At 42.6% G+C, this 140,226-nt stretch overlaps 6 protein-coding genes, 1 long non-coding RNA gene and 6 other non-coding genes across 17 annotated transcripts; 3 read left to right on the forward strand and 10 right to left on the reverse strand.

Moving 5' to 3' along the window:
- Nucleotides 1-215: 215 nt before the first annotated feature.
- Nucleotides 216-18,728, forward strand: DIS3L (DIS3 like exosome 3'-5' exoribonuclease). Of its 2 annotated transcripts, none has more exons than XM_075431944.1 (17): nt 216-386; nt 2,964-3,117; nt 3,756-3,884; nt 4,544-4,679; nt 5,669-5,845; nt 6,765-6,843; nt 7,807-7,986; nt 8,950-9,119; nt 10,163-10,324; nt 11,075-11,322; nt 12,206-12,298; nt 13,853-14,386; nt 15,256-15,410; nt 15,522-15,700; nt 16,057-16,202; nt 17,955-18,129; nt 18,205-18,728. In XM_075431944.1, exons 1-17 carry the CDS (start codon nt 257-259, stop codon nt 18,514-18,516), a joined length of 3,159 nt encoding a protein of 1,052 aa, XP_075288059.1. In that variant the 5' UTR covers nt 216-256; the 3' UTR covers nt 18,517-18,728. The 2 variants fall into 2 exon arrangements, with proteins under 2 accessions (XP_075288059.1, XP_075288060.1); XM_075431945.1 differs by having other exon boundaries at nt 327-386; nt 3,017-3,117.
- Nucleotides 18,729-19,059: 331 nt separating this feature from the next.
- On the reverse strand, nt 19,060-27,607 carry TIPIN (TIMELESS interacting protein). Of its 3 annotated transcripts, none has more exons than XM_075432106.1 (8): nt 27,328-27,607; nt 26,553-26,714; nt 25,209-25,302; nt 24,237-24,312; nt 23,057-23,179; nt 22,468-22,531; nt 20,294-20,491; nt 19,060-19,802 (listed from the first exon to the last, which is right to left on the reverse strand). In XM_075432106.1, exons 2-8 carry the CDS (start codon nt 26,683-26,685, stop codon nt 19,651-19,653), a joined length of 840 nt encoding a protein of 279 aa, XP_075288221.1. In that variant the 5' UTR covers nt 26,686-26,714; nt 27,328-27,607; the 3' UTR covers nt 19,060-19,650. The 3 variants fall into 3 exon arrangements, with proteins under 3 accessions (XP_075288221.1, XP_075288222.1, XP_075288220.1); XM_075432107.1 differs by lacking the exon at nt 27,328-27,607 and adding an exon at nt 26,934-27,073; XM_075432105.1 differs by having other exon boundaries at nt 19,061-19,802; nt 27,084-27,607.
- Nucleotides 21,378-21,514, reverse strand: LOC142362632 (small Cajal body-specific RNA 14). The gene has a single exon (XR_012765209.1).
- A 3,113-nt stretch (nt 27,608-30,720) lies between the features above and the next one.
- On the reverse strand, nt 30,721-34,718 carry LOC142362579 (uncharacterized). 2 transcript variants are annotated; one of them, XR_012765173.1, is made up of 3 exons: nt 33,724-34,718; nt 32,265-32,381; nt 30,721-31,991 (listed from the first exon to the last, which is right to left on the reverse strand). It is a non-coding gene; the product is annotated as an uncharacterized LOC142362579 (long non-coding RNA). The 2 variants fall into 2 exon arrangements; XR_012765172.1 differs by having other exon boundaries at nt 32,261-32,381.
- Nucleotides 34,719-34,930: 212 nt separating this feature from the next.
- MAP2K1 (mitogen-activated protein kinase kinase 1) lies at nt 34,931-75,040 on the forward strand. Its single transcript, XM_075431677.1, has 11 exons — nt 34,931-35,234; nt 52,979-53,189; nt 54,184-54,330; nt 57,490-57,567; nt 58,097-58,148; nt 66,682-66,806; nt 69,690-69,897; nt 70,390-70,454; nt 72,121-72,182; nt 73,077-73,122; nt 74,119-75,040. Exons 1-11 carry the CDS (start codon nt 35,155-35,157, stop codon nt 74,230-74,232), a joined length of 1,188 nt encoding a protein of 395 aa, XP_075287792.1. The 5' UTR covers nt 34,931-35,154; the 3' UTR covers nt 74,233-75,040.
- A 1,829-nt stretch (nt 75,041-76,869) lies between these two features.
- Nucleotides 76,870-79,343, reverse strand: SNAPC5 (small nuclear RNA activating complex polypeptide 5). Its single transcript, XM_075431676.1, has 3 exons — nt 79,226-79,343; nt 79,048-79,137; nt 76,870-78,063 (listed from the first exon to the last, which is right to left on the reverse strand). The coding sequence occupies exons 1-3, from the start codon at nt 79,313-79,315 to the stop codon at nt 77,956-77,958; spliced, it is 288 nt and encodes a 95-aa protein (XP_075287791.1). The 5' UTR covers nt 79,316-79,343; the 3' UTR covers nt 76,870-77,955.
- Nucleotides 79,344-79,633: 290 nt separating this feature from the next.
- RPL4 (ribosomal protein L4) lies at nt 79,634-86,143 on the reverse strand. The gene is made up of 10 exons (XM_075431786.1): nt 86,041-86,143; nt 84,519-84,690; nt 83,546-83,652; nt 82,966-83,104; nt 82,291-82,415; nt 81,785-81,914; nt 81,199-81,355; nt 80,962-81,045; nt 79,941-80,061; nt 79,634-79,849 (listed from the first exon to the last, which is right to left on the reverse strand). The coding sequence occupies exons 1-10, from the start codon at nt 86,041-86,043 to the stop codon at nt 79,721-79,723; spliced, it is 1,167 nt and encodes a 388-aa protein (XP_075287901.1). The 5' UTR covers nt 86,044-86,143; the 3' UTR covers nt 79,634-79,720.
- On the reverse strand, nt 81,671-81,741 carry LOC142362637 (small nucleolar RNA SNORD18). Its single transcript, XR_012765214.1, has one exon. It is a non-coding gene; the product is annotated as a small nucleolar RNA SNORD18 (small nucleolar RNA).
- On the reverse strand, nt 81,986-82,053 carry LOC142362638 (small nucleolar RNA SNORD18). Its single transcript, XR_012765215.1, has one exon. It is a non-coding gene; the product is annotated as a small nucleolar RNA SNORD18 (small nucleolar RNA).
- On the reverse strand, nt 83,169-83,268 carry LOC142362629 (small nucleolar RNA SNORD16). The gene has a single exon (XR_012765206.1). It is a non-coding gene; the product is annotated as a small nucleolar RNA SNORD16 (small nucleolar RNA).
- LOC142362636 (small nucleolar RNA SNORD18) lies at nt 83,733-83,804 on the reverse strand. The gene has a single exon (XR_012765213.1). It is a non-coding gene; the product is annotated as a small nucleolar RNA SNORD18 (small nucleolar RNA).
- LOC142362630 (small nucleolar RNA SNORD16) lies at nt 84,762-84,862 on the reverse strand. The gene has a single exon (XR_012765207.1). It is a non-coding gene; the product is annotated as a small nucleolar RNA SNORD16 (small nucleolar RNA).
- Nucleotides 86,144-86,530: 387 nt separating the features above from the next.
- Nucleotides 86,531-97,607, forward strand: ZWILCH (zwilch kinetochore protein). The gene is made up of 18 exons (XM_075431785.1): nt 86,531-86,590; nt 86,772-86,823; nt 87,780-87,875; nt 87,986-88,104; nt 88,546-88,742; nt 89,231-89,310; nt 89,569-89,724; nt 90,164-90,235; nt 90,572-90,665; nt 91,482-91,537; nt 92,832-92,934; nt 93,998-94,077; nt 94,278-94,434; nt 95,439-95,467; nt 95,840-95,976; nt 96,266-96,361; nt 96,451-96,569; nt 97,239-97,607. The coding sequence occupies exons 1-18, from the start codon at nt 86,535-86,537 to the stop codon at nt 97,328-97,330; spliced, it is 1,791 nt and encodes a 596-aa protein (XP_075287900.1). The 5' UTR covers nt 86,531-86,534; the 3' UTR covers nt 97,331-97,607.
- Nucleotides 97,608-140,226: the final 42,619 nt, after the last annotated feature.

Here is a 140,226-nt window from a genome sequence, read left to right on the forward strand (position 1 = left end):
GGTCCCGGTTCCCTCAGCTCGATCCCGCCCGTCCCTCAGCTGCCGTCCAGGTTCCCTCAGCTCGCTCCCGCCAGCCCCTCAACCGTAGCCCCAATTTCCTCAGCTTCCGCCCCGTCGGAGCCACCACCACCCGCGCGCTCTCTTCCCGCCCCTCCGCTGAGGCCCTGCCCCGTACGGTCGCACCGCCTCCCCGCCATGCGCAAGCGCCCCGGGAGCAGCGGCCCTGCACGGGCGGCCGCGGTTTCCCGCCGCCGCGATGCTCCGAACGGAGAAGGTGCTGCAGCTGCGGGGCCAGCAGGGCCGCTCGGTGCGCGTCGTGCGGGAGCACTACCTCCGCCCCGACGTGCCGTGCCGCAGCGCCCTGTGCCGGGCCGCCTGTCCTCGCGGTGAGGGGGCTGCCGGCGGGGGGCTGAGGGGAGGCAGGGGAGCCCGGGCAGCCGGGCCCGGCAGGGCATCGCCCTGCGGCGGTGGGCAGCTGCCCCCGGGGGCCCTTGTGCCTCAGGCCGCGTCGGCCGGAGCTGGGCGCAGAGGGCGATGCCTGGGCAGAGGCGATCCGCGCGGCCCGGGCAGGCGGGGAGGCCGGACAGGACCCGGCGGGACCGGCTGCGGGGAGCCGCGGTGAAGGAAAGAGAAGCGAACGACGGGAGGGAGCTGGGGAGGAGGTGCGGGCCGGCGCGGGGTCTCTCCTCTGCCCCCCCGAGCCGGGCATGGCCGGTGCTGAGCACCAGCGTGTGGAGTGGTGGTAAAACCAAACGGTACCAAATCAAGGGGGTAGCAAAAGTGCTGCTTCGAAGCAATACTTTAAAAAAGTACTGCTTCAGAAATAAAGGAGGTGTTGAGAAAACTGGAAAAGGAATTGAGAAAGTTGATGGTTACAGGGTTTAACTGCGAGCAGTTCACAGACAGCGATAAAGGGCTGAAGGACTATGCAAGTTTCGCACTTTGCTTTTTAAAAAGGTCTTTTGAAATGCATTAATTTCTGCAGGGTGGTGGTTTGTAGCATGAATTAAGTTCTCTACGTACCTGGTAAGTATTCTTAGAACGGGGCCAAGCCGTTTTCTTGAAGCAATTGTATTTCTGCACCAGCAGTTACTGCTGTTAAGTAGTTAAATGTCGGTGCCTGTGTTACATGGGGCCGTGTTAGACGTGGGGAGACTTCCAGCCCCTGGGATGTCTAGGGGTGTTGTTTTTACAATACTGTTACAATACTAGTTTTTGCATACTGTGGTGCTGTTACGTGAATCATCAAGTGACTTTTGGTTGACATTTCAGGGTTTTTTCATGGTGAAATAGCACAATTTATTTGGCACAAGAAACTGACTGGCAAATAACGAATGTAATATCCAGCCTGTTTAAACTGACCAAACTATTTGCTTACCTAAAAGAAAAGATTGAGAGCTTTACCTTTTTTTTTTCTTCTTTTGAACTGTAGTTGATACAGATGTCACTTTCAGTTTAGGTGCTTGTTGCAAGTGAGGGCAGAGAGTATTGTATTACTGCTCTCTAGAATGTCAGTGGTAGGGATATTACTGCTCCCAAAAGTATTGCATTTTGTTATGAATTCCTTAAGGGTACATTACAGGCACATACCAGAAAAAAAGTCTTACCTCTCTTTTCATGCCTAACTTCCCCTCTTCTGGATTTAAGTGTAAATTGTGCTGTAGAAGAGTGTCAGAACATGTCCCTTTGTCATTAGTCTAGGTAACTCAGAGGTGAGGTGAATATTTGTTTTCATTCCTGACTCTGCACAGTGTGCTGAGCAAACTTATTTCATGCACTGTGAGGGACTGCCTGCATAAATCACATCTACAGACAGTGGCGGTGGTGTGCTGCGCCTGCTTAGATGTTGTTCTGATTTAGATGTATAGGTTAGGCAAGGATAGCTTAATATGGGCAGATTACATAAATCTTCAAGTGACATTTCACTTTTAATGCTCTTCTGAATTATTAATAAATATTAGCTTTCTTGTATGCATTCTGCCATCATCCATTATATGCCTTCAGTGTGAGCCGGAGCCACGTTACTGTGTGCAGAATTGTGCCTACTGGATTCACACTTCTAATGATTGCAGTTAATAGACAGATGGTCCTGTGTCAGGTTCTAAGAAATACATGAAAATAACCCAACTTGTCAAGATCTATGTACTTTTGTTATATATAATTGGCCTGCACTACAGTAAGTTCAGCAGTTCAGTGTTTATAATATCATAAGGGATAAGTAGACATGGAAAGAAAATACAGTGGAGATCCCCGCTACCCAAAACTTTATTGGGCAATCTTTGAAATATTGAGAGCAATTAAACTCATTAATTTTGAAGTACTTTTTAAGATGTCATCTGTGATGGGTTGGATGTGGTATTCTGATGGCATATTCCTAAAGGATGGAGTCTTTTTAGAGAAGATCAGCAGTGATGATTCATAGTTTATATTCAAGACCATCTTCTCTTTGTGGTAGCACAGCTTTTCTCCACGTGTACCCTTACCTGTATTCTTTTATGTAAAGATATAGAAAAAGAGCCTGCTGGATAATGTTGAATAGAGAGATCTGTGGAAGCAGTGTAACAGAAGTACCCGTAATTCCACACCCTTTGAAAATTCTGTGAAAAGATGTTCTGTGGCAGATGTATGGTCTCCTTTTTTTCATATGAAAGTAGAGAAAAAAGGACTGTTATCCAGACTCTTGAAGTTATATCCTTTTCATAATGAAGGTGGATCTTTTTTACTCATTTGGATAGAATTTGCACCAAATTTTGGCATCAGTGGATGCGAAAGGGTTCTGTCAGGAATTTTAGAGATTGTACCACAGAATTGTACCCTAGTAGTCATAAATTGTTTCATCAGAAAAAGACGTATGTATACCTTTGAAGATACACAGCTCTGATTTCCTGACGTCTGAAAGTATTTTTAAGAAACCAGTATTGCAACTGAAAGTTTAAACCTATAAACTCTGAATTATATTTTAGATGGCAAATTGTTATCGGATGATGTTACTCATTATGTTGTCCCTGACTGCAAGGTTGTTCAAGATTACCTTGAGATTCTCGAGTTTCTGGAGCTGAAAGGTATTATTTTCATGCAAACAGCATGTCAAGCTGTGCAACATCAAAAAGGACGCAGGTATTTATCCTATAATAATTTACTTTTGGTTTAGATTGAAATAAAGATACAAACTTTGTAAAAGGTGTATTTAAGCACAGTAACCCGAAGTCAGCAAATATACTGAGCTTAATTTGGTTTTAGGTCTTTCAAGTATCCTAATATAATTTTACAGAAGGGGAAGAACCGTGATCCTTTGTGATCCATGGACATCAATGCCTGTCATAGTTTTCACTTGACAGGACTGGTATTAAACCTGTAGCATTATTAACTAATCAGATGGCTTGCGACAGGACTTAAGGAGACTTTGCAGTAACACTGTTTTGTATGCCACAGCTAGTTCACAGACATGTTTTTGGTTTGCTGTATTAAAGATTGAGCACTTGTCTTTGGGGAGCAATTAATACTATTATATGGTACTTATGTTACCAGACATTAACCTGTGTATTGCCGTAAGTTATGTTTAAACATCAGAAGCTTTTCTAATTTCCCTTATGAATGCTTGTTAGGTTTTATCATCAATGGTGTAGTTTAATGAATGCATTTCTTAGTGCATGACAGTACTTTTCTTTAAGTTTTTCAGCAGTATTTGCATCTGGAGTTAAAATAGCATGATCGAAAGAAAGCACAAATCTATATTTATCTTTTTTGTATTCCAGACAGTACAACAAGTTACGAAATCTAGTAAAGGATACCCGGCATGACTGTATTGTGTTTGCTAATGAATTCCACCAGCAGTCTTATTTGCCAAGAGAGAAGGGAGAATCCATGGAGAAATGGCAGACCAGGTTTGTTTTAACTTGTGTAGTACTACGCTGGACAACATTGTCACATTGTATGTAGGAATATTAGCGTGCATTGAATATGTAAGAGTTCATATTCTTGCTCTGCTTGCCTCTGGAACAGTTCACAATAACTGAAAGTCTAGATTGTGCTTTTGTGATTAAGAAAGTGTCGACATTGTTTTCTTAGGAACATGGACCAAAAATGTACTTAATTGAATGCAGTAATGCTAAAAAAAAAGATGGATAATTTTGAAGTTACACAGCCATTTTAAAGAATGTTTTAGCATAATAGATAGATCACGCATTGATCATTATTGGACTGTTAGGTGTCGTGTTTGATAGCCTGCAAACACCAAAGCACTGCAGTTCTGGAGGTTCCAACTTGCTTTTTACCAGCTGTCATTCAGAGGAACAGTACTTTGTGTTGCAGCTAGGCGACATGTGGAGGTACTGGGGAGGAAACATTTTCTTTTCCTGTGTCCTCTTGGTGCTCATGTATGGCACATAAAAATTTTTGCAGATACAGGGTTTGTGTAACTTTGTTGTATATATCTCAAACGTACGTGGTTAAACCAATATCTTGTTCATAGAAAGCCTGCAAGTGTCTTGCAAGTAGCGAATGAGATATGCCAGAAATCTTATTTCAAACTTTGTTTTTCTAGGAGTATTTACAATGCAGCAGTCTGGTACTATAATCACTGCTTGGGTCAGATGCCAGTTGTTATGGTAACAGAAGATGAAGATGCTATCAGGCAGTACGGAAATGAAACAGAAGGAGTGTTTGTGATTTCCTTCAAGGTAACATGCCGGTAAAATAGAAGAAGGTTTCCCTTATGCTGCAGTAAAATAATGAAGCAGGTGCATTAAAGCCCTATGTATAGTGCAAATCATTTCAGAGTTTACCTTTAAGAAAACTACAACGCTAATTAGTGTCTTCATTTTTCAAAGAAAGCAAAGATGTTGGTCATGTGAATGTCATAAAAAAGGTGACAGTGAGCAAACCAGAGGACTGAAAAGAAGAACAGCAGCATTAAAGATAGAGGTCACCTTTCTTAGGAGCCCTTTTCATTCTTTTCCTGGTTTTTCAAGAATTTGGCGTTGATAAATAATAATGTTACTTCAGCCGGCTGTCTAAATCTGTAGTGCAAGCAGTCCATAAACAGCTGTAACCCAAATATCCATCAGCATTATTCTTCGAGTTCACTTTAGCCTTGACTACTTAGGATACAGTGATGCATGAGAAGAGAACTGATTCTTCATTTAGTTGTTGATCTCTGATACCACTTGTATTCAGTGGGATACGTGGATGGGATATGTTTAGCTGTGGAAGGACCTTGAGTAAAACCAGGACCAGACAGCTTTACCTTAAAGCTATGTAAAAATTATGATGCTTGGTTTTTTAATTGCTATAAGGTAATGGGAAGTGGTCCAGATGTAGCCTACAAAATCATATAAAAAGTGTCAAAATAATAGTGGGTTGCCAGTTTGATGATTCTGTGATGGCAGTGTACAAGAATTGTGTAGCCTAGATGGGGTATATCCGTGGTAAAAGTGTAGGATACTGTCTTAACAGTCGCGTCTCCTTTGTTGTATTTAGCAAATGAGTTAGGTTGAATCTGGAAGAAATCTGTGATTTTTAGAGCAGACACATCATTACCACTTGGAGATGCCATCTGAGTACAGCATATGAGACAGCTCTTGTCCATTATTTGCTTTCCAAATGAAGCCTTACTAAAAGAACGGTGTCCTCTGAATACCTCTATGTTTGTTTATATACGTGCATACAGAATTACTTGGATAACTTTTGGCCTGACTTAAAGGCTGCCCATGAGCTCTTTGACTCTATACTTCAAGCTCGGCGTGAACGGGAGAGTGAAAGCCAAGAAAACAATGGAAAAGAATATGCTGAGCACTTACCTGTGGAGATATTGGAGGCTGGGATCAAATCTGGAAGATATGTGCAGGTACTTTGATATATAGAGACCGTACACAGAACAGTGCAGTCTTGCGCTTGGTCCCCTTAGTTACCCGAATTAGACTGATTAGATAAAGAAATATTGCTATAGTAGGAAGAGGGAAGGAAAATAAAGTAAAGGTAAGAGGATGGAAGGGATTAGGAGTCTCAAAATACTTCCCTACTTCATCTTACGAACATGTGGGTTTTTTTTCCTCTTGGAGAAGGAAAAATGAGGATTTGTTATTGAGGATCTTAAATTTGCTATGGATTTTTCTTCAGGTTGGGATGTGGTATACCTGTAAATTGAGAAACTGTGTGTGATATGAAGCAGCTGTATCTCATTCTTAAATATAAATAATGCTGTACAAGGGCAGCATTTCTTGCTTCATTTGCACGGACACTGCCTCTCAGTCAGTGAAATTAATCTATGGTTTTATGGCTGTTCAGGACCTTAATTTGGATGGTTGGTGGACAAGTGTCCTTCTCTTAAAAATAGTTTAAATAATTAGAGGTAGCAATTTGTTCCTTTCTTGACAATTTCAGCAGCAAGGCAAGAATAGAATGTGAACAGAAAGACTGAGGTTTTTCCTTCTCGTAGTAATAACTCCAGATTCCTTGTTAAGGCAGGCAGCGAAAGTAATCTTACACTGCCTGAGCTTTGAATAAAAGGACCTTTACCAGCTTAAAATTAAATTGAGTATTGAACAGGACATACCATTCTTTTCCAGGAGTGGGTACTTGAAAGTTCTGCATTGTACATTCTTCCTTCATAGAGAGAACAGTTATGCTCATAATAACCTACATATCAATAAAAACTACTAATTTATGTAAAAATAACTGTAAAATGAAATATTTTCTACTTTAAAGTTCACTATTTAGAGGTGTGACTATTCCATTCTGTTTATTGGTTTGTTGTTTTCTTTCAGGGTACACTGAGTGTCAATAAACACAGAGCGCAGCTGGAAGCTTTTGTTCGACTTCAGGGATTTGGCAGCAAAGAAACAGGTGAAAAGACAATGAGAGGATTTACTCAACGCCTTTTTGACACTGTCGGTGCTTTTTACACAAAGCCATGTAGCCATATGCATGTAGCTGTTCAGTTATTAAATAAGGTGAAGGCTAAGATACTCCAATGCTTGGATGATTTTCATGGGACAGAAAGGAGGCTGAAGATTAACCCAGAGGGTGGGCCTCGTGAGAAACCAGTATGCTTAATGTCTGCCTTGCTCTTTCTTAGCACCTTTGGCCACGTTTTGGACTCCTGTTGTACCAGGAGTTTCCCTAGACCTTTTCTGGTGTTGAAAACTGATGAAAATTGTTATCTCTGTGCTTTTCTCTAAGTTCAGATGACCACACATTTGGCTGAAAGAAGTGCTTGCATAGGTGTTGGCAGGATTAGGAAGCTGGTCATCGTGAACATAGTAGGAAAAATGCCTGTAGGATCAGATTGGAACACCAGTATTGTCTTTCTGCTAGGAGTTAGTAATAAATACCTTCGAAGGAATAGCCCATTATCCTTGCGCAGATATATTGTCCCAGCTTTCACTAACAAGTACTTTCAAATGTTCCTGTGACAGACCCTGCAGTCAAACCAGTGTTCAATATACTAATCCTTTTTAAAAACTTGTTTTATTCTGGACCCTGCCCAGAATCCTGTGGCAGTGGTTTCCACAGTTTAACTGTGTTGTGTGTTTTTAAAGCTGCTGCCTAAGAACAATGAACTCCTTCTAGCCTATGGTGCTTTTTATTCAAGAGTTCACTTACAGAATTGATTAATATCTCCTTTTAAAAAGAGGGAAAGGTTTTAATTTTCTTGCAGTGTTAATTACTTGCCAGTAGTCCTTTTTGAAAGAAATCATGTTGCAAATGTCATTTTCTGTTATTTCAGCAGAATGCTGCCAAGAGTGGAGGGATTTGATTTTTTTCTTTAGCAGTTTAAAGTTCTGTTTCTTTTTGTTTTAAATTTAGAACTTCAAAGTGACATTCTCATTTATGGGGCCAGAGCTCGAAACCGTGCAATCCATGGTGACGTGGTAGCTGTGGAGTTACTACCTCTGCCTGAATGGAAAGGAAGGACTGTCGCCCTTTCTGAAAACGAGACGGAGGACAAAGCACCTGCAGACACCACTGGGGACCCTATGCCCACAGGTAGAGTAGACAGCGTGTTACAGCGTTTTGTTAAGATTACCGCACTTCCTTGGTCCAAGCTGCGTTGTACTTTTCGCTATATAGTCGCTTCCCTCGATTTCTGTGATTGTCACATTTTTTGCACTACAGTAAATTTGAAGTGATTATCCCAAATCAAAGCATTCTAACCTATCCCAACAAGAAGGCCACTAGATTCTTCCTACATGTGAACCCGCCTTTTTTTTTTTTCTTGTAGTTATTCCAAACTGAATATTTTAGGAAGATACTTTGCAACCTAAATGCATGCTGTCACTCTTCACAACTCTCCAAGAGACGAACTGCCATTCTAATGCAGACCAATTTACCAGAGTGTGGGCGCAAGTCCTCCGCTATCACTGTTGATTGTACAGAAAGAGAACAGCATCCTTTTAATTTCTTGATGACAAATAATGTTCACAATGGAATTTTTTTTTGTTAGGAGAAGTATCCAGCTCCCATTATAATGTGACATACCTGTGTATCATGGGAACTTAGAGTCTTATTTGAAAATATTACTCTGCAGGTATAGCTATGTCTTCAGTATACTTTTAAGTCAGAATTAAAAGTTGTAGGTGGTCAATTCTCTTTCTACAAGAAAATGCTGTTTGATTTTGATCTTTGCTGTTAAAAAATATCTGTATTTTTTATTAGAATTTGCTACACTTCAGTAGTAGTGGGAATCTCTCCAAATAATTTGGACTGAAATCTATACAATGAGCTAGTCTCCACATAAATAAAAGCTCATTAAAATCTGGCTGTGCCAACGGTAATTTATAACAAACTGGTATTGTTGTCTGCATACCATATGTTGTTAGCAATTGTAATACAGATTTGTGGACGCATTAGTTCATATTACAAAGCAATGAATCTTCTGTACCTCCCACATATTTGCTTTCATCCTGTTTAACTCTTTAATGTACAGCCAACAATGTTGCTTATTAAAAGGTAAAGTTGTTGGAATCATTCAAAAGAACTGGAGGGATTATGTGGTTACATTCCCCTCTAAAGAAGAGAGCCAGTCCCAGGGCAGAAATGCTCAGAAAATCCTTGTTACACCTTGGGACTACCGAATTCCCAAAATCCGGATCAGTACCCAGCAAGCTGAAGCATTACAGGTAATTTGTCAGAATTGTTTCTCTATTCTGTGTTCCTACAAAATTTGTGGGTGTTACATGCTCTAATTGTTTTCCTTGGCAAAAACATGGGTAAAACTATTAATAAAGTTAAGTCTGTGAGAGTAGTTCAATTTCTGCCATGAAGGAATGTGTTCAGTTTCTGTCAGAACTTGTGTCACTTGCAAGAGTTCTGGATTTGGGCCACCGTCCAGGTACCCTGAGCATTTGTATAGTATGTGCTTCGGTTATTTTCCTGATAAATTAAAGGTCATATTAGGGGTATAACTTGTAATATCCCTTGTGGCTTTATTGGATCTATGACTACATTTAACTTTGAGGAAGGTAGTAAGGGGAGCTGTTCGATAAATAATGAATTGTGATGACAGGACAAGGAGTAATGGCTTTAAACTAAGGGAGGGTAGATTTAGACTAGATACAAAGAAGAAATTGTTTACCATAAGGGTGGTGAAACCCTGGCACAGGTTGCCCAGAGAGATGGTGGAGGCCCCATCTCTGGAAATGTTCAAGATCGGGTTGGATGGGGCTCTGAGTAACCTGAGCTGGTTGAAGATGTCCCTGCTCACCGCAGGGGGGTTGGGCTAGATGACCCCTAAAGGTCCCTTCCCACCCAAAGCATTCTATGATTAGCCTGCTATTGCTGTAGAAAGAAGAAACATGGTTTTGTTCATTCCTAGCTGCTTTTACCTTGTAACATGAAGTACTTCTTCACAGAGGTACATTCCAGTTGTGTCTTTTCTGGTGTAAGAATATTTGTGTACATCTCGTTTTTGCTTTTATTTTTTTATACTGTAAGATAGAGATTCTCTGTCATTGACCATATATCAAATGGGTCTTTGATCAGGAATTAAATGTAATTCTCAGTATTTGTTTAGATGCATCTCATTGTGGGTTTCTTTTTCCTTGCTATGATGTTTTTAGAGTTGCCAGTCTCTGTGGATAGCATTGTTTGCCCCTGAAGGAGTATTTGTATTGATCGATTGTCAGGAGCAGATTGCTGTTCTGACAGAATTGTCTTGCTGCAGGAGTATAGAGTTGTTGTGCGCATTGATTCTTGGGAGTCAACTTCCATGTATCCAAATGGACACTTCGTGAGAGTCCTAGGAAGGATTGGAGATCTGGAGGGGGAAATTGCAGCTATTCTGGTGGAGAACAGCATTTGTGTTGCCCCTTTCTCAGAAATCCAGGTTAGTATTTGTGATTAGACATGTTCTTTTCTGTTGATTTCCAGGGTCTTGTTTCTCAAAGAGGGAGACCCTCGTACAGCTGAATGGCTTACTTGCCAATGGGTTTTTGAAAGCTGAAAACGATTCATAGGTTATTTTTCCATAATTCCTTTTGGATCAGTGGTTCTATAGTACTACACATTTTCAAGTCAAGAGTGATTTTAAAATATGTTTGCTGTGTGGAGAAGATTACAAACTCTTAGTTCTAATTTGAAGTAGACTTTTAAGATCTATATACTTTATATGTCCTATATATACATATATATATATATATATCTTTAGTATGTGTTTATGGTACAGTTCTTAAAGGCCTGGACCTACTGGAATCACTGTCTTAAATCCTTTTGTCTTCAAGCAGTAGAGAAACCAGCTCTCATAGATAACTATTTTGATTATACCTACAATTAATTGAAAGAAAAAGAATGTAAAAAAACCCAATATGCAATGGTTATGTTTGCCAGAGCTGCAATATCACCACAATTATATCAGTTATTAATAACATGCATAGCATCCTTTTCAGTTCTGTCTCATACTTTCCATAAAGTAAATGTAATAGACTGACTTGGAAAATGCAAGGAAAGAGGAATTTGTCTAGGATGAAAAGGTACACAAAACAATTAACAGTGTAGAAAAGGAAAAGCTAATTAATTTGTTGTCTTCTTTTTATAGAAAAGATATAAATGTATATTCATCAATAATGTTTTTGTATAGATGAATGAAATGCCCCTGAGTTCTTCAGAGAATCCTTGGAAAGTGCATCCCGAGGAGGAAAAGAAACGTCTCGACTTGAGAGATACGCACTTGATATTCAGCATTGACCCAAAAGGCTGCGAGGATGTGGATGACGCGCTCTCCGTTAGAACTCTGCCTAATGGGAATCTGGAGTTAGGTGTCCACATTGCAGATGTAACCCATTTTGTGGCAGCAAATTCTTACACTGATGTTGAGGCCAGAGCAAGGTAAATTATTTTCTAAAAATTAGAAAATTTATGGCGCTTAGAAGTTTGTGAATCTACCTTAAGGAAACATTGAGAAACATTGGAAGGAAGGAAACAGTCTTTCTTCTTTCATGCCATGGAAACAGCTTATTAAAAATAATATATAACTAATGGGATTCTGCTTTTATTTGGATAAAATAGGCCTGCTAGTGAAGAAGCTGCTTTCTGATGTACTGATTCACCCTTTTACTATGAAATTGCTCTTTTCCACAAAGTTATGATTTATCTTTCCGTAATCACTGCTGTTTGCTTTATAGTCTACTTTAACATTTGTGATTTGAAGTATTTGCAAACCCCTTGTTTGCATTCCAAGGGGGATGAATCTTCACACAGAACACCCACCAAATGGAGTTAAATCTTACCTGAATTGAATTCCAGGGGTATTTAGCAGGCTTATGTTTTAATATTCAGTCTTGTGTTTTAATATGCCAAACATTCCTTTTTGTTTTATTTATTGCCACTCTTTTGAGCTTAAACTGCTGAATCACTTTATGAAATGCATTCTTTGTAGATGCAAAGAAATGTAAACTGTATAGCCAGCAGAGGTGTTTGGTATGGCCGTTAAATGGCCTCTTCTTCGCTGAGTGTATTTTGTACAGCCGTAGTTCTGGCCTTAATAGCAGTTGAAGATACCAAGGAAGGCAAAATTAGCTTGTACTATACAAATAGTTATTTAAATAATTTGAGTTTGGTGTTGCATACGTGTGGGTTCTGTAAGAATAACCTTTTGAAAACATGCTATGTGTCTTGTTTTGCTGAAGTTACACTTACACTGCAAACTGCTTGGGAGATGCACGCCAGTGAGTCCTTGTGAGAAGAACAGTAAATATATTTTATTCCTCAGGGCAACAACTTACTATTTAGCAGATCGTCGTTATGACATGCTGCCCTCCGTCTTGAGTGCTGACGTGTGCTCTCTTCTTAGTGGAGTCGATAGGTAAGATTTTGTAATGCTTCTGAGGAAAGAGATTTTTACAAGTAATTTAATTATTGCTACCAGCCTCTGTGTTTATCAGTTGGTTGGATGTTTTTGCATTGTTACTAAATCCTGGACTGAGGGAGTAGTGTACACTGAAAAATACCTTTCAGCTCTACCACAGTTAGGTAGGGTGAATGCTCTGCAATACTTTTCCCTGCCAAAACGTGAATATGCGCTGAAGCATTTTGTTTGAGCAGAGCAATCCAGCTGAACTTCGATGTCATCCATGCAAGATTCAAAGCATAACATGAAATCACTGAGAAGATTGAGGTTGGAATTTTTCTTTAAACAAGAAAAACTCATTCCTGAAATCATTAGTTGTTGGCACATTACCCCATTAGAAGAGCTCTTGTAATATTTATCTTTCATCATTGTTGAATCTTTTCTTGGATGAAATTTAACTGCTGACAGAATAATTCTGATGCAAAAGCAAGGTTTCCTACCTGCATGAGCCCCGCTGAGGTTTTCAGAGAGCACCGTGGATGACGTTTCACGTAGACTTTTTTTTCAGCGGGAGTTAACACTGGCTGCTAAATGTCCAGCGCTGTAATTCCATGATCAGTTGTATAGGGCATAACTCAGTATTGCTGCTGAGAAGGGGAGAGTGAGGGCGATTCTTCCCAACTCTGCCCCCATCACAGATTCCCAGTGCTGCGTTTAGGCTGGCCCTAGCACCCGTGTCACCGTATGATAAACTGATTTAGCAGGGGGGGGTGGGGTGGTGGAATTAATTTTGTTATTTTTTTTCCACAGATTGTGAACACTTTGTGGGTGCTCAAAAATGTTACCTTATGTTACCTGTTCCGTAGTAACTGCTTGTGCACTTGCTCTTTGAATTATTAGTTACTATTTGTAAGTGAAGTAGTAGGGAGTCACAAAAAGTTGAAATACAGTATTATACGATGATTATCTCGTCCTCCCGTCATGTTTACCCATAATCTTAGGAATTTGCTTTGTATTTAAACAGCAGCCTCAAGGTGAAGGCATCTGTGTTCTTCGCTTGTTTTTTCGCAGGGGTTTCAGTCTGCAGTGCGTGCGCCCATGTGAACGGTGACGTGTTTTACTGTTGTCCTATTCCTCAAACATGCGTTACCTTACTTTATTGCAATTTAGAGGGTTAGTTGCCTGGCTGGCATGAGGGATGTGCAGGGTGCAGATATGTTCATTGTGGACGCATCTGACAAATAAAAATGAACAAAAATAACTGTTGCAGTGTAGCTGCGCTTTAAAATAGATGTGGCCTTATATCTTAGGGGTACTCTGCCTCAAGAGGTGGACTGAAAATACTGCTGGCATAGCTGCTGCTCGTTTTTGAAGTTGTGATACATGAGACTGTAAGGCAAGTGCATTAATTAGTGACATTGTTGAGCACTGGTTTGTTTTATGAAGAAAAAGATGCTCCCAGTAAAAAAAACAGAATGAAACTTGTAAATCTGTGAACAGTTGGATCTGCTTGAAATGACAGTTCAAGTCAACCAGAACTATGTATAGAGTTGTGATCTTATCTTTCAGGTATGCTGTAAGTGTCTTGTGGGAACTCGAAAAAGAGTCCTATGAAATGCTGAGAGTCTGCTACAACAAAAGCATCATTCGATCTGCGTACAAGCTAGTTTATGAAGCAGCCCAGGGGCTGTTAGATGGAGACACAAGCGTTGCTGGTGATATCCCGGAACTGAAAAACCTGGACGAAGTAACTAGACAGAAGAAGTTGGCTGAACTGGTCTGGGCAATATCAAAACTCACCGATATAGCAAGACATGTTAGAGCTAAGCGGGACAGCTGTGGTGCTCTGGAACTAGAAGGGGTAGAAGTCCGAGTGCAACTGGATGATAAAAACAATATCCATGATCTCATCCCCAAGCAGCCGCTGGAGGTGCATGAGACTGTGGCGGAATGTATGATTCTTGCCAACCACTGGGTGGCAAGAAAGATTGCAGAAAATTTTCCTCATCAAGCTTTGTTGCGTCAACACCCTCCACCACGACAGGAATTTTTTACTGAGCTTCGAGAATGTGCCAGTGCCAAAGGTTTCTCAATAGACACACGGTATCTTTTATTACTTATTTTAAGCACTTTAATTAAAGTTAAGCAATTAACTATTTGGCTATGTTATCGTCACAAAGCATTACAGTTCTCAGTATGAATGTTAACAGACACTGCATAGCAGTTCTTAAAGAATATTTTACTGTGACCTTTCTGTAAGTGGGAGATGAAGCTCTAAACAAGAGAGGCTGCCCACATTCTGCTGGCTGGGCTGGAAGTGGCAGTAACTGAATAATATTAGACATACCCAGAAAGAGTCTGTTCGGTCCCTGCGTAGTGAGTGAGCTCTGTAATAGCCTTGCTTGCAGCATATGTCTTGTAACAGTAGTGTAAGAGAGTACATGTCTAAATCGAGTTAATTCTGTGCAATATAGTCATGTTAAGTGACTCAAAATCGTTCAGAATGACTTTGTGAAGATATTATGAGAAGGCTGTGAGCTTCATCGCCCTGGGAGGCACCATTTCTGGACATCAGAGTGTGATGGGTGTCAGCAGTGCCTCCTTTTACGTGGCCGTCCCCTTCTGTGCAGCACGTGTGCTCTCCTGTAGAGAACAGGTTTTCGGCCAGCTCGCCGCCTGTTTTGCGCAGCATGGAATGGGATTTTGCTCCAGTCCTTCTTGGTTTTCCAGGCTGCAGAAGACAGGCCTGTTTCCTGACAGACCCAGGAAAACTGGAGTTTTTTTCTGAACATTTTTCTAAAGCAGAGCTGTTACTAAATGGTGTTGAACGTTTTAATACCATTCTGCTTGTCATTCATGTTTTTATATTAATAACTATTAATTTTTATGTGCTTTTGTATGCTATTTTTAACTATAAGCTATTAAGATCAGGGATAGCATAATTTTCTTCAGAGTTAACGTTTTTTTGACAGGTCTAACAAAGCGTTGGCTGAGTCTCTGGATAAAGCACATGACCCATTGGATCCAATTGTAAATAAACTGTTGCGATCTATGGCCACTCACGCGATGTCTAACGCATTGTACTTCTCCACTGGCTCTTGTCCTGAGGAAGAGTTTCATCATTATGGTATCTGGTCACTTCATTTTTTATGCTGCTCCTGTGGTTATTTCTGAAATGGTGGGTGGGAGGCAGTTGATTCCTCCGATTGCTTCACACCGCTTCCTGTTTTATTTGTAGGACTCGCCTTAGAGAAGTACACTCATTTCACTTCTCCGATTAGAAGGTACGCTGACATTGTTGTCCACAGACTGCTGACGGCAGCAACTCTGAATGAAACTGAAGGAGATGTTAAAGATAGTGTATTCAGTAATAAGGATCTTCAGGAACTGTGCAGACACATTAATAGCAGAAACCGGGTAAGATGGTCACTGCGCGTGTCTCCGGGTGGCTGTATGCCGCCCGGCGGAGTGGGGTACCGCTCCTGACTGCGGCTTTTGGGTACTACAGCGACACAGTATCACTCTTTTTTTGTTTATAATGCTTTGGGGTTTTTTTTAGTTAATCATCAGTTTTCTTCTGAGTGGTAGTAAAAGTAACTTCATACTTCACCTGTACTACACGTAGGATTTTGTTTTAGATGTAGTTTTTCTAGGGGGATGGGCAAGGGATTAAGTAATAGGAAAAAGAAATGATGGAAATCAAAGCCAAACAAGCTTGTTGAAATATTTATTTTGGTGGTTTTCTCTTCCCTTTTTGTGTGGGGTGTTTGCAGGCAGCCCAGCATGCTCAGAAACAGTCGACTGAACTCTTCCAGTGCATGTACTTCAAAGACAAAACGCCAGAAACAGATGAGCGCTGCATAGCAGATGGCGTTATTTACTCAATTCGAACAAACGGTGTGCTTGTTTTTGTACCAAGGTGAGTTGATTAGAGCTTGGGCTGAGCTTAAAAATAAGACAGTGGTGTTACTGGAATGCTGTGAGAGTGCTCTGGTCCTTGGGAAAGGAAGTGTTTGTAGCGTGGCCTGGTGTGGACCGATGACTGCGGTTTAGATTTTTGTTGCAATCACAAGGAGTGCTTTGCTGTGCGTCGACTCTGAAAAGGAGTTCCGTGAGGAAGTGGTAAGGCTGGGCTGCACACGATCCATTTATGTCAAAACCTTACAAGGACGTTTTTTGCCCAAGCAGCTGCTAGGGCAGAACAATGACTGGAATATCCCCCCCACTTCCCTCCCCCTTTTTCTTTTTCAAATAATAGAAAGTGATTTTCCAAATCACAAAGCCATGCATTCCTCAGCGCTCTTTTCCTTCACTGCAGACTGTAGTTTCTGCAGGCCAGGAGCGCCTTTTGCTCAGCCACTCCTCGCAGGGAGCAGGGAAGCGCAGCAGAAACGTTTGCATGGTGCTGTGTATGGCAGTGAGGCTCTTCTAAGTGCCTATATCTCAGCCTCTGATTTATCCAAGCAGAAATAAAACTCTTTGCATGAGGCTAACATTATTTTCCAATTTATGAGCTGTTAAATCTGTGGTTTGAAGTATATTAAATGTGTTCTGCTTATGTTATAAATTGACAAATGAATGATGTAAGAAGGGACTAGTCACAGAATCATGGAACGGTTTGGGTTGGAAGGGACCTTACAGATAACCCAGTTCCATCCCCCTGCCATGGGCAGGGACCCCTTCCACCAGCCCAGGGTGCTCAGAGCTCCATCCAATCTGGCCTTGAGCCCTGCCAGGGAGGGGGCAGCCACAGCTTCTCTGGGCAGCCTGGGCCAGGGCCTCACCACTCTCATCATAAAGAATGTCTTACATCTAGTCTACATCTCCCCTCTTTCAGCTTGAAGCCATTACCCCTTGTCATGTCACTCCATGCCCTTGCAAAAGGCACCATAGAGCTGGAAAGCAGTGCCTCTCGTAGGACTTGGCCAGCTCTTCCAGCTGGGGGAAGAGAACTACCATTCTTTTCCCTTAGTGGCTCTGGACAGGTTGGATTAGTTAATGGTCTCTGTGCGTTACTGGCAGTGACACTGTCTGCCCAGCTAGCTAGCAGGTATGAGAAGTGTAGGCATAAGAACTCTCCTTTAAAAAACAGAAACAAAAATCAAAGACCATTCTGCAGGGATGTGAAGTAAAGCAACCTGTTACATGAACGCCCTGGACTTCCATGCATACAGCTGCTTGATCCTGGCCCCAGACAGAGCTGGGCTGTGAACCAGCTCGCAGTAGGCCTGTCGTCTCCAGCCCTCCAGATGGTTTGGCCTGGAAGCACGGCTGAAGAGCCAGAGCCTGCCTGGCCCAGAGAGGCTGCCTTCCACAGAATCCAGGGCAAGCATGCTGCTGCTCTTCAAGTAACTTTTTTTTTTTTTTAATGGAGGACTGTTTCCTCACATCACTGTCTGGAAAAACCCGTAATGCTGCTCTTCTATCATCTGGCCGTTCCAGGCTCCACCCAACACACGAGATAAGGGATCACTGACTGTATTTTGCTTTCTTTTCGCTGCTTTCGAAACACCTCAGTGTCCCTGAAGCAGGATTATCAGGCCACAGCTTTGCCCTTTCATGCTGCTTTTATATAACCCTTGCCAGCCTTCTGCTGATTTTGAAATTAAGAGAACTGATAAGGGTGAAAATTGTTAGAACAGCTTCTGTCTGCTCCTCTGCTTTTTTGTAGATATGGCATCAAAGGTGCTGCATATATGAAAAACAAAGAAGGCTTAGTCATCTCTTGTCAAGGTGATAGGAGCTGTGAGTGGAAGCCTGGATCACTTCATCGCTTTCAGAATAAAATTACTTCCACTACAACTACTGGAGAATCAGTTACATTAAGCCTTTTCGATCACATTACAGTGAGTATTTAATCTGAAGGAAGCAAAAGGAAATAGCACTAGCAGAAATTAAGTGACTTTTATATTGCTTTTAAGGTAAAAATACTCGTGCAGACTTCCCGCTGCCATGCTGACACGATCAAGCTTGAAATAATCAGGAACGCACCATACCAGACGTCGGACACCGAGGTTTCCCAGAAGAATTGCCACGTGGTGAAATCTGACTTAGTAAAAGCAGTCAGTCGGTCTGCAGAAGCCACCCAGCGTGCCCAGGAACAAGCAAGAGCTGAAGTACTGGATGAAGACTACCAGAAGTACTGCCAGACCAAGGGAGCCAGCTTGTACCAGCTGCTGGAGGAGATCAGGGATTTGGCACTCTTAGATGTTTCAGCTGACATTAGAACTTGAACTATAACCGAGCAACAGCTGCTTGTTGATGGTCTGCTCCTCTCTGCTCTGTGTGAGTAAGTTTGGGTTGGGTCTTCTTGAAGCAGTCTATTTAAATATTCAAGAATCATTTTAATAAGAAACTAAATGTCTATTTTAAATAAGAATTATTTTTATCTGATTATGAACATGTATGAATTTTTAAAAGATTTTGTACATGATAAATCTCATCTTCCAGACTAAAGACAGTGTGGTGAATTCTTTTAACAATCATTCAAAAAGTTAATCTATGGACAACACGGGAAAGTAAGTTCTTAAAACTGAAGTATTTCCTACAGCTGTTGGCTACCTTCCACTATAGTTTCTGTTCAGTTTTTGTGACGAACAACAGCCTAGCCTGTGCTACTGGAGAGGGCAGGCTCAGGGCTTTGCCATTACTGTGATTCCTGTTCATTCCACAAAAGGGAAAAGCTGTTGGGGAAGAAGGAGAAACGACTGTAAGAAGAGGACGAAACAGCTTCAAGACAGAGAACAGAACCAGCCCAAGGCAGGTAACCCATCTGGTCAAAGCCAGAGCATGCTCCCATGGGGGATGTACTTGTCTGTGAAGAGATGTCTGACGAGCACCAGGGATGGGGAAGTTGTAACAGCCTCACACACGAATTTCAGGTTTGACTTGTGAAATTTAATAGCTTCCATTTTGTAAGAAAGAGATACAGGTACTTGGTAAGCAAGTTAAAAAAAATCCAGGACACCTCTTCAGACATAGCACTACCCACTATTAAATATACCCTCTATTAAAAAAAGCAAACAACTGTAATAGAAACTTCACCTGTCAATATCCCAGTTAATTCAGTTTGACATCAGTTGTAAACAAAATTCAAAGTAGGTCAAAAAACTCATTAACATTTCCTAAAAAACACTAGGGCAGGTGGAAGAAATGCCTCAAATGCAGATGAAGAATTTTGTTCTGTTTTCCGGTGCACAGAGCTACTCATCCACAGTTTCAAGAGAACTCTGTCCAGATGTCATGATGAAGACTTCCATGAAGCTTCTGGAGTCAGAGCAAAGAGCCACCAATGTTTCAATATAGTGATAGTACTTAAAACATTGGGGTCTTTCAGTCAAGAAAGTCATTCAAAGTATGGGGTACGGTTACTGCTTTTCACTGGCCCATTCCACTTCTGTATCTTCAGCTTCTGTAACAGCAACTGTGGCTGCAGCGACTGGAGTGTCTTCCATGAGGTCAGTGGGATCCTGAGCAACTGGGGTATTAAACTCCTCTTCCAAGGAACCAGTGGAGAGCTCTGTTGGGAAAAATAAGCGCAAAGAACTCAAAAGCAGTTTCCTACTGTGAGAAAACACTGTTGCTGTGGTTTAACTGCAGTTTCTAAGCCAGAATCACAGTCTGCAGCAAAGCTGACTCTAGGGATGACCAAGGTGAGTTTCACTTCATCGAAGACAAAGCTATCACAACTTGGCATGACAGCTAAGGAGAGTAGCTCTGACTTGGCCTTGGAGGAGTCTAACTACAGGAACAGAGTTTGAGAGTTACACATTTTGCTACTTACTAGAAAAGCAATCGCTACCATTTCCTTGAATTGACTCAGCCACTCAGCTGTGCAAGCTTCTCGGGGTACTGACCTTAACATGAACACTTAATCACAGAATCACAGCATGATAAGGGTTGGAAGGGACCTTAAAGATCATCTGGTTCCAACCCCCCTGCCAGGAGCAGGGACATCTTCCACTAGACCAGGGTGCTCAGAGCTTCATCTGAAGCTAGAGAGTCGATTACCGTGGTGCTGCGACTGGCTGTTGCACTGCATCTTGGCTTGCCTGCGTTCCAAGGCCAGCTGCCTGTTCTTCTTGATTCGCTCTTGTTGCTCTTCCGTGAGAGTTGTACCAGACAGAGAACTGAGTTCCTCTGCACTTCCAGGGCAGGAATGTACGTCTTCAGAGGCTGTATCCAGCCCATTACTTTCCCCTCCACCGTCTGGTTAAAAATGAGGGGTGGGAGGGGGAAAAGGGGCAGAAATCAACACTTGGAACCCAAAGAGATCTGCTGCTAAACATCTGTCATGAGAACACTTTAAAAGCATTTCTCTGTTCTACAGGTTCAAGTTGTATTGACAGCTGAAGGTCATTCTGTAATTCAGTTTTAATAGGCAATTTTCTGCCTAGGTCCACATAGCTGATATTTAACTATACCACAGATTCTTATCAGAGATCCCAAATGCACAACAACAATAAATGCCTGAATTTAGAGAGGCATAGCTCTGTGAACTAAGTTAGCAATCGTCAGCTGCGTGCGAAGGCAGAAAGAGACAGTAAATCCAGCCAGTCCTTACTGAAAGGCCAGATAGTTTTCTTCCCACCCCTACCTATGTGAGACTGTCCTTTGGGAAGTGGCAGGACTGGCTACAGGAATCAGACAGAGGTTCAGACACAGACACTAAATAGTCAGTTTTGAGTCCACAGAATCACAGAACAGTGTGGGCTGGAAGGGACCTTTGAAGGTCTCCAGTCAAACTCCCAGTTCAGTGTGCTACTATTCAGGATATTTACTCCTTTGCCAACATGAACACATGCAAAATGGAGGCAGTCCAACTCCGCTAGACAAACTTCACCCACCAGCAGAGGAGCACAGCACTCAAGAGTGGCTAAGGCCAAGTATGCTTGTGCCTCTGCACCACTTTAAGCCTGCGAATAGAGAACCTGGCTGACAACAAGGTTTGGGGTTTCAATACAATACTCTAGCTGCAGTTTTTATTTCAAAATTGTAAGATACCTACTCCAGTTTTTCAACTGAAGACTGACCAGTTGTAGCCATACGCTCACGAACACAGTTCAAGAACAAATCAGCACTGCATTTAAACACAAATGTATGGAACCATCGCACAGAAAAATCTGGTAACTCTACAGACCCTGTCGGCAGGAACCATTTGCTTTACTGTTTGTGGCTGCTTACGGCTGCATTCCATTTCTAGCAAATGCAGCCAACAGCGAAGACAGCCACACGCCACTAACTGCCCAAAGGTCGTCTCTGCAGGGGAGGCAAGGCTTTGCCATTGGATAACTCATCCACCAGAGCCCCTGTCCCAAGCACTGACTTGTCTGGAGGAGGCACAGTTCACCTGAAGACAAACTGGATGATGGGTAGGTAACTGTTTCAAGAGACACTGACAGTGGAAGTGTGAACACCTGCAAAGGACCTTAAGAACAATTATGAAATTCTCTTATTTCTGCTAATAAAGTTTCTTTTAAATTACCAGGTGAACTCTGCTCCCTCTTTTTATATAAAAAAGAATTTGTTCATTTCTAGTCTAGAAATACCATCTGACTGGAAGAGACTCTTGAATTATCTATCTGTTAAGTGGCTGGATTTTGATATTGGAAGAAGAAATACTCAATAATAGCTATACGCCAAGACTGACAAACAGACATAACAGTGCCCACCAGCATTAGTGAGCACCTTCCCTACAAAGGGACCTGACCGCACTGTAACAGCCTGTCGTACAAACAGTACAATGACTCTTCGACTTCTGCACTGAGCAGATCCAACAGCTCTTCACACTGCACGATCATAACAGTGCAATACAAACCAGGATGTTCACTTCATCATTGCAGTTTCGGGTTTTTTTGGAAGAGTATTTTAACAATGCTGGTAATAATATCCATTGTACATTTCCTTTCAGTATACCACACGCTTTTATTTTTATATATATATATGTATGTATTTATATATATATATATATATATATATATGCATATATATATATATGCAACATTTTAGTCTGAGTACCAGTTCCATTTTGTAATCGTCTCACAGAAGTTTGGTTTTAAAATAGAGGACCACTCAACAATTTCTTCTACATTATAAAAATGTATCATGATCATTAATTTCTGGTCAGCAGGAGGGGAAGTAATTTTAAGCACTGAACTACTGAACAAACAGCATAATGAGCATACCTTCCTTACTTGCAAAGTCTTCATGTAAAATAGGAAGATCAAGTCTAATCCGCTTTAGGCAGGTCTGCAAACGAGAGATTGCAATACTGATATTTCATCTGTAACAAAATCTTTTGTGCAACATTGCTATGTTTTTAATACTACTCCCAGTTTCTCTTTACATTTTATTACTCTGAAAAAAACATTCTTTTCACTGCATGTCTGTCTGACCCACAACTTTCAGTGCTGTGGATTGTTTTCCTAGTCCTTCATCTATCACTTAGGCGGATGAAGCAGCATTGTTCATAAGTCTTCTTTTGCAGGTTCAAATGTTGAAAACCAAACAAAAACCCCCAAACCAACCAGTTCCAGCACTCTTAAACAAATTACTTTGGTTAAAGACGTCCTGAGAAAGTCAAAGCCAATTCTCTGAAGTACTGATTCAAATAAAGAAAGGTTATATTTAAATGTAAACATAAATTAAATAACATTATACTCCTTATCAGTATATGCAACCTAAGTCTTCTTTCGTTGCGTAATTGCTCTCCTAAACCTACCTCTTAGGCTACTCAGTACTGCACGAATGGAAACTGACAATTACAATATGTACCTGAACTTCCTTTTTGTTTCCCAAAGACTCCACTCTGTCAATGAACTCCTCAAATTGCAATTTTGGAAACAGTCTATGAGCCCAGTGTTCCATATGTCTTATCAGTGTCTTCAGGTCTTCTGCCTAAAGCATAAAACAAGATATCCAGCGAGTAAAAGTTGACTAAGTTCAATAGACTGCAGGGAGAAACATCACAGTAACGTCACAGTAACGTTTCTGAAAATATTAAGCATCTGAAGCTTGAAAGTCTCTTGAAAATTCAAGTAATATGGATGCATGGGTAGCCTTTCCTCCCACAATCAAGTCTGTAAGTGCAGTTTCAAGCTATCAGAAGAACAGCGATCCAAGTTCAGGAAAAGTATTTTCACATACTGTAAAACATCTGACAGGCTTCTGAGAAGTTGCCCTTAAGCAACTTAGGTCTGAACCCAGACGGAAAAAGAAAATCCATAGAGGCACAGCTGGCATTCATTTTGATGCTTAGAACACACAAAAACGTACATCTAAATAACCTTGTCTAGTAAAGATTCTTCCTCAGCGCAGAAGTATTGCCTAGTTCTTTAGTTACAACTGCCTCGAGTTGTAAAGAGAAAATTTATACCATGAATGTTCTCCGTAAACCAGCGATGCACAGGCATCCTTGCAAGCATGCCAATAGTCTAATGATATTTAAAGAAAAATGAGCTTTTTATGTTTAAGTGTATCCAAGACAACAAGACAATGTGTAGAAAAAATACTGCTTTCTCTTTGCTTAAGTGGTATGTCACACTTCTTTTGAATATTAAAAACTTTGGGATAGAAGTGTCACAAAAGCCAGAAGGAAACTGATCATGAAATGAGATGGTAAAGGCATTCCAGATGTAGCAGGCAGTCTTATAAGCCTGTCCCAATTTTAAATGTTAAACCCTTTCTGTGGGCAATACAAAGAGTCACTCATACAATACTCTAGTTCTGAAGTAAAGGAAAATAAGTTTTCAGATCAAAACATGGATTTTGTTAAAACATTTGTGTGTGTTTTTTTAAATTTGCAACTACAAACCCCATCGGCACATGTTCAAATACTGTTAGAAAGCTGGCTAACCACAGCGTAATATCAGTTCTCCCCTTGTCATATGGGCAGCAGTCTATTAAGTCCAGATTAACCTCCCAGGAAACAACCCAAAAGCTCACCATGTCTTACCTCGTGGCCCTTACCCTTGAACTTCACGTTGTCAAACAAGTGTCTGAGGGCTGGAAGTCCTCTTTCTGAAATTAACCTGTTAATAGGAAATGGGTGAAGTTTTTTGAAACCCCTACTTTTTCTAATTAAAAACAAACAACAAAACAAAACAAACTCTGTAAACCACACAAACAACCTCACATTCCTTTAAATAGCCTAAAGTTAGAGCTGTATGTGAAAGATGTACAGAATTAGAAGTCATTAAGAAAACGCACAAAATAGGATAAAGACTCTGTAAGACCGAAGACTTATTTGGAAAATTTACCACACATCTATTCCTAGTTCAAGGAGCTTTTTTATTTTGATTACACGGAAAGTCGGTTCTAGTATCTATATTGGCCAAGTAACACTAGTTCCATGTGTTACCAGAGCATCCACCCGTGACACCACTAACTTCATCAGTATATTTAAAACGGAAGAAACTGAAACCTCAGATTCTTTCTATTGCTTATAAAGAGCTTACACCAATTTTAATAACACTTTCCTTGCTGTTATCAAAGTCCTTTATCTTTACACAGTTTATACAGCTTGTACATAAGTCAGGTGTAAGTGTACTTTAAGTAATACCCTACAGTCACCATTATACTGAGGTTTTATTTTGAAGCATGCTTTAATTAAAGAAATAAATCTACAGCACTATGTCTGAAGCAAAATAAAGATCCAGCTGAAAGAGTCCTATGTATGAATAATAAATGCCTCAAATTATTAGTCATGTACTAAGTCCCAAAGAGACTGCAAGAAAGCTAGACCAGTAACAGCATTACACAGGTAGGCAAGGAATAAAAAGGCTGAGATACAGCATGCAAGAGGCACTTTCATCTCTTATCTTTCACTTGGCTAAGACCAAGCAGGGATCACAGTAACCTTAATCATTCCCCCACAGCCATATACCAAATTCATCACAAAAAAAAAATTCAGTAAAAAAAAAATCACCTCTGAGCATCTAGTTTAGGCATTGGTCTTTTAACTGCTTTCCGTGGAGCGACAGCAGAATCCTTTGTTTGTGATTGCTGGTTTCCATCTGGTTCTAATGAAGAAAATCACATACTTGAAGTATAGAATCCAAATGACATCAACTAGAATGACATAATGTAAATTTTAAGTTTCTACCTTATCAAAAAGGCAACAGTCGCCAGTATGCCACTGCAGATACAGTACTCCAAACAAACGTCTGCATATTTCACCTTGCGTCTCTCACAAGACATACTGAAAATAAATCTGCCTCTTCAAAATATGCTGAAGAACTAACTTCGCTGGCAAAGTACAAAATTCCTCTTTCAAGGAACCTAATTTTAGAACTTTTATATTGTATTTCTAATGAGAAATGTATTGAGAGTAGATGCTGCTTCTAAAAGTTAAGAAACTCAAATTATCAATAAACATAATTTGACAGGTGCATCCCAGAATTTCCACTGGCAGACCTAAAATACCAGCATCACCTTCAAAAAAACAGAGAAAGAGGTGATGTATGACAACAGTCAGTGTGTATTTTAAGAGCTAAAGTCCATATGTTTTTTGATCAGGGCCAGTATGCATTATTTGACCGCAACAGATAAGGCACCACTGCCCACCTCATTTCAGAGCAAGCAATTAGTTACCATACTGATTTCTTGGTGTACTTTTTGTTACTTTGACCATCAGGAATTCAGAAGCCATCCTTTTCATGTAGGAAGGAATTAAATCTATCCAAAATCCTATTATCTAGTGAACAGACAGAGCAGGGATCAAGAAAAACCTAAGTTTAACACTACGGGCAAATATGAGTAGAAGTAAACAACAATTAAAATAAAATCTTTATACCTTCTATTAGCTTGTTCAGCACACAGTAAGATCTTTTCAAATACAAATAATTAACTTTTACTGTCCTGAAGCGTCTTGGATTTTTCCTAGGTCATATGCTCTACAAAATCTACCAACATCTCTCTGGAATACTACACTCAACACTCTTATCTCTTCTGAAATCTAAGTCATAAAGGGTAATTATAAATCACTGCTGTATAATTATCTTTACCAGTATTTTGTCAGAAGAGCTTGAATTTTATAAAGATTCATTTGCATGCATATTTTCATGGAATCTACAAATGCAAAACTTTTCCCACAAGCTCGGACGCATAGAATCAATAACAATCCAAGTTTACGCATTCCTTTCTTATCTACACAAGACTACTGTTATGCGGTAAACTCAAGGTAGCCAAGTACACCCCCAGTAATACTGACTTCCCAGCGTTTCATTGTCTGTGCTGCAAAATGGGATCTTTAGGGGTCACACGTGTTCACCTCCATTAGCTTGAGCCCATCCGCCATCATCGCTTCCTGGAGAGGCAGGAGGTGGAAGAGGTGGGAACGTTTCGTCTTCTGTATTCTCATAATCAGGAAGATCAAACAAGTTGTTCTCTAAAGGATCCATCATTGCCACAGATCAACTTTTTTTCCCCCCTCCTGCAGGAAATACCAAAAGCATTTAAAGAGAAGAAGCGAGAAGGCTGCCACATAAGCAGATGAACATCAGTTATAGACAGTATGTCTACAGCTTTTCCAGGAAAAATGTGCCAACTGAAAAAAAATAGCATCGTACAAATGAAATAGTAGACACCATACAGATGCATGACACAATCCAGCCAAAATAGGGTTTGTCATGTTTCAACTCATCCAAGTTACCTGGGAGTGGCACGTGCGGGTCACAGGAGTAAGACCAAAGAAATGGATTTCTAACCAAAGCACCGATCAAGACAGCTGTTTGCCACTCGCATCCTCGGTAACCGAAGACTACGGGGTGTGAGGTGGTAATTCCTCCGAGTTACAGCTTACCCACTCAGAAAGGCAGTCTGGAGGAGGATTCCCCTTCTCCGGCTCCTCAGGCGAAGCTTATTCCAGACTTTAACACAGCGGCACAGCCGGCTCTGGCGTGACTCAGTCTCACCACGGCCGCGTTCCCGAGGCTTCAGGAGCAGCTCTTTTTTACGGGGAAAAGTTGTCTCTCAGACGGTTTTAGCACCGAGAGGACACCCCAGGCAGCTCCGTCTGCACCGACCTGCGGAGGTGAGCTCCCTACCTCCGGGCTGCGGCAGTCCGACGGCTGAGGGAGCCGAGAGAGGGCGGTAGGGGAGCTCGCCAGGGTCTGCAGGGCCAGACCACCCCACCGGGCGCCCCGGAGGCCCCGCTCCCCTCACACCGCCAGAGGAGCCCCGAGGGGCGCAGGCACTGAGAGGGGGGGGCTCTCCCGGTCCCACCGGCGGGACGCGAGGCGCAGAGGGCTTCCCGCCCGCCTTCTGAGGGAAGAAAGCTCCGCGCGCACCCGGCCGAGCGCCGCCCCCACTTCCTGCCCCGGCGGCGAGCGGGCAGCGCGCCCGGGAAGCGCCGCGAGAGCCGCGGGTCTCGCGAGCTCCCGGCCGGGGCGGCTGAGGAGAGCGGCCGGCCGGTAGCGGGCCAAGGCGCATGCGCGACAGCTGCGCGGCGGCGCTTTTGGCGCCAAAACCGGCCAGGCGGGGCCATGCGGCTGAGGCCGTCGTTCGCTCCGTGACCTTTAGTCTCACTTCTTCGGGCAAAAGTTGCTGGGAACGAGAGTTTTATTCGAAGGATCCGCGGCTGCCAGGCCCCACGATGAATCAGCCTCAGGAACAGGATTTAAAACAGTCTGTGTTGAGCCCTTTCTCACATCCCTGCCTCTGAGGAAAGGACGTCCAGGACAGGTAGCAATCCCAACATTTTCTCCATGTGGATGCCGGCTGGAGCCTCCTGGTAATTTAAAACTAAACAGAGTGCAGTTGTCCAGCCAGTAATAAATCCACCAAGCCCTCAGATTTGGCAGCTGTGCACATGAAATGCCATTTAAGGACTTAGACTGCAGGCTGCAGAAACAATAGGAGAGAGGCTCCAGGCTACGGTTGCCAGTGCTGAGCATCCGAAAAATTCCGGTTTCCTATTTTTATAGGTCAGTCCAGAAGTGTATCTGACTTAAATTACAGGCTCTTCATTTAAGCAAAACGAGAGAATTTCATGTCAAATATGAATACATTAAAGGAGTTGCTTTTCCCTTATTTCTCTACAAATTCAAATTTGACATCTAATGGTTCTGGTAATTTAATGTATTCCTTCTAATATGACAAAGTCAATTGCAGTTACTTTCCAGTTAAAAAGTATTATCCTTTAGTTAAAATTATTTTAACAGTTTAACATACGTATTCCCAAATGCAGCATCTTTTATAGTCAAGAATACATTCAATACAGGGAGAACACATTAATGGATTTGTTAGCATTGGATCCATTTACCTTAACTTCATTTAGATATTGCCAATTCACAGAATCATAGAAAGTTTTGGGTTGGAAGGGACCCCCAGAGGTCATCTAGTCCAACCCCCCCACAGCGAGCAGGGACAGCACTAACTAGATCAGGGTGCTCAGAGCCCTGTCCAACCTGGTCTTGAATGTTTCCAGGGATGGGGCCTCCACTACCGCTCTGGGCAACCCGTTCCAGTGTTTCGCCACCCTCATTGTAAAGAATTTCTTCCTTTTATCTAGCCTAAACCTACCCTGTTTTAGTTTAAAACCATTATCCCTCCTCCTGTCACTGCTGTCTCTACTAAAAAGATTGTCCCCATCTTTCCTATAGGCTCCCTTTAAGTACTGAAAGGCTGCAATCAGGTCTCCCCGCAGCCTTCTCTCCTCCAGGCTGAACAAGCCCAACTCTCTCAGCCTGTCCTCACAGGAGAGGTGCTCCAGCCCTCGGATCATTTTTGTAGCCCCCCTTTGGACCCGCTCCAACAGTTCCATGTCCTTCTTGTGCTTTCTTGAATTGACTGAGGCACATGAAGTATGAAAGTAAACGCAGATACACTAATGCAGATCAAGTGCTGGTAATTTCCAGCTCAAAACCCTGTAAAGATTTGTGTCCTATAAAATTACTGAAAATTAAATGTCTATATGATGAGCCCTTTGCATTAAAAATAATAGTCATTCTTTAGATTAAAAAATCTGTACAAACAAACAAATTAGTTTTTGGATGTAGCCTATCTGATTCATAACTATTAGTGTGATACATCTTTTCATGTAAATGTTTTCCTGAATGTTTAATGTGGGGGGGGGGTGTATGTGAAGTAATTGGATTTTAAAGACTTAGCTAATATCAGCTGAACTTATTAGAGGCTCAAGATTTCATAATTCCCTTAACTCCCTGCATATTTTCTGCAAAATCAACTGGTAAGTGAAAGGAAACAGCATAGTAGGGTTCTCGGAGAGCAAAGGCAGGCAGAAGGTAGCATTCATTTCTGCGGCTGTTCAGTCTCCGTATACCCACGTCAGCCGGTCTGCATCAGCAGAGCTCTGTCCTGGGGTGTTTTGTCTTTGCCGGAACATGTAGGTAAAGAAGTGCTGGAAAGGTATAAAAAATACTATACAAAGGTTAAAGCAGAAGATCACTTACAGTCTCTGCAGAGGAGTACAGTGTTACAAAACCTACCATATATGCAACTTTGATTAATCAATATTTTTGAAGAGTGTTTAATTAGAGACTGGACTTGATGACCTAGGTGGTTCTTTCCAGTCCTATGTTCCTAATTAAATGAAAAGCATATGCTGGCAGGCATTGATTATTGTTTTTTCCTCAGGAAATGAATAACCAGCCACATGCTGGTAAAATAATAAGTCAGGGAAAAAAACCCCCATAGCTCACCTCTATTCTAGAAAACACTTCTGGTTTCTAGTTTAGGTGAAAAGGAAATATTACTTGCTTGTTTCTATGTTGAACAGTGTAATTTGATTAGAAAAACTGCAGAAAATTACCACCTTATTTTATATTTCAGTCTCATTTCCTGTTTTATGTTAGATGTAATATGTGTCAAAGAAAATCTGTAAAATGGATAATTGGCTACTTCTACATTTGGAGGGTTTTATTCCTATGGGAGTAGAATTTCTTCTGCAAAAACCTTTTAAGTATTGTGTTGGCAAAGCGCTTCATGCAAAAAACCCTCAGCAAAACTGGTACCATTGTAGCTCTGTTAGTGGGAGATCACATCTTAGCGATTAAGCAAACTTCAGCTATTGGTGATTCATACCTTGCTAATCTAATATAATTTTTATCTTATACAGTCATCTTAATTTCTAAGATTTTAGTATATTAATAAACATTTAAGATTGTGTTCTCATCCACAGCGTTCTTTTCAGTCCCTGCTTCTTGAGGATGTCCAAGACAGGTTGTGGTCTCTGGCTGTTTGAAAGTCAGTCTGTCAACATCCTCCTGATAATTTTTGATCCGGTTGGCCAATTTCAATTTCGAATCAGGCTGCTTAATTCCATTGCTTATGGGACTAATTATGTCCTTAAATTGCTTTGTTAACCAGTAAATAGATTATAAAGTATTAAATCTTACAAATAAAAGTTTGCGTGCATGTGAAACGTTTTGGCAGTAAAATATGCAGCTTTATGTGGCAATTGAGTTTTAAAAGCTGGTTTAATTTAGTGATGCAATTAATCTATATAGTAATCATGTTTTCCTTTCCGTGCAAGAAACTAGACAAAATTCAGGTATCCATGAGGGAAAAAAGTGGTAATGAAGACAAGCTTCTTTGTTCCATTTCGATTTGCAGAGACATATTGTACTTCTATTTTTCCAAGCAGTGGTAGAATCAATAAATCAGAAAGCCTTCCTGCTTAGAAGTCATTCATAGAAATTACACTGCCTTCTGTTTTTTCTTCACCTTTTCCTCTATGATCCACCTTCAGAAAAACCTCTTTGTAAAGCAAAACACAGTTCCTTCCACCAAGAATATTCAAATTCCCAAAACACGTTTTGCTTTGTCTGGGGAAATAGACTTAATTTTCAGTTGCAAACGCACTGAAGTTAAACCTGTTTGTTTTCCAGAAGTTCAAACCAACCTACAACAACCTTGAAACATTTTAATCGTGCAATATAATCATATAAAAGAAAACTGGTCATTCAGTACGCCCACACAAATCAGTGTGACAACCATTATAAAGAATCAACCACAACCATCAACAAAAACCCAAATAAGGTGTCTTTCGAGGCTTTGAGCGAAGCCCAGCGGCCACCCAGCTCTCGGGTCCCTCTGAGGTTCCAGGGGCTGAGGGCAGCAGTTACACAGCAATGATTCCTGCGGTGGCATCAATCCAGATGCCCACGACTTTATTTCTATACTCAGTCAATTCAAAATACCACTGTTTTCATGCTATAGGTCAAAGGGACTTTGAAACAGATGTGTGAGTTCAGTAATTTTTCAGATTCCATATTTGCAGTGCGAGTATGAAGTGCTCCAGAGGAGGGAGCTCCCTCTCAGTAGCTGGAATTGGATGGAGGGAGCGTGTCTTGGAACGGCAAAGCTGTGAAAATAATGAATCACTCTTTTCTACTTTAGAAATGGGTCAGAAGTTAGGAACGATATAGCATTTCTGCATAATATATGGGGAAGTTTGTTCATGATTTCAGTTTGTCTACAAGCATTAATGACTACTTTGATTAAAAATGCTATTTTACTATTGCAAGCCACAAGAAATTAAACCATCTGGAATTCAGAGTGGCTCTTTATACAAAGTGTTTACAATACAAGTTTTCTTATGGAATTTACTCTGCACTTTTACTGTCAGCTGAGTCAATCAATGTGATCCATGCTTCTTTATTGCTGTGTTTCAAAAACTCTGCATACTGAAACCTCCATTTTCATTAGGTCTGTCCAGTCAGTCATCGGTTCGTGTAGGCTTTTTTTTCTGATGGAGAAAACCACACAATGTTACAAGGAGAAAAACAATTCAAACTCTGTATGAAAAATTGCAATTCACAACTAAATTTCTTCTGTGTTCAGTCCAAATGTTTGAAAGAAAATAAAAAACTTCTTTGCAGTAATCTTTTCAGAGAAAAAGAGGCCATACTTTGAAACATAGTAGAATAACTATAGTTGCATAACTCATGTGGGCAATTACAGCATAATGCGACTGCAGTTATATGGGGCGTACATAGTAATTGGTGCATTCAATACCTGCCTAATGCTCACATGTTCTCTGCAAAGGGGTTCAGTGTTTCAGACGAAGGAGTCCTTGCGCTTCCCCACACAGCTGTGTAAAGAGAAAAACGATCTCAGCTGCAAATTGGTGTCTTCTCTGGAAAAAAAAAATCTGATTTTAGCATGGAAAGACTTGATACTTCATGAGTTAGTGTAAATGCTGGTCATTCAATTTTACTATAGTGTCTTAATCCTTTGGCAAAAAGAAAGGAAAATAACACATAATGAAAAATTCTCAAATAACTATATCAGTTCTGATTTCTTATATATTAATTTATGGTTGAATCAACTCACTGGAGTATAAAACCATTCCACAGTTGTAAAGAAGTTATTAAGTGATGCATTCAAATCTGCATTGTATATGAAAAAGACCGTATCACTTCAAAAGTTAAGAGAGTCTCAGCAAAAAATGTGTTTTATGGAATGAGTGATAAAGAGCATGTGACTGAGCGCTCCTTCCCAAGATGGCAGTCACCGCCTTTGCCCTGAAGCCACATGCGCGGTGTTCGTTACAGGCACTGGATGCCGGTCCCGCTCCTCGCCTGGAGACACGGACAGCTCTGAAGCGCCGCTGGAGCAGCTGCCTGGCAAGGAAGAAAGGCATTTCTAGGCATTGATCTTTTTCTGCTCTCAGGCAAGAGACACAAAGTGCAGAGATATAACGCCTGTTACAGTGGTCAGTGCTGGAACTGCCAAAGAAACTGATTTTTCAGTCTGCTACCGAGTACCAAGCCATCAGCCACCACCCTAGCACCAAGTCATTTGGTACTACTTCAGTTCTTGGCTCATGTGTGTCATTTACCACTTAGGCAAATTTACGAGTAACTGTAGAGTCTCTTCTTCTGTGTCACATTTGTTGACAGATAGAGCACTGTACAGTACAAAAACTTACAACAGCAAGGGAAAGAATTTCCTAACTGTGTCGGAAAGCAGAAGAAAGCTGCAAGCCCTTCTCAGTGGATAACTTCTCGGCGTACAGGCCGTACGAGTTGTCCTCTTACTGCTGCTGGATTCAGACAGTGAGAAATTAATCTTCCAGAGCAGCGCAAACTTTACTAAACTCGTATACAGCATCTCAGCAGTACAGGCAGGATTGTAATGACACTCTGTCCACACAAGGGAAATACATGTAACTCCTTTCATCTCCTGAATCTTATGATTAGCGTGTAAACGTCAGCGTTACATGCACGTGTGTAATACCAGCTTGGCTTTGTTGATCTGAATAGGGCCATTGGCAGTACTCTAATATTCCATTTCCCCCCCAAGATCTACAACTAAATAGCAGGAATCTTTAAATTCTCCCTCTTGGAAAGAGAACTGGAATGGAGGAGCAGGTGCTACGGACTGAAGAAAAAGGTAGATATTACTCTTCAAGCAATGTTGCCTACCCTAGAAGAGACCACCGTTGGACTGGAGCAAGGACGTCCAGTTGTACTTACCGAAAGTTGCTGGTAAAGCAGGGCAGTGTTCAGTTGCAATCTCAGTGTGGAAGCTCTTGCCAGCAAAGAGGTGCCTTTTGTTCTCCGAAATTTCAACCTCATATTTATGTTGGTGTTCTTCTCCCCAGAACTACCCGTGTAGAAGAGGCACCATTCTTTCTGTGGTGTGGGGGTCACAGCCTTGCCCTCGAATAGTTCAGGACTTGTATGTTCAGGACTTCTACATCTAACCTTAACACCGTTCAAGGAGCAGTGGGTTCGTAAAGCACGATCCCCATATGCAACATTGATTTGTAAAATTTATAAATCAGACTTTCTCAGCCATGTGTTCTTGCTTTTGTGTGCCAAAATACGATGGAGAGCTTCTGGGAAATAAAATTTTTGGGGTTATATTTTTTGGCTCACTAAAATAACGCAGTTACGAAAACCTCGAGCCCCGAAGTCACAGTGATGTAAGTCAGAACTTCACCAAAGTGCGCACACATTAACGTGCGACATGGGAGAGACCAAACCCGGCCGTTCCTGGTAGCTACCGCTGTGCTTTAACAGAAGAGGCTGGGGCATTTCATCCTCATACTCGTTTTACCATTTATAATGCACAGTTTGGTAACTGTAATGCCCAGTTTCCATTTTTAATTCAGGCATTTACTTAGGGAAAAGTTAAGCAGCCATTGGTACCCCAGCCGAGGCTTACGTTTTAATTACCCGCAGAGTGGTTTCCCCCCGGGGGTGCATTAGCGATGGCATTCGCGGGAGATGAAGGAGCGGCTCCGCCAAGCATCGCGGGGGGGCGGGGTCCGTGCGGGGAGAACGACGTCGCTTGTTGGCAGCAGCGATTTTAACTAACCCATAAGAGAATTCTCAAGAAAACCCCACCGAAACCAAAAAACCCAACCCAGAAACTGAGCTAAGGCCGCGGCCCGTCTGGAGCGGGGAGGGGCGGCGGCGGGGCCCACCGGTACCCGGCGAGGAGCGACTGCCCCGCGCCGCCTCCGCCCCGCGACGTGCAAGCCCCGCAACTGCGGGCAAAGCGCGGTGAGGGCAGGGCTTCAGCGGGGCTTCTCCCGTCTCAGTGCGCATGCGCCTGCCTGCCGCGCCTGCGCACTGGCTGCGCCGGGGCGGTGCGCGCAGGCGCAGTCCCGCAGAAGGGCACATTTTGAGCCCGGGCAGCTTTCCCCGTCGGGAGGTGCCGGGAGGGAGTTGGGCGCTGCTCCGCCGGGGGAGGCCGGCGCTGGGCGGGAGGGGCGGCGCGGCTGGGGTTCGGCGGCGGCACAGGCGCCGTTCGGCTGAGGGGGCTGCCCGCAGCCCGGGGAGGAACCGGCGGCGAGGGGAGTCCCCAACTTCGCTCCGCCGCAGGAAGTCCCTCGAACCTGGCCGGAGCGGGGCCGGGGCTTCTCCGTCCGCCACCCTCTGCGCCGTCCGGGGGCGAGAATGCCGAAGAAGAAGCCCGGGCCGATTCAGCTCAACCCCGCTCCGGATGGCTCCGCCGTCAACGGGACCAGCTCTGCAGAGTGAGTGAAGCGGCTTGGGGGTGGCCGGGGCTCCGGCGGGGCTGCCCGCACCCTGCGGCCAACGCCGTCCCGCGTCCCTGAGGTGACGGGCGCGGCCGCCGCCCGCCTCCCGCGCTGCCGGCCGGCCCCCGGCGGAGCGCGGACCCGCGGCGGGGAGCGGCACCGGGCAGCTCGCTTCCCTCCTCCGCGGGCGCCTGGCTTCAAACCGGCACGGCCTGCTTTCCAGAAAAATCAGAGTTACCGGTCCCCGGGGGTGCCGCCCGCTCCGTGGTCGCTGCGGAGAGTCTCGGCAGCGCAGCCGGCGGGTGCTGGCTTGGCAGTAAGCAAACTTCGGTCAGATGGGCCAGGTGAAGAAGCTGGGGAAAAAACAGGGGAAAACTTGTATAACTCTGCCTGCTGCGCGTAGAGGTATCTGCCGAATCCTTAGATTATGTAATTATCTAGTAAGTGCCAAGCTGTGCGTTTCTGATAGCATATTTCATAAAAAGAAATCACACTGAAAATCCCAAATTTGCAGAAAAGGTGTTCTGCTTTCCCCCCTCCTTGGCTGTAAACCAAACGAAGGCTGGTCTCGGTAAGTCTGTTCTTCGGTAATCGGCGTGTTGTGGTAGGTACCTCCGCGAGTGTGCTTGGAGAGAAGGCTTCTGAGCTTTCCCGTGCGTGATGCAGACGTTACGCTGTCTGGGTCGGTACGCTGGCAGGGGGAAAAGGAGACTGGACACTGCGTTGTTGGTACGCGTCGCTTATGAAGCGTATGCTGAGATATGGATCTGGGTGGGCGCGGGGGATTCGGTCACACGGATACAGTGCCAGCACCCGAAAGTAGTGAAGTGGTGTAGAACGTTTTTCTTTGAGGTTAACAGGTCTGTGTTCACCACGTAATTTTTAGATTAGGGTGGTGGGCTGGCTCTTAACCGATCCTTGAAACAAAGATGCGTCGTGGAAGAACAGATTCCTGTCCCTGTATGGTCAGCTCTGTCTTCTCGTGGATGTGTAAACTGAGCTCTGATGTGCCGGTGTACCACGCTGGCAGAGGGTGTGCGAGGCAGGATTGCAGTGAGACCTGCAAGTCGTGGGCTTTAAAGTGCTCCGCATGTATCATTGTGTCGACGCTTTCAGACAGGCTCAGATCTCACTCAGCCACCCAGACATCTCAAAAAAAAAAAAAAAAAAAAAAAAAAAAATCAGCATCTAGCAGCTCCAGCTGTGATAATTCTAGCAAACTCTTTTGATGATTAACTGAGAGATGAGCTGTTTAAAAACTGTTCTTTGGCAGGAGTTAGGGACTATATCCAGGCATTATGATCGGAATAATATGCAGTTTTTGTTCTGGATTGATGGGGGAAAAGGTTATGTTTATATTTGCCTGTATAGTGCTTTGCAGTTGATTTTTTTTTCAAGGTAGTGGGGGATATGTTGATTTAGTCTTCAGGGATCCCTACTGCATATTAGCTTTGTTTTATCCGATAAGACTGACATATCTATGACTTGCTGATTTGAGTACCTGAATTGCCAAATATATTAAACATCATATTTCTTCACTCAAGAAATGCCATGAATTTTAAATTGCTTTTACATGTCTGATACCCATTTACTTGTTGGAAACCTTTGGAGTCTCCTGACAATGTTGAATCTTGTTTACACTGATGAACTATCTTGCTTCATTTTCCATTTTGTATGTCAGTTTGTTTGGTATGCATGTCCACTAGACTTCTGCTCTTTGTCATGTATAAGACCTTACACCCAGCTTTTGCCAGGGTTAGAGATGTATTAGGTATTTTTAAAAGTAGCTGCCTAGTGAAAGTAAATCCAGCAACCTGTTGTCCTGTAAACAGCCAGAATTAATAATGAAAATATCCCCTCATCCTCCTGATATTAAATCCTCATTGTGAAAGATTCCAAACAGCAAAGAGTGGTTGCATCAGAATTTGTAAGTGTTTTTGGAATTAGATTGAAAACTGTATTGGTTTTCTTTTCCTTCATCTGCAAGATTGTTTTGTTTTTTTCCTCTCTTACTCCGTGCTTTTTTTCCCCCCCTGTGGCTGCTGCTTGAAATCAACAGTAGAGGTGTTTGTCAGCCTGTATCCGTTGTCAAGCGTTTCAAGTATGCTGTGCATCTGTGGACTACCATATTAACGCTTTCCAAAGCTCTGTTCCTGGCATAATGGAATTTTGGCTATGCGAGTCTCCAGTTACTCATTTGCTTCCCCCGTATACAAACCTGTCACTTTGCAAATGATGTTGGGTGCTTCCCTGTTCTTTCTCAGAGAAGAGAACTGCTCAAGAGACAGAATGAAAAGGGCTCAAATTACTTAGCGAAGTCAAATGAAGCTATGATTGCTATCTGTAAATGCACGAAGGCCCTTAACATCCAGAAGGAAGTTATTTAGGCCCAAAGGCAACGTTGGCACAAAATCAAACAGATATACGTTGTGCATCAGTAGTTGTACATTGGAATTCAGAAACTTTCTGGCTGTCAGAGATGGAAGGTTCCGTCAGGTATTTGACCCCCGGAATCTCTCGCTAGTTTGAAAATATTGAAGCTTAATGCTTTTAGGACTGAGTGCAGATGATACTTGCTGGCAGAAAGGAAGGGGAAAGGGAGGAAGTGAAAGGAGGAGAAGGGGCTGGGTGATTCAGGATGTCCTGCTTTCCATTCCTGTCTTGTCCTGTGTCTTCATCCTTATTTGGTGATGGGAGCTCATGGACTAGAGCAAGAAAAAGCTTACAGCGTGAGGTGTAGGGCTGTAGGAAGTATGCGTATGAGGCCCAGTTCGCACTTGCATGACTTTTTTTTTCTTTTCCTGGCAAGATAGTATAAAGGAGAGTTAGGGTACTTGCAATTTAAATATATATATGCTGAATATTTTAATAAAAATTTCGCAGTGTTTTTCCCTGACAGCAGTTTTTGTTATTTGTAGCTTATTTGTAGTGATTACTCTAATTATTTGTACAGGATGTTGTGGTTCTCTCTGGGGCCTTCCAAATCCTTAGCTACCCTGCTGGACAATAGAGACAGCTTAATACAACATTTTCCTGTGCTCCGAGCTTCACTTCTGTTTTTGACACTTCCTGCTGAGAAGCAGTTGCACGGAGAGAGCTGAACCTGTGCTGCTGTTCTTGAGCTCCGCGTTGCTTCAGATCATCAGAATGAAACGAAGATCACGCTGGCCAGCTGCAAGTTTAATTTTATTCTGATACTTCTGGAGCTGCACAGCTATACCTGTGCAAAGATTATTTTGTTTTTTTTTCAGAGAAAACAGGGTGGGGAAAAAAACAACCAAACAAACCTGAAATAAAATTAATAAAAGGAAGAGAACAGGCTGCACAGGACCTTGTCCAAAGATTAAATATTATGCCTGCTGTAGGTGACCCTGCTTCGGCAGGGGGTTGGACTAGATGACCCACAGAGGTCCCTTCCAACCCTGAACATTCTGTGATTCTGTGAATACTTCTCTTTTGACTGAATGTGGTGGCATAGTTTACTGTCTAAATAGCCAAAAGAACCACGAACAAAATCTCTACTTTCTGTTCCTTTCAAACTTCTGACTCCCTATTCCTTCGAATGTCTGATAGTTGTTACCCAGTTCCTCAGTTTCCCTAAATCCAAACTAGACCCAGAACATGAAGTAGAAGCTCTGCAAAAAAGCAGGAGGGCAGGTTTTGGGATTATGCCACTTTCTGTATTACAAGAAGTCTTTTGTTCACGTGAAAACAAAGTTACCTCATGCCGTTCTTTAATTGCATCTTTACAAGAAAAGCAGAGGGAAGGGTCATATTTATAATGAGAAAGTTAATTTGATATAAAATGCCAGTGAAGATAAGGTACGACTGGTGTTTTTTAGCCTGCTGTAGGTAGTCCGTGAAATGCCAGGTGAGGGTGTGTGTGATGGTATGTCCAAACCATGCTGAAGCAGAAATTCCACTGTTTTGTCTCTCATAGGATTTTATATTGAGGTACCTATCTTAAGTGTTTGTTTCGTTTTTTTTCCCTGGATAAAAATGTAACATTAAACAGCCACTTAACTGTTCTCTTGCATGGCAGAACGGAATTAGGGTGCCTTATTGCTCCCCAGCTTTGGTCTCTGCTGGCTTTGACACATTAGGTCTCATAACGGCTCATCACTGAGTACCTAGACAGCTGATGCTGGTAGGACATTATGGACATGTCAGATTCTTAGCATATTTTAACTGCTTTGGCTTCTTGAAATTGATATTTAATGAGATCCAAATTGGTGCTTGATCTTTTTTTAATTTAAAGCCAATATCTAAACATGATTAAATTTAAGTGCTTTTGAATGAAATGTCACAGAGAGAATTCTATAGTGACAGCCTTGTAATATAATTTTTAAAAAAATCAGTACTATTTTGTATTCATCATAACTTATTGTCTATAAGTTAGACTGCATAGTAAGTTTTGAAGTGTTCCACTGATCTCAGAAAAATGCATTAAGATTTATTAGTTGAAATGCTCTGTCCAGAAGTATACATACAGAAAAAAATTTATTAAACCTGTGCCTTGAGATCCTAAATTATGTTTAATGAGATAGAATGACTTGGCATATAATGCAGACTACATTCCCAGCCATTTTAAAAGTATTTACTTGAAAAAGTGAAATAAATAATCAATACAACGTATTTTGTCATAGAACACAACAATCCAATGAGCCCTTAAATGACCATTATATTTTAGCTCATTTGTCTGTCATGGAAGAGATTACTGCTGCAGTTAAGAATGTGTATTAAAGTTTGTCACTGCTTTAAACTTCTAATTACGGAAGAGATGCTTTCTGGTTGCTTTTCCCGTACAACAGTTGCATTTGGATATGTCTGCAAATTAACTGCTCTAACGCCTTACTTTTTACCTTGACTGAGTAAATAAAGACAGCTTCCCTGTCTCTGGTGTCAGAACTTGAACCTTCCAGAAGTACCTGGGACTCTGATTAAATACAACAATGAAAACTTTTTTTTATAATTGAATGTCACTGACTTTTTTGTGTTCTATAAGTGTTCACATTGAAAAGGTGGTTGGCATTGAAATGTCTTTTTTTTTTTTTTTTTTTTTTTGTTTAATCTGTTTGAAGAATTCCAAAATGTACAAACTGCGTATGTGTTTGAGCAACAACTGGTATCTCCCAGATCAAGCCTAAGCTGTCAGCTCTCCTCTGGGAAGACAGCATCAGGCAAATCTCAGATGTGACATAGCGAGATACAACGTGAGGTAGAATGAGCAGAGTACGATTATATTCTTGGCTAGGAGGACTAGGGACAGTATGAAAAAACACTTCTGTTTTGGGTTTAATTAGATAAAAATGTAAACAAAAAAAGTAGAATGTGGAATTTGCATCTTCTGTTAATATGCTGTGAAGAAGTAGGTCTTTGAGAGGAATTTCAGAAAATGCTGTCTATAGGTCTTTACCACCTTGGGAGCTGTATTTTGTATTTCGAGGGCATGGCCCTTAAGAGAGTCCAAAGGCAACTGAGTGGAAACAGGTCACCGGGCATGATGCTGCTGTTACTGGTGGTCCTTATGCCCCTGGCGAACTGTTCAGGGTTTTCTTTTTTAAAAAAGTCTTAATTGTAGTGCATCTGTGCCTTAGAACTATTCAAACCGAAGAGTAATTTTGTGTAAGTGGATGACTGGCAAATTCCAGTCATAGGTTGACAACTGCAGTATTAATTTGTCAGCTTTTTCTTGTTGTTTCTTGCTGTTTTAATCTAATGTTTAGGTTGCATTTAAGGAAGCGCCTGAGTACCTGGCATGACCTCCGAGTACAACGGCCTGAATTTGGTAGTCAAAGAAGAATTTGGGAGTTATGCAAAACTGGTTTGAACTTCAATTTGTGTTACAATTTGCAAAATAAATAGTTGCTTGCTCAGTATGCATCTTGCAATTTTCGTGTTTTTCAGTATATTTCTTGAGGGAACTTCGCTTTGGGCTTTGTAGGAGTAGAAAGGCAGAGTCTCCCATCATCTGTAGTGTGGGGTTGGTTTATTTTTGTTGTTGTTTTGGGTTTTTTGGTCTTTAAGTTTGCATTTAAAATGGAGTGGCATGAGGGGAGCAGCAGAACCAGTGGGCTGTTTCCCAGTAGACCTTGTTCCAAGAGCGTTTGTCTTCCACAGAGTCATTTTTTCTGTCATTTTTCTTGGATGCGAGTTTAGATGAAATGGAAGGAAGACTTTGACACACAAGTTGTTAATTTTAATGCGTGCTGTGTCACTCATGCCTTTGATCTGGGGGTGGGGATTTTTTCTTTTTTTATTTTTTATGTTTTTGAAACTGCAAAGCCTCTGTGCAGGGGCAGCCCTTCTGCAGAACCACTTTGACTTCGGGGAGCTTTGTGCCTGTGTGTCGTGTTCTAGAAGATTAGGTCCTGGAATTTTGACTGCTCTGGCTGGATTGCAGCTGCATTGAATATGTTTGTGGAATTACTGCAAGCTTGTAAATATTTTTAAGAAAAAAAAAATCAGAAACTTGTCTCTTTTTTATGCTCTACTAATGAAGGATTAACCAAGCTTACAAATACATGTGCTATGAGAGAATGCTTTTTAGGCAGGCAATCATAAATGCTAGTTAATTCCAAGAAATCGAAGCTTTTTGTTATTCACCGAATCTTCCAAATTTAGATTAAAACATACTCATAGCATTCTCTTTAAATGTACATGAGCCTGGCATAGTCCTTCATTGAGTTAGAAATAGCGTTTCAATAATACTTAAGAAGCTAATAGAGCACATGATCTGTTATCATAAAATAGAGGAAAGCAAGAGCCTGCATCACCTTGGTAACTTCCTATACTATTTTTGGAAGTGTGTGCTAAAAACATTTACAGCTAAGTAAGTGTACACAACTAGTACAGACATTAATGCAAGTGGCAAATTGACCTGTGCTGCTCTTACTTGATAGGCAGCTTCTAGTTTACAGTATGGATGTGGGAAAGACTTTAGGATGCTTAATTCCAAGGTGACAGTAAATACCAAGTCTTGGTATGTATTGACACTTACATGTAAGTGTAACAACAAAAACAGAGGCATACTTTAGTTATTATGATGGTGTTTTTTATCAGAAAGCCTAAATCAGTTTAGGAGAGTTAAATAAAAATTGGGTGTGAAAGGAAATGTTGTTGCGTTCCAGTGAGATGAAAGGTAAGGAAAGTGCAGGCTGTAAATACAGATCCAGCCACGTGTCCTCTTCTGTCCTTCACAATGCCAGTTCTGCAGGTAGTCACGAAGGTGTGATTTCACAATGAAGCGTGTGCAAGATGCTGCTCCTTTTGAAGAAGTGCTCTCCTCTCCCTGCTGTGCCTGTGTTTTCCTGATGCTCCTTTTCCTGAGGAGCGAGTCAGGTGTGGGTGCTGGTCTGACTGAGAACTTGCCCACCAAAGCAGCCCAGGTTAGTTTTCGGAGGGCTGTGCTCTTGTGCTCGTAGCCACATGGTGAACTTAATCGGGGAAATAATCCAGATGAAAATTTGCAGTATTTTTTAGTTAATTTTTAAAGGGATTTGTTGTCTGAATCAGTTACTTAGGAATGAATGGCTAGCGGCAGAAGCAGGCAGAGCCACCTCCTTTGGCAAGAGCCCAGGCTTTTGCAGGATGAAGTGACAGTATACTCGGAGCCTGAGAGATGCTGGTGAGTTATGTTGAAATTCAGTAATTACAACAATTTCTGAGTAGCACATCTTTTAATTGAATAGTCTCAGGTCTCTGTCTCAAGAGGAACAGAGTACCTCTGAGGCCTTTCTGTGTTATCTAGTAGCTGGAGAAGGCTTAAAAAAAGATTGAAAGGGACTAGGTAGACCCAAAATGTAGTTGAATTATTTATTTGGCATACAACAGTGCTACTGTTGTTAATCTGGGCAAAGGGTCTTTGCTTTAGCACTGCCTTGGATAAAAAAAACAAACAACATGAAAGTTGTGGGCTGTTTACATGAGACAGGAAATGCATCAGCCAGTTATTGGAGTGGATATTGGCTAAATATTTCAGTGTATACACAAGAAATGTTCTGAAACTAACCAGGGAAGGAATTTTCTTTTTTGTATGGTAAACCTAGATGTTCCCTTTAAATTATTAAGTTCTAGATTTTCCAGTAAAAAAGCTCCCTTGCTCCCTTTCCTGCCCCCTTCTTGCCTGCATTACCCTTTTTACAGCTGCATTTGTTCTCCCATCATTGCCCTGGGGATTGGCTGGGCTCTAGAAAGTGCACAGATTCCACTGCCAAAACACAGAAATGTCTCTCTGAGGAAGCGATGTGAGTTTGCAGCTTGGGTTTCGAGCTTGCTGAATCTTTGGGGAGTGTGTTCTTTCTTTCAAAGATTCTTTAATTATTTTTCAAGGAAGCAATGGATTTTTTTTCTTTTTTCTGAACGCTTGCTAATGTGTTACTAGAAATTAGCAGTCAGATGATTTCTGATTTGATATATCTTCAATATTACTTAGAAAAAATCTCGATTATGCTTTGGAATGGATGTGCGAGGTTTTCTGTCAGTTGGTGCCCCCAGGAATCGAACAGCTGGGAAAGACTAATTCACTGCTCAGTATCTCTTTATAAGCATCTGTTGAGAAGCTGCCGTCGTCCTGAGTTCTTGTCTGAGCAAGAGGAGAGTGAATTCCAACAGAGCCTCTGCCTGCTGACAGCTGAGGACGTGGTCTTTCGCCTGGACTCGGTCGCCTCACGGGCATCCAGCCGAAGGAAGGATGCAGTGGTGTCCGTGACTGGTGACACATGCAAAAGGGGCAAGAATGGGAGCGCTTTATTGTGGTTTACAGCCTGAGAACTAGGACAGAGATATTCCAGCAGGATGTGATTCTTTGGATGAACAAGTATCTTCTTAAGAATCTGCTTACAGGTTTTTAAAACAAACCATTGAAACTTCCTGGCATCTCTTTTTGGTGTTTTTTTTTTTTTCCTTCTTTCAGTATTTTTTACAACTCAGCATTGTTCTGTGCTCTTTCCAGAACTTTTTTCAGTGTGGTGGGAAGATGAATCAGCGGTTTTAAGCAGCAAATGCAACAATCACAGCATACATTTCTTTGGAGAGAAAAAAATATTCTGTCTGGATATAGATATGTGTGTGTACTTGTATGTGAGTATTTCTGTATATACTGGTACAGGCTATACATGAGTAAAAATTATTAATTTCTTCCACTAAGTGGCCATACTGGCAAATGTTGTGTTATGCAATCCATCCATTTGAAATACAGACAAGGATCTAAACCTTCCATCCATGGCTTTCTCTGAATCCCAGTTATGTATGCTTTATCCCATTTTTTGTGTGTTTTTACCTGCACATTTTGGCAGTTCTCCTTCCTGATGTGTTAACTGCAGCTTTTGATGAAGTTTGTGCTTCTGTGCTCCTTGCTCGGCTCTTGCACTGAAGGCGTCTCAGTTCTAATCCTGGCTTTTTCATGGGCCTTGCAAACTGATACTGTAACTTCATCTTGTTTGTTATTACTGTGTCTCTCAAAGGCTGTGTATCTACCACATAAGGGAGTCGTGAAGATACTGTTACCATTAGTATTGCACATATTTATTCCTTGTTTTTATCATTAAATTAATTCATAGTTCAGAGTCGTAAAACAATGGAAAAGCAGGACTGGTGTAAGTACATGTGTAGGCTGATGATCAGAAGTTTATAACTTCTATTTATCCTCTGTGTTGTGTTTTAAATAGCTGATAAAGAAGTTCCTCTTTCTGTCCATGAGGGAGTGTTAATTGCTGTATGGTTCTTTTGTTCTGGCTGTGTGCAGTGCTGGCTAGGGAAAATCAGGGGTAGGTGCACAGGTGCTTATGAAAGGGAGATGGAGACTTGGATTTCTGGTTCTGGAGCTTTGGCTCTTGAACTTGAGATGGCAGAGTTTATTTGTGGCAAACTTTGAATTCAGTGCTACAGTAAGTCCTGAGGAAGCCTTATGACCGAAGGAAAAAAACCAAACCCACCAACCCAGCAGCTGCATTGCTTAGCTGCAGAGCTAAACAGGCGAAAGGGGGGCCTGAGCCTTGCTGGCAGCCGCCACCGCCGCCCGGGATAAAGGGCTGCGGCCGCAAAGCCGTGGCTGGGAGCAGCTCCAAGAAACCTGGCAGGCAGAGGCACCCAGGGCATCCATCGGCTCTCCATCCGCTTGTGCCACTGCTCACATCTGTGGCTTTACTCTCTGTGGTGCACTCTGTCTTCAGTTAAAACATGTTATTTGGCATGCTTCAGCTTATTTACAAAAAAAATAGTCTGAATGTTTCATGGGATAGTGGTTAGGCTAAAGCGAAAGAGGGAGGAAGCTTAAAGCAAAGATTCCTGCCCAACAGCTCAGACTGGCGTTTGAAGTTAAGTTGTCCCTTTGGTTGGAGACTGGACAGGAGACTTGAAGACATATGGCATATCTTCTTCTTTAAAATACATGCCTTTCAGCTAGTCTGGCAGGTTGCTTTTTTGGACAGAACAATACTTGTCTAATGGTTTTGTTTTACATACCTTTTACTAAGAAATAGATTTTAATCAAATTGCCTCTTACTGGCTAATGTTTTTTTTTCTGGCAGTATTAAACCTCAAAATATGCCCTGCCATGTCTTTTGCATTGTGAAAGTGGAATGGTATTTTCAGAAGTTAAAATTCATGCTAGAAATGAGCAGGTGTATTAGGCAATCATATGTCCCACCTAAAGGTAAGGGTAATTTATAAGGGACTTCTAACACGTTGCAAGAATTGAAAATAAGCAGGAATTGAAAAATAGTGTAGTTTTCCAAAACAAGACTCCTTTGCAGTTACCGCGAATTTGGATCTTTCGGAGTTGCTGTTTTAACTGCAAGTTTTATGAGGTTGTGCTGGAGTTAGCCCAGACAGAGACACCCATGCAGTGAGCTATGAGACTACTGTAATTACTTTTATCTTCTATGTTGTTCTGTGAACTGTTCTTTGTTAAAGGAAAAGTTAAATAAAATTTTGTCTTATTGCCCGGGTTTGGCACAGTCATGCAAAATAGTAGTCTGTCTTTTGAAAAGTCGAGAACATCTGCATGTTCCTAATACTTTATTTCAACTCCCTGATTGAGATTGTTCATGGAATTGAGGTAGTGAACTGCCTACTTTCTTCTCTAAATTGACAGTTGTGTAGGCTTGGGAAAGCATTACTGTCACTGTTCTGGAAAACAACCCCCAAGCCTGTATCCTCGTGTGACAGTAGATCTGAAAGGGAATGTACTTCTTATGCTTTCGCTCATACTAATTGTTCCGCTTGCAAAACTGGTAGTAATAACTTTGAGCAACTATATGACAAACTACTGTTAAAGACTGTGTCAGACTTCTGTCTTTTCTCTACCACATTTTTTTTCTTTTCTCTCTAAGGTAGCCTTCGGGGTTGCATACAGCTTAAATGTAGCCTTTAGGGTTGAGTGTGTGATTAACTTACCACTAATGTGAATTTTAAAAAATTCTCAAGGATTTGGAGCATTATTAGTATGAATTAAGAATAAGGATTTATTTTCTGTTGTTGTTACAACGTTACCTACTAGCAGGCAGCGTTTCTCTTCTCGTTTGTTACTGGCTCAAAGAGAGCAAGTATGCTCTAAAATGTTAACGTGGCTCTTCCAGGAGTGCTTTCTTCGGCGCTGGGGTAGCTGCCCCCAAAAGCATGAGCTGAGAAGTCTCCTCTTACCTTCTGCCCGTCTTTGTGTATAGGGTGAGAGCACTCTGCAGAGTCTTATTCCTCCATGCCCAACCTGCGCATAGGAAATCCAGGGTTGCTCAGTATCCCCTAACTCACTGATACGTACCTACGGTGCCCACCTGTGTGTGATAGGCACGTGTTCACAGTGGCTAGAAATCATGGGCGATTTGGTGTTTAAAAAGAAAGTTGCTCAAAAAACCAACAACCAAACCTTAAGGGAATGGTGTGATAGGCTCACAGTGACCTGGTAACCTGGCGAAGTGGTGGTGTTTGTGACACATCTTGTCCACTCTGGAGTTTGTGGCTAAGGCCGTGTGCATCTCTGCGAAGCAGAGAACTCAACATTCAGTCCAGCAGTGACTGGAGGTATTGCTGTGCACTTACTTTCTTTTGTTGTTGGTGCCACCCAGTATTCTTTTTTTCTAAGCATCCGTTGTTGGTAGTTGTCAGGAGGTGAGCCACTGGGGATAGGCAAGACACTTCTGAAGGTCCTGGATGAGCTTCCATACAGGTGAGGTGGCACTGAGTCTGAAAACCTCCCAGTACCCCATGCTGTGATTCTCTTTGCAAAAGCTTTCTTGCCTCTGATATTCCACAAACTGGCTGCAGAAGGGGTGGTTGTGGGTTCCCCCAGGATGTCTGATTGCAGTTGTCTTCTGGCCTCTAAAATGGGGATTCTGCAAAGTGTAGGTTGACAGGAGCAGAGGTGAAGTTTCTCCGCACACAGCAGAGGGTCGTTGTTTTGTGGGAAGGTGGGGTGTGGTGGTGTGTGTGTGGTAGGAGACCGTACTCTGAATAAATTCTGTTCTGCATTCTTGTTGAATTTTTGAGGTTACAGAAGTGCCACGGGACTAGGAGGAGGACACTGCACTGTCAGCACGCTTCCCTGAGTACGAAAAGGAAGAAGTAACGTTGACTTGACAGGAAGGATCCTATCTGATCAAGTGTGGGCAGAGATGAGTCCCCCTCCAGAGCACCTGGTACCTGGTACTGCACCTGGAGGGGGGAAACAAATAAACAATTCCCCCCAGAACTTGGCCTGACCATATTTTTTTTTTTAACTTTCCATTTAGCCTGGAAGAGAGGGATCTTGTAATAGTTAAGACACTACGCTTGCTATTATCTGCTAGCTATGCAGCATATTTATCTGTTTCTGCTAGCTGAGTAAGAATATATTTATTGATAGTGTTCTGTGAAATTACACTGTTTCTTTAACGAATGGAGGAAATGGCACTGCCCTCCCTGTGGCTTCATTCAGGTGATCCCGTTACGAAAGCTGTATTCTTTCCCTAGTGCAGTATGTTTAGTATGTGCTTGGCTTTAAAACCAATAGCAATAAATTAAGTGATAACCTATTGCTTTAGCGTAGTGCTTGGAACAGTGAAGCACTGAGGTGATTTGATGATTTCCTGCTTTGATGGAACTCTGGCAAAGGCGTAGCGCTTTGACAGTGGAAAAACAACTTCAAGACTGCAGCAGGTAATGGTGATGAATTTTAATAGGTATCTTTGTCTCTGAATAAAAGTTTTATATGAGATTAAGTAACTACCAGTGCTCCTTCTGGAGGCAGACATTAGCATGCTGGCATGCTGCTACTTTAGCTACCAAAGCTTCCTTAACATTTTCGTGGTGTCCTAGTGATGAACTGACTTTTAAATATTCCCTCTTCTCTATTTTGCATGTGTTGATTTAGTTTCATTTGTAAAACTTCATATGCAATGATTTACTTATCCGCCTGTTTCTGTACGTGCGTTGCACTGCACCTTGGCGGTGATGCTTTTCTCTGGAGAGGGTCCAGATAACAGCCATAGGTACTGGTCAGGGGATAGTATGCTTACAGTAGTTTGAGTTCAGAACTGAAACCACTCAAGTCTTGCCTCCTAGACATACTAAGAGGAGATAATCACCACCAATTCTGATGAAACAAACAATATTTTTAAAATTGACATTTGAAATTGATTCATATCTAGTGCATCAGGCAAAGGACCAGAATGGGGGGGGGGGGGGGGGAAATCAATTCTGGCCTGACGTCTGTCATTCAGTTATGAAACTAACTGGAGATACTACTTATAGTTACATTCTGAACAGTAATTCTGGCAATGCTTTATTGTTATTTGCAATAACTTTATTGGGTTAGTATCTTTCACAAAAAGTTTTCAGATTAATTTACAGTTAGAGAATTTGGTCCTGAAAAATTCAAGTGAGATCTGAGAACTCAGTTGCTGTTGTTGTCTTGCACGTAACTGCAAGTAAGGAAAGTTTTACCAGTAGAGCTTAGAACATTCTGGTGATTTTGCTGGTGGCCACATTCTAGATGGAGAAACCTGAAGGGCTGAGGTTCGTGAGAGCAATACCTTTCCATCTATGAGAGCCTTTGGAATCTTCCAACTGGTGTTTGAGCAAGGACCCCAACAATAATTTTTTACTCTGAGTCAAGGAAATGTCTCTATTTTAAATGAATGCGAAGTTTCTGGAGATTGAAAAGAGCAATGTAAAAATAAATTTAAAAATTGCATTATTCAGTTGTACATTAGACCAACATAGATGTGATAAATGCTATTCTAGCAAACTTTTTTTGTTACGAAAGCATCAGCATGACCAAGTGTTTTGTTTCATCCCACTAGCATTTTGTCTGCTCACAGCCATGTGCTCAAGCATCTCTGTGTTGTCTCCAAACCCAGAAAACCCCTTCTACTTGAGAGAAAAAACTGAATAGTTGTTTTCTTCAAAACAGAGCAAGAGAAGCCTGGTTGCATCCTGTTTCTATGTCTCTAGTTTCTGTATTTTTTTTCCAAAAGAGCAGCCTGACCTTCTTTGGTAATCCCTAAAATGACAGCAAGTTCCTCTCAAAATTTTTAAATAAAGATGAAGATAATTTGTTGCTGTGGCTTACTGGATCATCTTTGTCAAAGGAAACTGAAATTCCATTGAAGGTCAGATTTTTGGGGGAGAGTTTAGTTCCATTTTGGCATGAAGTCCATATGCAGATTTTGGAGAGAGCTAAAGGTGTTGTTTGCTGAGCTCCTTTGAAAATCTGGCCCTGTATGTCAAAAGGGCATCTAATACTGAAATACTGTGTATAGGAGCTTGATATATTTCTATTTCAGGGATGTTTAAATTAATGAAACCATTGCTATTAACGTTATCTGGATGTTCCTTCAAATTCTGTTGTATACTGGGAATTGTCTTGGCTTCTTCTGAAACAGAGATAGTGGATGCTGAGCTCTTGTCTGTGTGATGCTGACTCCTGTAAAGCAGGGATACAGAATAACAGGTCTGTCTCTGCAGAAGTCGCATGCAATAAAACTGCCTCGTTGATTTAATATGTTTTCCAGGCCATATTTTCTGCGCAGTCATGATTTTGATATAAGCACAAGGTAAAGGCAAGTAAAAGGCACTATGAAAAAGTTGATTTTTAATGACTGAACGTGAACTATAAAGTCGCTCTGCTTCTCACATAAAGAAATATTGAAGGATCCCATCTTGTTAAGTGGCCCCCAAAATACAAAATACCAGGGATCTCTGTTCTCTATTTCTGCTAGTTTTGTAGAGTTTTATAGAACAAAAAATTATCTGTGCTTGCTAAAAAATTGCAATATTTAACATACAGCTTACATAAAATCAGTATTTTTTTTAATTATCTGTCACGCATGTGTAGATGGCTTGCTGTTGTCCAAGCCTGCTAGAAGAGCGAACCACCTGAGCAAGCGAGCAGCACGTTCCCTGCCTCGCGAGTCACCGACCGGAGCCCTTCACCTCCTCGCTGACGGCGGGCACTCACGTGGGGAGCGTTTCGGAGGGCCGTACTGGCAGGATTTGTCAGTATATCTTCTCTGAAAAACATGAGCTACTTCTTCTCACAGCAGTAACCTTCTAGGGCAAAATACAGCGTTTGCATCCAGCATTCACTGTTCTGGAGCTTATTGTAGGAAAGTAGGGCGTGCTTAACTTTACTCCGATTTTTATCTTGCGTTCATAGTGTAAGAAGAGGAAGTTCAGCTGTATTCCAGAGAAGACACACATTACTTCGACTGCAGGCTGGGATTTGTTTGCTTTACTGTGCACATTTGAGGGGAAAAAAAATAATCCAGTGATTAATTTCCTCTCTGTTTTGCATTTTAGAAATTGGATTTCAAAAATATGTCTCTTTCTTAATGGTTCATCTTTAAAACAGAGTTTATAAGTCAGATGAACTGACTTTGTATAAGCCATGCTTATCTACACAGGGGAATTTTCTCATCGTGGATGCTCTGGGGTATTTGTTATATGATTATATTCCAGTATGATTATACTGGTATAAAGCATGGTACGAGGACAGAAATAAGAGTATGTTTCTCTTTGCAGGATAGCCTGAAAATGAAGTATCTGCACCAGAATGGAAGTACTTTTATACTAAGATAGAGACATGTATGTTAGTATAACTACGGTAGAATAAGTACATTGAAATTTGCTGTGTAAGACTGTTCTGGTTTTCAGCAGCATTGCCAAATTATATTTGCTCAGGGTGAGTGTTTTGTGAAACTTGCTCACGAGGGTTGCATGGTAGTTGTACGCTTGAACTGTTAAAAATGTCCAAACAGCAGACTGAACAGAACTCGCCTTTCCATTAAAAGTCTCATTCTGTTTCCTCTGTTTAGCTCTTCTAAGCATTATCACTTCCTAAGTTAACCTAGCAATTGCATCCTGTCTAACATATTTAAATTGATAAATGAAGTAGCAGTGCGTCACTGCTTAAACTCTCAGAGTGACTGTGTAGTAAGGAAAAGCTGTGAATATTTACAGTATTTTTATTTGCCACGATTAAACTTCAGATCAGTCAAACTAAGGTTGTTATGCTGCCTGGAAATGCAGGTTCTCTAATGAATGAGTTGAGGGTTTCATCCTACAACTCTGTCTTTCCTTTTGAGTCTGGGTGTTACTTGTCATTGCTTTTTGGAGAGTGAACCTTGTATCTTCTCAACTGCCCAGCACCGTACTGGGCATTCAGAGAATGTCTCTTTGTACAGCAGGTTTTGAAAGTGGGTGTTTTATGAAGTGATGAATAGAAATAGTTTTCTTGATTATTGGTGATTTTTTTTTTTTAATGGAAAGTGGTTTAGGCTCTGAAGTAGATTCTGTTCCTGAAGTTTTTCATCCTAGCAACACTGTGTTCCCTGGGAACATTGTATTAAATTTGGCTAAGCAGAACAGATGTTCGCTGTTAAAAGTTTACTCTTGCAGCAGCTTAGTCTTGCAGTTGGAAGTGGGAAATTTTGAATGAGCATTTAAGTTGTCATATTATTGGAATAAAGTGTTTTTGTAGGATCTGTAGTTAAGTTATCATAAAAGAATCTCCCTGGGAAAGTGAACTTCTCTCTGTAGTCCCAAATTTAACTACTGTTTAAAGTTTTGTATTTGTATTTTGTATTGCTTAATGATGTTAAACCTAGGTTTCTAGTAGATGTGCCCTTAAACAAAAGGAAAAGTAAGCTTAAAACCTTTGGCTGTTTCTTTTCCTCAGTTAAATTAAAAAAAAAAAAAGAGATTTCTATGTTTCCAGTGACAGTGTTTTTACTGCATGTTTGGCTGTGCTTCATAACTTTTTGCTGATGTCTGAATAACAAGCTTCTGAATGGATTACTAGTTATATAGTTATGTGAAAATCACTAGATAAAACATTTGGACAAACTCTGTAGGAGATTACAACACAGGCCCTGAAAAATGCAAACTAAAAATAGCGTGGAGTGATGTGCCGTGATTCATGAGATCTCTGGTCCTAACTGCTGAGTCATTAAGCCACTCCTGCAGGTAGTGAAACGCAACGTGCATGAGTTTGGACAGAACCTCAAAGATGGGGAAACTGGTTATCATCTGTTTGTTATTGTTTTACCTGGAATAAAATTCTCTTTACTTACATCAGAGTTCCGTTAATAAGTGTGTCTCATGGGGATGACCGTACAAGTTGGGTCCTTCTAGATAATGTATATAGGTGCAAAAAAGTCATGGATTTTATCTCTGACCTCAGTACTCTATTGCTCTTTCTCTTGCAACACTGCTGGGTAAGCTCAAACAGCTTAATAATATTCTGTTCTTTCTGTGTTGTACAGGACAAATTTGGAAGCACTTCAGAAGAAGCTGGAAGAACTAGAGTTGGATGAACAGCAACGAAAGCGCCTTGAGGCTTTCCTTACCCAGAAACAAAAAGTTGGAGAGCTGAAGGATGATGACTTTGAGAAGATCAGTGAGCTGGGAGCAGGAAATGGCGGTGTCGTCTTCAAAGTATCTCACAAGCCTTCTGGTCTCATAATGGCAAGAAAGGTGAGGGCCTCAAAAATAGGAACTTAGCGATATTTTTATTAAGGCGGTTGTCTCTGATAAAATACAATGACTTTATTTGGAGGAGTAAGTGGTCTCGATACATCAAAAAAGACTATTTAATGCCAACTTTCAGAGAAGCTGGTGTGTTTCAAAATGTAGGAGAGGTTGCACTTGCTCATCCTAAACTCCCCAGTTTTTTAGAAAGTGTCCCATGTGTTAGTAATGAAACAATAGGCATTCATTTCCCTTTTTTCATATTTTTTTTCCCCTGCTTTGACAAATACGGTCTTTTCAGCTGGATACATATAGAATCATAGAATGGTAAGGGTTGGAAGGGACCTTAAAGATCATCTGGTTCCAGCCCCGCTGCCGTGAGCAGGGACATCTTCCACTAGACAAGGTGGTAGACTCGCTAATGAGCAGAAAGCCTAAAAGAAGTTACTGAAAGGTATAAATCAGGGGGAAACGACAATATCCTGTATTCTGGGCCATAAGTTTAGAGGAATGGAAAAGATATCACCTGTCCTAAGATCTTACTTCACAGCTGCAGACCGGAAAAGGATATGTGGATGATCGTGAAAAAAGGAGAACTCAAAAAAACTGAGAATGAGGGAATACACTGGAGTGCAGTGACATCGCCTGTTTCAGAGCTTCATCTTGGGGCGCAGGTGGCTTCTGTGCAAAAACGTACTTGTCCTTCTGGCAAGAGTATTGCTCGATGATTCAGCTTTATGCTTTAAAATCAATAGCAGTTGTGACCTAGTTTAAGAGAACTGATATTTTTTTTTGTTAATTGAAGTAGCTTGATGTTTTAATTCTCTTTTTATTTATGTGAGGAGCTTTCACTTTCTCTCGATATGCCTGGGAACCAAATACAGCAAGGGAAAAGCATCTGTGGTGCTGCCTGATTATTTCTGCTTGGGTACCTCATGCTTCTTCCTTCCAGGAGCGAAGTTTGGCACAAAGAAAATAATAAGAGTTGATTATTTTACAGTTAATTCATCTAGAGATCAAGCCGGCTATTCGAAACCAGATCATTCGCGAGCTGCAAGTTCTACACGAGTGCAACTCTCCATACATAGTGGGCTTTTATGGAGCTTTTTACAGTGATGGAGAAATCAGCATTTGCATGGAACATATGGTAAGTCCGTATAAGTCTGTCTTAGCTTGAAGTTATTGACAGACCGTTAATGCACAACCTGAGTGTCAGCAGGGCTGAAGTTATCAAAGCAGACCTTTCTGCCTGAATAAAGAATCAAATACTGTGGTCTGGATTTACTCTGCAAATCTGAGGTTGGGATTGATATGATCTGTTTTATCTCCTTCTCCACTATCTGCTCCTCTATAGAAGTTCAAGCTGTACAAATGTAGCCTCCTGGTTGCTTCTCCTTTATCCATGGTCCTTTTTGTTTTGTCTGATTTAAAAATATTTACCCAATTCTGCTACCTGGACACTTGTTCTGATTTTGGGTTTAGTTTTGGTGTTATGCAGAGTGGACCAGATCACTCTGATATTACAGCTGTGTGGTCCTTAGTAGCTATGATCATGAGAATCTAGTTTATTTTTATTTGAGTGAATCCATATTTTGTCTCTTTTTTCCAAACTTTACAGAAAATACAAACATTAAGAGTAGTGCACAGGAAGTGAAAAAGCCTGGAAGGATCTTGTACAACTTCTTAATGCTGAAAATATTTTTAACTGTGTTTCATTTTAATAGAAAAGTACACATTCTTCTCGATATCTGTTTGCCTTTTTTTAACCATATGGACCCAAAAACTAAAAGTGAATTTTCTGTAATTAGAGGTCAGTCAAATCTTTTAAATCACTTGCTTAGTAGAGGATGTTTTTAACAGTGTGAAATACAATAAATCTGAAGACCTTTTTATTTTTTTCCCTGACAAAATTTTTTCTTTGGAGAGAAACATCCCCCCCCAGACCCCCTGGAAAATACATGTGATTGTTTTAATGTTTCTCTGGTCTTCTCATACGGAAATTTTTAGAAGAAATCAATGGTTGCCTAGGAACAAGTGATCATGATTCAGTTTTAAGCATGTCCTAGCCGAATGGAAGGTGTGCATACCCCAAAATACAGATGATTATCGGGAATTATAAAGAAGTTAGTTTCTTAAAACTGAAAATAATAATGAAAAATAGGAAAATAGATGTTAAAAAAGCCTGTCTGGGCATTGTTTCTGAGGACATTATTATATGTCACAGATGTGCACATCTGCAATTGCCGTAAGAGTGTGTATGTTCACACATGCCGAAAGAGAGATGTAGTGGTCTATAATTACATGTAGAAATAAAAGGCCTAAAGAATCTCAGTTTATTTGTCAGAGACAATAACAAGACTGTTCAGGGTTTGCAAGTTCCTAAGCAGGGAATGATATCTCTGACAGCAGACATCTCTTCAGTTCGAGAGAAGGCAGTGTGAAATCTGGTGTTTAGTGCCGAATGTGGTCCAAGTCAGACTGGATACAAGTTTTTAGCTATAGAATAATTGATCAATAAGGTATGAAATAGAAAGAGAAGGTGGATTATTTAAATTGTAGCTTTAATTAAACCATTAAGCTGTTGGCTTAATGTGGATCATTAGGTGGAAGTTTTTGGTCTCCTTTGGATAAAAGATTAGACGAGAAGCTCCATTGTCTTTTTTGTACATATCTTTCTTTCAATTACTGCCAGTCAAAATTCTTATTTTTAGCAGTGAGTTACAAGACACAAGTATGAATATGAACAAAAAATTGTAGGTGGAAAAGGCATGGAACTTGAGTATTTGAGTGTTTGATATTTTGGGGTACATAAATTCAAAATCGATGCATAACTTAGCAGCAGGTGTTTAACAGGCAAAAGGATTGGAGTCTGCTCCTGAAAGACACTGAAGGTTGCGGCCGACGCTAAGCAAATGAATTGTGTTCAGCCTCTTCCAGGGTTGGAGCTAGTCCTAAGGGAAGGGGGCAAAAACCCCGTGTTTCTTACGTATGAAATCTTTGTTAATATACTGGTGTCTCAGCAGACAGCTGTCCAAAAGTGCAGACTGGTTATACAAGAAATTTATACAGACTTTTTAAATGTTGATGTATTTTTAACCGTGTGGTGTATGTGGGTGTGCTTCTTACAAAAATACATGATCAAATAAATATTTATATACTTTCCTTCTCAGCAGAGTTTTAGATTTTAGTCCTCAGATGATAAAACTTTGCATTCTAGCTTTCTTTACATAAAGAAGTAGTGATGAAAACTTCCAAAGGATAGGTTAAACCAGAAGGCAAATACTTTATCAAGCTGGATTTTTGTGTTGAGCATTGGGATATCTCAAATGCTGATATGCACCACAGGATATTTTTATTTGAGAAAAAACTTTCTAGTTTCTTCTTTGTACATTCCCTATTCTAGAGAATCTAGAACTTATGCACAAGCCTATTGTTGAATCAGTTGCTAAACAGAAATAGCATTTTTTTACAGTTTTCCTCCTCAAAAGCTCTTGCCAACAGTGGAATATGTTTGACTTTGGGGGTGTTGTGTGCATTCAATTTATTTAACCGAAGAAGCTTAGGAAGACTTACTTACCATGGAACTTCTTTCTTCCAATTTTGGTTGTTGGAGAGCTGTGCCAAATCAGCCCTCCATCCTTGGAAGCTGACAGAGTCACCCCGGATGTGCAGAACTACCAGGGGCCAACTTTCTCGGTGTAGGGTCTCACCTGGGAGATGAGGAGAACAGGGATCTGCGTTTTATTATGATCATGGGGTGCCACTAGCACATATTATTATACTCGGGAAGAGAACGCTGCCTTTTCTGCGGTGATGAATTCTCATCCCTGTAATCGGGATCATAAAATCTTTTATAGTGCTCCAATCCTCCTTACTGCCTTTGGAGGGGGAGATGGTATCAAAGGATGGCTGTGACAGGAGAAAAAAAAAAAAAAAGCATGTTATAGCACTGGGCTAAAAGTTACAGAAATCTGTGAAATTCCTAGTGCTTGGTCAACAGCCACTTGTGGACAGTGCTTTCTTAATAATAACCACAGATGCTAGTATGGAAGATCATTGTGTGAAGTGTTTATTTGAGTGGATGTTGTTACTGGCCAAGTGTTTGTTTAAAATAAACATAAAACTGACTAATTCCTACTGGGGAGTGACTAATTTTTTTTTTCAGATATGCACCATAACAATGTTAAATCAAACATGAAAAGCAACAGTGTTTTCCTCACCAAATTTAGGCTTCAGACTACAGTCCTGTTTAAAGTGTTTTATAGTAATTTGATTAAAGCTCGACTATTCAAACATTTATTGTTAGGATGGCGGCTCCTTGGATCAAGTACTGAAAAAGGCTGGAAGAATTCCAGAGCAGATACTGGGCAAAGTTAGCATTGCGGTAAGCGTGTTCGTCGCTCTCGGTGGGGGTGGTGGGTACATTTGTGTCCCAGGGTGGTAGTGCCAGATGCAGGAGGCGGCAGCTTCAGGTCTGAAGGGTGTGGGAGAGAGAAGCACTACCAGATTTTTGAGTGCGTTACTTGCTTTTAACAAGCAGTCTTTGTACGTGTCATTTGGTAGCTCGGAGCATTGGAATGAGTAATGCATGCTATTGTGTTTGCTTTGATTTTCTGCATTTGTATCAGCTGCTGCTTCTGGATAAGAACAGAATAAACATTACATTAAAAAATTTTACATGTTACATTTTCATATCTATTGTGCAACAAAATCTGTATGCAAAACTTCCAGTAAGGGGTTGGTTGACTGTTTCTCTAGTCTGAGCTGTAGGTACAAATTAAAACAAAATACTAATTTGCAGTGATTACATTTTGGGATTTCTGTGATGTTGGATTCACTTAGAATTCTTGTACAGACAAAGTATGCAATTATCTTTTGCTTCATAAATTAAAATTTCTTTTATTTGCCTTTAGGTAATAAAAGGACTCACGTATCTGAGAGAAAAGCATAAAATAATGCACAGAGGTGAGATAAAACTTTACATTGTAACTTTTCTTGGGTATAATTTTTATTCAAATTAAGATACATGCTTTTTCTACGATTGGTTCTTTATGGTTCAATGTGACTTCAGTTCAGAGGGTTTTTCTTGGGTAGTGTAAGGCAAACTTATTTTTTTTTATCCGAATCTTTTACTATGGCTATTGTGTATCTTCAGCTTCAGCAGTTTGTCTGGGTTTATAATCCATGCTTAAACCTGGTATGCTTATATGATGTGTGCACACAGAATATCTGTCTGTGTTGGAAACTGCTTGCTGCCAGAGTGACTTGGCTGGCTGGGAGCACGTGATAGAGCCGGGAATCTGACTTGAGACCAAAAGTACTCCCTTCGAGTGAAGACAGGGATATATGTTGAAGGACCTGAGTGATTCAATTTCTGTTTCCCTTAAACACCAAATAAGCCTTCCTGCATTTTCTGGGAAGAGAAGACTACTTTTTTTAACACACAAAAGTATGTTGTAAAATTCTAGGTGAACACAGGCAGATACAGAAGCAGAGGCTGCGGTCTTGGACAGTACTATGCACTGAAGAAGCTCTCGTACTTCTGCCCGCAGCAGTGGCACTTGGGCCAAGTTAACCATTGCTTGGTGTAGCTGCAGTGAAGATGTACCCCGTCTAGTATAGTTGTGGGCAGTATCTTTCTTAGAAGTGTCAGCACTTGTAATGAGATGATGTGTATGAAGGTGTAGTTTCCGTTCCTGTGCTCAATTCAGAGAGGAAGAAGCAGAAGACAGTGAAGATACCTATGAATGGGGTTTTGTAATGATGTAACTAAAAATCTGAAGAGAACTGTATTAAAAAACATTGTCCCACTGGATCTGTTTCTTCATTGCAACTGCTAGTCTTCTGATAGTAACAAATCTATCAAGTGTAACAACAAAGTCTTTGGAGAGATTCACTATGAAAACCTCTGACCTAAAATTCATTGGACAGTTGAACACTCATTATTGCTATTAAAACTTTTTAAAAGAAAGTCACTATTTCTACCAGCTCTTACATTCACATGCTATTTATAGACATTTATCATGCAGAATTGCATCTTTTTGTACTTAAACTATTTTGAAAACATGGTGAAGCTATGTAAAATAAGAGTGTCGCTTCTGCATTCCTGGGGTCTTTCGTTACTTTAAAATACATGCACTGCCTTATTTTCAGCTTATAGTTGCCCTTTTTAAAATCCAACTCTGTCATTAATCCGTTGCGTGTTCCATTAAACCAAAATGATACTTGGTATGGTAAAGTAATTCCATTTTTCGTGATGTGAGTGTAGATTGAAGACTGGGCATGCAGCACTTCATGTTTTTGTTTGAATGTCACTAATCATTGCAGTGGTCATGCAATACGTGTAAACCGTGCCAGCTGTTCAGTGAGTTTTTTACCGTGTGAGATCAGTCTTCAGATTATAAAAATATCTACATCAGACACTAATATGTGTCTAGTTTACATTTGTTGGCCAGACCGCAAAGAGTAGTTAGCAATCGTAGTTTATACATCTGCTGTGGGATCACCTTACACACAAAGTAGACAGTGTTTATTACACATTTCCATTTCTTTTTTTTTTTTTCCAAACGATCAAATGTAGCTGTCTTCTGGAGAAAGAAGTCTGGAGGCAGACTCTGTGAAGATTTCTGATGGTAGCTGCGAAGTCATTTGTCTCTGTTCAGAGCATAAGGCAGACTCTGGGAAGAGATCATCTTATTTTAGGCCATACTGGAGGAGTGACTGTTGTGTCCTGTAGTTCTCACTTCAGCTACAGCAGTGGTTTGTTACCATATTGGTTGCTTCGGTTTTGTTCTGTTGTTCTTGCTCACCTGGCTGCTGAGACAACTTTTTTTTTTTCCCGTTTTACAGTCTGTAAATCTGATAAATCCAAAATGAAGCCCTCCTGATTTTGTTGAAGTGCAGCTTAACCTCACAGTATTGGCTACATCAGAGATTACGCTTTAAGTGCACGAGCCAGCAAAAGTTCCTCTTTTACATTGCTTCCGGTGTTACTGGATTGAATGTGCCCATTCCATGTACAAATTGAGATTTTATTTTATTTTTTTTCAGCTCAGTGTTCATGCTGTGTGCTCTGACAACATCAGGAATACATGACCCTGTACACTTTTTTGCAGATACTTTCACTGAAATGTGTGATGTCATCTGAGGTCCCACTTTATCAGACATTTTGCAAGTTGATCGTGGCTAGTGCTAGCAGCTGAAAGGAAGACCAGTGAGAAAAACGTGTCTGTCTCTTGACACATAGAATCATTTAGGTTGGAAAAGACCTTTAAGATCATCAAACCTTAAACCTAACACTGCCAGGTCCACCACTAAGCCATGTCCCTAAGCACCACATCTACACATCTTTTAAATACTTCCAGGGATGGTGACTTAATATGGAGCTAAACTTGCTCATCTCTTGACGTATGGAGCCAAACTTTCTGGTTCCTGTCTCTGATACTGTCCACCAGCCTGTCTGTTTTACAGGTTGCCCTTTGTGCATTATTTGTAGATGCCCATATGTACGTTGGACCTCGTGTGTAAGCTGGCACGCTGGACTGAGCTGTTACAGCTTATCTTAGTTGAGGAGGGTCCTGGCTCAGCTTCCTCCATGTCAGACTTATGATGTTGTCCTGCAGTGAGAAGCTGTCTTCTGGAGGCTGACTGATGCTCGACTGTATTCTGGCCGTACTGTTAAATGGTGCTTTGTCATTAAGGAGGGACTGACATGTGGAAAGAATGTAATACATGACAAGTATGTAGAGCGAAATGGTGTCGGTAGGGTTTAGTGTTTGTCAGGACATGCTTAGGTAAGGCACATCTGAATGTGAAACGTGGCTTCAAATGCAAGAATACCATTGTGAATGTATTGACTTCTCTGCTATTAGACATATTAGATGCTTGGCTTTTTTGTAATGAAAAAAAAAGAAAAAAGCTTCTTACATCATAATGTTACTTTCTTAAGCTTTTAAAATTGCTTATGTGTTAAAAGCTCATGGAGTCATATGGTCCTGGGTGAAGGATGCTACCTAGTGAAGCCAAAATGAAGCTGGGTCTGTAGTACAAGAACAGCAGTATATTATCCTGGGGAAACCCTTGTAGGGCAGGTGAAGCTTTTTCTGGCGAAGTTACACTTTTCCAGGCTTCCTCTTTCTTGAATCCCAGCTGAAATAAATAGTAGTAGTAAAAGCACATTTCTCCTGGTATAATTTCTCCCAGTCAGCACTATTTTGGTGGCACAGCTGTAATAAATAGAAAATAAACCACAAAAATCTCTATAGCCCCTATAGTTTGCCCTCAGTGATGATGTAGCACTGCACTGACATAGCATGACCAGTATCTGATGTGTACTGTTTGTTCTCACTCGTCCTGTCCCTGGGGAAAAAAGTGTGCAGCTGATGGGCTTAGTTGAGTAAGTTTTTCTGGTTTTGTGTTGTAGTGAGAGTGGGAGACTTAAAAATGAAGAGATAAAAAGATGAAGGGACTAAACATGAGTACATAGCAGCATAAGGCCAAAAAAAATGGTTCTTAAATCTAAAGAGAGCAAGGCTTGTGACAACTTATTTTCAGGGAGGATTTTATTCCATTACTGTGTTTATTACTTGTGTGTGACACTCTAATATCAACAACAGTTTGTAATATTGACCTGGCTGCTGAGATTACCAGGAAAAGTAGAAGTATAATGCTATAAAATATATATATATCGTCTAACAGTAAGATGCAAAATGTGAACTTACATCTTTTTATGTAAAAACAGCTCTATTGCCTATCCAACAAATACACAGACCATTCTCAATATTTTTTTTGTTAATGCAGTGTCAGGCTACGAAGTAAGACTGAAGGCAGGGAGGAATCTGTAAACTTCTTCTCCTTCTCCTTTTGAAACTCGTAGGCATCCAGCTTGGTTTTTTTAGTTTATTGATTCATTTTACCCATTAATGTGTATTTTATAAATCAAGCGGTTTGTCACTGGTTTGGTTGCACTGTATATAAATTTTGGGAGGAAAAAATCTGTTCAAACCAAGTTGTCAGGAGTTGAGGTGGTGCTTTATTTGTCTAGCTGTTGGTGTTCTAATGAGCTGTTCCATAAACCAAGTGCATACAGAAGAATTTAAGACGACTTATTTTTCGTGGGTTGTACAACCTGATCAAAGTACTATTTTTTAAGACAGGAGATTGAGTACTTGCTTTGAGTGGAGTGTGGCGAAGGCCTGTGTGTTGGTGTAGTTGGTAGCAGCTGAGGATGCTTAGTGCGACTGAGATTTCAGCGTTATTGTGGGGCAGTAAAAGAAAGGACTTGCAACATCACCACAGGGCAGTAATTCACAGGAGTGTCTTCCAGGGTAAAGATTCTGTAAGGTGTTAAATTTTTCCATAATGATCGGCAGAAGCTAGCACGCAGCTCTCTGAATGCCAGAGTCTGCTGTTGGACAAAGAATAGTGCTGACCTGAAAGAAAAGAATGAAAGATAAAGCAGCAGAACTTGTCAGTGACGTGTTTGCTTGGATTGATCGAGAAGCAATGGCAGTCATAAAGGACCCCAAAAACTCAAGTGGGGTGTGGTAGCTGCTCAACATCAGGCTCAGCTTAAACTGCTTCCATGCACAGATGTATCCTGGGTTAACTGTGACCTCTGGGGGAAAGTATTCGCTTGTTGTTACAGACACCTCAAAGAAGTAGTCATTAGGGCTTATTAAGGAAAGAATGGAAAACACAGCCTTTTTATAGACTGTTACCTCATCTGGAGTGCCATGCTTTGTTTTGGTGCTCTCTGAAAAGACGTCAGAGAAACTGTAAAACTTCTGAAAGACAAACTGATAGGATGCGAAGCAGGCACAGAAAAGAAAGGGACAAGAAGTGTGACTCTGGTAGGCATTTTTAGAATATCTTCTATTAAATAAAGATATTTGTAATGGGGAGCGGTATAGAAAATGCTGCTACTTTGGTCCTTTTTTCCTTTGTGGTTAATACCAGAAGGCACTAAATGACAAGGAAAGAAATGTCCTGTAACTAATTACAAAGTATATTGCTGCAGGTTAAGACAACACAAACATTTTTTTTGCTGTGTTTTATCTCTGGATGAATAAAAATCCTAGAAGTTAATAAGAACTTGAATTTTAGTTCTTTTCAAGCACAGTCTGGAGTGTAATTCTTGCTGGAAAAGTCTCCGCTTGCATAGGAGGTGCTTTGTAAGATTTCTGAACCCCAGCTGCAGGCAGCAGCTCCAGAGTGGGAGGTGCCGTGCAGCAGGGATGCTGTCACTGATCTGTTCCAGTCTGTAAGTTCCCAGAGTATTCTCGTAAGATCCTGCCTTGGGAAGTTGATATTGAGTGGAAGATACTGATAATGCGCTGCCAGACGAGTACGTTCTCACGTGTTTGGCTTCTCAGTAACTTCTGTACAAAAGAAATTCTTGCCTGATGTTGTGATGATAATGGCCAGGGCCACCTTTCCTTCAGAGTGAGCTGGGTTTGTGCCTGTGGGGAAGAGCAGGGCTCGGGCAGAGGAGACGTACCTCTCGCAGAGACTGCAAGACGTCCTGTAAATCCTGGAAACTTCTTTGTATTAACGAGCTCCCTTTCCAGCGTCATGTATCCATCCCTCTGGACCGGCTGAGGACTGCTATAGAATTGCACAGCTCTGTTTCTGGGTTGTCTGGGATGAGATGCGAAATGTCCTTTCATTTTCTTTAAAACTTAAATACTTCACTTACGTAGCACGCTTGGTCTTCCTTTCTATATTTGCCTCTTTCTTGCAAGTTACAGCATACATTTTGAAGGATGCCTTGGCGTTCCTGTTCCATTTGGCAACACAAATCTCTGGTTTCCAGAGAAACTGCTTAAGTGCTCAGATACTCTCGAGTTAAAATAGCATAGCGTGCTACATTTAGAGGGGTGGAAAGACAGCAGCGTTCCAAACATCACACTCTGATCACACTGGGCACTTCGCGAGGAAGGTGGAAACGCCCAGGGAAAGGCAAGCTTTATATAAAACTCCAGTGAGGAGTCATGATTTGCTGTGCTATTGTAAGAAAGGTAGAGTGTAGGATTATCAGCTAGAGAAACACTGAAGATAAAAGTTAAGTCTTCAAAAGACCAGGTGGATTCTAAAGCATGTAAGATGCTTATAAAGAGAATGTCGTTTGGTTCACCAACAGTGGAATGCTAATGTTATTTTTTGCCACTTAATTATGAGCATGAAGTATTCATGAGCTGTAGAGATAAGCGAGGATTTATGTCTTTGTTCTGATTTGAACTAGTAGATGTGCATAGATAAGCAGTACAAATTGAAAGGCCATCTATTTAATTTGTTCAGGCTCTGCAGTGCTTCCAGTGCATTTTGCAAATGTTTTTTCCACCTTGCTTTTACACAGCACGTTAGGTGCAGATTCCTGCATAGCTGGGAATCTCTCATTTCCGCTGCCTGTTTCACTGCACCAGCATCTGCTTGTTTTTTGGGTTTGTTTGTTTTTTTCTGCTGGAATTTTAAACTGATAGGACAAGCTCCTAGACTGGATTCTTCCTTTTCGTTGTGAAGTGTACTTGTGGTGAGGTCTCTACAAGTAGTCAAAACTTGCAAGGGAAGTAGCACTTGCAGAAGGTTCAGCCGTCTGCCCAGAAAGCCTCTAAAACCTCTTTACTGAAGCCCTGCTCCGAGTTAACCAGTGCAGAACATTCTGTTGCCTGCCTGGTAAACAGCTCCACTAACTGCCCAGTACCTCTGCTGCTCTTAGAGCAGGAAAATCAGTTCAGGAGAGCAATGTTTCTAAGCCAGTTACTTTCCTAGGGATGGGGAATTAAAAGTAATACACACAAAATACATGCTCCTATTCTTTCCCCTCCGTAAGGAAGACGACTGTACCTGGCAGAAGCAGCTGGGATTGTCTCTGCAGCAGGAGTAGGGTATACACAGGCGTGACTTCCTCCGTGTGGAGACCAGGGAGTAGTTTGTGCTGGATTACTGGGTGGATTTTCTGTAGGCTGATACTTGCTCCAAGCAAAGTGGACCAGCTGTAGGCTCGCTGTCCTCTGGCTGAGCCTGGAAGAACTTGTGTATACACAAATCCTCACCAAACAGTGTTTGCAGTGTGCCTGGACAGGTTCAGTGACCTGGAAAGGTGATGGCAGGAACTGGAAAATGTAGCCACGATTTCCCAAAGTAGATGACTCTATTCAAGCTTTGTTTTGTTGCTTACAAGGGGCTGGGGGGAGAAACAGCTAAAATACAATTTTTTGTTTTCATTTCCAATCTCCATGGGTCTGGTTCGGTGAGGCATACCCTTCTGTGTGAAGATTTTGTCCAGTGATGAGGAGTCACGTTAGTATCGTCTTTCTAGTGACATCCAGTTGAAATCAAAAGCGAAGGTCAGTCCCTCAGTCGCTGAAACGAAAGCTACCTGGAATGTAGTTGTGCTTAAAAGTGAAAAGCAGGTGAGGATATCCTGTAGACTAAAGACTTCTGGATCTGCTCTTGAATAGCAGCATTTAAAGTGAAATTCTGATAGGTTGAGCTCATCTCTTTCTTCAGAACCAATTTATAGTACTCTTTTCTGTAGCAGTACTTGGCAAATGTGAGCTGTTGATTACTTATCTCAATAATGCGTTTGTAATGACCAGCTGAGCAGCAAGATATATCTAAAAAAACCCCACTTCTTACAGCTATAAAAGAAATACTGAACAATTGTTCTCTCTACCTTTGCATTCACAAATAGCTGTTATTAGTTGCTTAGCTACCAGTGACCCTTATTAAATTTCCATTTAGAAAAAGTGATGCATTCAAAATCAGAAGGGGGTTCAATCACAGGAAAACAATCTCAAAAGTATTTTAAATGCAGCGTTTTAATAATGGGATAATTATTTTTCAGAGCTTGCTTTTTAAAAAAAAAAAAAAAAAAAAACACAACAAAACCCACACAAAACCAAGACCCCCTCCATCCCCCCCTCCCCAAAGCCCCAAACAAAACCCAGAACAGCAAGAACACACTCCAAGAGCTGTTTTGCAATGATTTGTGCTTATGTACGTATGAAGGCTGAGTTAGGGATGATGGGGTGGCTGCTGTAGTTCATTGACCTTTTGTAAAATAAATATGTAGGGCCTCTTTATTGATTATTTCTAGGCAAAAGAACATCATTAAAGAGGAATTCTGCTGACACACACTTTCAAATTTATCTCAAATGTTAGTCATTGCAAGGAAGATGTAGATGCCCAAACTTAATATTTGAAAGCCAAGAAACAGGGTGAAATGGAAACTTAAAACTAACAGCCTTTTTGCACTTGTAGTTTAAAAAATTTCTTTTCGTGTATCTGTATTTAAATAGAGAGCCTGTGAAGTGGGCCTGGGTAGGGAACCAAGTCTCTGCTCTGAGTATTCCCAGAGAAGGGGTGGAATTGTGTCATAGTTAAGAGGGAAGTGAAGGGAGACACATGGTAATTCTCACCTTTCATGTTACTTTCATTGCCAGAACTCCCATTTTATCTACTATAAATATAAACCATCCATTCATTTCTTTTCCAGATGTTAAACCATCTAACATTTTGGTCAACTCTAGAGGTGAAATCAAGCTTTGTGATTTTGGTGTCAGTGGACAACTGATAGATTCTATGGCAAACTCGTTTGTCGGCACACGCTCCTACATGTCTGTAAGTACAGATTTTATAGCTTTGAGTTTACTACACGTTATGGTAGGGTTGTCACAATTCCAGTAATCAAACAAGAAACCAGCTATTGCCATTGGTACTGCTGTTCTGAGTTCAGTGCTTCCTGCGTTCCAGGAATATCCCAGTATCATCTCAGGTTGGGGGAGGGGGGGAAGGAACTGTTGCAAGAAAAGCCAAGCAACTGGGAATATTTTACAACACTACAAAAACCAAGCAATCGTGTCTACATTGCAGAATCCAGTCAGTTAATGCATTGGAGTTCTGTATACATGTGTCTCCAGAAAAGCCCGGTATTTATAGTTTATTTTCCTTAAGTGTGGTTCTCTTTCCACTCCAGCATTTTGCTACGGTCACGTAGGCAAGCTGCTGCCTCGCTAGTGATTCTCTTGTGACTGCTCCTGGGAACCTGCCATGGCTGCAGCAAAAAGAGAAAGCAAGGGAGTGGCGAGTGTGGGCAAGGCCACAGCAGCTCATCTGAGGCTTATTTACAGTGGGTTTTATTCCTGTAGATGAGGAATGCCTTGAAACTTGCTCTTCAGAGGAACTCTGCATTATATGAAAATCAGTTAAGGGAAAAAACAGATCTCTTTATTCTAATGCACTCACCTTGTTCGGTGTACAAGCAATTAACTCATACAATCAGAGTGTTCAGAGATTCTGCTGTAGGACTGAAACTGTGTGGGCTTAAAGGAAAAAAGCAAAATAATGCTGCTTCTGCTCAGCATGGGACCTGCGTTTCGGCATCAAAGACAGTAGTATCATTTTTTGTCACTTAATACTGATAACATACTTGAAATGTAACTGTGACTTTCATTCTCACATACATCTAGGGCGTGTTGCTAACAAGCAAAATTATATCACAACTCCATCTCTTCTGGACCCTTGACATAGTTACTACTGGCTTTCCCTTTCCTTCTAGTAGAAGGAACGAGAGCTAAGTGCTGTCTGCCTTCAGTTTTCTTCCATTTATTGTTTGTACAGACTGAGCTCTCTGTCGCCATATGCCACAGACCAGGCCGTGGTGCTGATTTGATTTATTCCATTTGGTAGCGTCTGAAGTACCTTTTCTTGCCGTGTCTCCCTTAGCATACTTTTTCAGATAGCAGCTAGAGAATTGTTACGTGCCAAACAACATCCTGCTCTACCAGGTGAAGCTGTGCACTATGAACGATGCTAAACTGGAACGTATCTTCTAGAGTTCGATTATTTTTGTCTAACTAGTACTGTGTGTGTTTCCTGCTTTTTCTCACCCACTTGCTTCTTCATTTACATTTACATTTTATGAAAATCTACTGTGTATCTCTGGTTTTGGGCATCTTTGTCCGTTGTCCAGCAATTGTGTAGTTTATCCAAACGACTTTGGAACTAGCTGAGGCGGGACACTGGAGAAAGCTGCGATATAATCGCAGTAAATGTTACAAAACCAACTGAACCAAACTATCACCCATTACAGCAGAGCAAGGAGACTTTGCAGTAATACTGCATTCTTACATTCTGTGAGAATAAGTTTCAAATTACATATCATTTTTTCCAAAACATGTATATAGTCAGGCAAGAATCTGTGCCATTTTGGTAAAACGTGAGCTTGATTTTTAAAAAAAGAACAGAAAAGCAAAGTGAACATTTTCTTTGAGAAGTCTTTGTAAAACTGGGTGATGTAGATTGATGTATTAAAAATTGCAGAAACCATATTCAGCACTTCACATAGCACTGATAAAGCAAGTGCAAAAACGAAGCAAAAGGAGTTTGTTAAGGATTAGTCTCATGTTTTAGTGCTTTAGGCAAAAGCAGGAGATGGGTATGCTGAGCAAAACTGAGGATCTTTGGAGCAATGTGACTGGAAGATCCAGATACGGTTTTAATCATGATTCAACTGACCAAAATAAAGTCCCATACCTAAATAGTTCTCCAGTGTTCGAGTCTCCTAAAGACAATGCAAAGTATATTTTTAGTTGATTTTTACCTGCCTACATTTTTGTAATATTTACATTAGTGTGTGCATATAATCTGCATATAGCATAAGAAGCTGTGTTTGCCCCTTTCTAGTTTGTTTTTCCTGAGGGAAAACTTCAGCCTGTTGCATTGTTGTTTGTCAGGCCATAACGTGTGAGTGGTTAAGCTGGCGGAACACATCTGCCCTCTTATCTTGTAGATATTTTTCAATCATTATACCTCCAGGAAGGGTCTGTTTCCTGCATAATACTTTAGCATTCAATTTGTGTCTTACGTTTTATTATCATTTCAATTATTATAGAGCTCAACAGGTTATTTAGAAATTCTTTGAATATGGATCTAAAACTGCAGTATGCATGTGTATAATAGTTGTATAAATGCATTTCTGCTATAGGGAGCAGTCAGAATGGTATCAGCTGGGAAGAGTCACAAGCCACAAGGTTATTGCTAGAGCACCAGGTTGCTTTTGGACCCATATAGAATCCATAAAGTCACCTTCCCTCTCCCTCCCGAAGCAGAAACCCAAGAACAGCTTCTTGGGGAAACGAGGTGGATCTGCAGTTGCCTGTACTAGTTTTGCTTTCTTGTTCTTTAATTATCCCAGCATTGTTAATAGTTGTAACACTTAGATATTATGCTAAAGAATTAAGCCAGCAACATAACAGCATCACTTTTAAGAAGTCTCAAAGTTATTTGCAGTGGTGGTATGCAGTGGTTGTGGAACTTTTGGAACTCTGGATGAGGTCTTTAAAGAAAAAGATCACCAAGTCACTCACTGGAATGTGTCATCCTAATAAGATGGGGTTTCATCCTTTCATCCTTCATTTTATCCAGGCTACTGCAGAATGCTTTTTTTTTTTTCCTTTCTTGTTACAATACTGTCTCCCCCTCCCTTTTTTTTTTTTTTTGTAGCCAGAAAGATTACAGGGAACTCATTATTCAGTGCAGTCAGATATATGGAGTATGGGATTGTCACTGGTGGAAATGGCTATTGGCAGATACCCGATTCCTCCTCCTGACTCCAAGGAGCTTGAATTAATGTTTGGCTGCCCAGTAGAGGGAGATTCGCCAGTCACTGAGACCTCACCCAGGCAAAGAACACCAGGTCGACCAATGAGCTGTAAGTTACAATCATCTGTTAAATTCTTTTCTAATACCTTGCTGTGTTGGCTTAAAGGTCTTGCTTACCTGATACTGATCTGCATAGTGTGGCTTCAGACTTTCAAAAAATCAGGATTATACTGGGCACCTGGCTCAGACTCCGTATGAGGAGGTGTCTGAGTTTGAGAGTCAAGGACCAGAGATCCTGTTGTTAATTGAGCTGTTCATGAGCACCATTAAGGTCCCATTCTGTGATATGGCTCATCTCTAAGAGGCAGTGCTGATCAAAGTACAGTAGGATGATTCCCAGTGAAGTTAATGGTTGGGATCAGACTGGAATACAGTGTCTCCTTGCATGAAAGTGTTACCCTGTTGCTGTTCCACTTCTTTTCCCTATGAATCCACTGGATGCCATGTAAGAATAGAGTGGATGACTGTTAGCTTCTTAAAACACCCCTGCCACGGGAGGAGAGTAACGCTGTATTCTTCCACTTCTACAATTTCTTCTTAGCCTATGGACCAGACAGCAGACCCCCAATGGCGATCTTTGAACTTCTTGATTACATCGTCAATGAGGTAATCAGCTGTTTGCACTTGTATTAATACTACTGTAAATTTTAAAGCCTCCCAAATTGGAAGGGGTGTGGGTTAGTGTTGGGGTAAGCCAGGTCTTTGGATCTTTTATTACTGCAGTATGAGACACATTGTTATGTGTTGGTTATTCCCAGGAAAGTTTTAGTTCATTTCTCTGCACCATTTAAGTAGGTTTATGGGTTTTCTAGCCTGGATCATGCAACCTGTTGGGACAGTTAATAGCAACAGTACAATTGAGCATATACAGAACTGTTTATGTAATTTGTTTTATGAACAATCTCATTTATAATACTGTATCTTTCAAATAGCTACGCTACAAGGCTAGTTAAGAGAGATGGGTATTTTAGAATTGATGGTCTGTTTCCAGTGTTTTCACAAGTGCTACTGAAACTCACAGGACTCTGCTGCTTGTGTCCTTCCAAACAACAAAAAAAGTATGCTTGTGTTAGCTGTTGTTTGTAGCAGCTGGATACATAATTGTTCCAGGTGAATGAGTTATAAAAAAGTGTCTGACACACCTGTTTAAAAAGGACAGTTGGTGTCCAGGTCCCTGCGAAGACTGGTAGTGCTGATGCTGCTGTACATGCACTGATAAACTGTGGCTGTTCCGCGGCTGCATGTGCAGTTCTCCTCTCGTTACAAACCTATTTTGCATATTATGTAACACTTTAATATGACACAGCACTAACTCTTGAAATAGAGTCAGTGTTCCATTACTTAAGGTGCTGTGCTCCTGCTCTTGTGGCATCCCCGAGGAGGTCAGTTTAAGATGAAAAGCTGCAGTAGTTGAGAATTTGGCAAGATTATCTTCCGCTGCCCCTGCAAGGCGCAGGCAATCTTCAGCATGACCTGCTACACCCAGCACAGTCCATGAGTAACTGATGCAGGCCCCGTCTCAGCCCTGTACCTACACGTAACCCAAGCGTAAGTGCTTGCAAGACGCATGGCGTAAGAATGAAAACTTAACTGTGGTCCTGTAGAAAATGTCATGGAGAGCAAGACAATAAAACTCAGGTTTATATAGTACCTCTTCATCAGAATTCCTTTTGAATTCAGAATCTGAACAAACTCGTTCTCTGGGACAGAATGTTTAGGTCAAAAGGATTATGGCACTAATGATGTGCGGGGCATCTTCCCTTTCCCAAACTGGAGATTAGTGGTAAGGAGAATAACACATTGCTAATTACTGCCAGCTGCTCTGAGCCTCCTTTAATGACAGCTCAGGGCTGTGTTAAGCCCTTTCAGGTGTGTGTAAAGAGCAGGAGAAAAAAAAAAAAAACCCAAACAACAAGCACCCCACACCATAGAAACTGTCTCTGGTCTGATTTGTTACTGAAACACCTACAATCCAGCAGCTGTGAGAGTAATAACCAAAATTAGTCAGTAATAAACTCGGCATCTTTACTTTAGTGAATCACATGACAGCACATCTCTTATTCATACGCATGGAAGCTGAAGTCTGCCTGACGCTTGTTCTGGAGCTCAGCTTTGAAGGAAGGCCTGGGTGGTGCTAGGGCTGCATTACGTGGCCTGACAGCTTTACCCAGATAGAGGATGTGTAACTGGTAGGTCTCTGGGTAGGCTGTGCCTCATCAGGTGTTAGTTATGCTGAATGACTGCTGATTTTTATTTACTTATTTATTTTTAGCCACCTCCAAAACTGCCCAATGGTGTCTTTGGTTCTGAATTTCAAGATTTTGTTAACAAATGGTGAGTATTTTCTGTATGGCTAAGTTGCAAAGGGATGCGTTTGAGATCAGTCCTGCTGTCTTACATAATATATAATATGTATTGTATATATTGCCAATAACTTGGCAGCCAGAGTCCCTACTTGTAGCTCATGGCAAATGTAAAGTAATTTCAATTGGCATAGTCTGCTTTCTCCAACTGTTGATGTGCCTGAAGCTCATTTTACAGGCACCAGCTTGACAGTATATGTATCCCAAGGGATCCCCGAAGCTGAGACAAGTTCGGCTCTCTAAGATATGTGTGCAGCTTAGATGAATATTTCCTCAGCACTGCAGACACTGTAGGACTTACGGCTCTTCATCATAAAGCACAATTCTGAAGGCGGATCCTTTTATGGGTGACCTTCCCAGCATTCTGCAGTGACTGTTCCATGTGATGCAGAAGTCTTGTGGGCTACAGATGTTTTTTCTTTCCCAGTTAGTTTGTTTATTTAAAGCTATATATATGTATTTACTGTTTCCAAAAGGAAGAATAGTAATACAATGGCCATACTTGATACTGAGCTTGAAAAGCCTTCGGTAGAAGAAACTTGAGGGATGAAGCTGTTCATATGTATGGAGCTTTTGTTTAAATGGGAATTTGATCTCTCCAGTTTGGTTATAGACACCCACTCCTGCCCCCACTGAACAGTACTAGACAAGTCAGGGTTTCACACCTAAAACTCTACCTGTGAACCCTACAGAAAGGAACTGTGTACAGACCCAGGTCTGTGTTTGAGAGGCACTACGTTAGCTAATGCTTTTATCTGGGGTGGTATCTTCCTGGGACCGAAGCAGTGCACCAACACGATAGAACTTGATCTTTATAGTAAAAGATAATAACGTGTAACCTGTGTAACACTTTCTGTTTTCCTAGCTTAATTAAAAATCCTGCTGAGAGAGCTGATTTGAAGCAGCTGATGGTAAGTGGAAGTTCTTAACTTGAACTAAGAACACTCTTCCGTGCAGGCTGGGTTCCTCAGCTGACCTGAGATCAGCATCAGAGCATATGGCCTAGAGTGTAGTTCATGGCTCTTAACACAAGCAGCTCAAGCAGCTGGAGGGGGGGAAGGGCTGCGTTGCTGATGCAGAGGTCAAGGGGCTGCAGGCTTTCACATGCTCCTGAGTAGGGACTGGCAAGGAGACCAAAACTGGTGGATTTTGGAGTCTGCCATTGGATAATGACAATGAGTATACGACCTAATGCTGTTAAATTACTTAGCAAAAGGCTTGTCTCTTTCTTGGGGTTATTAGTCAATAATAAAGGATAGAGGTTATTACTTTTAGGAGGACGAAAGAACAAAATTCCATATACCTTATGGTATACATTTTTATCATCTGCTGTGGAAACACAAAATTTGTCTCTCTTTTTTTCATCATCTTTGTCTTGCAAAAACTGTAGAACTACTAGACACAAACAAATCCTGCCTTTTATTCTGCATGAAAGGACCGTATCAGTTCCAGTGGATCTTTTCATGGCCTTTAGGGTAATGCCAGCACTTCAGTTCTACTGCAGAAGATCAGGTTTTCCCCGCCCTGATCCTGCTGTACAATAAGGGTGCAAAATGCAGCCAGACTCTTTCTATTCCCAAAAGCCTTTCTGTGCATATCGGACCTTTTCCAGGGGATTACCTCCAGTGGCTGAGTCGCCTCCTTGTCGCGTACCGCGGTGTAAGTGTGCTGGGCGGGCGCTGTGTAGGCAGCGTTCCTCTGGAACGCTTTGCAGTGGCTCCGTTTCATGCGCCGGCTGCGCCAGTCGTCCCGCACAGAAGCTCTCCTGGTCACTTGCAGTGTTTTGCCAAGTTTAATAGCTAGCTTGAATACTGAAAGTAAACTGGATTTACTGTATTTCATGTTGTTCAGAATTATTATCTAACAGACCGAGTGCTTGATTAATACTACTCTTCTCCTCTGCTCAGATTCATGCTTTCATTAAGAGATCTGAAGCGGAGGAGGTGGATTTTGCGGGGTGGCTTTGTTCGACCATAGGCCTTAACCAGCCGAGTACGCCCACGCACGCTGCTGGAGTCTGAGCGTGGAAGAGCAAATCCTGTACTGTACCTCTGTTAACAGCAACGCTATTTTGGTCCCGTTTCCTCAGCTTGTACCTGTTCAAACATGTATTTCACCTCTTAAGGAAGAATGTCTTTCTAGCATGTGCCAAATGGTTTTAAATTTTGTCGTAACCTAATTGGTATTGTATTGGATGACACTTGTTTACTGACCAAAATGTTAAGATATTTAAGTTACAGTGCTTGCTGGTTTTAAGTGATTATGGATATTCTTTCTTAATGAAAATATCACTGGGGGTGTTTACCCCTGGCTTGTTTGAACTTTATCAAGGTTCTTTGTAAATTGTTGGTACTTCAATCATGCTTACCTAATCTCCCATGCAAAAAAGGTTAGGGATGCTCCGAAACTGTATCTGTCGAGCATGCTTTTGCTGCTGCCAAACTGTATCTGAAAGTTAGGCCTAATGGTTCCAATTTTGCTGTTGTTTAGAGATCTCTCTTTCCAGGTAAAGAAGGCAAGAGCTCTGCATTTCTTGGAATGTACAGGGCAATATTCTAATTGTAGACTTGTTCATATTTCTATATTTATTTTTAAAACATATCACCGTACTGGGATTTAGTGACGTATGTCTTTCTAATTGATTTTTTAAAAGTTAGTTCTTGGAAGTGTCCTACAGAATCAAGACAAAGATCCAGGCAGTTTGCTTTCTTTTAACCTAAAGATTCATGACAACTGTGTTTAGTGTCTAAAGTATATGAAGATCCTCTATTGTTTTATTCTCTCAGATGTTTAGCAATGGATTCTCTTAATAAATATATTATCAAATAACTTCTTGAAGCTTCTTTTTAAGTCAATAACTTAACCAAAGCCTTAATCCGAAGTCACTGCTGCATTACACACCCTTTTTCTATATATTTTTCCACAACCATGCAACACCCTTACCTCGAAGAGGTGCAAGACTGCATATGTACAATGACAATGCATGAAACGGGGCTGGAGTCGGTTGCCATTGCAGTGTGGTAATACCCTGTTGGCCAGGCTTCTGGGGGATGGTGGAGGGAAGCCACCTGCAGAGGTTTTGTACAGCGTGCAATGCTCAGGTCAGTGCCGTTACCCCGGGGCTGGGGTGTGACAGGCGTTTCCCTCCCGCAGACCAGCACAGGAATGCTGTGAACCACCCAGCGCCGGGAAGCCCTGCTTGCTCTGCCTCTGTCATTAAAGAGTGATTGCACCACTCTCTTCAGCTTGCTTTTCTCCACAAGTTCAGCTTCGGTCAGCTACCGCGCAAGCTACTTGCTGTGCAAGGGAAGGAGGAGAGGCAGGTACAGCTGTGTGTCCTGAGCACCAAGTCCTGCTCTCTTAACAGCCAGCCGGAGCAGCGCTATAAAAAGTTGAGCTCCTTGAAGGGGTGTTTCAGACACGGAAATGGCTGAAGTTCCTTCCCAAAAGGAATCCGAATAATTCCAGATATGAACTTCCCCTTGGCCCAGAGTATCCGGTATCAGAGAGAGGGCTGGCATAGCCCTGGACCCTTCAGCAGGAGGAAGTGACTCATGGACACCTCCAGGGCTTCCTTCAGCTGGGACTGTGGGTAGCAGTGACAAGGTGGTGTGAGTTTAAATTAAAAATCAGTCCTGTGCTCTGTATGTGGATTACACACACTAACACACAGAAAAACTACAAGAGGACTTTTTACTATTTGGTAAAAGAAATATGCAGTATGTGAACAGCAAGTTTTTAGAGATTTAAATCCAATTTAACTTGTTTGCTCCATAGACAGTGGTAATTTGAATAATGCAAGCACATTTCTATGTAGTAGGACATCAAGAAAAGCAATTAATGGTGACATGTAACAGAACTGGGTTGTCTGAATCCAAAAGCAAGGGACTTGCTCACAAAAAGGAAGCAGGAAGAAGAGGTGTAAAGTATATCCTCAAAAACCACTCTGAAATGTGCTGGGGACAAGTAATGTTATTCAGCAGTCAAAGCTGCCCTTTGGAGAGCAGAGCCAGGAGCACCTACTCCAGACTCCGGGGTGCCCAAAAGCAAAGCAAAGGCAGCAAGGGGTGCTGCTCTGTGGCCGAGACCAGGAGCCGAGCGAAGCGCCCAGGAGGTGCTGAGCACGGCAGCGTGCGAAGAGGGAGAGGCTGGCTCCGCAGCGCCTCACAGACCCGCTCCTCACACCGTACTGTCAAAGGATTATCGAACACTCCAAGCCATAAAGTTTTCTGCTCGAACTGTCTCGTGTGTGTTTTTTTTACCCATGAGTCTTGGGAAAGCTTTGCACTCATGTTCTAAGCTCCTTCATTAAGACATTGGGGATTCTCAAAAACCAATTAGTCTTTAGTACAGGATGGAGGTATATTTACATTCCAACATTCAGTTTCTATGGCTACAGGCCAGATAAGAGCCAAGTCAACACTCTCTCCTCAGTGGCAGGAACTCACCGGAGGTCGAATGGTGTGCGCTGACCACGCACAGGACACCGGACACTTGTTCCATGTTCCTTTCCTGCTCTTAAAAGCAAACTTCAGGAGACTCTTTATTCTGTTTTCTCTGAGTGGTGCCAGAGACAGCAACAGCACCCTAGATACGAGTTGTGCAACAACCAACCCTGCATCTAACCGTTTTCCCAGGAAGGCAGCTGACGAAGCGGCGGAGTTACAACATTACTTTTATTGTTTTGAATCAGCTTCACAGATTTGGATTTCTTGCTTTAAAACAAGTCTTTGAGAATTGATACAATAACCAGCTGCACCACCTGGTGTCTGCATGCCACAAGGACAAAGAACATACTGGCTATCAGTAAAAGCAGCACTAGCTTGTTGCTGTACTGTTAAAGAAACTGTGGAGGGGACTTCACATCACTTTCCCCTTCATAACTAAGTTCTTCACCTCCTCACACTCCTCCTTGAAGATCCCTTGAAAGCAGAAGGTGGACTTGCATTGATTTATAAGGTTACTGTGAGTGAAAAAGAAAATAACACTAATTTAACAATATTAGTTCCTTATTACAAGTAACACAGACCAATACTTACCATACAATTTGTGGCTAAATAAAAGGCCAAGTGGCTGCTACTCTGGAAGAGCAAGAAGTCGAAAATACTGACAGTACCCAAGAGCAGCACCAGTAGGTACAAAGAGAGGCCCCCCCCTCGTTACCATGCTCAGAATCAGGCTGACAGCGCAGCACCTGCTGCTCCCAGTGGGAGGACACCTGCATCCCTCTCCCAGTTTTCCGTGTAACTGAGGACACAGCAGCTGCAAGCCTGGAGACAATCCTGGTCACATCTTTTCTCGCTGCGTATCAAAGTTCCCAGTTTAAGCAAATGAGGTTATAATATAATCATGGGTTCAGCAACCACCCTCCATGGCCTTGCTCGGTTTGTCAGCATCAGGAAATAAGAACAAATTATTGCTTTTAGTGTAGGTGTTAAGTTAGTCTGACAACTAATGACTTCTCCCATCCACACAGAAAGATGTAGTCAGCTACATTAGGTTTTAAATGTGAAACGGATTATGCTACATCTTTGTGCAGCAAATTTGCATTCTTTTAACAGCTACGTCAAGATGTGCCAGGCTTGTGACATTCACATGTTCAAGTGGAACTCCCCTAGACTCCTGGAGTCTTGCATATCATATCGTTCATATACAGGACAAAATGAAAACCAGTTGGTGAATTTTGTATGAATGAAGAAGAAATTCCTGAGTCTGTATTAAAAACCATCTTTGACTTTTTTCTCTCAAGAATCCGATTCCTCCTCCTCTTCCTCCTCCTCTTCATGACCCTGAAGACTTAGGCGTAATTCAGTTTGGTTGATAGCAGCCTCGTTGTCCATCTGCCCAAGAGTCTGTCACGATAAAAGAGTTTAACTTGCTAATTAGCGAGATGAGCAGCAATACCGAATACTTCTCAAATCCCTACTACAACTGCACACTCGCAGCGTCGTTTAGAAATCTGGTACTAGAACTGCTGGCTGCCCGAGCCCACCAGTAACGAGCACCAGTTCTCCACTGAGGCTCGTTGAGGCTGACCATGCCGTTAGTAAAAAGCTCAGCAGATACCTGCACCTCCATCCCCTGCGACAGCTGGCTAAACCTGCACGTCATGGTGAGGAGCGTTAGACACAACGCTTCACAAACGGCGAAGACAGAGCAGCTATTTCCCAGCCTCCCTGGAAACAACGTGCTGCTTGCGGGGATGGGAAAAGCCGAAACCCAGAATCACAGAATGTTGGGGGTTGGCAGGGACCTCTGTGGGTCCAACCGCCTGCCCAAGCAGGGTCACCCAGAGCAGGCTGCACAGCACCGCGTCCAGGCGGGGCTGGAATATCTCCAGAGAAGGAGACTCCACAACCTCCCTGGGCAGCCTGGGCCAGGGCTCCGTCACCCTCAGAGGGAAGAAGTTCTTCCTCGTGTTCAGCTGGAGCTTCCTCTGCTCCAGTTTGTGCCCGTTGCCCCTTGTCCTGTCGCTGGGCACCACTGGAAAGAGTCTGGCCCCATCCTCCTGACCCCCACCCTGCAGATATTTAGAGGCATTTCTAAGGTCCCCTCTCAGCCTTCTCTTCTTCAGGCTGAACAAGCCCAGCTCCCTCAGCCTCTCCTCGTAGGAGAGATGCTCCAGTCCCCTCATCCAGCCCAGCTCCCGCAGCGTCTCCTCCTAACCCTGGAAACACGAACCCGCAGCCAGCCAAAGCCAGCTTACAGCGGGGCCTCCCGCTCACGGAGAGGCGGGAACGAGCTGGGCCCGCAGAGCCGACACCGCCCCAGGAGCCCGAAGCGGTGCGGCTGCTGCCGTCCCGGCCCCCGCTGCCCCGGGCCAGGCCCCCCCTCACCTTGTGAGCCCCCTCCGCGACAGCCGGCGGCGGCGCCGTCCCGCTCTGCTGCCCGCACCGGATCATCGACTGCAGCGCCAGCTCCTCCACCTGCGGGCGAGGGAACAGAGGCCGCCGCTGGGACCCGCCGCGCCCGGCCCGGCCCGGCCCCGGCAGCGGCCCCGGGCCCCGCGCTCACCCTCAGCCGCGTCAGCTGCCCGTGCAGCGCCGCCCTCACGCGCAGCAGCGCCTCCTCCTCCTTCCGCAGCTCCTGCAGCCGGCTCAGCATCGCCGCGCGCCGCCGCCCCGCGCCCCCGGCCCGCGCGCCCGGCCCGCCCCGCCCCGCCGGCCGGGGAGCGGCCAGCTACAGCGCCCCCTGCAGCGCGGGAGGAGGCGCCGCGCCGCCGCCCTTTGCCTGTTTCCCGGCGGCGGCTGCCGCCGCGCGGCCGGTTGTCGTCACAGCGCCACGCGCGGCCATTTGACCTCAGGGACAGCCAACTCCCCCCCCCGGGGCCGGCGGAGACCGCGGGCCAAGGCCCTCCCCCTCCCCCTTCAGCTCCCGCCCCAACACGCGGCGCGGAAGCAGACACGCCAGGACGTGACGCCATTTGTCTGTTCCCGCAGGATTTATTGGCTGTGAGCCCAGGGCTCCTCTCCCGCACTCGAGCGGACGCAGCGCTGCCCCGCGCGGGCTTCACGCCTCGGCCTTGCCCTTGGCGGGGGCCTTGGCCGTCTTGGCAGGGGTCTCGGCCTTGGGCTCCGGCGGGGCCTGGGCCGCCAGCTTGGCCTTGGCTTTGGCCCTCTTCTCCTCCTTCAGTTTATGCTAAAAAAGAGAAAGAAATAAAAGACCATCAGGCTATCAGCCAGGGCACCACGCCCAACCGCGCCGTCCCGCCGCCCGCGTGTGTGCTCACGTTTCGCGCGTGGCGCAGGATGGTGTTGCGTCGCATCGTTTTGGCGTAGGGGTTCAGCTTGATCATGATCCTCAGGTTCTTCAGAGGATTCTTCTTCAGGACCCTGCGGCAAATCTTCTTCCTGCAAAGAACAGCCACGTATCGCCATCGCATGTCACCGTTCCAGTTCCGCTCACTGTCCCCTGACATTTCACTTGGAGAACCCCAATTCCCAGTATTTATACCCAGAAACCAGCAGAATCCCACCCTTCTTCACAGGATCCCAGCATGGTGGGGGTTGGAAGGGACCTCTGGGGGTCACCCAGCCCAACCCCCTGCCCAAGCAGGGTCACCCAGAGCAGGGTGCACAGCACCACGTCCAGGCGAGTCTTGAATATCTCCAGAGAAGGAGACTCCACAGCCTCCCTGGGCAGCCTGGGCCAGGGCTCCGTCACCCTCAGAGGGAAGAAGTTCTTCCTCGGGTTCAGCTGGAACTTCCTCTGCTTCAGTTTGTGCCCATTGCCCCTTGTCCTGTCGCTGGACATCTCTGGAAAGAGCCTGGCCCCATCCTCCTGACCCCCACCCTGCAGATATTTAGAGGCATTTCTAAGGTCCCCTCTCAGCCTTCTCTTCTCCAGGCTGAACAAGCCCAGCTCCCTCAGCCTCTCCTCGTAGGAGAGATGCTCCAGTCCCCTCCTCATCCTTGTAGCCCTCCGCTGGACTCTCTCCAGCAGCTCCTCATCTTTCTTGAACTGGGGAGCCCAGAACTGGACACAGGACTCCAGATGAGGCCTCACCAGGGCAGAGCAGAGGGGCAGGAGAACCTCCCTCGACCTGCTGCCCACACTCCTCCTAACGCACCCCAGGATCCCATTGGCCTTCTTGGCACCCAGGGCACGCTGCTGGCTCATGGTCACCCTGTCATCCCCAGCACTCCCTATCCCACATCCCAATGCAGAGATTTCTGATCTCGCTACAGAGCCTCGCGCCTGGCAATTTCCAAAGAGCCCGCGCTTCGCATGCGCTCGGTACGAATCATTACTTGGGTGCCCGCAGCGCCTTCTGGATTTCCTGGCTTCTCATGATTCTCCCGATGTCGGTGTTGGTCATCTTGTGCATCGGCAGGCTGCGAAACACACGGGCGCGACGTGAGTTGGATGACACAAACGCGGCCAGTTCAGTGAAAACTGGCATTTCGGAAAAAGCGCCAGGATTCGCGTTCCACCTCCCCACGAAGCCGTTCCCCCCGTTCGGCACGCCCGCTGCTGGCCGTGCTCACTTGTAGTCGCTCTTCAGCATCGCAGCTTTGCGCCAGGTGCCGTACAGATCATCCAGCTTGCGGAAGGCGCTTTCTGTCCAAATGCAGAAACGCCCGACGTGGCCCCCGGGCGCAAGCCGCAGCAGGTTCAGCTTGTTCACGTCGAGGAGAGTGATTCCTGTCGGAAAACGGGCAAACCGATCCCCTTGATTTGTCATTAAAATCAAGGAATGCAAGACTAAGCAAGAAACAGACGCGGAAGTACGCAGGAACAGATAAAGGCTTCTTAGCTTCTACGCCACAGTGTCACGTACACCTACGCATCAAAATCTATTTAACTTCAAAAAACAATAATAATTTTCCAGTAACAAACGTGACAGCCTTGTTGTCAACGGCTCTAAGTGCAGCTCAGGGTTGGCAACAGCTGCACCGCTCGTCACCAAGATCCGTCACCAAACCAGATTCTTAGAAAGACCGTTACCAGCTACTGCACCAAGTCAGAACTTCCACCAGATCACGGGGCTCAGAAACACGGACCAGTGAAGTGGAATCTCATCATCCCAGGCAGTCTCCCAACACCAGCGTCAGCATGCCCCTAGCCAGTTACCTGGGATGTTCCGGAAAGCTCTGATGATCCCGTTGTCCTCGTTGTAGATGATGCAGGGTCCCCTGCGCTGGATGCGGCGGCGATTCCTCATTTTACCCTTTCCGGCCCGCATGCGCTGGGAGGCATAAACCTATATAGAAATGAAACTCATGAATATTCAAAATAGTCCAAATCCCACTCGTACGACACGCTGAAATGGCAGCAGTCAGAACTTCACAATCATCACTGCTTGTCTGAAACACGGACCAGTGAGAAGTTCATCATTCTTAAGAATACAAAAAAAAGCTATTAAGCAACATCAAAATGAAGACACCTAAACACCGAGTAAAGCAGCACGGTGAGAAGTTTACTTGGCTTAAACTCTGTTTTACAGTTTCTTGTAGTTTTGTTGCCACGGGATTTGCAGCGGCATCAAGTCCAAACAGAACAGTTTGGAGTTCCTACGGTGACAAGAGCAGAGTCCCATCACCTGGGCTTTGCTCTTGGAACACCCCCCAGCAACTCACCTTTTTGATGTCATTCCAGGCTTTAAGCTTCTTCAGCAGGAGAACAGCTTCCTTGGTTTTCTTGTAACTCTCAACTTTGTCCTCAACCACCAGCGGAAGCTCTGGAATCTCCTCGATGCGGTGGCCTGGCCAGGATTTTACAAGACACAAAGTTACCCACCGACCTGGGCTGTCTGCGTTTCCCGGGGTTATGGCTTGTGTATTCAGAAGGGATACAAAATGATCAACTGGGAAATGGAAGTCACAATCTAATGTACAGACGCAGTAACTACAGCAGTGAAGCTTCACTGGAGCCTGGGGGGCCTGCCTCAGACAGTGCTTTCTGTACTCGAGTAAATATCCAGTGGATCTTTGGCTTCCACGACCAGAAATCAACCCCAACTGCCACGTGGATCAAAATTCAGTTTCTGTAAACCGCATGGACAAGATTCGTGCCAGCAACGCAGACAAAAGCACCTCGGCACCACCAAACTTCCAACACCGCCTAACCACAGAGCACCTTCCCGAGTGGCACCCAACAAAACCGCCGCTCCTACTGAAGAACAGGCTGCCTCTTCACGCCCCGACAGGGAATTTAGCCATTCCCGAGAAACACTGTGAGCAACCACACAGTAACTGCTACTGCTCAGGCGATGCGAAACCACAGGCCAACGTTTCCGGAGGCAGAGTTCCCACCTTTAGACATGACCAATGCTGGAAGAGCCGACGCTGCCAGAGCGGAGCAGACGGCGTAACGCTTTTGAGTGATATTCACTCTGCGGTGCCAGCGCCGCCAGATCTTGGTTGGGGCAAACATGCGGCCTCCACGACACATCTATGCAGCGACAGTTAAGAACAACTTTTCGGAAGCTTCTTTCTCTAGCGTGACGCTCGGTGCTTGCTCAGTGTTAGCTGTTCGTCAACCATCTGCACCAGTACACGGACAGCAGGCAACTGTCCCTGAGCACAGAGTAAGACGCAAATTACGACATCATGGCAAGGCGACGTGCATCACGAGATTCACGACATCCACCGCTTCTGCAGTGGGGAAAAACCCAAACCAGTGAAAGCTTCTGTTCACTAAAGCAAGCCCGAGTTTGCACACAGAAGGTTCTAATCACATGGCAAATATCTCTGACCCGGTGGTCCCGATCACTGTAGGTGGCCATTACCTCCAGTAGAAGATTCTGTTTCACATTTAAATACTTAAATATAATTTTTCTGCTTCATGAGTTCAGCTTTACACCCGCTGCAAGCGGCAGGGATGAAAGGATACATTTCCAAAGGCACCCTGGCCGGAGCGGTGAGTCCCACCACCTCGTACTCGAGGAATACGAGCGACGGCTCTCCCAGTACCCCAAGATTCAGCACTGGTCTGATGACCTGGAACAGAAAGATTTCAATTCAGATAGCAACAACACTGCAATTTTCATAAAGTCACTGACAGGCAGAACTCAGGACCACCGATCAGAACTTCCACTGTTATCATGGGTTTCAGAAACACGGACCAATGAAGTGGAATCTCATCATTTCAGCAGAGCAGATCCTGATCAGGTAAATTAACTCTTACTGTAGTGAAGATCTGCTTAGGTCAGAGCCAAGTACATTAACACACCGATTTCTAAGCTTGACCCTCAACGTGGAGCTCTCAGTTAGCACTGCTGTTCCTACGGCTTAAAACGTTTATGTGAAACACCATCAGAAATCAACCTGAAAATGCATGTTCCTGGCTCAAACCTCCTGGGAAGCATGAGCTGCGTGCACGTGCTGCCTTCTGAAGCAACTCTAACAAATTCCCATTTGCCTAAGTTTCTTCTGGACAAACGCCTCGGGGAAGTCTCATGTGGGCAGCAGGGACTATAAAGCGCAGCTTTTCATTACTGTTTTCTGCCTGATACGCTGTCAGACATTTTGTGTTCGTCAGACATTTTGTGTTCTTCTTGCAGAGAATGCAGATGCCACTCGGTGACCGGGGTGCCACAATACCTTCAACGCTACACATTTCGGATAAGACCCCAGAGTACGCCAGAAGTTTTACACCACCATGCTGTTTTTCAGAATAATAAAAAGTTGTATTCCATACAATTTAAAACCAGCTGTTAATAACTGGAACAGTCTCCTTGCCTTCTATACAGAATGCCACTGAACAGTGCTTATTTCGGCTCTAAATTTGTTTCCATTTTAGCCCAAGTGTACTAAAATCAAGGGCTAACACAAGCATTTCTGTCCACTTCGTGGCCTAGCCATACCTGCGAGTTCACTGACAGCGTAGGGCTGCCTGTTGTTCTTGCGCAAATTGGTGTGAACGAAGTTCACGATGTCAGGGCGGATGGGAGCCTTGAACACAGCAGGCAAGGTGACATTTTTGCCTGATGCTTCCCCCTTCTCAGAGTAGACGGATATCAATGGTCGAGCGCAAGCCTGGAAAAGGAGAAGGAAAGACTCTTAAGCACAAGTAAAGTAAATCGCTAGCATTCAAATCTGTCAAATATTGCTCAGAATGAAGGTGTCTTCAGTTCAACAGTGCCAGCACGCTGACAGCAGGCAACTGTCACTGAACACTGGATAAGACGCAAATTACATCATCACAGCAATAATTTTCACTCAACATAGTGCTCCACAGCACAATCCACATTCAGAACACTATACTCGTGGTTTAAAATTCAATAGAGTTTCAAGTCATTTGGCTAAAATTAATCTAGAATTGTATTTCTGGGGTCTCTGGTAACGCTTTTTAAATTACTTCCCATCTACTATGGAAAAAGCCACATAAACCCCACCTGTGTTTATTCAGTTCACCAAAGACTTGTTATTTAGATTATGTTTAACGTTGAAATGCTGTAACCAACGTCTCTCATACAATACAGAGACTCACAACGATGACAACCAAGCAAACTTTGTATCACTAAATTTATTGTAAAGCCTGGGCCCTCTGAACAATCCTTGGTACCTCAAAATTTGTGACGTGAAAAATTCAGCTGCTAGCAGCACCAGCATCCTTCCAAAAAACTGACAGGACGTCCAATAACAGCTTGCTGGTCTGAACAGTGCTCTTTAAAAAGGGTCTTTCAGCATTATAGTGTATTTATCACTAAGAGCTCAAGGCAATAGTACAGGCAAAGTATCTTCCCTCCCTTTCCCATCCACTGTTCATTTTAGAGGCATCAAAAATACTACAAACTCAAAACTAACCAGCTGATAGCAACAAAAGTACTCTCTGTGCTTCTGAGGCTGGTTACCAGCAATTCACGGACTCCCGGAGGGAGTACAGAGACCCCAATGCAAGCAAGCGACAAACTCGATCAGGGTGAAGGAACCAGATCGCAATCTGAACTGTACTAGCAAGAAAAGTTGTTCAACTACAACCTGGTTTCAGAGCAAGGCCGCCTAAAACCTGTTTCAGAATAGAAAAAAGGAGTTAAAAAAAAAAAAACACGCTTTACAGAATCTGTTAACTGTGGGCTCAAAAGCTTCCCTGTGGCTTTGCTTTGCTTTAAAGAAACACGCGAGAAAAAGGGAAAAGCCCTGCCAGAAGGCGCCGCGGGCCCGTCCCCGGCGCGGCCTCCCCACCCGGCCCCACGCGGCAGGCCCAGCGCTGACGGCCCCAAAATGGCGGCCCGCTGGCCGCCCCACGCCTCTGCCCTCGGCACGGCGCTGCCCGCCGGGCCGGTCTCCCTCCCACCCGCCTCGGCCCGCCACCAGCCCCAGCCCCGGCCCTCCGCCGGTACCGGCCCCTCCCGGCCCGCCGCGCCGCCGCAGCCCGCGCCTCACCATGCTGGCGGCGGCGGAGCTCCCCTTGCTCCCGCCCGCCTCCGCCGCTTCCCCGACCGGAAAAGGAAGGACTCGTCACTCTCCCTGCGCTAAGAGCGATGTCCTTCCGCACCCTGCCCACTGCCGCCCGCCGCACCGGCCCGGTGGCCCCGGACCCCAGCCTCGGCCCGAGCCTCCTGAGCCTCCGCCGCGGCTCGGGGTGCCGAGACCTCTCCCTCCGGGCGCTCCCGCCGCTCTCGGCCGCCCCCCAAACCGGGGGACTCTTTTCTGGCGGAGGGATTCGGCGTGACGAGCATTAACTCCCACAGAAATTAGAAATTTTTTGAGGAATTATTCTTTTTTTTTTCACGAGAAGGCATGCGGAGAGGATAAATCCGAATAAAACTCTCTTCTGCTGGGGAAAAAATAATTTTTTCGCCTTCCTTGGGGATGCCGCCGCGGATGTAGCGCCGGGTGGGCGGGCGAGGCGCGCGGTTCGGTTGCGGTGGGCGGCGATGGCGGCGGAGCGGCGGAGGCAGGCGGCGGGCGAGCTGGGCCGCTGCCTCCTCCGGTGGGTCCGGGCCCGCCTCGGGCGGCCGCTCCGCGGGGGGAGGCGAGGCGGGCGGTGCGCGGGGGGAGGCTGCCGAGGCTCTGGGGGTGGACCCGCGCTGTTGGGAGTTCACGCCGTTAACTTTAGTGAGGAGCACGAAGGAAAAAACCTTCAGTACCTTAACATTTTCCTTTTATTTCAGAATTTATGAGGAAGGACGGGAAAGTATCCCTGAACGACCGTCTGTCTTTGAGGTAACTGTGGGGCCGTCGCGTCCGAGGGGAGGTTTCCTTCAGCGACCCCTCCGCGGCTCTGCCGTCACCTCAGGAGCCCACGCTCCCGCCGCCGGGCCCCCGCAGCCGGGGACGGTCGGCCTGGCTGCGGCGGTGCGGGGCAGAGCAGGGCTGCCCCGCGGCTGCCCCTCGGCCTCTGCACGCTTCGGGGTTGCGGGTGCTGGTGGGTCGCTTCCCATCGGAGCGCTTGTGCGGGGAGCGGGACTGCTGTGTGAGAGCAGCAGCGGCCTCGGGCGGCTTTCGGGGCGTGGGGATGGCTGGGACATCTCTCGTGCTATTTAGTTGTGTCAGTACTGGGGTTTGTGTAGGCTTGGTAATACTTTGAAAATTAAATCAGGTGATTATTCAGTATATAGAGTAATGTGAAAAATGACGTGAAGAATCAAGCAGTACTCCTCCATGTGTGTGGAAAAGCCTATGCGAAGATTGATATTCCTTCCTCCTCAAGAACAGGCAGGAGTTATTTAATGTCTCCAGACAGCGCTTAGAGCTCTCATGAGACATTCAGAGAAGTGATCAATTGATATTTAATCTTACTTTAAACGAGTATTCTCCATCTCAAGGATGTTCGGTGACTGTGGTTGCTACTTGGCAACAATGGTCCCTCGTGTCTCGGATTATCGGCAGTTGTTCATCGAAGCAAACTTCAGTTTGTCATAGAATGAACCTGTTAGAGATAAAATTTTCTGTGTTGTTTAGTTGAAAGTTGTTCGTTTTTGCAGTTGATTTGATTCCACATACGGCATGCAGTAACTGTGTTCTCCTGAAGTAAGAAAACCTTAGATTCGTGAATGGTTGCAATAGGGTTGGAAAAGAGCTTGTGGAATTAGTTAATTTTGCAATTTCTTGCATGAAGAATGGCTGAAATACAACATTTACATGCAGTGTATTAAAAGTTTGTTGGTTTTTTTTTTCAGACTGATGTAGAGATCTGTTTGATTGATGGCAGTTGCAAAAGTCCCATTGAAAGATTTTGGAATGGAAACAATATGATCTATATTCTGCAGAAAACAGTAAGTGCCTATGTTAGTTGTTAATTTTTAAAATGTAATCTAGACTTCTGAAATCCCATCAAATGTTTTCATATACCTTGCATTTTTTGACTTGCTCATTTCTGTTAAAGAGGCGCAATGAAGAAGGTGACCCAATGGAGGACTCAAACCCAGATGATGCTGTTTATGCCTCTGAGCTTTTACCAAGGGAGAGTTCTGGACCAGTGGCTCTTTCTGTCAGAAGAGCAAAGTAAGTGTCAAAGGTCTGCCTCTCCCTTTGATGTAATTTTCTTTTGCAACTTTTGTCTCTTTTCCTAATATTCAGAACTGGTATTATTCTCAATCCCCCTGAATTAAATTACTCATTAGTTTAGCGAGGAGGCATGACCACTTTTCATCCTGCAAAAGAGCCTCCACTAGCTGAAAGTATTGCTAACAAAGCAGCCAAAGTCAAGGTACTGGAAAAGTACTTGTGAGCTGTCCCATGGGGTTAGTGGGACTGCCGGGGTGTAGGTGAGCAAAGAAAGCTTACCAAGACCATGTCTACGTGTAAAAAGAGGATTATAATACTGCATTCTTTTTGATAAAATGATCTGATGTCTGCTGATGAAGCATGGTAGATAGGAGTGAAGTTTTATGTAAGGGATAGATTTAGCTGGCATCTCATTTATTTTCCTGTTCATATCTCTAGACAGTTGATTTCCTTATATGCAATGGTACAAAATCCAAACATGACCCACTTGGAGAAAAGTGAACTGGTTGTGCTTCCTCCTCTCTGGATAAGGTGTGACGGTTCTGATCCTGAACATACGTGTTGGCTTGGAGCCGAGCCTCTCAAAGCTGGAAACAAAATCACAGGGATCACTTTTTATATGGTTACATGCGATGGTAAGTTTGTATTGTTACACGTAACATTAAACGAGGAAGGCTTATAAATGTGGGAATATTGATGCAGTGATGCTGTATTTGTCCTTCCTGTGATGTTGGTGTGATACTGCTCTGTGTTCCTTATTTTAAAAAACAAGAGAGAGAGAGAGAAAGAAAAGACGTTTTTAACCTGTGCTGTGTGTGGGAGACAGCTATTTAATATACTTAACACAGCAGTGTCTGTGCAGGCCTGCCTTCACTCAGGTGCAACAACTTAGCAAATTTAAATTGCTACCATTCGACTTCTTGTACAAGCACTGACTCTTTCTAAACATTTATGTGTTAGCCGCAGCTCTTATTATCGATAGGACAAATGAAAGAAGAGTGCTTGCTTTCTAAAGGACAGCACAAGTTGTGCTTGACCAAATGGAGCATTTGAGAATTAATTTCAAGTGCCAAATTCGAATTGTGTCATATTTTTTTTGATTCTTACTTCTTTCCTTTCGTAGGCCCTACAGCCGATAAAACCTGTTTTGCAAAGCTTGAAGAGCTCAAAAAGGAACATAAAATGAAACATCATTCATCTGTGGTAGGTTTTTACAGTCTGTCTTTCCTCCAATCTAAGTTTAAGAACGCTGGTTTTGAATTTACGGTACTGGTTTTGGGCAGCTTTATAGATTCTGTTTAGAATCTCACCTTAATATCTCTTGACGTAACATTTGAGCTCCCTGTGTTGTAATGCATTTGTCTGATATTAGACCTATTTCTTTTAAAATATTTTGAACGGGTACAAAATAATCAGTGTCATGTGGTGGTGTTTATTTTTTTGAAAATCTGTTCATTCTAGGTGACAACAAAAGCATTTGCTCAGTATGAGCTTATTGGAGCTGCTGCAATAGAGGACACAATTGTAGAATCTGAAAGCAATATGTATCTTGATATCACATGGAATACTGTAGATAAGGTTCTGGAGATACCCCCACTGATTTCAGCTGCCACTCTGGTAAGTCAAGAAGGAGAAAGCAAACCAAGCCAGACTCTTTCCATGGCGTACATAGAATCATAGAAAGTTTTGGGTTGGAAGGGACCCCCAGAGGTCATCTAGCCCAACCCCCCCGCAGCGAGCAGGGACAGCACTAACTAGATCAGGTTGCTCAGAGCCCTGTCCAACCTGGTCTTGAATGTTTCCAGGGATGGGGCCTCCACTACCTCTCTGGGCAACCCGTTCCAGTGTTTCACCGCCCTCATTGTAAAGAATTTCTTCCATCGTGGGTAGCGGAAAGGATAGAAAACAAGTTTGACTCTTGACGTTTGTGTTTATTATTTTTTATGTAAGCAACACACTAAATTATAAGTTATGCTAATATGCATTTCACTAATGAAAGGTTTAGGACACTTGATTTCTGAAGTTTGAAACTGACATAAACTGCTGGAACTTTCAGAATATTGCATTGGAGTCTGGGGACCCCAGAAGTCCTGTATATCAGCTGTACAGAGAACTGCAGTTTCTTCTCGTAAGTATGTGAGAAATTCAAATTTCAGATATATGTGGAATGGTGTTTTTGTGTGTTGATATTGACTTTATTTAAAACTTCATCAGATGTTTCGAAGAAAACTTTAGATTTTAGTGTAGAATAAGCTTTAAGTTCGATTTTACGAATCTTGAATACAAGGAGGACAATTCATGAACACCGAAGCCAGGAAATTCAAGAAGTTTCTAGCTTCATGGTTAGTTGTACAGAGGGAGATGTATGATTCTTGGAGAAGGGGACTACATTTTGAAACAGGACACATGCAGTACCTCAAACAAGAACTGATTTGTGTTGTTTTGGTTTTGATGCTGCCTTTAGGCTTTGGCTGAAGGTTTGAAGACAGGGGTGACTGAGTGGCCTGAGCCATTAGAGTCTGAATCAGCTGTTGAACTGGTCCGGGAATTTCTGACTGGTAATTGCTGCTTGTTACATGGGGAGAGAGGGCTGTCACATTTCGCAGAAATAAAAGGAAATTCCACAAACAATTTTTAAAGTATTAGAATTAGAGATGTTAATTTCTATGCTAAAACCACCCTCACAAAGTAGTGAAATAGGTTAGCCAGTACACCTCTGTATTTGTTTTCCTTTGTGCTAGTGTCTTGCATAAAAGTAATAATTATTTCTTTATAAAGTGACACAATGTTGTTTAAAAAGCAATGGAGAGAGTTCTGGATGTGTCTTTCAAGTTATCTGACATGCACATGAACTTCTGAACATGCAAAGTGTCCCTTTGGTGGTGGAAAACTTTAGTTTGACATCTTAAAATGAAAATTCCAAAAAGAGAATCAGATGTAGGAATGCACCAAGAGATTTTCAAATGCAACTGTAAATTATTTTAGTGTCTAGATCAAAACTGGATGAAAGATGAAACAGAGAAAAAACTCTCTGTGACAAATACATGTGGAAGAAAACCAGAGACACTTACTAGACTACCTGCTACCCCTTACTGCTTCCACACTGCAACTTAACAAGTTAATACTCGAATAAAAGAATATAGTAAAGGTGTAAGGGGAAAATGTGTAGCCCATAATAAAAATTATTAAGAAATTATCTTTTCACATTATATTCTTACCCAGTAGAAACAATGTTTAAATGGATAAATTTTGTGTATTAGCCATCCAATCAGTGTATTTGTTAATTGTCATTTGCCGGGGAGGGTTTATATGATTGGTTTGATGTTTTGTTTTGTTTTTTTTTTAATGTGAAATTTATTTTTCTTCTCTACTAGATTTAAAGAAGAGGCTGGATGGGTATTGTATATCAGGAAACAATAATGAAGCAGAGGTATATGCTATTTCCTACCATTGTCTAGTCATCTTGTTTCCCTTGTTACTGTAGTTATTTCAGATTTTGGCTACATCTTGTATATTATTTATGTAGATATGTAAGTACATAGACGTAAAGATGTAAAGATTTCTTGCTTTCTGTTTCTGCTTTGTGAAAAATAATGGAAGAAGGCTTTACAGGCAAAATTAGGAATTCTATAGCTATCCTCAATAGAAAGTCCACTGTAATTTTTACCTTCAGAAAACCTCCCTGTTTTTTTTATTCTAAATGGTCTGCCAGTGTTCATTATACATATTTTTTTATATAACTTAGTGGTGTGGAGTTATTTTGACGTGCTTCTTTCCCTTCCTTTTTCACTGCCAAAAGCTTGCAAATTAGACTGTATTATATTTAAACTACAGTCACACTCCCTCGTCTTAACCATTGTCTGTCATCTCCTAAAGCTATCAATCTCATCAAGTCCCAGTTCCTTCCAGGAACCTTTGCGCCATTGCATTCTATCATTAATTTGCTTTTCTTGCCTAATTTAGTGATTTTTGGCCAATTTAATGGTATCGGTTGGATATCTGTCCTATTTGTCTAGAGGTTTATGATATTCTAAAGCCATGGACAAATTCAAAGTATAAAAATGTTTTTGGTTATATTAAGGGGGTTTTTTCCCTTTCAGTCTACAAGGAAAGGTTTGGGTCTTTTTGCTGCTGAGAGCGAAGTTGCGGTTTGTTGATAAGCTGAAAATATAATGATTTCTGTATCAGCTAAGCCAGAAACATTGAGGATCAGGAAAATAGTTCTTTGTTCTGAGAATATACGTAGGTATTAATTTTGGCCTCCCAGGGCTCTGCTAGGTATACATACAGTTATTTAATCATCTGTGAGTTTGGTGTAGCATAGGTCATATTCTGACTCAGTGCTTGCTGGGCTGTATTCTTGCTGTTTGCCAGTGCTCTGTGCATCGTGTCGTTGTGAGGCGAAAAGGACCATCTGAAGCTAAGCAGGTGGCTTTTACTAGGCAAGCTGGTTGAGCTTTACCTGCCTATGATCAGAAGTCTCTCTGATAGTAGGCTTCGCTTCCTGGTCCAAAGCTAGCAATTATCCAGTGTGATAATTCTGAAAAGAATTAGTCTCACTTTAGAATAAAAATATTCTTCCAAATTACTGTGCACAATTAGTTTCGATGTGGTACTTTCTCTGGAAAAGGGGGAAAATTAGTGATGCGCTGGATGTCTGGAGAAAATTCAAATTCATAAGGTTTTTGAATCTTAGGCATCCTTTTTTACTTAAACTCTTTCAGAAGATCAAATGTGACACAGCTGCTGTGGACAGGTCAATAAAATCAATCTTCAGTGAGCGAGGAGACCTGGATTTTGCTGAACAATTATGGTGCAAGATGAGAAGTAAGTGTGTTGTGGGTTTTTGCCCCATCTGTTTTCCTTGAATTCTTCTGTTCCCTGTATCAACTATATTGCTTTCTCAGTGAAGTGAGTATAAATTTTTCTGAGTTTTAAGGACTGATCAGCTCTTCAGAAAATTATCAACAGGCTTTTTCTAAAAGAGCTACTTTTAGATATGTAAGATGATTTACGTTCTTAGAACATACAAAGGTAGACCAGCATCTAGCAGGCGATATTGTATTTCATTTTGTTTGATTGTTAAAAGGTACTAAATGATTAGTAGCACTCATCTGCTCTAAAACTGAAAACTGTATAAAATTTTTGTCTTTCTAGATCTGGAGGACAATTTTGAAGTTGATGAAGCTGCACACAAGCTTTATCATTCTTGTGATACCACTCACAGTCCTTCAGGAAAATACATTTGTTATTTATGTAATACTATTTTTTAAGGTTACTACTTATTTTTTCAGGTTACTTTTGTAAGATTTTCCAGAGATTGTAACAACTTCTTTCTGTTTGAGGGGTGGAGTTATGCAACTCCTAAATCCTTTTCATTCCTATTAGTGCAACCACTGTTGTGTTTGAATCGAAACTAATTAGCTAAGATGTGCTGTGATTGCACTGTGTCCTGCTTAAGAGCAGTGTCAGCTGCACAGTGCATGGAGGCTTATTTGTTGCTTAGAAAGCAGTTGGTTGGGTAAATGGATACTAATAGTTCATATTCTAGATAGATCCTATTCAGTGAAATTTATAGAATATGTTGAGCTTTAATGTATGTAGAGGGAATGTAGCCAAAATGTGTTCTATGACAATCCGCTTCTGCCGTGTGCTGTTCTGTCATGTGCAGTTCAGTGGTATCTTTTGATCATTGTTTCTTTAGAGTAACCATTTTAAAATCATGCTATGACAAACTCAACAAAAAGCAGTGCAATCTGTCGTTTCAGCTATCATTCTTTAAATGAGGGCTTTTGTTCTTGCAAGTATGTTTTGGCCTTTTGTTATTGGCTTAACAGCTAGAGAGGGGGTCTTGACTGATAAATAAAATACTCCACCTTTTCTCCTTAAGGTGTCAGTTCCTATCAGGAGTTGGTAGAGTGTTTCACACTGATCTTAAAATCCTTGGAAAATGGTGAGATACAGCCATGGGTATGTATTTGTGTTTCACAATAAAAGTCAGAATTTTGAGTTGTTGAAGTAGAATATAGTTCTTGTTGTTCTTTGTTGTATTGGTTTTAAATTACTTTCATATGTCAGTTTGCCTCTGTTTCCATGGTATTGTACTTCTAAACAATGTTTATCATGTTTTGTACACAGTTACATCACAATAAAGCTTTTCTAATTTTCAGATTCATCAAGGGAGTAGCAGTTTGCTAAGTAAATTGATTCAACAGTCGTATCATGGAAAGATAGAGGTCGTTTCCCTCAGTGGCATCACTCCGATTCAAATGCTCTTGGAGGTTGGTTTGGATAAGATGAAGAAGGATTATGTCAGTTTTTTCATAGGTAAGCCTCATATCCGTTAACATGATTAGAAATACGAGAGAAAAGGTACTCCATGAAGGAAATAAATAAGTTTTTGGTGACCTTGATCTCACTTCTGCTCCCATCTGCTGCAGTGCTGTTTCCAACCTCCTTAGTAACTGTACTTTTCAACTGTAGATGGTTTCAAAATGTAAAAAATTAATTTGTTTCAAAATAACTATAGTCTGCATAACTGTGTATTTCTTTTTCAAGCTGAAAAAACCTTTAGATTGAACTTCAGGTGAAATAAATACCAGATTTATATAACCGTGGACTGTTTTGTTTTCTTATCTGTTTGCTGTAGGTGAAGAAATAAGACCCTCATGCTCATTCTGTCTTTTTGTTTACATTCTACATGTGTTAAAAGGAAAGCAAGCAAGGGTTTTCATATGTAATAGCTGTGTTTGAACAGTCTATAGTATTTAGAAAGATATTTTTGATTATTCTTATGTATATTTTATACTGTAGACAAAAGCCACAGTGGAAAGATTTTTGTAAAGTACATTTTTTCTTGGAAACATTGCAGCTTTATTTTCAATATTATAGCTTTTTCTTTTTTCTGAATCTGTGCAAGGATTTTCTGTGTTTTACCATTGTTACACACTTCCTTTTCGTTCATCTCTTCATGTCATCATTTATTTTTTGCTTTGTCATCCTGTTTTCATACTTTGTTTCACTGACATTATTTATTTTCACTATTTGTGAAACCTGTATGTCCAAAGGAGGATGCTTGTCTCAAAGTATGTGGTAGGTTTCTTCATTGAGCAGTCTTGGTGGTAAATAAAATAATGCCTCTACCACGCCACTTTACAGGTGGTTTTTTGTTTTGGATGAGTAATCATGTCAATAAATAACATCGCAATCCTAGTGACTTTGCGCTTTTCTTTGGTAGAATTCCCTGCTTGATTACCTGAATGTTGCTTATATTTCATTTGATGCTGTGTAGTAAATTGTATTATTTTTTTTTTCCCCTGTTCATTTCATAGGCCAGGAGCTTGCAACATTAACCTACCTGGTGAGTTTTCTTTTTTTTTCACTCTGAAACCAGTATAAGGTAGAGCACACTTAGCTGATGGTGGGATGTAAGTCGTATCATTCCTATAAGCTGAGAAACAAACTGCAAATCAGGAGGATGGAACAGTATACTGCAGAAATGTCCTTTCATGTGTTATTTCCTGGGTATCTGTTAGGGCTCATTGTCAGGCAGGACAGGGAACCTTTGTTCATACTTTGATAGCATGGAGTTTTGTTCTGACTCTGCTGGGCCATTCTTACAAGTTTGGCTTCTCAAAAGAAGCAGGAAAATTATGTCAGTATTCTGAGGATGTGTTGTGTGTCTGTAGAAATTGAGTGTCCAGTTAGGAGCAGAAGCTGTTTGCTCTTCCAGGATTACTTCATTTCCACATCAGTAGATCTACAAGAACAAGTTCATCGTGTTCAAAAGCTTCACCACATGCTGGAAATAATGGTCAACTGTACAGTCTTACTTCAGTTTAAACATGAGAACCTCTTACCTTTGACACAGTAATTATTTGATTTTCACTTCTTGCTATTTAAATGACACTAACAAATAGATTCTCTTCGACAGTTGTAAAAAATTCTTAAAAAAAAAAAGCAGCCCTCCTTAATGTTGATGATAATGAGACTGCAGAAGCAGCAGTTGGATCTTCCTGCTAAATTCTGCTTTGTGACTAAAATGAAAAACCAAAGGAAATTATAAAATCTGAGAGTATAGTTAATTTTGCACAAGTTTATGCAGTGTTGCACAGCATTTCTCCAAAGAAAGTTAATAACTGGTTGATATCTGTTGTAGAATTTGCATGAAGTATTACAAGGAAAACGCTCTAAATGAGAAGCATGTGTTTCAACTGCCGATCAGACTAGCTCTTGTCAAGAAGTTCTATCAAAAGTAAGAGAAACTTCAATGTTTGCAGTATTAAAATTCAGATGTGACTGAATACCTGACTGAATTCTGACATTGTTTGATTGTTCTATCAGTGATCACCCAGAAATATGGAAGGTGGACGTAAGTAGTGGGCATGGACCAAAGGAGGTTAAAACAACATGGCAAGTTAGTACTAATCCTCCAGTTGAACATATGACAGCAAACAATACAGGTAAGGAATGTTTGTGGTGAAATAAGATAATGAAAGTCCACACTTGAAACAAATTCAGTTTTTATTCTGGGTTCAGTGGGTCTGAACTTTTTCTTACTTTTACTTCTCAGCAAAAGCGCAACGGTGAGATGGGATTTATAGAATGTAGAAGATTTTCAGAAAGCGGTTACTTTCTGCCTTCTCACCTTTGCTGAGTTATGTTTTCAGACTTAAAATGACAGAATAGTTTTGAACATGACATGATTAAGTTTTTTCCACAATATCTTATTACTTATTTCTAAAATCTTTGCTGGTGTATCTGAGAATGGGTTTGAAGAGAAATTTACCTGTTACTGAATGCTAATCTCTAGTCAGAGAAGCAAGCAGGTGCTAAGGAGAGAAGACGTGCCTTGCTGCAATCAAGTGTAGCACAAGTGAAAAAGCATGCAATGGGGAAGAATTAAGCATATTGACTGGTGTAGAAATAATTTGCCTTTTTGGGGTGAGGTTTGATACAGGGTAATGCTTTGGTAAAGCTTTCGTGCCATTCTCAATTTTTGTCATGAAGTGCTCCTTTCAGTAAAACTGAAGTTTTGAAACCAGTTCTGGAAGCTGCTGCGTAAACTAATCTCCACAATTTCTCTTTGTAAGGATAGTGGCTAATCGCCTCTTTTTCTTTTGTCTGTGCAGGCCTGTTTTCCGATTCCACAGTTAATGGAAGCAGTGAAGAAAGAATGTATTTTATTACAGTGACTAAGTGCAGTCAGGTGCATTTCACATAAATGCATGTTACTCTACAGGCAGGCACTTGAAAGGTACAGTAAAGGGGAAAGTTCAGTGTTACCCATGTCCCAACAGTATGTCTAGAAACACAGAACAGAGCATCTTACTGAGTTATTTGCTTTGGTATGCTTAAAGCGTGACATATGCAGCCATGATCCATCTGTACCCATCTAGTTTGTTTATAAATGTGCAATTCTAAATGTACAGTAGAATTATTTTGAAAATATAGTAGATTTTTTTTCATATATTTACAAACATTCAATAAAGTTCAGCACTTTGGGGTTTTAAGTTTTATTCATTAAAAATGCAATCAAGACACTGTTCAAAGTGTGAATTATCTTAACCCAACAAAACAAGCAGTACTGTCATGTTTCCCTGGTGCCACGTGACATTTTGTTGTCCAGGTTTGTTTGGAAAGCTGTTCATCCAGGGCATTGTGAACTTCTGACAGTTTGATTTTCGTTGTCCCTGTGTTTATGTTTTGGGGTATTCTTGGGTATACTTCTCTCTTCTCTTCAAGTTAATTTTTTTCCCTCAATGCCAAGTGAATTATTTTAACAGTGTTGTCTTGGATACTTTTGCATAATTTTCTGAAAAAAAAAATGTTCAATACAACTGGCTGGACATAATCTTTTAAATATGTTGGGATTAATTCCTGACAGTTGCATATATTCTTACATTGATTAGATAGTGTATGTAATGTTTTGGTAGAGTCATTTTAAACAATTACATAGCGTAGTATATGCAGACTAACTAATTTGAGACGGAAACGTTTTGCATAGAAGAAACTATTAACTATTGATAAGTAAGAATAAGGAAAACCACAATATTCATGCTCTTTAAAAATGATAATTTTCTACCATTTCTGGTTCCTCCTCAGTAAATCTTCTTTCTTATCCCTTTCCTAATATTATATCTTAATAACTGTCAATTTAATAGTTAGCTTTTGAAGAGAAGTTAAGAACAAGGCTCTTTTTTGGATTTGTGTACAGTTACTCTATATTCAGTATATGCACGTGCAGTGTTGAAAATAGAGTGCAAGCTAAACAGAAAACTTGTTTGTTGCTTTCTTTGCTTTAGAGGAATAATTTCAAGCACAACAGAAGGACAGATGTAGCTAGGTGGCCATATTCTGGAACCAGTGTTTTATAGTCATGTACTTAACTTGTTCCTACCTGCAGCAGAAGTGAATCTGAGGTGGAATATTGTGGAATATTACAGTCTGGAAGTGCTTGGATTACTTATAATACACATTTCTGTGTGTAGTATATTATAAAGTCGTATGACGTAAACCTAGTTCCCTGTAAACGAAACTAGGGAGATACAAGTCCTTGGTTTAGCTCTGACTCAGCAGTTGTCATCTTTGATTAATCACTTCAAATAATTCTTCCCCACACCTAAACAGTAAGGTGTATATTATCCTATTTTTTAGACAGGAATAAGTTAATGTTTAAGCAGGGCTCATGGAATACTTAAATCCTTTTCTATTTTAAAATTATGTGTCTGTCTTCAAATAGCAGTTACGTGCTAATTAAAAGTCTGTTGATGAACAGACTGAAAATTGGAATTTGCAAACAGCTTTTAATTTGTACTGGCAAGCTTTGAACCACTTTAGTCTTAGCTAACTATTTTTCTGGTGAACAAAACGTAAGTAGTTTCCAAGATAGAAACAAAATCTGCTACTTAAAATTAGTAGAAAGTAATGCAGAAAGAAAGTGTAGCTTGGATTTTGATAAAAAATTTTAGATTATGGTTTGGGAATTGAATAGAAAAAAACCATAAAAAGCGCTAGGTGGATAGGTAAAGTAATATTTCTTTGTCTTTACAGTGGTATAAAAAGAGGCATCTGTGGTAAACTTTAACCAATATAATAAGTTGCATTTTATTTATTATGCAAAATGAAGATCTGTGTAAGCCTGCAATATTAACTATGATTTCGAAGGTAGAATATTAGTAACGCAATACTGATGAGTATGCAGAGTGTGGATACTGTAGGAAGAACAATCTCTGTCACCATTTCAGACTTCTATTTATATTTCAGTAGCTCAGAATATTTTTCAAAACTACAATGTATATAAAATGCAAATTAATAGAAAATACATATAAGCACACTTAAAAGCATGCTGGCATCTTTAAACATTTTTCTAACGTGCACATAGTCCTCAAACTTAGGAAATTTATTTCTGTCAGAAGCACTTAAATTAGACATTTCACTAATTTAAATATTGTCTAACCTGTGGAAGATCCCAGTGGTAGAGGCTCACAATAGGGATAATATTGTTTTCCAGAAGACTATTAATTGTATCATTGTAGAACTGTATTCCCTTCTCATTCACTTGTTCTGCTGATGAAACACACAGACAAGAAGTTACCTTGTTCAAATAACTGGAGGAATAGAAATCTAAAAATTTTAACCAAGGAATTTGACATTACAGTTATGGGTGTACTGTAATGGATGTGTAGTGGTTAAACTCTGTTCTGCAGAAAAAGAAGCGGAAATCTCTTTAACAGTAATGTTAAACAACTATGGTATACTTACGAGTAAAATTACTTGCATGCTAATACTGGTAAGAATGTGGTGAAATTGTTATGCTTACTTCTGATGCCAGTGGCATAATTCGAGGCCATGAGATAGAGAATAGATAGTGATTAACTTTCAGCTCCTTCAGTAACTGAATGTCATCCTGTGGAAGGAAAACTCAGTTAACATATCTCAAGTCCGAGCCGAATAACTCGACAGTTATTCATCTGCCTTAAATAGTACCGAATGCAGAAAATCCATAGAAGAGTTGCACAAAAGAGGATTCCATCAGTGATTTTCTGTATTTGCTTTGGGATGATGACTCTACTTCCTTCTTAAACTTTTTTTTCCTTGACTCTCCGAAGAAATCCTGTAATGTTTTGTGTTAACAGCTATCTAAACTGAATGTTGTCACCATCAAATAGAGGACAGAAGAATGAATCACAGAATCACAGAATGGTAGGGGTTGGAAGGGACCTCTGTGGGTCATCTAGTCCAACGCCCCCTGCCGAAGCAGGGTCACCTACAGCAGGCTGCACAGGACCGCGTCCAGGCGGGTCTTGAATATCTCCAGAGAAGGAGACTCCACAACCTCCCTGGGCAGCCTGGGCCAGGGCTCCGTCACCCTCAGAGGGAAGAAGTTCTTCCTCATGTTCAGACGGAACTTCCTGTGCCTCAGTTTGTGCCCATTGCCCCTTGTCCTGTCACTGGGCACCACTGAAAAGAGCTTGGCCCCATCCTCCTGACCCCCACCCTTCAGATATTTGTAGGCATTTATAAGGTCCCCTCGCAGCCTTCTCTTCTTCAGGCTGAACAAGCCCAGCTCCCTCAACCTCTCCTCGTAGGGGAGATGCTCCAGTCCCCTCACCATCCTCGCAGCCCTAATGAATTGAGGTATTCTGCAACACAGTTATATTTATGTCAGAATTTGTAATGCGCATGTTTTAAAAAAATAATATAAGCCTGTAAATCTTGACCTCAAACATTTCAGCTTGGGCACAAAAACATGATTCCGCACGCTTTCATTTACTGTCTCATACTGGAGTTAGCACAAAAAATAAATTCAGTATAAATACATGTTCTTTTCCTAAGAAATCACACATCTTCGATGTGAAATGAAATTAGAAACTGATGGTATATGAGGCAATGCAAAGAGAATTCTGGTGATGAGAGCAAAGAGAGAAAGTGCTTTTATACAAAGAGGACCATGTAACTGAACACATACAAACAAGTTCTAGAAAGTATCTCAAAATAGAAGCCTACAGGAGTAAGCATTGAAATACTACCATTTATGCCTGAATCCTCTGAAAAATAGGTCCTGTGATTATCGTGTCAGTCTCTTCTGGTGCGACAGCCCAGTGAGCTGCAGAGTTCCATCCTCTGTGGGTTTTTATTAAGGTGTTTGTTCAAGCTTTTACTTGTTTGAGAGAGATCAAATGAAATCTCTCCTGCATTTTCCCATTTTAGGGTAGTAAGGCATGATTAGTTTCTTCCCTCTGAGTTTTTGCTGAGACCTTTGATTCTCCCTCGGATTTCGTGTATGTGGAAAAACCTCGGGGATATAACTTTTATCAAATTAGTTGGAATTCCAATTATGTGATACTGGCTTATCACAGTCATTTGGTTTCCTCTTGTGGTGTATCTGTTTTTCCTCCAGGACAGTAGTTCTAGAATTGGTTTTGATGGTTTTAAGCTTGGAAATGTATTGCTGATAGAGCTGCATTGGTTATTTATTTGTTATCCATTCTGACTGAATTTTAAAGTATCTGATGTTTTATTCTTAAATATACATAGAAAACCTTTAAAGTTGCTCAAACACAAAAAAAAAAGATAATTTTATTCAGAGCTCAAATGTGTTCATGGTTGTTCTTCTAGCCAAGCATTTGGACTTCCCACAAAATGTAGAGTATTTCTTTGGACACAAAAATCATGAAAAACTGAGAGGTATTTGGGAAATAACTGGTATTATTGGTTCTATGAGATTATTAGGGAAGAAGATTTTACTAAACTAATTGAAAATACCATCCCTTGGCTTCCTAAGTTACATGAGCCTATAGAGCAACAAAAGCGCTTCATGTATGCTGTTATTTCAAAATGGGCAACCAGCGTCATGAAATGGCTCCAGAATGTTTCTAGAGGGGTCATTCCTCTTTAGTGGTACCTTAACTTTGTAGTAGCCATCACACACTGAATCTCCTGTTTCATTTCTGAACACTTTCCCTTGCTTGTGAGTAAAAGCATCCCAGATACTTTGGTCCTTTCCCATCCTTGTCCCAGGCCCCTTCAGTCTGGTATGAAGGACTTCCAACACCCCATGAAAAACCTGAAGGTGAAAAGAAGTCAGTTATCATTTAAACAGTTTCCTGCAAAACTGGTCTTCGTACTAAATTTGCATTGCATGCCTACAGAACAAGAGGCCGATGTTTTCTTCATCAAGCTTTATCGGTGCAGAAAAAGGGACTGTCTGAAAAAGTGGTATAGGGTAGTGGTATCCTCTTCTGAAGCACTGAAAAAGGAATCTAATTCTTTCATATATTAAACCTTGTTACTATTATTTACAGTGATGACGCATTGATAGCGTGGCAGAAATGTCTTGCTGTAGGAAAAAATTTGGTTCCCGCATCATTTCTGCCTCTGGTTTTTATGGATTTTTTTGGTGATTACAAGTTTAGCTGTTGTTATGTAAAATACACAGAAAGATTCTGGATTGTTTTTCTAGTATTATACAAAAGGACATGATTAATCCATTTCATAAGCCACTTAAAATCTTGAGCATGATAACAAATCAGTGCCTATATAGTTTTGATTTTGATTAAATGGAATGTGTGATTGTGTATAAATGTATGTTGAAGAAAGGATAAGGTTTCACAAAGCACTACTGAAAAGTGAATTAGATAATACTAAACAGCTTGAAACAAACCCAACACAGTTACTTCACTCACACTCATTTCTTACATTAGCTGCATACAAAGGATATTTTTAGTTTATAATTCTTCATTAGTTGTAGCTATTTTATGGAAAAGGAGAAGAGTTCTCAGGTGTGGTTTGTTACATGGTGCCTCTTACTCAATCACAGACAGGAAAGGCAGATCTGGTTATGAAATACTAATCTATTAGCTTTTTCTATTAGAGTTTCCTGTTTGGAGTGACTGTCTGAAGTGCGGGGTTACGTGGATCCTTCTGTGTCCAAGGCTAGGTGCAGGAGATGATGTTAAGTATACATTCTGCGAGGGCCCGGATTCTTGTTTCTGCCATTTCCCTGGAAGGACGAGGCAAACCTTTCGGTAGCTTTCTTGTGCAAACAGCCAGGTAGATCTGGAGCATTATAAAACCCACAATCAACTGTAGTTCAAAAGTACTAGCTGGAAAAGTGCCGTAAGAGAAAGAGCCTGGATTATTCTTTGTCCACTGGAAATCCTCAGCTGTGTTCAGCCGTATTACCGGCACGAGCATATACCATATTCTCAAAATGCAAGTCTTCATCGCTGTTAATTTCGTTACTGCAAAGTGTTCTCTGCAAGTTCCCACCTGATAAAATAGAAGAGCATTGTCAAGCACTGCCGCTCTGCAAAGCAGGCTTAGGGGGATCAAAGGGAAAAGCTTATTTTTTTTCTGCTGAATGGGTACGATTTTCATTGAAGGCTGAAAGCATTGCTTGGGCTAAGTGGAAGATGCAGTTAAGCTTCTGGCAGGGTGATGAAAGTGAGAGAAGAATGAAGTGCAAAACTATAGCTATTAGAAGCACTCCCTGCATGTTTTCTGTAAAGTTACTTATCTTTGCCATATTCTAAAAGTCTCTTTGCTGGTAGCTGTTCTGTTCTGGGTTTCAAATCGTCCCACCAGTGTCGGTAACTAAAACCCTGCAGTGATTGTGAGTGGGAGCGAGAAATAAAAAGGATTGTGCTGCTAGCATCTTGCCACCGAAATATGTAATGGAAACAAACCTTGTGGAAATATGAAAGGAAAATTAATACTTGCAATTGTTGCAGTTTTAATAATAACAGCTTTTATCGTGATGATGTGCCTTTTATCCAGTTCCAGCATCAATTTAAAATGCTACTATGTATGCACTGTATTTTTAACTGCTAAATCAGGTTAAACTATGTATGGGATGAGCAGTTCTAACCATTTTAAATGAAGTGTCAGAAGGGCTTTGTAGAACAGCAATATTTCTCCCAAATTTATACAGTTCCTGAAGGATCTGTTTTACGTTCCTGAGCCTCCATCAGTGAATTTGAAGATGGGGTTACAAAGTGAGAAAAAGTAGAACAAATATCTTTTAAAATAATAATATTTAATAAGTGAATTCATCTGGAGCTTTGAAAAGCAAACTGGGATTGCAGGACTGGACATGTATGCTCAGCCAATCGATTGGACTGCGTGTGTGGGACAGAGCCCTTAACAGCCTTAGGGGTCCCGAGAGCAGGCAAATGAAGGTCTGGAAATACCACGTCCTTGCTGCCTGTATGAAAGCAGAATTGCTGCCGTCTTTCTGCGACGTGCAAGAGGGGAACTGCTTTTTACCCAGGATCTCTTCTCGTGGTAAGGGGCAGAATGAGGGTGGAAAAAGCACCTTCAGAATCAGGGGACCCACGGTGAGCCCACTGTGGCTCCTTCACCTTCTCTGTTAGGAGACGTCAGCAATGGGAGATACTGGCTGAACATAGCTAAGCAACAGTTGATTTCTTTTTACCACCTTTTTGTAGCATCTGTTTCCCACGTGTAAAAATTTCGGACCCATGGCAAAGCCTGGTGGGGTTCTTTGCATTGACTTCCCTGGGCTGAGGGTCAGGCCCCAGTGGTCTGTGACACCAGAGCCAAGCAGCCTGTGGAAGACCTGCGTTGCCTGCAGGTTGGTTCCTGAGCAAAATGAAAAAACAAGTTTGGCTAAAACCAAAAGTCGAAGGAACCGCTTTTCAGAACGTGTAATGAACGTATGACCCCAGAGACCTCTCGCTCTTCTGTGCCTGTTGGAGAGCATTCCGTATCTCCTAGTTATTGCAGGAACTGCACAGCTGCCTTGGGAAATGTACCTGCTTCAACATCAAAGGCCTTGAGCCTCAGACTAAAAGAATCTTCACCTCTGCATTTCTAATGTGAACATTTAGATTGCAAGGGGAAGAAAAATAGAGCAGACTACAACCATTTAAAAAAAATCACAGGGTCTAAAAGCTCTGTGTTTTTATACTTCTACAAATACACGTGATTTTAATTTGAACATTGACAGTCAAATCTAGCTCTTCAGCCTAGTTAATAAGTCAGTCGAAATTTAGCGTTACCCTTCGTATTCTTGTTAGCAATGACTGACAGTCATGTGAAAAGCCAGGAGAACAGAAAGTGTGTTCTGCGAGGTTTATCAGTGCTGTCGGTAGCAGAGGCAATTAACCATGCGGGAACAGGACTGTATGCTTTTGCACGTGTGCTGATATTTCTGTTGCAAAGTTAAAGCATAGCTTTAGTAATATTTTAGGGTGTTTGTTATGGGTTTAGATAGTTACAAATAAGTGATTCCTATTTTGGATAATTTGTTTGGAGCTAGGAATAACAGTTGAATCAAAATCAGTATATTTTTTCACTCTTTGGCCTGATAACTGTATTAGAAATAATTTCAGTACTTCAAGAATTGCTCAAGCACAGGAAACATTTTTAAACAAACATGACATTACAACACCCTGTATTGAAGAAAATAGTCTTACTTTGTGCACAGTTCATTGTGGAATATTCAATCAATTAATTTTCTTTTCAAATGAATACATGGTTTTTTGAACTCTTCATTGCTCATTTTTTCTGGCACGTACCTTTACAAACACAGCAGGAGAAACAGCTCTTCGACTAGTGCAAAAAGGTTCATCAAGTGTAGACTGTAAGGCTGGTACTGTAAAACACTCTTTTGACTGTCTCGTTCCCTAGCAGCTCTATTACCGTCTACCCGATTAGAGATTGAGTTATTTTAATTTTCCCCCATTTCTGGCTTACCTGGTGTTCTTCTCAACGGATGTGTCCCAACTGGGAGATCCCTCTGAACTGCCAGAAATTTACCAGGGCATTCAGAATAAATTTACTTTCACAGAGTACTTGCACGGAACTAATCCAACTGTCACAAAAACTCAGGAGAAACATCTCGTTGGAAACAGTCACTTGCAGCCAAAACAAAAAAGAACAATCCTTTTGTATTCACGGTCAATGCTGCAGGAAAAGGTTTAGCTTAACCATACGAATCTTTTAGCAATGAGGTATTCTCCTTTGTAAGCAAAATCAGCTTTGCGAGAGATTATACATTCATACATAATTGCACTTGCTCTTCAACAGGGTATTTGCAGACTATTTTCTCTTGGTGCAAATCTCTGTCTCCTAGATGGCATTTGGCAGGGAGATCTCGATGGGAGATTTTGTGAGGCCGAGGGTTTTGTTTTGACGTGGCATAATTTTGAATCGGGTATTTAGGATGCAGTCTGGAAAAGTAATATGCTGCTTCTTTTCTCTGTTTCTAGAGGATTTCCTCATGGTGAGGTCTTTGTGAGAAAAACAACTCTCCCAGTCTTGCAGGTCAGCTGTGCAGCTTGAGCTGTAGCTGTTCGTCCCTTTAGCTCTGTGAGTTACCGTTCAGTCCTTCTCATGGACAGCACGCACTGAAGACTGTGAAACCAGCAAACCCCCTGCTGGAGCTTGCTGGGCTGAAAACCTGTGGCTTTGGAGGTTTCTGCTCACCTGGCTTTCAGGAATGAAAAGCCTTTCTCTGCCCAAAGCGAAGGGGCTGAGCCTCCCAAGAGCAGCAGTGGAGGTAACTGCTGCTCCCGCACTGGAGGCCTGCGGTGGGACAGAGGCGTGCGGAGGGAGGCTCTGGGCAACACTGAGACAAACATGTGTGAACCTCCCGCTCACCCACCCTGAGCAAAGGGGGTCTGTAAGCAAAGGGGGGCTTGTAGGGGGAGCAGAAAACGCACCGGTTTTGTTGGCTCTAGGTAGTTGGGTGATTTTCTCCCCACTGCAGTGCACCCATGTAGCTGCCTGACACTGGACTTTCTGTGGGTGGGTGGCTCATGACCATGGAACCAGCTGTCCTATGCTGTTTAAGATACACACTTTGTAAGCAAGTTCCCATTTATTTATTTATTTAGCTAATAGGTTTGGGTTTTGCTTTTTATTTTTTTTAGAGCAGTACTGGTGCCCTCTCGTGGTCAACTTCATGAAAGAGCGCTAACATTAAAAATGTTGCCTGGTAAAAGAAGTTACAACATTATAGTTCATATACGACCTCTGATCTCAGAAGTGAAAAAGTGCATTGAAACGATAGAGGGAATATCGTCAGGGGCTCCTTGTTCATCCGTGCAGGTCTCTTGGTATGCGTGCTTGACCTCCTGCTCATCAGGAGAGCCCGTTTTCCAGCATGGAGGAGGTGATCCTTGAAAATCAAGAAGCTCATGCACTTTGTGATTTATGGTGCATGTAAAGGGCAATATTGTATACATAGATCAGCCTACTGCAGCTGAGTTTGGTGCTTAAGGCACGTTTCTAAGCACTTGCTGTGCATTTGGCGTACTTTATCTCCCGCAGAACTGGGTAGGGCAGTGTGTGAGAATCATTGCAGCGCTGTACGATGCTGGAGTTGCGGTGATTAAGGGTGTGCATTAGTCATTCCTTGTTAAATCACAATTGCACCTAAAAAACACGCGTGCACACACACACAAAAAAACGTTTTGATGTGCCAGGAGAGATGCTATGACTATTCAGAGAACTGACGGTGGAAGCAGACAAAGACAGATCACCCCTCTTTATGGATGTGACGCTGGGCCCTGGGGAGACTGGACAGGAGTCGCACAGGGAGTTTGTATCACGCTGGGACCTGAACTCAGGTCTCTTGGCCCTCTGCCTGGTGCCATACGCACAGGCCAGTCTGCTGCTTTAGGGGTAGCTCATGAATCGCTAAAGTCATCTGGGAAATTGTCACTGACTTCAGCGGTCACGAGGAGCAAGCCCTTGGTGTGCAGGAAAACATGGTTCTTTCAAACTGCATCTAACACAGGCTGCTAGGAACGTGATGCTATTCTGCTCTGTAAGTTGTGCTTACATGGGTTTTCTTCTCTTAACACAATCTTTTGCTGTGATGTTGTTTCCCAGTTTCCTGCATAAAAGAGCAACTTCACCAAAAAAACCCTGAAGTTGTATTTGCATTGCTACAGTTTGGTCATTTTTTTCCTCTTGTTTCATCTTGGAAAAGTTTTATTAGCAGCCGTTTTTAAAATGTGCCAGAAGCATATCAAGGCTATAAAACCTTTTATTTTGTTTTACTGGTAAAATGAATGTTAAAAAAAGGTACTCATTAGAGTCCATCCAAAATTGCCCAATGACTGCAGTAAAATAACCTGGAAAGCAGTTTATGCAGCTGGCTTACAGTGGGTTGTGAAGTCAGGGGAAAGTCACAACTGACTCTCAGGTCCCGGTTTATCTGCTGTTCACTTGTCCACAGCCTGCAGTGGGCCTTCATCCATAAAGGATGTAGATATTTATGTATTGTCTTGCTGCAGGACACTGTGTGACCGTACCACAAAAACTGGCACAAAACCCTCTATCTTAAATGAATTGGTACTTATCCTCCCGCTTTATTTTCGATGTGTGTTACACTTTGTGTTGCAAAACCTCTTATCTCCAGATAGACAACCAGAGATGGAGTCACCCCTAATAACAGATACCATAAAACTGGTATTTATTGGATATTTGCTTCTAGCCCTTATGTTTTTCCTAGACTGGTGAAAAAGTAGAAACTATCTTTCCTAATTCCCTGGCAGCTGTTCAGACAACTAGACCAAATCATCCTCATGCAATCTCTCCAGCTTCCTGATTCTTCATTCCTCCCAGTTGCACTCTCTGTCCAACCTTGAATAGGCCTTTTCTGTCTCAGAGAGAAAAATCCTTTCTTATTATACAGTGACCAGAAAAACACGTAATTTTTCCAGTGTGTGGTCCACTGCAACTACCCTGAGATACTGGAGATTTTTCAAAATCAAAACAAAACCCGCTTACAATTGTTCTTGGAACAAGAACACTTGTATAACTGTACTTGTATTTTTCTGTGTTACAAAATGACTTTCGTTGTATTATGTTCACTGTTTTTGGAAACTTTTTGTCTAACGCTCAACTGTACTAATGGCCTGGACTTGCTGCTCAGAGAAAAATAGAAAATTGGAAGTAATTGAAATGAGGATGCCTGGCTTTACAATCAGTCGTGTTGCTTTGACTTGAGGCAGTTGGGGGAATATAGTTGTTAATGTTGAAGATGTTCAGAACTGTTTCTTGGGACTAAGTGAATTCTAAAGGCAGAAAGGAGTGTTTGGAAATGTGGGAGACGCACTTTATTGCCTATGAAAAGAGATCGAGCACATTGGAGATTCATTCTGCTCTAAAAAGCCTGGTTTTGAAATTGCATATATACACCGGGGTTGCCCAGTAACTTTAGAATAAAGATTGCCCACTTTTCCCTGCTTGGAGCCATTTTTAGTTCTTACATAAATGCTTTTGGCCAGACTGATGTGGTCGTGTTTGCACAGCTCTGCCCTTTACCTGATAAACTCTGGCAGACCTGACCTTGTTATATGCCTTTTCCCCAGCTCTTGGTGCCATCAGCTGACCTGGTCTGCAGAGAAGCCTGCCTGCCCTTGGACTACCAGGAGGCTCGACACCCTTCCGGGGCGCCTGGGGTGCCGTGCTCCGATGGCGCTGGCTGGCACCGTTAGCAGAATTTTACCATGCAACTGTTTGCTACCCAGTTTGACAGGGGTACCTCTGCTGGCCTCCCACTGTGGGGGATACCAATCTTCCTGCATCCTGGGAAAGCAGCTTCTGAAGACTGTCTCCATCTTAAGACCTCCAGAAGCCTGGAAGATCTTGTTTGAACTGTGATCCCTGAGATGAGATCAAGACAGGTAACTGTCAAAGTTACGCCATATTTACTTACCAGGCCCTACACTATTACGAAAGCTAGAACTATCATATTTTATGCCCATTGAACACACCAAATAGCTGTTATCACTAACCACTGGTTTTACTGGGGTAGTTTTTGGAAAAACTAAAATATTTGAGAATCTGCCACCTCTGTTACGTAAAGAAAGATTGTAAAGATTGGCAAGGATAGGGTAAATCTGCAGAATCTGTTCTAGTTGTACTAAAAGCTCAAATTTTAAAGGTGTAATTTTCAAATAAACTCCTAAATTGTATATTCTTAATGCTGTTTCTTGGTGCATGTAGAGGTGCAGATGCTTTCCCCTTTTATGGAACGCTGTTCTCCCAAATGGTCAAAACTCATGAGACTTTGCACTGATACAGTCAAAGGTGCACACTGGAGTTTGAATGCCCAGGCGCAGTGGATGGTTGAAAATCCCAACCATGATATATAATAAATGACAGATGTTATAGATACTCCTGGGTGCAATGGAGAAGGTCACAGGAGTTTGCTTCTAAAAATCAATTTTAATTTATCTTTTCCTGCTGACAGCTTCGTGCTAAGAGTTGGCCTCTATTTGATGTGAACACTGAGAAGCTGCTGCAGGCTACCACTGATTGGAATTTACTTATATTAGTCTAATTGCATGCTCTACCATCATCTGTTTGCAATCACAAAGAGGAAGCCTCTGAAGCTTGGGAATGAGAGAAAACGAAGTGTCTTGACAACTACAAAACATCGAGAATGCTTTTGGAGGTTTTCCCACCACTGTTTGTGAGTATGAACAAAAAGGCACAGCTATGTTTTTTTTCCATGTCCATCTTTACACTGCACCCATAACATAAATACATATAACATCTAGGAATACTGATGATTAATGAAGGTCCCCAAGCACTGTCAATTGCTAATGAGTAAGAGTTCACGAATTGTTCTGGAAGGAGCTGAATTAGTTCATTATTGAATTAGTTGAATTAGCTCATTGCTGCAATCATACAGTTGTTCTTTCTATGGATATTCAACTTAGTTTATGAAACATTCAGATTCAGTGCTTCTGGCTGTCAAATGTGACTACCAGTTTTAAAACACACCGCTTGGATGTTTTATCTTTAATGCTACCCTAGAAGGTACGACATTAGTCGTTTTTTGATGCAGTGGGCAGACACAAATTGTAAGGAAGCAGACAGATAAAGCACCTTGGTAACCAAAGACACTGAGACTAGTTTTGCTTCTTTCAGGTCTAGAGGTTCAGGCTGGAGAGGAAAGTGGAGATCCTGGCAGAGCCTTTAGCTGTGTCCCACAAAGAGGAGCACTGGGCAGCACTGGAGGAGCTGGGGAGAGTCAGGGGAGCGCCAGGCTGAGCCTGGGCTTGTATCCCTGGAGCCTTGACCTGCGGAATGGTTGCAATGCTGATCACCACCTGCACTGCAGAGCACGTCGAAAAATGCCAGTGAAAAGCACAGAGTTGTTTGGTGGCATGGCCTGGTACTTCTTGTAGCTTATTTATTCAAACAAACAAATAAACTAGCAAAAAAAAAAAGCAATGGCTTTTACTTTGGGCTTTTCAGGGATGAGTTTCAGCGATGAGGCCTTACTAGTGCTCATTATCAACTTCTACTCGAGCGGAATACCAAGTGATGCCAATGGAGATTTAATGTATTCTTGAAGTGAAATGCGTACTCTGAGTATGTCCACTTCCAGAGAGAAAGCGTAATTCATTGTGTCTGGCTACTGAACTGTCTCCTCAAGTTTCCCGTCTGTAAAACAGGACTGAAATTACAGCCTTCCTTCCTGAGAGACTGAACTGCAAAATGCCTTGTGGTCCTCATGCCAGAACAACAAAATAATTGCATCAGTGTCTTTGAGGAAGGGATCATTTTTTTCCCCTGCTGTGTTTGTACAACACTTAGTTAATTAAGTGAAGTCCATATCTGCAATGGAAGATCCCTGGTGCTATTACAACTGATTTGTATCGAGCTGTAGTACTAATACTACGAAAGAATAATGGTGAGTGAAAGGATGGACTTACAATCTAGACAGTAGCATCAACTTCTGTCTGCGTGAATTAGAGGTCTGGCTTTAAGCTAGGAGGTGTTACAGAGGAGTAACTAAACTCCAAAATAGCTTTGAATTAAAGAAAAAAAGCCATTCTAACTAACAAAACTTGATCCAGCGCAGGTTGTAGCAGCGCCAGTGTTTCAGGTAGCTGCATCCTAGGATAATAATGGTGGTATTTTTAAAGATGCTGCTAAGTGATACTTGAGATCTTATTTGTTAACTTTTTTTTTACTACATAAAATCGAAAAAATTCTTAGTTACAGTCATTGCTGAAGTACTTGAGTTTGAAGTAATCCAAGCTGATTTAACACATTTTGAAAAAGAGCAGCTACATTCTTTACAACGAATCTTCCAGTTACGCCAAAGACACAAATTCCAAAATATATTTGTAATAATAATGATAAAGCCTCCAGACATGCCAAATTTCCAGTCTTGTGGATATAAACTTTCAGCATTGTGCATTTCTCTTTCAGCTGTCAGATCCTCTCCCCTGAAGAGAGTATCACTGAGGAACAGTTTGAGATAAGCAATACAGACCAGAAGAATATAAAGAGATCCTGATGGCTGGCAGAAGTGTAAGTAAAATTTTTTTTTTAAATATTTCTAACATAAGCATTTTTCTCTAAGTCTACAATGTAAAACAAGCAGTATGACACAGGGAATCAAACTGATTTCTCTGAGAGGTTGTGCAGGTGGGATTGCAGGCTGGCATAAACTTGAAAATTGTATTTCTCAAATGGGTTTCATACTGGTGGAAGAACGTGAGGTAACATTTTTTTCTACAGAGACGGTGTCTCCAAAGAAGAGTTACTTGATTTGTAGCTTAGATCCAAATCAAAATTGTGGATGTGAGTTGTCTTGTTTGTGAGAAGAATGATTATGTAGTCCCTGAATTAAAGTTTCTTTAGAACTTTGCTGATGGTTGATTAACTGCTGAAAAAGATCTTTAGCACTGTTGTGTTCCAACAAAAATCCTACAAACGTGAAGTTGTTTCAGTTTTTTTGCAACCACATATGACTACTTTGTTGGTTTTAGGTGTATATACATAATTGCATGCATATAGGCTTCTAAATAAGGGCATGCAAACAGAGGTAGGGAGTAATGGTTTTTTTCTTCTAAATTGCAAATTTCAGGGGGAATCTTCCAAAATCAAGTGAGCTAGGAATAATTTCATTCTAGGCTTATTCTGCTCCATTGCTTGGCTCCAGACTAGGCCTTGCTTGTTGTTTGCTCAGTGGTCTTTGAAGGAGGTGCTTTAAACCACAGAAAACACGGTTTGCAAATGCTGTGGATGATCCTGAAAGGAAACAGATGGTTTCTCAAGCGCAGACTTCATGGCAGTGGAAGTTTTGGAGCTCTCTCTCAGAGAAATGGGGTTTTGTTCCCATTGGTTTGCTAAAACCAAGACTATATTATATACTATATTACATTCAGATGATCTCATACTAATCAAAACAATCTTGTGGGACCTCTGATTCTGATTAAGCATTTGGGCTGAAGGGACCGTGCTACCATCCTACCTCATTGGCAGGGGTTTTGTCATGAGACATTTGTTATGTTTTTGAAGCAAATATTTCTGTGATAAGTGTTATATTAAAACCCACAAGGATATGAATAATCCTGTTTTCAGTGAAGAGTTTAAACTGCATGCTATAAATAAAACCTAGGCCACACATTGACTCAAAAAGGTAAAAAAAGAAATACTGAATGGCTCTGTTCATCCTGCCCGCTCAATGGGGTGAGGCCATGGGGATAAATATCTTTTAATTGTATCACACAGGAGAAGTGAATTAGGACTACACAAGGCAACCTTAATTCTGGTGTTTCTTGCTCTTGCATACTTGACTTTTCAACCTTCGCAGAGGTGGGTGGAGAGGTTGTTATTATTTTTCTTTTGTTTGTCATCATGCAGCTAAATTCCCCTTGAAAGTACTTGGTGTTTTAAAATCTATTCCACTAGTACATTGCATTTACTTAGCCTCAACTGCTGTTTTTTAAACTGAGCTAGAAATGGCAAATTCTCCCTTAAAAGGATTATTTTACTTATTGTGAAGTGAGGCTCCTAGCTGCCATCTTCATTTCTTTCTGGTCATAAAACTCCAGCCATCAGACAAAGATCAGCAAGTCTCCTAGAATGAATAGGCGCCCCAAGGAAAACTGAACAGCCTCCAAAGCAATTGTATCGGAGTGACATCAGCGCTCAGATATTTTCATCTTGGCTATTCCAATAACATTCAGTCAATAACGGGCAGTAGAGCCAGTACACACTGACTCTCTTTATTGCTCCTCCACTGGGAACATGTCTCTTTGTAAGAGACCCGCAGAAAGTGGTAGGTCCAACAACTAAACGACTTTGTTTCGTATCGAAGGACTTGCCTTCAAAGTCCACGCAGTGCACTGTTGTCCTGCAGCCAGAGCTCACTTAGTGAGTAATGCCATGCTGAAATTCAGCCTTGTGATCCTGTAAGTTCTATCTCATCATTAAGTTCTCTGACTGCAGGGCATCAGCCTGGACACCAGCCTTTATGGATCACAGATACCTTTTCAGTGTCGTATGGCCAACTACTGCCTGAAAATCACTCCTGATGTTGTTTCTGACCCATTCTGAGAAGCTGAAAAATTCATTACGTCTGTTGTATTCAGCTTCCTGTTGTGCAATATCATGATGATAATGCCAGTCTCCACTTGAAAGTGCTGTCGGGGTTAGAGATCAAATGTCTTTTAGCATCTAAGTATTTTAACTCTTAAGTATTACTGGTAATTCTCTAAGATTGTTAATTCCTGTGAGACCACCTAAAGGAATTCTAGCACTATACTCCCTAATTTACAAATGGGAAGGGGATGCACTGTGCAGGGTAAGAACTTGTTTTGTACTTTCTTAGTGTAGCAGAGATGGGACAGGAACAGAGGAATACATTGATGTTCTTGAGCTGGGATGTTTTAGCTCTCCTCTCCTGGATTGTGCCTTTTGGGGAGAAAGTAATTTTCCTCAACCTTCCCCCATCTCCTTACTAATGTCTTTCCATGTAGAAATAATATTTGGGATCTGGGATTGCACCTTCTGAAGTGGTTTCCATCTTGCTGTCCTCCTGAAAGAACTTTAACCTTTTTTGAATGATCATGTTCAGCTACATATCATTTCAAATCCATAAAAAAACAAGTCCCCTTGTATTTATATACACTGCAGCAAAATATACCTTTAAGGAGAAAACATTGCTTCACTGTGACTAGCTGAATTTATTGGCTATTAGAAGTCTTCTAGTGTGTGGCTCACATTTTAGAACTCTGATTTCTAGCTTAATGTGGTCAGGAAATATAAAAATACATTTATTTATGTCATCTACTAAAAATCTCAATCTATGTTACTGCTAGTCTAACCAAATCTGTGTTTATGTTGGAGATGAATGATCGGTTTGTAGCTGCCTGTGTTTCTAGCCAGGCTGAATGGAATGATTCTGCAGCAAACTCTGTGTGTATTTTTTTTTTTAAACTTCTTTTTATTTACTGCATGTGGCAGCTATTTCCTTCCTCCCAGAACCCACTGCCCAGTTCTCAAGGGCAGTGCAGCTGTCTGACTCCTATCAAGCTGTGTACGTGGAGTGATGTGATTTACCGAATTGTTCAAGGTCATCAGAATTCAGGCAAATATTTCATTCCTACTGATACCTGTTCACTGTTGCAAGCTTGGATTTGGGTTGCTTTTCCAAGTCTTTGGAGCCTGCACATCAGCAGCTACTTTGGCTGATATTTGCACAAGCTTTACTTATTTTTAATCTTTAGGAAAATATCTTTGAATATGGTATCTCCTCAGATATTTGATGACCAGAAGTTCACACAAGATGTGAGATCCCATCCTATCCCTCCAGTAGAAGCTGGTAAGGCAGAAGCTGCCAGAATAGCTGCCAAAGGAGAAGAGGGATCAGGCTTGAGTCGTTTTCATAAAAGATGCACAGCCTTTTTAGGGTGTTACATTCGGTGGTCCTGAAAAGCCACAACATGTCAGTGAAATGATCCACTGTAAGGTGCTTTCCACCTTGAAAATGAATATCTTGAGTCTTTTCCCAACAAGGCTGATGAATCTGTATTATTTCTGTATCCAAGACTGAAGGGGCTGGGAGGAGTTCACTGCTCTTACACAGTGCAGAGTGGAGGAAAGAGCGACTTTGAATCTGAGCTGACGGCCGGGCTGCCTGCACCAACATGCTTCACTGCTTTTTCTTCTCAAGCACCGTATGTTTTTTTTCCTGCCCTGTTCTGTTCAATTGATATTAATTTCTGTCCCAATGGCAAACTACTTTCTAGTGCTTGCAACATTTTGTTACCTGACATGCCTGAGCCATGTGCAACCAAGCTGACAGAAGCCGCTTCTGCCAAGCAGCAGGAAAAGGTATCTCCATACCTGTTGTGTTCCACCAGACTTCCTGAGCAGTCCAGCAGCTAATTATGAGGACTCTTAGTCTAAATTCACTTAAAACGCATCCACCCCTTCTATCCCTTCTTTTATGACTCAGATTAATTTTTATAGTACATTTTTCAGAGGTCACAGACAGCATGTATATGTTGGAGAGCACACTGTCTCTAGTAGGCTCTCCAGGACAGGGCAGTAACTAGACAATCTCCAGAGATTAGAGTCTCCCTTCTAACCTTTACCATTCTGTAAGCTCCCAGTTTTCCCAGTCATGCTTCACAGATTCACATGTGAGGATAAGAAGGTGCTGTTCATCATCAGAGAGTCATCCAAAGAAAAAAGGCTTGGAAACAGATGAGCTTTGCACTTTCATATTCTGCTCTAAATTGAAAGATCAGGGGAAAAATGATTCAGTGAGTATAAATGACACTGGAAAGCGACTCAAAGGAGCTTTGGGAAGCCTCTTGGAAAGAAAATTAGGGCCTTGAGTCTTTTGTCACCAGAGGTAATGTCTAATATCAGATCAAACATTGCAGGAAGGAAAAAAATAATCTCATATAGGACACTTAAACAACTGACTTACAACCTTTATTTGAACTGCAGGTGCCTAAAACTTTCCAGTGGAGAAGGCTACATCTCTGTAGCAATTGTAGCCTGCTGATAACAGGCTTTCCTGTCTCAGTTGTGTTTCACAGATTCTTCCAAATTATCCCCAGACTGCAGCTGATTCTGTGACCCACGGGCTGGGAAGAGCTGTCTTGCATGGTAAATACCACATATGCTTCTTTGCAACAGGCACAAAGAACTCTTGTACCATTTTTCCAGTCAAGGGTCCCTTGATAAACACTTTTCAGGAGGACATTTCTCTGTTGATCTAAAGCAACATATTTGAGTAAACCCGGTCGGATGGGCTGCAGCAGCTTCCCTTCTGCTTGAGCTTTATTTTTGGTTTTGGTACGCTTGGACTGTTCCTGGGATGAAATAATACACACAGCGATCTCAGCTGACCTTTTATGTACTGTCAGAAACAGGTCTGTCTCCCCTGAGCCACGAATGCAGAGGTTTTTTGATGTGGTTTCCTGGAACAGGTACAGCTGAGACGCTTTCATTGCTGAGACCGGCTCTGCAATGGGCAAGCCCTCTTGGCATCAGCACACTTAACCTTTTTGTTCAGCAAATTTCCCATCCTGTGTAGGTGGACAATGAATACTAATATGATGCAAATGATTTCCTTTCAAATGTGAGGGCTCCCTGATTAAAACCACACTGTCCATGAACTCTGGGTCTGTTCTATTCCCATTGAACAAAACGCCCTTGTTGCCTTTGACTTCAGTGATTGCAGGATCAAACTCTTAGTTTCAAATAGGTTGCAAGTAATTTTTTTTTTTCCACTGGAACTGAGGGTGAATTACCAACTCTATAAAGAAGGTGTAAAGAATACAGAGCAAAAAAAAGCCAGGAGGATCTGGGGAAAAAATTCAGAGAAGTAAAAAAATAGCATTAAATGTCTTGCTTTAGAGTCCAGGAGTTTGTCAGCAAATCAGAAGCTGAGGTTGGTGGAAAGTATCGTGGGACTCCTTTTGATGTAAGGCGGAGGAGAGCTGATGAAAAGCTGAATTACTATGCCTGGGAGAATGCTGGAACTTCCATGATGTCTTGGGTTTGATATACTCTGAGATGTGGCCTGGATCGTGCAGCTACCTTCCTAGCTACTGGGGAAGTGGTACCTTGGGATTATTCACCCAGTGAGGAAATTACGTTTCAAGTATCTTTTTTTGGGTTTCCATGTCTTATCTACATTGCTTCTACCTGGATATAGAAAAACTGTTAAAACAGCATTAGGAAGTGTTAAAAACCTGAAAATAATATGGATGTCCAGAGTTGGGTAGTTCTTTCATGAGGCTATTTTTAATTCATATTAGCTCTACTTTTGTTAAAAACATCATATGTGTATAAATATCTATCAGATATCAGAGCTCTGCTCACACTGCAGTTTTGGTGTACTGCTCTCCTAGTTTTTATTGAAAGAAAGATAACTAAAATTATGGGAGAGCATTGCTCATTCTAATAAATATTTTCTAATTAAGATGTTGTCATGACTGCCATGACCCAGCAGACAATCCTAGCACTCTAATGGGACCATAAATGTGTGTAGAGCTACCAGCCCATGCAACCTGTAGGCAGAGCAGGGGTCTAGGTGATGTTAAAGGAGCTGTTTGGTTTGCTGTAGGAAGTCATCCACCTCTGGCGTAGAACTTCTAGTTGTTTTAACAGTATGTATCAAGATTAGTAGCCAAGTCTTGTATATTCTCAGGTCCTCACGCCAGCTCCTAAGTGCATATTGTAAAAAAAAAACCCACCAAAACCAGTTTGGATAGGCCTTGTTTATGAGTGTGCTTGAAAGAAAACCAGCCAGCAATAATTCCCACCAAGCAATTCCATGTAGAAAAACGTGACAGTGCTGTAACACAAGGTCAGGCTGGATGGGGCTCTGAGCAACCTGGTCTAGTTAAGGATGTCCCTGCTCACTGCAGGGGGATTGGACTAAATGGCCTCTAAAGGTCCCTTCCAACCCAAACCATTCTCTGATTCTCATACAAGACTAACACTAACAGAAATGGAGAGTCTGTTGTTCTGAATGGGTTGTCTCTGGAGCATCCACTTCATGAAAGTTCTTTGACTTCTGTAAGGATTTCTCTATCGCTTAGCTGTAAAGTAGCCTAGGTGTCCTGGGCTCTCCTGTGCCTTGTCCTGCCGCAGAAATCTCATCTAACAGCACTGGTTTGGGAAAAGAGCCATAAAGGAAAAAAAGAACAGGCTCCTTTTGTAGCTAATAACTTCCTTTAATTGATAATTAAGCTGCCTGCTACTTACAAATGTCAATAAAGGTCAAAATATTTAGAAGCAGAATCATTTTAGTGGCTTCCCATTTCTCATTGCATAAGCTGCCTGCTCAGACCACACACATGCACATTTGAAGATGGTTACGATTTCAGAGACCCAGTCTTCCCACCAAATTCTTATATAAAGCGGCCCAGAAGGGGACAGAGCAGCTTTAGTCAATGGGAGGGAGGATGTGAACCGAGTCTACTGGGTGAGCATTCCTCACATTTTGGAATACCACCGCAGGCGCTGGGGCTGAATCAGACCAAGGGCTGGCCAGATGGTGCACTCGTTTACGCTTTCATTCAGGGAAGGGGGGTTGCATCTGATCCATGTGCAAAATGACTCGAGCAAAAGCTGCCTGGTAACAGCTTAAATACCAATTGCAGCTTGAAAATGAGAATTAGTATAAATCATGTTGTTTCTACTGAGCAAAGAAAAATACAGAGGGTTCTCTTGGTTTTGCTTGCAGTCCCTGAGTTGACTTGTACGAATACTTAACTTTCACGGCATGAATTTGCTAATTTTGTGAGCAGATTCTTCCCACTGAAATGAATCAGTTTACAAGGGGGCAAGTGAGGGGACATTTGGCTTTGAAGAGCGCAGAGAATGTATTCCCAAGGGGATCTTTGATCTTTTTATGGTGTTTTGTTTTTAAGACTGTGTGTGTCTTGCAGGAGCTTGGCACTTTGGAAATTGGAGCAACAGAGCCTAGACTTCTACATTACACTTTTAGAGTATGGCCTGCTTTCAGTGCTTTCCCAAAACATCTTCAAGAAGCGCAGAGTCTAATTTACCATTCCATGAGCTTGCCATAGAGGATGGGGTGAGCTGAGTGTGTTTTTGTGTGTGCGAGTACAATTACACGTATGTGTGAAAACAAACCTTATATTGACATGAGGCACATCTAATTCCTGCCTCTCACTATGCTGCATCTAGGACCATACATCAGTGCCTCCCCCTCTCCATGACCTTCTGGTTGACATGAGACCTGTGTTCAGACAAGCTCAGTCAGAAAACATGTTCCTCAGCGGTTGTGAAGGTTAGTTGTCCCTTTCATGGGGGGACAGATGTCCCAGTATGGTCCCTTGCCCTCTCCTGTGAGTCTCTGTGTCAATTGTGTTGTCTGTGACACGATCGTCACTGGAGGGGAAGCGGCAGTATGAGTGGCTTGGTGAAAGAGTTGTAGTCACAGTCCCTACAAAGACGTCAGCTGATTACAGATCTCTGACTCTTAGAAGAAAGCAAGAGATCTGAATTCAGTCCTTAGTAGGCAAGGACTCCATAAGGATTTCCCTTTTGCGTCCCACTGGAGGACCATGCAATGGTGCTTTATTGAATCTGGAGGTGTTGATGGTCTAGATAGCTTGGATGGACCAGATAGCTTGTTAGGTAGAGCTGGGAATGATCCTCTGGTCTGTCCTTCCTGCCAGGCTGAATTTGGGGTGTTGGTGAGGGTGCAGCGTGCACCCATCTGAAGTTTACTCTTGGTAGCACCAGACTGGATAGGTGGGAGACTGACCTGAAAATTGTCCGGAAGGGATGATGTCCTGATGGCACATTCATCCTGCCTGGGAACTTCACGTCTGAGCCACCCGCCCCAGCTCGGCACAGCTATAGTTAGAAGCAAAGATTCCCTGCAAATCAATTCCCTCATAATACGGCTGGGGGTGGTATTGTGTATGCCTCCATCTTGTTAACGGCCAAATATATACAAATGAAGACAGACACTCAAGTAATTTAAACTTTCATTTTCATCTTACAATTTCTGTAATACGATTAGGGTTTGTAACGATCCTTCTGATAAAACTCTTGCACAGTAACAGCGCAGCTCTGCACCAAGCAGCCAGGGAGTGCCAGGTTGCCAGACGCTACCGGGCAGTACTTCTGGCTGCGCCTCTCTGTCTGCCCCAGTCCATCCCAGTATCCCACATCGTTTCAGCTAATCGAATTTGCAGACCGTTGGAGGAGGAACAGAGGAACGGGAAGGGTGACTTATTTCTGACATCATGATCCTGTGTATCTTCAGTGGGACTGAAGGAAGAAGCAAAAAGATGGAAAGAAAAGGAAAGCAGACAAGATTAAAAAATGAAATAAAGACCCAGAAAGAGGACAAAAGAAAAGAATTGCAAAGTATAATCCCAGTGCTGATTAGTATCACTCAAAAAATCTATATATTTTCCTGGGATATATGTAAGAAGCAGTGAGTAAGTGGGGAGGAAGGTACATACAAAACTCCCATACCTACTATATTTGTTTCTCATTGTCTGGGCCTTCCCAGATGGAAATCTGCCCCATGTGCACCATTGGCACAGAGTATCCAGCCCATCATCCCCTGGGCACGTGCCGTACAACCGATCCGCGTCAGACATCTACACGTGGGCTGCAGAGTTGAGCTGGGAACGTCAGTGGTGATTTGCACAGAGCAGTTGCTGTAACCAGACTGGGGATTTGGAAGCCCCTGGCAATCAGCTGGAGCTTTCAGATTCTGTCCAGACACAATCCGTAGCCACAAAGCAGGAGGCCTCCGTATTTTTCAAGACCTCCAAAAGCCACACATGTGTAAAAGTCATGTCAGGATTGCTGCCTAGTGACATGCAGAGAACATAGTGGCTGTTGTAGTGTTCATAAATGTGCGTTCAGAGTAGTGCTTTTTCCTACTCAGTGCGTCTACGCAATGCCTGTGCATCTTCTACCTGTACCAGGACAGTGGAGGGTAACAAAAAGAAGTTAGAAGAGATGAAGGTGGGCATCTCCTTCAGATCTCATCAGTGCTACTTAGCATCATACCTGTTACCTGCCCTGCTCTATCAAGTGTAGATGGAGACCCCAAAGGAGCTGGGGTGCTCCAGGCTGCCTGCCTGGGAGCCCCGGGAGTGCCGGCATGTGTTAGCCTCTTCGTTTGCCTGAACCCATCTCCCTGTCTGGCTACCAGTGTCCATTTAGCTTAGGCTGTGGCGGGCAGTGTGGAAACGCTTGTGATTGCTCGTTAGGAATTCTTTCCACAGTTCCTTTCTCTCCTAATTCACACGAACAGTAAATCACCGCTGTCAGTTATGTGACGCTGCGCATCGGCGGTGCAGCTTAGCTCTCACGTAACGCTGAGCAGTGACAGCTTCAGTCCACCAACAAATGGTGCCGCACATTTTCCTGTACGGTTTCCCAGCACTGAGCGTATGATTTAGATTCCTTAGCCTTGAAAGTACTCCACTGGGTGTCCTTTAATATTGCATTATATTACTCGTGATGCATAGTCGATTCCATTGCTTCCATTTACTTTAGCAATGATAAATGTCAGAAACTGTATGAGAAGTTTATAAATTTTAAGTGCTTTGCAGGCAACTGTTACCCAGAGAAATTTTCAAACGGTTTGTTACTGGTGAAGTGTGAGGGTTGTGGAAAAATTGCTTCCAGAAGCTTGGTTAATGAGTTTCAAAACAGGGTAAAATGCATGAATTCTTTATGACCAAGAAGGATATTAGTGTCAGGATTTTCTCTGCTGCAGTAGTCGTCAATTCTGCACAGTTAATATTTAACAAGGGTTACAAGAATTTAGCAAAAAAACCCCGAACCTAAGAAACTTGCCACTCAGCTTTTCTCACTGTGGTGTTCTCAGGATAAAGTTCCTGAAAACGTTCCGTTCAGCTGCGGGATCTAGCAGGGCGGCACCAGCGGGGTTCGAGCATCCCGGCCCAGGTGATGTCTGTGGACTCTGTTGGAGTGGAACCGTGCTTTGGCCAGGCTGGTGTCAGTACACGCCTGCGTCATCCCCGTTGCTTGTACTCGTAGTATCACCAGCGAGCTGGAGGCTGTGCGTTGTGGTCTGGCAGCGCTTGCTTTACCGGGAGTGATTTGGCCAGCCGGAGTATTACTGGTCCCTCTGGCTGTTTGTTGGCCACGGAGTAGCCCTACTGTAGGGTGTAAATAGGTCTCCTGGCCTGCTGTCTCTGCTGCTGGAAGTGGTAAACAACAGCTAGTAAAGCAGGAGGACAAAGAAAATTGGGAAGGAGTTAAGGAAGCTTTACAGGCTACTGTGCTCTCCGTTTCCCACAAGCAGTGAGGTAAAGCATTCAGTGAGAGCAACGCAAGACGTTGGCTTTACTACACAGCAGTGCTAAACCTTTGGGGATGGAACACGCTCTGCCCAGAGATGTCCATCCTTACTTAATCATCACAGGAGGGCCCGCTTGTGTCCTGCCTGCCTCAGAGAGCTCATGGTCTGCAGGGGTTGCCCAAGCCCATGCACAGTGCTGGTTGGAGGGGTGCAACATCTACACTCGGCATGGGATCCGGGCAGTCGTGGTCAGCTTTCACCGTGGCTTTGTTGCCTTTGAACTGAACTAATGGCTGTAAACTAACAGAGGGCAGATTTAGATTAGATATTAAGAAGAAATTCTTCACCATGAGGGTGGTGAGGCCCTGGCCCAGCTGCCCAGAGAAGCTGTGGCTGCCCCCTCCCTGGCAGGGCTCAAGGCCACGCTGGATGGAGCTCTGAGCACCCTGGGCTGGGGGAAGGGGTCCCTGCTCATGGCAGGGGGGTTGGAACCAGATGAGCTTTAAGGTCCCTGCCACCCCAAACAGTTCTATGATTCTGTGAACTACCAGTGTAGTAATTTATCAGTTGCTCTGAGGTGCCGGACACAAATCCAGCTCCTGCGTATTGTTTTCCGCAGGGCCCATGGCTGCACCTCCTTTGCAGAGGTGACTTCGGGTGTCTGCGCCCCTGCCGAGGGGCCCAGCTTGGGCGGCAGCGGGCAGCGGGCTGGTGGAACTGGCGCCCGACGAGCTCTGCCGGCCCCTGCTCCCGGCCGGGCCCCGCTCCCACCGCCCCGTCGCCCGCAGGCAGCGCAGCACCGCAGGGGAACCCGCGGGGTGCGGGGACGGGCGGCGCCAGCGGCAGCCCGGGCAGTGCCGGCTCCCAGAGCTGCTCTGCGGGGATGGCGGGCGGTGCAGCGGGGACGGCGGCCGCGCGGTGGCAGCCTGGGACCGGAGCTGCGGGGGAGCGGGGCTGGGGGCTGCGGGGGGAACGGGGCTGCAGGGGGAACGGGGCTGCGGGGTGACCTTCAGCCTCGCCCCCCCCCGCCGCACGCAGCCGCGGCAGCAGGGCGGGTTAGCGAGGGGGCTGTAAATCGCGCTCTGGGGCTTGACTTTCCCGTGTTTTGCGGTTTCTGGTTTCGCTGCCCCCACAGCCCAACCTTTAGGGGGGCATGTGGAGGGGGTGGAAGCCCAAGGGGTAAAATATGACCAAACAAGAATACAGCAGTTAGCAGAGACTCGTTCACTGCAGAGACTCGTTTACTTACTTGCAATCAGACCGGTTGCAAGCTGGTAGGAACCCGCGCAGAGCCTGTGTGAGGCTGGGGAGCGAGACTGCGGGATGCGTTTGTCCGGCCCTCGACGCTGGGGCTGTGCAAGCACGTGAATGATGGGCAGAAGGGAAGAGCTTTGAAAGTCTATAGCAAAAATCACGCGTAACTGCTGATATCAGATCCATATGGCATCTGCTATAACTGCACAAAAATATTCATCCAGACTTTCTATTCGTTGCAAACTGCGCTTAGATTATATACGTTGTCCCTATTGTGCATTGTAGAGGATGGCCTCTTTCATACAGCAGCGTCTTATGGCTTTCATTTGTTCGCAGACCTCCCACTAAGTGACTGCTGATTGAAAACCTTTTTACTTGCTTGCCAGGTTTAGCAAAAAGGGCTTGGTGTACTTAGTGCCTTTGATCTATCTGGGATGAACATTTTCATTGAAAGAGGTGGATGAGTCATTCTATATTTGACACGGAGCTATCTTGGAATACCTCTGGGTTTGCCTTTTCCAGCTCTTTTATATCTTTTTGCATGTGGCTATAAATATTTTGCTCTGCGAGGAGCATGAAGCTCTTTTTTGGAAATGAAAGAACCCTATTCCAAATAGGAAAAACACACTTAGCTAAGGTTTGTGCAGTGCATATTTAGTGGTAGAAGGTGCTGTGTTGGCCCTGCCTTGCTTTTCAATACAATATCCTGCAGTGTGAAATGAATGGCTGTATTTAGAGGTATCTGGAAGTGATGACTGATGTTTGGAGAAGTTACAAGGCTTTTCCTTTTCCACATGAACTCTCCAACCTGGCATTTCCACAGCAGTGAAATACTTCTGGGGCTGAGATCATCTGATTATTATTTCCTGTGTCATGTGCTGAATTTATTATTTTGTTGAATATTACAAATATATTCTTCAGTTGCCTGAGTTTTGGATTCTTCGGCAAAGTTCACTGGCATAACAAGGATATTGCACTTACAAAAATAACTTTTTCTCCTTGGGGATTATTTAATTGTGATTAGTGAATGAAAGTCCCAAATGAAGGGAGGAGGGGGAGAAGGGGGGAGGGGGAAATTCAGTAAAAATGCAGTTCTGATATTCTGCCAGCTTATTATATAGTCAGTTCAGGAAAAACTGAAATTTGTATTTTTGTACTGAAAACTGTTAAAAGCTAGGAATTCAGACATTCTGTTTGCTTCAATGTCCAATCTTTTTTCTGTTCTCTTCTGTGGAAAAAGTGAACACGTTTGTGCTAATCTAGGATTATTTCTGGTCACAGCAGAATCACGGTGTTGTTACTGGGAATTGCATAGGTCAATAATGGGTTCATTGCCTCAGAAATATTTTCGTGGAGTTTTTTATGTTTTTTATACCTCTGAAAACCAAAACAGAACTGAGACTAAAATCTAGTAGAAGCTCTTCATATAAGCGTCTGTGTCCCTGTTGACATTAAAATGTGCGTGCACGCCTTGCAATACCAGTAAGTATAAAATAAGGATATCAGAAATAGTGAATCTTCTCATATCTAAATGTCATTGTTTAAAACTGGATATGATTCTCTACAAAACTGACTCAAATGCCATGTAGGTCTTTTGAACTCTTCAGCTGTCTTGTATGTTGCTCAGAGCGAGGCCTGTTCAGGGCTCTTCTTTAGCTTACAAATGAGGGGTGGGAGAAAAAACAATGTTTTTTAAAAAAAAAATATTTAAATCTTGGCATCTGGATTGTTGAGATTTGTCTGTTTGTAACACTGACCATATTTCTTCCTCGCTTGTTTTGAAATATCGCATGGTATGCAGGTCTTCATTAAGGAATATTTTGTCCTTTGGCTTTTTCTACACATGATTACCCAGTAGCCATCCGTTCCCAACATCTGTGTTTATTAAAACCTTTCCAATAAATCTGCGCAGAAAGGAACTGTCCACGTTTCCTCTGACTTCTGTGATTTTTTGTTGTGGTGAATTGGTTAAAGATTATGCAGCTGAGATGTTTGGGTTTTCGCTAGATCTTCAACATTACTACTCATTCCCCCACAAGTTCATTAAAAATGGAGATTGAGTGGACGAGCAGGGCCTCCAAACCTTTCTAGGACACCGAATGCACCGTTCTGGCCAAAATCTCATTGAACAGGGAAGAGTTAATACAGCCAACATTTGTGCTTTACACCTTAACTGTGCTGCCTGGAGGTGGCAATGGCCGACAACGGCTGCGCTAGGGGTGTTCCAACCAGGGCCACTTTCCAGCGACAATATCTAAGGAGCGACTTAGCGAATGACCTCTTTTGCCGCTTGCATCGCATCCCTCGGTGCCGCACGCCTTTGCCGTGCTACAGATGAGCGGTAGTGGCTGGTGCATGATTCCACGCTTCGCACCAGCTGGGGAGACGTGTCCTGGCACCAACAGTCGGCATCGGATTTTGTGCGGAGTTGTGCGCTATGTAAGACGGGGCCATTCTCAAGCAGGTTTTTGGCTGTGTGATTCTAGTTGCATGAGGTTGAGTGTGTCTGGTTATGGTCTTGGAACCAAAGCCCACTGACTACTTCAGTGTTTTTGAGGGACATTCTGAGAAGATCTTCAGCAGTATGTGAACGAGAGACAGCAGCTATATGCAGCTGTATTTTCTTGGCTGGGCAACTTCACTCAACTGTTAATGCTGAGCGTGGTTTTAAGTACAGTTTCATCAAAGAGCTATTAGGCTGGCAGACAAATCCAACTGGTGATGCCAATCTGGGCAGAATTGTTGATTAGTATTATATAGGCACAACCTCAAAAGGTTAGAAGACCTGATGAGCTTTTATCAGGGGCCTTCTGTAGCGCAGATATATTTTGGAAACCCTTGTGTGGGTGACTTAACTTTTGGGTAGCTCACCCTATTCTGGACGCCTGTAAGGTCTGGCAATTACAGAGACAACCTGAATAAGTATGTGGATTTTGAAACGCTTCACAAGATCAGCTTTTGATAGTAAGAAAACACCATGTTTAACTCTGGTGGTGCTTCTGCAATATGGTCTGTGGCACACTTATTACAGACTAAATTCTTCACTTGACAGGTGACACCTATCATCAGAACTATATGCTTTCTATGCAAGATTTGCAGAAACGGAGGCTGGTGCCCCCCAGACTTCTAGATTCAGGACTTACCTGCTGTTTTTCTTTGAATAGCTTCCAGTGATACTGGCAACAGGGCCAGCATTGATTTACTTTGGGATTGGGAGTGTTGAACAGGTGTGAAGACGTGGTGCTTCTGAGGTGGCTTTTATTCTGCTCGCTGCATCTGTGCCGAGAGCATCTTGGCCAGATGCAAGGACATGACTCTCAGTGTCGAGGAACGGGGACTGGTTTCGGAGACAGTGGTTACTCAACCTGAAGAGCTGCACAAAGACTTATGAATCGGGAACTGGTCACCGTACAATTGAGCTTAGTCAGATAGTGTTAGATCATAAGCTGTGATTCTCTGGGGCTGAAAGCACTGCACCTCCAGTTTTTCCAGCTCATGCTCACCAAGGAAGAAAAGAGACAAAATCTAAACTATAGACCTAAACATGTTCATAGGTGTTGTCCATACACATCCATTACATGGTATCGTGACACTACAGGTCTGCCCCTGTGTAGCCTGAAGAGATATTATCATCTGTGTTCAGAAAAATACCAGTGGCCACTGAAAAGTGGCAATTTGCTGCCGGTCGGGGCAGACGATGTTATCACCTGTGAGAACGGCCTACTGTACTGGTCAAGCACTGCAATGATAGCTGTGTTAGTAACTTCTTATCATGCCACCAGTACAGCCAAGACTCTAGTAAAGCTTGAATTCAGATGTTCAAAGCACAGAGGGCCTGAGAGGCTTCTTGGTGGAGTCAGCAGAGAATGAACTTCGGCATATGACTGAGAGTGAAAGAACAGTCTTGGGGTTAAGGCACTGGGCTATACCTCGAGAGATCAAGATTCACTTTCTGGTCCTTGTGCAAAGGGTTTATTCTCTCTGGCAGTCACTTCTCCATCAATAAAACTGTAGTATTTTGCTTCTAATACCAGGGAGAGCCAGTTTTCATGGAAATAAGGAAACGTCTTGCTCTTCTCCATGATGTGAAAATCAGACTGTCGAAGGCAGTGTATCATAATCTTCAAGTTCCTAAAGCTCCCCTTTTCCTGAAATAAACAGTTCTGAATCAAAAGTTTCCTGGGTATTGACAAACAAACATTTTGCTCCGTTCCTCCTCCAAAGTCTAAGGAAGTCAGTGGAAAAAAGGCTCCAGCCCTGTTTTGAGGGGGTAGGTTAGAGATGTTATCTATGAAATCTCTTTCAGCTCCATTGTGGGGACTTTTATAACATTGTTTTTCCTGTCTTCTCATTTGCGTTTTACATACAAGTCCTGGTATTTTGGTTTAGCCCACAAACAACATGAAGCTGCTTTGAATGCCTTAATTTTTCCTGCCTACTGCAAACCAGACTTTTCCCCAGCATCAATTATCCTGAAGGGAACTGCGTATGTAAAACCACACCAAAAAGTTTGAAGTCCATACAAATGTATTTTAATTTCTTATAAAAGTCTGCGTTCTTCTCCGTGTGTTGTCTTTGGGTCACGTTGTTTTTCACAATCGCTGATGACTAAGTTGGGGCAGAGGTACTGTCCATTATGCCATATTCTTCCTTACGGTGGTCACTCTGGCAAACAGGAGGAGACTGAGCTGTTGCCACTGAGGAGAAAAGAGCCGTCTAGAGCTTGTGTAGAGCTTCTCATTTTTATTCACACCATGGAAAACCAATCCAGAACTGAGGTTATGACAAAATGTTTGCATGCAGCCCTCTCTTCCGATGACCAGTGCACTAATGCTTGGTTTCTAGGGAGAAATTTTTTCCAAGAACAGACTTTGTTTGGAGCGATAAAAGTGTTTGCCTGATGTGTCTGGGCAGATTTATCTGAGGTGGCTGATGGGGACACGAGCTTCTGTCCTGATAGCAGGGGCAGCTCTGGAAGGCATTCCGTAATTGCCCCCATTAACCTGAACTACCACTGATGTCAGTTTGTTATGACACAAGGTCATAAAATGGGATGGGTACAACCCATCAGCTATCTCTGCTGGTGTTTGGCAGCAGAGCTTGAGCTACCTCAGGTGCTGATACCTGCAATGATGAGTTAGCACTTCACAGGACAACTTTCGCTTGCTTGCCAAAGCTCCCTCTGAAAGAAACAACCACGACGGTGTGGCAGCACAAACACTGGGGACTGAGATGCTAACTGCTATTTAGATCTCTCTGTTAGACACCCCTGCCATAATGTCAATTTTTATTTCTTATTCCTTGTTTCTTACTAAGCTGCTGGCTGCAGGAAGCAGGGAAAATGTAGTCAGGAAGAAGTGCCGTCCACACATGCTCTGATGTTTGCATTTTCTCCCCCAAAGCGTTTGCTACTGGGAGTCACTGGAGACAGGATGCTGTTCTATATGGACGTCTGATCTGATGCAGGTTGACTGTTTTCCTGGTTTTAAATACTGTAGTACTGGATTTTGGCCAGATCTCCTAGGGCCTATATGAAGATAACAAATCAAAATGTCTTCCCCAAGGAGCAAACAATTTAAGCATAAGACAAGAAAGACACGGGAACAGAGACAGTCTGGGGAGCATTAAGAACAAGTTTAAAATTTCCAGCTATTAATGAGAAAAGGTCTTTCATTTTTCATCCAGCTCTGGGGAGGACATCTGAAGAGCTTGGATTTCAGTTTCACGGTCTGGGAAGCCATGCTGGCAGGACTGTTGTTTATCTCTCCTGAGAAACAGCATGTTTCAAGTTGATTCTCTATCAAATGAAGGTTTTTAAAAAAATATTTTGTTTGCTGCTTTCTCAGCTGTGCACAGCATTTGTCTTCATCCTTTGCTGGTATGATATTATAATAGTTTCTTGTAAGTGCTGAGCCTTTACTGCTGACAGCTGCTGAGAAATGATGCTGTCGTGAATCATGCTTGCAAACACAGTTCTGTGATGTGACCAGTTCTCAGCCCCCATAATTAACAGCCAATTACTTCCTCTCAGAGAAGCCAAAACTCAAACAGATGAAAGAAACAGTGTTGTGGAAGCAGTGGGAGCAGATGTGTTGTATCAGTTCCTGTGTTCTTTGCAAACATACACAATACTGCAGACCGAACTCCGCATTCGTTTACATCGACAGAAGCTCAGAAGAGCGGCAGTTCCTAGGACCAAGCCTGGGTTTGGCCATCTGTGCTCAAAGTGCATGAGGAATGTGAAAGGGAGGAGGGAGGAAAGCTTCATTACAACTTCGAGGCGATATGGTTGCAATAATAGTAGGTCACCACTTTAGAGTTTTTTGGCTATTCCCTCAAGGTAACATTCTGTATTTATTAATGGGGGTGTGTGCACATGCACGTGTATGAGAAAGCTGGATACTACAGATGCCAAAAACCCAAACCAGAATGTTTACAGTCCCTAGGCTGCAGCCCTGCCTGCTCTGTTGTTTAACCAGGACACCCAAAGCTTCCTTTTCCATCTGGAAAAGTTTGTGTGGCAGAAACCAACGTGGGTTAGAAGACAGAGCTGGGGAATGGGAGCCAGGAACTCCTGACCAGAGCCTGCAGTCAGTAATTTACTGAATTTTTCTCCTCTTTATAGATTATTTTTTAGCAGAATTTCATTTTTGGTGCTTCACTCATATATACCATGCAGGAATTACTTCCTGGGAACAGATCAGAGCCCGTAAGATGTTCTTAAACTTTTTTACATCTTACTTCTTTCATCATTTGGTATGTGCAGTACTTCATTGGGCAGCCAAACTGCACAACGATGATCCTGCTCCCAAACTGCACGGCGATGGTCCTGCTTCCTGAATGGCTGGCTGGGAGTTTGTAATCAGGCTTTCAAAAGGACTCTTTGCTTTGGATGTTGCATTATCAGTCCTCCACATAGTCCCTGGTTTTGTCAACATAACACTCATTGCCAATATTCATTAATAGGAGATGTATACAGAAATAAGGACTATCTAAAAATAACTAAAGGTTTCTCTTTTATTTGCTTTGTCGTAGCTTGTGTAAAGGTGGTGGTGCTGCCAATCTCTTTTCCTCAAATAAGTGATAGAATTTTAATTTAAAAAAAAATAATAATCCCCAAACCATAAGAGCAAAAGTGGAGCTTTGACTCCACAAGCTGAGGTTTTAAAAGCGTGCACATTTTGTGAATGCATTGCATGGTAGAAGTTGTCAGCAGAGATGCAAAAACATGGGAGTCTTTCAGACTTCTGCTTCTCTCCATTGAACAAAATAATGACTTGAATGGAAACCTGCTGACCCGGGTCAAAAAGCACAGTGAATGCTGTTGAAGTATGTCTGCATGTGCCATGAAATGAGCATTCTTAATCTTCTGCAGTATTTTTTAGCTCTGGATCGCTTCAAAACTGCTACTGACTGGCTTTGGAGCAAGCTACTTTTCTGCTGCTGCTTCATCTATAAAATGTGTTCAGAACATTTACAGGGAGGCTGTAGGAGTTAGAAATTCTATAATTCTCTAAACATTTGAAAATGTAAAATATTTGCAGATGTAGTGCCATATGTAACTACATAGCAAATTCTTATCCCTTCAATACTAAATTTCTGAATAGTGAGAGTCTCTTGGCTGGCTGCTTCTCAGCTGTGAGACTTTTAAAGATCTCTTTTTGGGGAACGAGTCATACAGCCTGTGCTCCCAAGTCACAGCTTTACCCCCTCCTGCCCTGTTTTGTTGTTGCTTTCAGATCAATAGGGGTGCAAAGTGAGCATCTGCTCCCATCTTTATACTACCAAGCTTCCTGTGTTCAGCTGGTGCCGTGATTCATGCTCTGGGATCAGCAGCAGTTCCAACTGGATCAAGGAACAGGCTCTCTTGCCTTTCAACCTTTTGTAATTTTGTACCTCTGCAGTTGCAAAATATCTGTGTGTATCGGAAAGGCATGTGAAAGCATTGCCCACGTGCTAACCCTGTCAGCCTGACCAGAGCTGAGTTTCATAATGTGTCATTTGTGTTATTTTCCCCAGTACTTTCCTAAGGCTGATTCGTCCCCTCCTTCTCTCCCCACCACCCCTCCTCCACAGGATTCTGAAAGTTTTATGGAGTTTAACACGGCCTCTCACCCTTTGTAGTTGCATAATGCTAATGAAATAACTAACAGATCATCAAAATTATCAGAGTGGATTTATGGAGCATGTGGAAAATCGGATTTATGGAGCAAATTCAGTCTTTCTGGTCAGCAGAAATCCCCCGTGTCTAATGAAAAAACAGAATGTTTTTCAGAGAGAGAAATACTTTGGATGAATGCAAGTGCTTGAGAAAAACTGACAATGTACTTCTCCAGGTAACGTGCCTGTAAGGAGCAGAATTGCTGTCACTGCCTAGGTCTGTAGGGCTCTAGAGAAACCCCCCATCAGGTGTATGCTTCTGGGGCACTTCCAAGTGCCGTCCCAAACCCCTGCCTTTCTGTTTAACATTGTGCTAGTGTGCTTCCTTCCCATTTATCTTCATCTTCTCGGCCACTGGCAGCCCAGAAGAGAAAGTAGCTCACACTGGTAGCGGTGACCGGGAGGTGACGTTGGGTGGCAGAGCTGTGTCTCCGAGTGTCTCTGACTGGCGCAGGGCAGGATATCGTCAAGACTGGTCATTTCTTCCCATCCCAGCATGCCTGTTCTGGGGCCAGGGAAAAGGTCATCAGTCCTTGGTGCTCCTATCAATCTCCCAGCCTGTAAGGCTGCCTAGAAATTTCGCAGTCTCACAGGAGGACAAACCTGGGAGTGCATTGCTGGTTTTGGAAATGGCTTTAGCTTTGTGTTTCTGTTGATTGTTGGTTTACGTGAACAGCTTTGTCGGTCTTCAGCGAGAACTGACTCTTTAAAGCCCATTTCTGAAACTCCTGTACCTGCACAAGTCCCAGTGGTTGCCCTGGGGCCTCCGCTCCCAGCACTGCTGGCAAAAGGGGCTCAGAAAGCAGAATTGCTGCTGTAAACCTTCTGCATCCCTGGGCTCTTAAAAATTACTGTAATGGTTCTATTTTAGGACAAGCTGTCCAATGACATCCTGGTCATTAAAACAAAAAATTCAACAGGAAATTCTGAATGTGAGTCATGCCTTTGTCTTAGTGTTTTTCAAGGTTTTTTGGAATTTATTGAAAAAAGAAAAAGCAGAAATCCTTGATGTTGACAGAAACGACAACAGAAAGTCCATGTATTGAGAAGTCATTTAACAAAAAAGAACATCTGTAAGCTCCAAGTATTTACTCGATACAAAGTCTTTCCAATTAACAAAAACCCACAACTCCCCAAACCCCGAGAGTGAGACTGAGAGAGATCTGGTGGCCCTGCTGTATTTCTTCTACCTGAGAAAGCTGAGTTTTATCATTTGGTGGTAGACAAGGTCTGCATTGTGGGACGCTGCAGGAGCCCCAGATGTTCATGAAGATCAGACGCTTTAGGAACCACAAACACGAATCGATCCTGTTCTCCGATCTGGAGTTTGCAGACTCCTGACAAATGCACGAACGGTAGCTGCCAGCTTGTGGTGTTCCAAGGGCAGAAGCAGGCTGCTGTAGAGCAATATGGAAAATGGAAGCACGTTAGGAGGATCTGGGACTCTGCAGAGGCTGGAGCGTTCAAGCAAATCCCCGTTATAAGTTCACAGTGTTTTCACCTTTAAACTGAGCATTGTCCTTGTTACAGAAATGTGAAACCTTCTATATGGTGACTGGTCAGCAACTGTTAATTTGTGATCACAGGTCTTTTATCTTAGTGACTTAAGACAGGGAATCATTCTGAATCACGCAAGAAATACCCATAGCCTTTAACTAAAAAAACTTGTATCAAAATAGTGGTTAAAATTTGTTGTAGTAAACTTTGTCGTTTTCCTTGCCCTCTCCGTGCCTTTCATCAAGAAGCAACAGAAATGATACACTGGGATGGAGAAGAAATCATGCAACCTATAAGCAGGTTGTCCTGAAAGCCCCAAAGTCCTTTCCCAGGACTTTTTGAGAAAGTCCTTGTTCTCGAGAGGGGCACCGGCCATTTTCTGTGTGAGATTGGACTGCTAAATGTTCATCCTCACATTATGGACTTTTAGCTGATGACACAATTTTCAAATAAAAATGAAGCTGGATTCAGGCTGGTGTTGAACACTGCAGAAGCACTGTTACCAACAGCAGCAGCCCTGAAAAACCACGTCAGGCTCTCTGACATCACACTACTGTTTTAAGAATACCAAAAACTTAAAAGGGAAAATAATCTTTTATCAGTTTTGATTTCTGGCATCGAAATCTTGCATCCTAGCCATGTTTTTAAGTTTTTCATTGTCACTTGGCGAACCAGATTTTTCTTTCCTTTTTAATGAAGTAGATGCTGAGGTTCTCATGAAACTGAAGACAATATCAAGCACAAGAAGACTGTTGGCACAACTGTGAGTGCGGCGAACTGTACAGCAGCGTGTTCCCTCTTCAAGCTCCTCCCTGCGCTCGGTGTACCGCCAGGCAATTCCTCTCCAGCTCGGACTCTGAAACAGCATCTTTGTGGCGAGGGAGATAAGCGCTCTCTGGCCAGAGATGAACAAGGGGTTGACTCCTGCTTGCTTTCCTTCCCTTTGCCTGGGTGCGTGGAGGAGACTGAGAAGAAGAAAGGACACAGGTTGTGACTGCAGAGGCAAAACCGCGCAGTGTTACAGGCACGTGGGTTATTGGGCCGATCCCGGGGCACCCGTGAGCACAAAGCACAGGCTGCGGGGAGGGCTGTGGCTGGTGGGAGGGGAAGGGAGGCTTTGCAAGCCCTCCTGCAGGCTGCAGGGCCGTGCTTGGGCTGTTCGGGAAAGGTAACATGGTTAAGCTGGCGGTGCTCTGCCTCTTGCTCCTGCTCCTCTGGTAGCCAGGAGAGAGCAGCTCCTGGGGTGGGCATCCCAGGTGGCTTATAGCATCACGGAACGGTTTGGGTTGGATGGGACCTTGTAGATCATCTTGTCCCAGCCCCCCCTGCCATGGGCAGGGACCCCTTCCCCCAGCCCAGGGTGCTCAGAGCTCCATCCAACCTGGCCTTGAGCCCTGCCAGGGAGGGGGCAGCCACGGCTTCTCTGGGCAGCTGGGCCAGGGCCTCACCACCCTCATGGTGAAAAATTTCTCCCTTATATCTAATATGAATCTCCCCTCTTTCAGTTTAAAGCCATTACCCCTTGTCCTGTCATTACAGGCCCTTGTAAAAAGTCCCTCTCCAGCTCCCTTGTAGGCCCCTTCAGGTACCAGGAGGCTGCTATGAGGTCTCCCCTAAGCTTCCCCCGGTGCCCTGGGAAAGCCGTGAGCACAGGGGAGAGGGGCAGAGGGATGGGTGAGGTGGGACGGCTGCGCGGGGCTGCCCCGCTGAGAACTAACGCACGGCGAGTGGGGACGGCTGGTAGAGTCACTTCACAAAATCGCACTTCTTATCTGAATTACGGTGCTCTTGGCAGATACACCTTGACTTAAAATGCTCCTGCAGATACACCTTGAGTTAGCGTATTTTGGATGCTACCCGTGAAGAAAAGGCCTGGCTTCGTCGGTTTGCTGTTCTCCTTTATAAGAGCTACGTAGGGAAGCCATTAGCAGCTGGTGCGGAGAAGGCAGCCCTTGACCTTGTCTCCCAAGGCGGAGTGGGCCCCGCGGTGCGGGTGCCGGCGGCCCAGGGACCGGCAGATGGTGCTCCAGAACGTGCGATGTTCTCCCAGGGCTTGAGGGCTGCTCTGCTTGGGAGGCTTTGCACTCCGGTGTACAGCGCTGTCGCTCGCCGGCTCTGTCAGCCTCCCCTCCAGGGCAGCGCGGGTGCGGGCTTGGCTTCTCGGGGAGCATCCTGCTTTATTTTGCTTTAAGGATTTAAGAAAATAAACCCCATGAGGCTTGGGCAAAGGTCCAAGTTGGAGTACTGAGACAGGACAGCGGTCCATCACCAGTGCTTAAACAGTGTATGAGCACCCGGGTGTGCAGGGATCACTTCTGCTGGTTGCCACCGCAAGTGGCCATCCACGTGCAGAGCAGCGGGGAGTGCAGCAGAGCCTTTGCGTTGTGCCACGGACACGTTTCTTCCAGAACATGCCGATAACATTTGCTTTTGGATTGTTCTGTTCCTACCGCTGCATTTATGGCACAGATCACTCTGGTGTGGGATGAGGGAGTCTGCTCAAGGTGACAGTGGGAAAGTATTGGTTCGGTCAGGTCTTGGTGCAGTTGCTTTGCAAACGGGCGTGCTTTTTCTTTAAATCCCTGCTGAATACTTGAAAAAGGAATTCTATGCCCCAAGTCAAGTGAATTAATGTTTTGTAAAGGGAGGCTGTAATCATTTATTAGCATTGTGCTGGACAAAGTTCTTTGTCTTTGGAGATCTGGCCAAGTGCCCGGATTCAGGCAGCCTCTGACTTTTGCTGTAGTCCCCGAGATAAACTCTCAATGAAACAACGCTGGAGTTGCACCAGCTGACAGGGATCCAGGGAGCAAACCCTGTCAGGAGGAACAGTTCAGAACGGTGCCAAGCCCGGCAGAGGTGGCAGAACCTTTTACGGGTGTGTGGGGTATTTGTGGGGTGAGGGGAAGAAGGGAACTGCTTGCAATGTGAGTCCGGGTTCTGGTCAGGTTTTACTTAATTGAAGCTGATTTGCTCATCTCTATGACCAGATCTTATTAAAAGAAGGGTCAGTTTCTCTCATCTATCTTTTTTTTTTTCCTACTGAGTATTGAATTTACTACTGTCTAAATATCAAAATGTTCCTGGCTTGTTTTCAGCATTTGGTTGCGTATTCTGTTTCCTGTGGACGCGTACTCTACGGCTGACTTAGGCTTGTTTGAAAAACGCCGCCAGCTTCAAGGGTAAACCCTTTCCAGTATGAACGCAGTTAATTTAGTATGAATGTCGCTTTGAGCGTTTTCCCAGCGTAAGCTCTTTAAAGGTTAATCATAAAGTGAAAGAATGTGCTCTGGATTCTGACACAATGCCTGACAAATATTTTCAGCAGGCCACCGCTAAAGAAACACAGGTGTGGTCTCGCTCTTCATGTCTCTGAAATCGTGTTGTATCTTTGGAGAAACAAAGATAAATTGAGAGCTTAACCCATTGGCTTCTTGGCATTTAAAAAAAATTATTTAACTTCCACTTGTTCTGGTTTTGCTCATCCATAATTCCCTGGGGGAGATCGTGTTTCAGAGAGGTGAAATACCCTCGATGTCTTTATGAAAAATGCAAACAATGTGTTATTTTTAATGATGCCTTAGACTTTCTGTTCTGTTGAATTCAGCAGGATGCTCGGAAGCCCAGTATTTACATAGTAAGCTTTAAACTGTTTGGGATTTGAAAACAAACAGTTTGAGATTAAATAATCTTACTGAAATATGGTAATAATTTCTGGGATTAATCCTGATTTTTTTTTTTATTCAGACAAATCTATAATTCAGTATTCTTGTTTATAAGTAAGCTGAAGAAAAAGGAGTAGTTCTGAAATTGTTTCAGTTTTGCTTCAGCACCAAAGGGGACGCGGTTATGTGCTCCTAGTAAAATCACAGAATCACAGAATCACAGAATGTTCGGGGTTGGCAGGGACCTCTGTGGGTCACCCAGCCCAACCCCCTGCCCAAGCAGGGTCACCCAGAGCAGGCTGCACAGCACCGCGGCCAGGCGGGGCTGGAATATCTCCAGAGAAGGAGACTCCACAGCCTCCCTGGGCAACCTGGGCCAGGGCTCCGTCACCCGCAGAAGGAAGAAGTTCTTCCTCATGTTATAAAACATAAAAGGGGATATCTTGTTTTTTTCTTTTGTAAAGTGCCACCCTGTTTTTCTTAATATAATTTGTCATTTCCCTTTTTAATCTTAGAACATAGAATTAATAGATTTTGTTTTGTTTTCTTTTGTTTGTTTCCCGAGATAGGATTGTATAGAGGGAAATGGGATGTTTTATGGAAACATAGGAAATCTTTCCAACTCCTGTCCTGGTCATGAACACAGCTTCTAGTAAAGTATGTAATGTTGCTGTCTGCGTTAGTGGTCTCTCTTGCATTCTCAGAGTAATTGCGTTTCAGGAGTTGATATTCTAGTGGCAAAGCTGCCAGGGTAGGAAGCCTGCATAGCTCTGGTAATGTTTCTTGCACGAGTCATTAGAGAGATGAAAGAAAGCACTGTGCAAGGTGTAGATAGGTCTCTTATACAGCAGCTTGTTTACTTATACAAACAATTTTTGGTTTATCCTTTTAATTTTCACTTTAGGATGTTCTCAGCCCGAGCGTGTTGCTACCCTTTCCCTGAACCCTCTGGTGGGGCGAGGGAAGGAGGGACAGAAGGCAGCAAGACGGGCTCCCTCCTCCCTCTCACCAGCCTTGCTCCCTCTGATGAGCCAAATGCTGAGCTTGACGGGGGGAAATGATAACCCTGGGGAGATTTTTGCCTCTGTGTTTTCCTCCAAGGAAATTACTGTTTGAATTTATGAAGCAAAATGCTAGTTAAAAGCACTCAGGATTTCGAGGTTTGGTCCCTCCGCTGAATTTCTGAAAGCAGGTGTGTCAGAGAACACTGTCTGCAGGAGGTTAGAGTCTCTGAACCCTTTGGTCAGTTGCTCTTCTATTAGAGGCCAAATTTTCCTAAGCCCTTCAGTTTTTATCCTTTCCACGTCTCTGTGAGACGATGCTATTACCCCCATTTCACAGGTGTGAAAGTAAGCCACAGAAAGAACGAGACTTGCCCTGTGTGTCATAGAAAGCCCGTGGCAGGGCAAGAGATGAAATTGAGGTTGCTAAAATCCTCGGTTACAGCACTGACCTCTGGCCTTTCTTACCGTCATTGCGTTGGGAGGTCTCTGGCTAACGGAGGATGCACACAAAACCCACGCAGGAATGCAGGTTTTAACGCCGTCGTTCAGCCCATTGACTTTCACTGAGGAATTCCTGCACTGAGACGTGCAGTCTGGGCTGGACGTGAAAAACTGATTAGAGCATTTGAAAAAATAGAACAGTACTTTCCAGTTTCCTCAATAATCATTTCCATTTTCCAGTGTTGGAAATCCGGTCAGATTAGAATTTAGCCTTGGTCTGAGGGGGAAAAAACCCTCCTAACTGATAGATATTCATTCAAGTCATGCTGTAAACTGGCCATTATGAGATTTCATTTGTCAGCATGTACTACAGTCACTTGTTCTGGATCCCTTGGGCAGACTGCCTTTCAAATCAATATTAATTATGTACCACTAGACAGTAGCTAATCTGAAAGAAAGAACAAGTTTCATTTCACAGATGACTGATGGTTACTAGCATCCCCATGAGTGTGGGGTCTGGGTTTTGGGTTTTGTTTTCTTTTTGGTTTCTTTTCTTTTTTTCCTTTTGAGAGATCTCCAGTCACAGTATTGAAGCACTGATTGTGTTTTGCTTCATCTAATAAAATAAAACAAAAAATCACCTTGTTTTCCATAAATTTAACATAGAATTCAGAATTACTGGCATCCTCATAATTGAGATTCTGTAAGATCCGTCAGTGCAGAAGTTCCACTCCAGCACCTAATGCCTTCAGAGAGCTCACCCCTGCGTAACATTTTTATTCTTTCTGGGAAGTGTCCGTTGACCACCAAAGGAACCTGACAAAAGTGGCTTGGAAATGTGTGTTTATTGCACGTCATCATGCCAGAACTAGCCGTTCATCTGAAATTTGTAAAAACTGCTCCTCCTAATCGTCTGAGTTTCTGCAGTGCGATCTGTAATAACCGTGAGCTCGATGTGCTGCTGGGAAGTCTGAGGCCGACAGGGAATTTCTACTGAGGTTGGATCTGTGTCCGC

Source organism: Opisthocomus hoazin, chromosome 10 (assembly GCF_030867145.1).
Source record: "Opisthocomus hoazin isolate bOpiHoa1 chromosome 10, bOpiHoa1.hap1, whole genome shotgun sequence".
Classification (NCBI taxonomy): Eukaryota; Metazoa; Chordata; class Aves; order Opisthocomiformes; family Opisthocomidae; genus Opisthocomus; species Opisthocomus hoazin.

Bases quoted from the DNA above. Each gene is read 5' to 3' on its own strand.
- DIS3L (XM_075431944.1), top strand. From the start codon at position 257: ATGCTCCGAACGGAGAAGGTGCTGCAGCTGCGGGGCCAGCAGGGCCGC. The intron at 4,680-5,668 runs GTAACATGCCGG...ACGTGCATACAG, and splicing joins TGTTTGTGATTTCCTTCAAG to AATTACTTGGATAACTTTTG. The intron at 5,846-6,764 runs GTACTTTGATAT...GTTTTCTTTCAG, and splicing joins AATCTGGAAGATATGTGCAG to GGTACACTGAGTGTCAATAA.
- TIPIN (XM_075432106.1), bottom strand. From the start codon at position 26,685: ATGATGGATCCTTTAGAGAACAACTTGTTTGATCTTCCTGATTATGAG. The intron at 24,313-25,208 runs GTGATTTTTTTT...TCCTATTAACAG, and splicing joins CCTAAACTAGATGCTCAGAG to GTTAATTTCAGAAAGAGGAC. The intron at 19,803-20,293 runs GTAATCGACTCT...TTTTCCCAACAG, and splicing joins CAGCCAGTCGCAGCACCACG to AGCTCTCCACTGGTTCCTTG.
- MAP2K1 (XM_075431677.1), top strand. From the start codon at position 35,155: ATGCCGAAGAAGAAGCCCGGGCCGATTCAGCTCAACCCCGCTCCGGAT. The intron at 53,190-54,183 runs GTGAGGGCCTCA...ATTATTTTACAG, and splicing joins GTCTCATAATGGCAAGAAAG to TTAATTCATCTAGAGATCAA. The intron at 66,807-69,689 runs GTAAGTACAGAT...TTTTTTTTGTAG, and splicing joins GCACACGCTCCTACATGTCT to CCAGAAAGATTACAGGGAAC.
- SNAPC5 (XM_075431676.1), bottom strand. From the start codon at position 79,315: ATGCTGAGCCGGCTGCAGGAGCTGCGGAAGGAGGAGGAGGCGCTGCTG. The intron at 79,138-79,225 runs GTGAGCGCGGGG...CCTCGCCCGCAG, and splicing joins GGCAGCTGACGCGGCTGAGG to GTGGAGGAGCTGGCGCTGCA. The intron at 78,064-79,047 runs GTGAGGGGGGGC...TTATCGTGACAG, and splicing joins TCGCGGAGGGGGCTCACAAG to ACTCTTGGGCAGATGGACAA.
- RPL4 (XM_075431786.1), bottom strand. The intron at 83,105-83,545 runs GTATCCTTTCAT...GTCGCTGCATAG, and splicing joins GCCAGGGTGCCTTTGGAAAT to ATGTGTCGTGGAGGCCGCAT. The intron at 81,915-82,290 runs GTGAGTTGCTGG...ATTTCTATATAG, and splicing joins CCTGGAATGACATCAAAAAG to GTTTATGCCTCCCAGCGCAT.
- ZWILCH (XM_075431785.1), top strand. From the start codon at position 86,535: ATGGCGGCGGAGCGGCGGAGGCAGGCGGCGGGCGAGCTGGGCCGCTGC. The intron at 88,743-89,230 runs GTAAGTTTGTAT...TTCCTTTCGTAG, and splicing joins TTATATGGTTACATGCGATG to GCCCTACAGCCGATAAAACC. The intron at 95,468-95,839 runs GTGAGTTTTCTT...TTGCTCTTCCAG, and splicing joins TTGCAACATTAACCTACCTG to GATTACTTCATTTCCACATC.